Genomic DNA, 144179 nt, shown 5'->3' on the forward strand with positions numbered 1-144179 from the left:
TGTGCGGGAAAATATCGGTAATTGATTTTTGATTAGTGGTCAGAAGTGAATTCGATCTATTGTATTCATGTTGAAGAATTTTTTACTATTATCATATTTGTTTAAATGGTCATAGTTCCCAGTCCTAGACTTCTTATTTTCCTTATCCTATTCCCAAAGCTTATCGCCCTCAACCTAGTGAGAATGAGTCACTACACCATTTTAGGCCTATTGTCACACTAAATCTGAGTAACGCTTGAAAAGTGTTGCGTAAAAAATTTTTGGAGAGAAATTTTCTTGAAGGAGAGATCCCTCGAGAAATCGGTGATCTTCGTTACTTGACGATCCTAGACCTGCAAATTAATCAACTTAGTGGCTCTATACCACCATCTATTTTTAACATTACTACAATGTGATTGCTCTTACGGACAACAATCTTACTGGAAATCTTCCTATAACTATATGTGATCATCTTCCAGACTTGAAAGGACTTTACCTCCGTAAAAACTCCCTAGATGGAGTTATTCCACCAAACCTGGAGAAATGCAGAAAGCTTCAAAAATTGGAATTGGGTGACAATGAGTTTATTGGAACTTTACCAAGAGAGCTAGCTAACTTAACAGCTCTTACATATTTATATATTTCAGATCTGCATTTGAAAGGTAGTATGAAATTTTCTTCTTTTTCTCTTTTCCAACAAAACTTGGAACTCATGATATATTTCCTGAAAATTGACAGGTGAGATACCAATGGAGTTCGGTAATCTTCAGAAACTTCACGAGTTGGATTTAGCACAGAATGAGCTAACTGGCTCTGTTCCTCACAACATTTTCAACATGTCAGCACTGCAGAATATAGATTTTGGAGAAAATAAGCTTTCAGGTACTCTACCTTCAGATTTAGGTCGTGGTAGAACAAAATGTTTATATGGGAGTAGTGTTTTTGTTTATTTATTGTAGTCTATTTGAATATTTTTTTACTAAACCTGATTTTAGGAGCTTGTATGTTTTCTATATTAAGCAATTTTTTATCACGTAAAATGCCTATATATTTCTACTAGTTCTGGCATCATGTTGTTGCAGGATCAATTAAAGACAGAACATAAAGAATTAGAAGACTAGCTACTTGAACCAGCAGCTACAGTTCCTACTGCTCCAGTTTCCTGCAGGGAAGCAAGCTGCTTAGCCCACTCCTTATAAGTGTACCCTCTTAGCTAAACTTCGTTATCTAGATCACTTGAATTTATCTTAGCTGAAGAAGATGAACTTGCTGAATGAACTTGCTTTTTTGTATGCACTAGAGATGCAGTCTGATGAAATTGTATTTAGATTTGGATTGGTTGTCTTACAGTGAATTCTCTCTGATTATGCACTTCCACAATTAATTCACAAACTTATAATTTTATTTTAAATGTGCAGGAAAATGCAGGTAATTGAATTTGAATTTGGCCAGAAGTAAACTCGATCTATTGTGGCAAAAGATGAAGAAATTTTTGTATTGTTGTCATATATGTTTGAATGACACTTTCGGGTTTTTGGAACTTGTTGATATTAATTAGAGATCCTTACGCAATCACTTTCTAAGTTTTGATTGTACATGAAATATTTTTCGAAGTTTATTTGAAATATATAGCTTCAATTTAATGATTAATTAGTTCATTTTGTGTTTTAGGTCACTTGTATGTATGTAAATATATAATATATATTTGTGCTACATGTAGGCTTATAAACGTTGAAGTTACACTTTGTAAGTGTTGCTCTAGGTAAATAAAAAGTTACACCTTGAAAGTGTTGCAATAGATGAGATATAAAGTTACACTTTATAAATGTTGCAATAGATGACCAATAAAAGGCAACACTTTTTAAGTGTGACCAATAAATTTGAAAAGGCAACGCTTTTAAGTGTAGTCTAACAAAAAATAGGTGTTGCTAATGCACGTCTTCAAAGCGTGCCCTTATACCTATTTGGCTACGCTTTACAAGTGTAGCCAAAGATGGCAACATTTAAAAAGTGTTGCAATGTCAAAGGTTACGCTTCTTTTGGGCAGCCCCTAAAAAGTGTTGCTGAATGTCCAAAAGTGTAGCCTTTTATCAAAGGCCACACTTTTTGCTAGTTTAGGCTACACTTACGTGGTGTTGCTGTAGGCCGAAAATGGTGTAGTGATTGCTCCCCATAAAAGTTACAAGACAAGACCTATACACTTTTTCAACTATCACAGACTCACCCACCGGAGTACAAACACGAATAGGCATGTCAAGCAATTCACAATGTAAATTAAGACCATTAGCAAATGCGGAAGATACATATGAAAATGTAGAGCCAGGGTCAAATAATACAGAAGCCATACAATCACAAACCAAAAGATTACCTGTGATAACAACATCTGATGTCTCCGCTTCCGACCGCCCAGGGAAAGCGTAACAATGGGCCCTATCACCGGTCTGTCCGTTGCCTCTACCAGGTTGCGCTGCAGTAGTTCCCATTTGTCCGTCACCCCGGCCGTTTTGGTGACCACCATTACCTCGGCCACCATGCCCTCCAGAATGACGGCCTCTTCCATGACCACCTTTACCTCTGACTATTTGAAGTCTGTAACTCTGTTTTGGACAATAGCTCTTAATCTGTCCAGTCTCTCCACATCCATAACACTCTCTATATTCAAGCATAGGCCTCTGTGAGAATGACGAAGTCTGGGGATGACCTCCAAACTCAGAGAAGTGTTGACCGGTCTGCGGTGGACCCCCAACTACAGTCTGCAGTGAACACTGAATAGATCGGGCTGGATAACCTCCTGAACCCTGCCCTCTGGAGTAAGAACCATTAAACTCACCTCCCTTTCGAAACCTTTTTGATTTCGATGCCATGGTGAAGTCATCTGGCTTCACTCCTTCCACCTCTATCACGAAGTCTACCACTTCTTGAAAGGATTTTGCCGTAGCCGCTACCTGTAAGGCTGAAATTCGCAATTCTGACCTCAAACCCTTCACAAAACGGCGAATCCACTCTTGTGGACTGAAACAAAGTTGGGTGGCATACCTGGATAATGCACGAAACTTAGCCTCATATGCAGTAACCGACATCCTACCTTGCTCTAGGCTCAAGAACTTATCTCTTTTCCTATCCCTCAAAGTCCGGGGGATATACTTCTCCATAAACAAGCTAGAGAATGATGCCCAAGTCATAGGTGGTGCCTCTGTTGGTTGACACTCAACATGTGACCGCCACCACATTTTGGCGTTCCCTTGAAACTGATAAGTCACAAACTCAACACCAAACCGTTCTACTATACTCATCTTGTGTAGTAGCTCATGACAGTCAACCAGAAAATCATAGGCATCCTCAGATTCAGCACCCTTGAAGACTGGAGGTTTCAATTTCAAGAACTTACTGAAAAGTTCATGTTGATCATTTGTCATTATAGGCCCTGTAGTCAGACAAGGAAACGTGCCTATTTCCAATGAGGCATCCATGCGGGGAACCACAGTAGCTGCATGTTGTACCTTCGGAACCTGAGGTGCTGGTGCAGAAAACACTGGAGGTGTCTGGCCCTGATCAAATAACCCGCTAAGATAAGCAAGAACCTGATTGATCATCTCTGGGGTAGGTTGGGGTGGCAATCCCTCATTCTGTACTTGTTCATTCTCCCCTTCCTCACCTTCTCTTACTACGTCCTCAGTCGATAGAGGAGTCACCGCCCTAGTACTAGATGGGCCAGGTATTTGTCCTCTTCCTCTAGAGGATGTCCTCCTACGACCTCTACCACGGCCTCTTGCCACTGTTACTCTTCGAGCTACAGTCTTAGTGGTTGGCTCAGACGCCTCTTGTCTTGCCGGTGCTGGTGTTGGCGCGGTTGTTGCTCTAGTTCTAACCATCTGCGAAATAGAGTGAAGATGGTCAGATACCAATTTGTATCACCTAGATACCAATTGGATCCAAGTAATAGCACGAAAGAAAGAAAGAATGGAATTTTCCTAAAGTCTTATAGCCTCTCAAAGAAAAGTAAAGGCGTCCCCCTACCGTTCCTTAAGACTCCACTAGACTCGTTCTTGTGTGATGAGATCAACGAACCTAATGCTCTGATACCAAGTTTGTCACGACCCAAATCGGGTCGCGAGTGTCACCCACACTTATCCTACTATGTGAGCGAACCAACCAATCTAAACCCCGACATTTCAACCATAAATAACATAATATAATGCGGAAGACTTAAACTCATTAATGAAAATCGATTAAATAACTTCTTAAAAACTCAATACTTATTATTCCCAAAATCTGGAAGTCATCATCACAAGAACGTCTATCCTCTAATTACTAAAGCTAAAAGTATCTAGGAAGCTTAGAATAAATAAAAAGGTAGTCCATGCCGGAACTTCAAGGCATCAAGACATGAAGAAGAAGATCCAGTCCAAGCTAGAAGCGTTAGCTCACCCTGAAATCCGGTGTAATGAAGACTGGCTAGAGTTGCGGTTGAGTTGAAGACGACGGTACGTTTGCTGTACTCCACAAATAACAAAGAAAGAAACATACAAGTAGGGGTCAGTAGAAACACAAGTACTGAGTAGATATCATCGGCCAACTCAAAATAGAAAATAGTATATATCAAATAATATCATAAAATCAACTACAATACTCAACATGCGGCATTTACAATTACCATAACCCTTGGTCACAACACCAAGCACATCAATGAGGACTCACGCCTCCCCATCATACTCATTTGGGAATTAGGTTCATTAAATTGAGTATATTAACATATTTCAAGATTCATTCTCTTTACTAATCCTGGTGCCGAAACGTGACACCCGATCCATATTCTATCCTGGTGTCGGAACGTGACACTCTGATCCTCATATACTATCCTGGTACCGAAACGTGGCACCCGATCCATATACTATCCTGGTGTCGGAACGTGACACTCCGATCCTCATATACTATCCTGGTACCGGAACGTGGCACCCGATCCATATACTATCCTGGTGTCGGAACGTGACACTCCGATCCTCATATACTATCCTGGTACCGGAACGTGGCACCCGATCCCCTAATCTCACTACTTTCGTTCATCAAACCTTCTTTTATACCAAGGCATCATCATTAACAAAGTAGATTAGGGCTTTTCAAGATTTAGGATTCAATATCTTCATCATGCTTATTTTATCACAATTATATAATCACATTCATGCAAGCATACAATTAAGCATATAGAAGGGTTTACAACACTACCCAATACATATCATTCGCTATTAAGAGTTTACTATGAATAGCATAAAACCATAACCTACCTCCACCGAAGATTCGTGATCAAGCAAGCAATTTCCCAAAGCTTTGTTTCCTCTTCGTTTCCCTCTTCTCTCGATCGTTCTCTTTCGCTCTCCTTGTTCTTTCTATTTTTCTTATTCAAACCCTCTTTCTTTTACCCTAATTAACATATAATTAAGTATAAAAGATGACAAAACAACCCACTAATTAATTTAAGGTTATCTCCTTTAACCCTTAAGAAATTGGATTATTAATATTCAACCACTAACTTTATAATTATAAGCAGCAATAGTCCAAAACGCCCCTTAAAACATTTAAAGAAATCCGACTCAGCCTGGGATTACGCAGCCTGTGACGGCCCGTCGTGCCTGCGACGATCCGTCCTGCTGCTTCCGTCACAAAGTTCAGGGACTAAATTTCACTAGAGGACCTGTGACGGTCCGTCCTGCCATTCCGTCACAAAGTTCATAGAGTCGATTTCAATACCCAAATTTTAGAATTCTAAATGTTTTGGAACGAGACCCCCTCGACGGTCCGTCGTGCCCATGACGGTCCGTCGTCTCAGTCAGTTTTTCCAGAAATAAAATCTGTTGCTCAAAACGACTAAACTGGTCGTTACAACTAAATTTCAAGATAACTTTTGAGTGGTCTTTAATTTGTTTTTTGGTTGCAAAAGGTGAATAACTTATCCCAGGATCAAAAATTTGTCCTACGATAAGTTATTCCTCACTTGGGGTGGAATAGTAATTCCAAGATACTTATTCGGGGATAAAGTATGTAAAATAACAAAAATAACCCCCCTCTAAAACTCTTTTTTTATACACCATTTTTTTATTCATGTATATTAACAATATTTATAATAACATTCACAACCTTAATTATTTGTTATTATTATGATAATATATTTTTATATTAAAAAAATTACATTTTATAAATATGATTTTTATTTATGAATATATTACAAGTTGAGTTTATTTGTCTAATTCTTATGTTTATTTATATTTTGATTTCTCTAAAAATGTTCACTTCGCTACTAATTTATATGTTATTAATTAATAGTTTATCACTCACTTAAGAATTATATTTTATATATAAATTAATATGTTGATAACTTTAATACTAAATTTTTTCTTACTTTAACAAACTTAAAATGAAAGTTTTATTTTTAACCTAAATATGATGAAAGGTTTATTTTTAAAAATTAAATAAGATGAAACTCTTTTTTTTTTATCTAAATACGATGAAAATTTTATTTTTAATTTAAATAAGATGAAAATTTAACTTAAAAACACTCGGTACAATCATGGAAATGCACACAAAAAATATTTAAGCGAATTAAGGTGAAAGTTTTATTTTTAAGTTAAATAAGATGAAAAATTTTGTATTAAAAAGACACGGCACAATCATGAAAATGCGCACACAAAATCTTTAAGCTAATTAAGATGAAAATATCATTTTTCAGAATGAAATAACTAAAGTTTGCACAAAAAATATAAAAGAAAAACTAAATAATTAGGTGGACAAACAACTTATTCTTAAAAACTATCCAATGAATACAAGTTTGAATATGATAAACCAAACAAACAATAAAAATTAATTCAAGCATAAGTAATCTCATAATAACTTGTCTCAATATAACTTATCCCTACATAACTAATTTCAATATAACTTGTATACAAACAAATCGAACCTTAAGTGTGAAATTGTCCATTAATTTTGATAAAAGTGGAAAAAAGTTGTTGAATATGTCAAAATAGTGGACAACTATTATTAGACACAGGGAGTAATATATACTCACTCCGTCCAACAATATTTATTCACAATTAAGGGAACATGTCATACTTCCTTTTTGGCCTGAATTTTATTTTGTGGTCCACCAGTCAATTACTCTATCCATTTATTTGTTATTTGTTAATTTGATACATTTATTAATAAAATAATTATTGATGTAAATAATTTATCATACTATTCTTGTTAAATGATGTTTAGGATTTATCTTGAAAAATGATTTGGAGAATAAATATAATAAAAGGTAAAATATAAAAAAGAACGGAAAAGGGTTAAAATTATCCCTGAACTATACGAAATAGACCACTTACACCTCAATATATTTTGGAATCAAAAGTACCCCCGCCGTTATCCTAGGAGACCACAAATATCCTCAAGAGTTAACACCCCAATTTTTTTAGTGACATGGCATGCCACATTAGACTAATTCCTCCACCTAAGTGTTGTCAACTAAGATTTACTACAAAAGAACTTGACCTTTAGTGGCAACAAAGTCGCTTCAAAATCTCAAAATATTGCCACTAAAGGTTATGAGTGATTTCTAGTGATGACTAAGGCTCCAACAACCATTCGCTAGTAAAACCTATTTTTTCAACAAAAAATATGATAATTAAATTTTCGATTGCAACCTAATTTTCTAAAATAAATAACTTGCAATATCAATAGTAAAAATGTCCAATATTATTATGAAAAATCATGAAAATTACTTCTCGATTCACATCTCCTACTATGTAATGCATCATTGTACATTTTATACATTTACATATAACATAAAAATAAAATATACGGTGTCTTCAAATTCCTACTTAATCGATATCATTTTTGTTTTTTTTAAAACAATGAAAAATAAAACACAAAATTAGAATTTAATGTTAAAAACTTTTAGTGACGGACTTTTTGGACTTTTATGGTGACTACTGTCGCCGCTAAAGGTCTAGTTCTTCTCTAGTGAATCCTAGTTGGCAATGCTTAGGTGGAAGGATTAGTCTCATGTGGCATGTCAAGTCACTAATAGGGTGTTAACTCTTGAGGGTATTGTTGTCTCCTAGGATAACGACGAAAGTATTTTTTATCCTAAAATATAATAAAGGGTATAAGTGATTTATTTTACATAGTTTAGAAATAATTTTAATCTTTTTCGAAGAAAGAATAATTATCTTATTTTAATATATTAAAATAACAAATAAAATTAAAACTTTATTTAAAAATAAGTAACAAGTAAAATGAATGAAAACTATTTTTACATATCCCATTTTTATTTGAACCATATTTAATGAGATTCTAGGACCATTCGAAAATTCTTCCCCTTATTTAATGCTTTGAGAATTTGGTGCAACAATTGCTGAGATATTATTCCTCTTAGCCCGTGAATTGCCAAAATAAATAAATTTTTGAGAGTTTTAAGGAAATTGTTAAAGATTTTTTTTTTCGTATTCTTTTAAAATGAAAATTTTAATTTATTTTACTTTTTAAAAAAATAGTATAATAATAATTAAAAAGACTAGTAAAAATTGGTTTAAATTTCTATCCAAATATTATTCTTAAAAGATGTGTCATGCCTTAATTATTGACCAGAAAAATTATCTCAATATTTACTCAGCAAAAAATAATTTTCTTAAGAAGTCAATTCTTATTTGTTTATAACTAAAAACCATTCGACTAATATTTCACCTACAAAATTAACCAATTTAATTTATTAATTCTTTAACTAAATTTCCTAACATGAAATCTTATGTAAAGCCCATTTTTTTTTTTGAAATAATAAGATATTTCAGAACTCGGACAATCCACTGAAAGTATGGAAAAACTGTATTATTAGACATACATTCGGGTCATATAAATTAATTCTACTTATATTCTCAAATAATTACATGTTTTTATTACTTATAAGAATTTTTAAGTATATATTGAGAAAGATACACTTAGATACATGTCATGATCCAAATTGAGTCGTGAGTGACACCCTACTTAACTACCTAGGTGGGCGAACCAACAAGTTCAACCTTAAATTATATTATACAATAATAATGCGGAAGCTCAAAATCTAATTAATATCGTTTTTCAAAACCTAAAAGTCATTACAACAAGGACATCTAATCTCCAATTACTAAGTCTAAGAGTATCAAAGACACCAAAGTAAATGAATAAAATAGTTTATGTCCGAAAACTAAGGACATCATGCCATAACCAAGAGAATCAACAAGCTCTTGAATGAATATCTCACCCTACTGATATACCAGACTTGCTAGAGTTGAGGGAAATTTGAAGTCATTGGTACACTCGTTGCACTCCATAAAAGAAAAACAAAGAAAAATACAAGTAGAGCTCAGTACGGGGCAACATGTACTGAGTAGGTATCATCGGCCAACCCAAAATAGAAACTAATATACAATGAGTAATAGGATGAACTCAACTATAGAACTTAACACATGACAAACAACATAAACAAGTGTCAACAACACTAAAGTAAGTATATAACAAGTCAACAATATCAAGATCATCCATGAGGACTCATGCCTCCGACCAAACCATTTGGGGAATTGAGTTCTTTGAGATTGAGTGCATTCCGTTAATTCAATATGTTTTTCCTTTAATATTATCGTGTCGGAACGTGACACTCCGATCCAATTATACCGTGACGTGACACTCCGATCCAAGAATACCGTATCTGAAAGTGACACTCTGATCCAAAAATACCGTGACGGAACGTGACACTCCGATCCAAGAATACCATTTCGGAACGTGACATTCCGATCCAATTATACCGTGTCGAAACGTGATATTCTGATTCAATTATACTATTACTTTAGGAAAAATTGTATATAATAGAAAATTAATAACCTAAAATAAATGCAGTAACTAGGGTTTGATTTAATTGTGCTCCATAGCAAACGTTTGCAAAAAATTGTCAGGCTCCACTCCCCCAAATATCTCGCTCGCAGCTCTCCTCCAATCTCTCGCTCGCTTCCTCACTTTTTATACAAACACAAGTGTATAAAAATTGTTTCTAATTGTATAAAGCAGAGAAAATTGTATAAATACACATATTTTTGTTCCCCTATCTCCCCTTTTCCAGATCTCGCTCGCCACTCTCCCAAATCTCGCTTGCCACCCTCGCCTTTCTCACTTATACAAACAGAAGATAAATGTATAAATTGCGTTTCTGTTTGTATAAAGCGTGAGAAAATTATATATACACATGCAAGTAAATATATTTTCGTCCTATACACTTATAATTATACAATAAAAATACTCCCCTGCCCAGTTTCTTTTGTCTTTCTCTCTTTCTCGTTTTATACAATTTTCAAATTGTATCTAATTTCTCTCTTTCTCATTTTATAGAATTCGATTCAATTGTATATTCCTTGTCAAGTCTCTTTTGTCTTTCTCTCTTTCCCATTTTATACAAATTCAAATTGTATATACGTTCTATACACTTATAATAATATAATTCGTTTTTATACAGTTCTCTATCCAAATGTCTTTCTCTTTATTGTTTTATATACTTCGTTTTATACAATCTCTATCCAAATGTCTTTCTCTTTCTTGTTTTATACACTTCGTTTTATACAATTTGCTTCAACTGTATATGTATAGCGAATTATACAGTTTTTATGTTTGCTATGGAGCACAATTATGCAAACTTTGCTATAGCATACAAATATGAATTTTTTATTTGATACATGTGAAAGTTGCCCATTAATTTATCATTTATTATCTTCACTTTTTATTCATTGATAATATTTCATCAAGCCTTTTTTATTCAAGGCATCACTTTGATAAAGAGGGTTCAAGAATATAAATTCCGCGGTCTTAGGATCTCAGACCAATCTTAAAACACACAACCAAGCAACACAATCACAGAATCAAGTACATAGAAAACTTTACAACATCATTCAATGCATATCAATCACTATTAAGAGTTTACTATCAAATAGCATAAACCATAACCTACCTCCACCAAAGAACCGGAGTCACGTAAGCTACTTTTCCAATACTTTTCCTTTCCTCAATGTTTCTGAACCTTTCCAATCTATCAAATATATATGCATAATTTGTAAGCTAACGAGTCTACAGACATCATATTACTCTATGTCTAGCCTAGATCCGAAATTCACCTAACTTTATAATCAATTTCCTAATATTCAAACCTAAGAGTAAGTCTTAATTCCTCCACTTAGCACAATTTTAATAATAATCATATAGTATAATACACCAAATATTTAATTATCTATATCAATATATCAAACTTTGATTTCTTAAATCATAACAAAATTATAATATTAAAATTAGGCCACTGATTACGATACCAGTGGCAGGCTAGCAACATTATGAAGCCAATTTCATTTTAATGTGCATAATCAAATTGATTATGAATTGCAAACAGCACCCTAGTTGCTGGTTATTAACGATCGACTCAACTTTCCAAAATTTAAATTCTTCAACCAATCAACACCTTCCTACCCTTAACTCTAATCAATCATATACCAACTAAAAATTAGTCCAACAATCAATTCTCTCCTTAAATTTTGTCAATCCAAATAATATTATAATACTAATTTCTATATGCAACAATATTATAAATAGACACAAATTGAACTCACTCGAAAATCACAAAAATCATGATGCTTTCCTCTCTTTCGTCTAAATTCAATAATAATAATAATAATAAGACCCTTACCTTAATTCACCTTGGCATTTATCAATATTATATGCATATATTTGTTGACAAAAATTTCAACAGAAACCCAATAGAAATTTGATGCCACTCATATGGCCATGTACGACAAATATATATATGAAATCTATACACACTAAATACTATAATCAAACTTCCCTTCCATCACACAATTAATGTTTTCCATATGTATACCTTTTGTCTTAACAAATTGCATTCCGATGAACATTAAGAATTGAAGACTTAATTTTACCTTGATCAAGGCTTGCGGCTCCTCATGTCGTCTTCAGATAAGCCTTGTTCTCAATTTGATTTTAAAACCTAAGCATTACTGTCCTAATTGTTATATGTAACTTATTATAAAAGTTGATCACTATTAATTTTAGTTTTATCTTCTTTAATCATCAACTAAATAAGTAATTAAAATTACCTCATTAATTTCATAAATATAATTACAAACAGTCCAACATACTTATTTAGAATCTATCAAAAAGTATTTTATGAAATAAAATGCTCTAATACTCAAAATGAACAAATGAATCGTTACAATACACACATACACTTTTCTATTAGATACACTAAAACACGGAAAGATGCAAAAAAGTTGGGGAGGGAAACGAACGAAATAGTCATGTATATCAAATACATGTGAGTCATATTAATACACGGAACTGACGTAATTCACATGTATTTTGAGAATATCAAATATATAAGAGAATAATTAGCAAAATCGAAAAAAAGCGAACTAAATTTGTCTATATATCTTAAAAACATATGAATAATCTTGAATATTTATAAGGTATATAGAAGAGAATGTTCGTGGGCATTCGGCCATGAACTTTTTTTTCCTCAGAGTTGAATTCCAAAAAATCTGTGGGGCCATAAAATTTTGAAATTCAATTGAGTTTAAAATTTTCAAAAAAAAAAAAATCAAAAATAACACAAAAGATGTTTTGATTCTATTGATTCATTTTCAAAAACTGTAATTAATAGTGAAAGTCAAACTCAACTAAATTAATTTTTCAAATATCATTTTTCACGTTTGAAAAAAAAATTCTGAATATTTAGTTGGTGGAACATCATTGCTGCCATATCCATCATTGCATTTAAATGCAAGGCTCAGAAAATGCACAAAATGTTGAAAGGGAATTCAATTTTGATGTTTGGAGGATAGCTACTGCAGAATTATATTTTGAATTTTGGTGCTATAAAGATTCATAGAAATCTATATTCTCTATTTATGTGGACAATGTAAGAAGTAGGGGTTTCACAATCTTTCATCTATATTCTATATATATATATATATATATATATATATATATATATATATATATGATTAAAAGACGTACAAATATCTATTGTTAGTACCACAAGAAATAGAATTTATAAATTATCGAAATTAAAATTAAAATTAACTTAAAATCTAAAAAAAAAAAAAAAAAATGCAACTACTAAAAAAAATAGAAAAGAATGGTGTGTGGTGCTCTTTGGCTTGTAAGTGATTTTCTGTTTATAGCGATATTTAGATTGATTGAAAAAAAATGAAAAATGACCTAAAACATCTTTAAAGTATCAGAAAAGGTACAAAATTAACCACCATCCATCTATTGACTCCAAAATACCCTTCTGATCCACCTCTTGGCTCCAAAATACCGTTGTCATCCACCTTTGGATTCAAAATTAACCACTTATTTAACGATTTTAAATTTAAACTATTTCAATATCTTTATAAATGCACGGCGCTCAACTATTTCTTATAATTTAACTTATTAATATAATTTATAAACAAATCTACTATCCACCTGTTACTAATTAAACCACACACAATTAATAAACCCGCTCATTACTAATGCACAACAGAAAAACCACTACCAATGAGTGTTTCTAAAAATTTGAGGCAAAAATGTCTATAGAATTACATTATCATAAATTTTAGTCGTCTATCAAAACATATTATAATTCAAATGTCTAAATAAAACTTACAGATAAACTTAAAAGTCAGACTATGTTCATCTTAATTATTCATTCGCCTCAATTATGTGATGTTACTTAATCGATAACTTTTAAAAAAAAGAATACATTAAAGTTTTAATATTTAAAACAAATAATAAATATTTATAAAATTATATTTAAAAAGTGCATGAATTAATTCGAGAGGTACTATTGCTTTACCTTTAATCATACATTTCGAATTCAAGCTTGAAACAAAATCCTATTGAAGTGTCCTCCTAAATAAGCGGCTCAACCTAAATTTAATTTAGGCTTCAATACGGACTTAAATAATTTTGAATGTCATTATCAAGAATCGGTAATTTTGTCGTGCTTTAGTAGTGTTTAGGGCGACTTTGATATTAAAAATGGTTTATTAATTGGGTGGGGCTTAATTAGTAATGCGTGGGTAATGAGTTGGTTTATAAATGACATTGATAAATTAAATTATATTGAATAGATAAGCGCCAAGTATTTAAAAAAAATTAAATAATTTAAATTTAAAACCGTTAAATAAGTGGTTAATGTTGAACCAAAAGGTGGATGACAAGGGTATTTTGGAGCCAATAGGTGGGTGAAAAGGACATTTTTGGAGCCAATAGGTGGATGGAGGATAGTTTTGTACCATTTCCAATACCATTTTTAGGCCCTTTTCCAGAAAAAAATGGTGTTGACCCAGAGGTCATTTTTGGAAACTTTAAATATTCGTTTAACTTGAGTCAAATAATTGATGGATAATTGTAAATAAATGAACCGATAGTTAATGAGCTAAAGTGATAATTTATTTAAGACTCTATACCATTTAGCCTATATTCAATAAAAATAAGTAAGTTAAACTTATCACTTTTACTACATAATTAATTGAGAAAAAAAGTAAAAAGGGGAAAAAGGAGCGGACAAGGGTCTCGGCATCGCAAGTTGAGAACTACATCCAGGTGAGATTTCAAATTGAAACTTTTTAATTTCGTAATGAATTGTAATTCTTGAAGCAATTCATATGTTTTCTAAGGTGGGATAAAGAGTAACATATTAATTTTTGAAGTTATTGTTGTTACACGTGATTAATTGGAAGTTTGGGGACAAGTTTTCGTGGGTAATTATTTGGGGTAATTATTGAAATGGTTATAAGGTAGTCATAAGGTAATTGTGGGGTGTTTGGCTCACATTGAAAGCATTGCAATTTTTTTCTAAAAATTGAATGATGTTACTGCCTTTAATTGATATACATGTTAGTATGTAGATTGATTTTAGTGTTTCTCCAAATTCTTTATTATTATTGATAGTATTATTATATTATGTTGACAATTGAATTATAAAATAAACAAAACGTGAGGAAAAGAGAATTGAATTGATATGTGAAGTGGATTAGAGAAACAATCTGGAAAGTTGGAATTGTTTCAGAATAATAGTAAATGCTACTTTATATATATATATATATATATATATATATATATAAAGATGTTAGTGGAGAACCATGACATGTGATTGGCCATTATATATATATATATATATATATATATATATATATATATAAAGATGTTAGTGGAGAACCATGAAATGTGATTGGCCATTATATATATATATATATATATATATATATATATAAAAAAAGATGTTAGTGGAGAACCATGACATGTGATTGGCCATGGCCATCAATGGCTTATGATAGGGTAGTTTGGAGGGTTATGTCATAATAATGTACAAATTGTTTCGGTCATTATTTTAATTTGAATTTTATTTTTATTTTTTTTATCACATTATAATTCTAAATTTTGATATATTGATATAGGTAATGAAATATTAAATGAATTATATTATATAAAAGCAATTAAGGTTGTAATCTTAATCTTAGGCTTGAACTTGATAAATATGAGAATTGAAATATTAGTTGGCATCAAGACTTAGGGACTTTATTATAAACTCGGATAAAGTTTTGATCTAAGATAGACATATGATAATATAAGTGTTGTTAGTTCGAAAATCTTATTGTAATTACTTATTTGGATAGATTGCATTAATTTGGAAGCCCAACGAAAAGGAAAGGCTCAAGTTCCAGAGTGAATTGTTGATTAATTGAGGCAAGTGGATTTCTAAACCCTTGTAAAGCATATGAAATTCGTGTATTTTCTTGTGTGATATTTGAGAATGATTTGGAGATTTGTTACTTAATTGTTGGTGTTGTATTCCCTGTTATAAATTGCTCTTTGTTATCAAAATGGTTATCTCCTTATTTTTATTTGAGCATGTCATTTGTATTGCATCTGAAACATGGTTCTGATGAGATTTATGTGATAAGAAGTTGTACCATTTCGAGGGTCGTATCGTGTGTCGCGATGGATATTATATTTCGAGGGACGTATCGCACGCCGCGATGATTACTATTATCGAGTGTTGTGTCGTGTGCCACAACAGATGCATGGACAAATATGTCCTCCATGGATCTCAGACTGAAAAATAGCGGGTGTGTATTATTAGGGAAGGCATGCATCACTATATTTGACATTTCATCTCATGGCATTACATATTTCTATTATTGATGATCTTGAACACATGTTTTGCTGATCTTGTTAGTGTTTCTCTGTGAAACTTGTGATTGTTGAATATTGAGTTGTTACTGAGAATATGTAAACTGATAGAGTGTTGTTATTGGGTTGTGTGTTTGGTAAACTGTGAATTGTTAGGCTGTAGTGTGGAGGTTCAGATAGGGTGTAAGGAGTACCCGTATTTTGTTCATTTAACTTGTGTTTAGAGGTTTGTTTGTTGGGTACCGCGTGGTTTGGTACTCACTCATTACTTCTACAAAAAAATTTAGGTTACAAGTCCGGATCTTCGTGATACCTTCCATTCTCTTCGTTTTCTAGGCATCTTGTGGAGGATTGTGAGGTAGCTGCTTGTCATCTCAGTTGTCACGACCCAAAACGAGCCGCGAGTGGCACCCACACTTACCCTCCTATGTGAGCGAACCAACCAATCTAAACCCCAACATTTCAACCATAATAAACAGAATATAATGCGGAAGACTTAAAACTCATTAACGAAATCAATTAATAACTTCTAAAATTTATCAATTACTATCCCCAAAATCTGGAAGTCATCACCACAAGAACATTCTATCCTCAAATTTCTAAATCTAAGAGTGTCTAGGAAGCTAAAATAAGAAAACAGATGTTCCATGTCCGAACTTCAAGGACATCAAGACATGAATGAGAGAGAATCTAGTCCGAGCTAGGAATAATAGCTCACCCTGAAATCTGATTATGCTGAGGTCTGGCTAGAGTTGCGGTTGAGTTGAAGACGATGGCACGTTTGCTACACTCCACAAATAACGAAGAGAAAACATACAAGTAGGGGTTAGTACAAGGCACAAGTACTGAGTAGGTATTATCGGCCAACTCAAAATAGAAAGCAACATATATCAGATAATAACATAAAATCAGCCATAATACCTAACAGGTGACAACAACAAGTACAAGAATCATTGATAATAACGCCAAGTACACCCATGAGGACTCAAGCCTCCACAATACTCATTTGGGAAGTAGGTTCTTTGAATTTAATTACATTCACATAATTCCAGATTCAATCCCTTATCATCCTGGTGTCGGAGCGTGACACTCCGATCCCCTAAAGATTCATTCTCTTACTATCCTGGTGTCGGAACGTGACACTCCGATCCCCTACTACTACGTGTCGGTTCGTGACACCCGATCCACTAATTTCTGGTGTCGGTACGTGACACTCTGATCCCCTACTACTACGTGTCGGTTCGTGACACCCGATCCACTAATTCTACGTGTCGGTACGTGACACCCGATCCCCTAATTCTACGTGTCGGTTCGTGACACCCGATCCCTTAAACTCATTCCTTTAGTTCATCAAGCCTTCTTTTATACCAAGGCATCATCATTAACAAAGAGGATTTAAGGTTAAAGATTCACAGTCTCATCGTTCCAATCCATTACAATTACATAATCACATCATGCAAGCATACAATTAAGCATATAGAAGACTTTACAATACTACCCAATACATATCATTCGCTATTAAGAGTTTACTATGAAATAGCATAAACCATAACCTACCTCCACCGAAGAATCGCGATCAAGCAAGCTATCCCCCAAAACCTTTGCTTTCCTCTGCGTTCTTCTCTTTCTCCCGCTCGTTTCTCTCTTCTTCTCTCTGTTCTTTCTATTTTTCCTTATTCAACCTCTTTTTCTTTTACCCTAATTATCATATAATTAAGTATAAAAGATGGTAAAAGTAACCCACTATTTATTCCAAGGTTATCTCCTTTAACCCCCAAGTAATTGAATTATTAACATTAAACCACTAACTTTATAATCGTAAGCAGGAATACTCCAAAACACCCCTTAAAAACTTTTAACAGAAATCCGACCCAGTCAAGGTTACGCCGCCTGTGATGGTCCGTCATGACTGTGACGGTCCGTACTGCAGGTCCGTCACAAAGTTCAGAGAGTCGAATTCATTAAAGACTCTGTGACGGTCCGTTGTGCCTACGACGGTCCGTGCTGCTCTTCCGTCGTGAAGTTCAGAGAGTTGTTTCCCCGTACCCAATTTCAGAGTCTAAGTGTTTTGGAACGAGACCCCCTCGACGGTCCGTCGTGCCCATGATGGTCCGTCGTGGGATCCGTCGACCCAGACAGCTATTACCAGAAATAAACTCTACTGCTCAAAACGACTAAACAGGTTGTTACATCAGCGAACTTTCCTACTCCTGTTGATGACTTTGTTTTTACATGAAAGACAATTTCAGTTTAGACTCGTATTTTTACCTCAATTCTAGTATTTACATTAGAGGCTTGTACACATGACAACTAGGTTTTTTGGATTGAATTAAGTTGAATTATTTTTGTATTAGTAATTGTTATCAGACTTTGATTTTATTTCCGCATTTTATCAAAATTATTTTGTTAAGCTGACTTGTATTGGTGGGATAAGACGAGTGTCATTACACCGATTTTCGAATCGTGACAAAAATAGAAAAGAAAAAATAATTGAAAATACTAAAATATCTTTTTTTTACTAATATTTTAATTTTTACCTTATATAAAATTTAGATTTTAATAGTATTTAACTACATTATACACTTCTTTTATAGAAAAAAGCTCCTAAATTATAGGAACACATTAAAGAAATAACTGAATTATCTATCTCTATTCAAATTCAATTAAAGTTGCAATATCCTTTAATATAAAAAATAATAATTCGAGATTTTAATCAAACTAAGTCATTATATAAAGTCATTTACCAAAATAATATGTTTCTAAAATTTTACAAAACTAGTATAAACGTATTCCACGGTAATGTTTTATGATATATTTTATTTTTTAAAAGTTGATGGCGTCAGATTGATATATGTTACTCACAGTAACGTTTTACTCTTAAAATGTCACTCACAGTAACGTTTTAAGAGTAAAACGTTACTGAAAATAACGTTTTAAAAGTAAAACGTTACTTACAGTAACGTATATCAACCTAATGCTGTTAGTTTTTAAAAAATAAAATATACCCTAAAACGTTACCGTGAAATACGTTTATACTAGTTTTGTAAAATTTTAGAAAAATATATTACTTTGATAAATTATTTTATATAATGATTTAGTTTAGTTAAAACTTCTAATAATTCATTGTATTACTTAAGGAATATATTGATTTGAGTTTGAAATATATTTTCTTAATTAAAAAAAGAACTCTTTTTTGTTGTATAAAAATTTCCTCTTCAAAAGGAACATATTGATAATTTTCTAGTAACGTTTAGAAATAATTTTTAAAAACTATTTAGTTATATTAGTTATTGAACACTTTTTTTTGGTTGGAAGAAATTTTTCTAGAAATTAAAATTTGAATTAATACTTTATTGCTTTAAAGATGGTACCACTTTTCTATTTTAAGAATAGCTTTCTGATAATATATTATGTGATTTTTTAAACTTTTATTTATTTGATAAGATTGTATAAATAATTGAACAATTTTAATATTTTTATAATGTATAAATATATTTAAAAAAATATATATAATATAAAAATTTTAAATTGTATGTTTAAATAAAATTTTAACATCATCTCCTAATTTTATGATATAATTTCATATCTTAATTTTAAATCACATCGCCAAATAGATTAGTATCAAGAAGGATGTCAGTTTTTTGAGTAGTTGAACATGTTAATTTTGATATTTTGAATACTAGAATTATTATTGGATTAGAAGGAATAAGCCACCTTCACTTTGGAGTTGGATAGGTTGGAATGAACATCACCATTTATCCATGGGTGTTCAGTCCCAAATGAAGTTGCTCTTTCTTTAATAAGAAAAGTCGAATTTAAATTTTAAATTTAAATTATTTTTAATAGAAATCATTTCTGTCATTTAGGGCCGCATGTAATGTCAATTCGGATTGAACAATATAAATATTGAATAATATTTTAATATGGTTGTGGGTGGGGGGGGTGGGGGGGGTGAGCGACGATGAAAAATATGGACTCAACAATGCCACAATTGTTCATCGACTATGAATTCATCGATTCATTTTTAGTTGTTCATTTTAAAAAAAATTATTTCTTTTAAGAAATTTTATATATATATATATATATATATATTTATTTATTTATTACAGTATTTATATTAATTAATACTTTAAAGTCTTATGAAATATTTTAAAAAATAAGTAATTAATTTTAAGTATAAAAAATTGTTTTTAATATGTTATAAGTTGTAAATATTAGACAAATAAAAATAAATGAAAAAATATATATGACATTAAATACTTCTTTTATGTACTTTTTAAACCTAGTAGTTCATGGGTCAAAGAATTAAGACTTAAGTCATCTATGGTTACTTAAAGTTTTTAATATATTTCATTTTGACACTTTATCTTAGATTTATTTCCAATGAACTCCTTTTTTAGTTGAAAAAAAAATACTCATTGAACATATTTTGACAATCAACTAAAAGTAAAGATAGTGTGTCACACACTCACGGCTGACGTGACATAGTAGCTAATAAAAAAAGACATGTGGCATTAGACCCCATAAAAAAACAGTTAAAATAAATAAAAACTATGTTTTGGTAAAAAAAATTTAAAAAAAAAAACAATCTTCCCTTTTCTTTTTTTTTCTTCTTCCCAGAACCACCCCCAACCCAACCCCCCAACTAAGTTCCACATTTGTTTACCAGAAGATACAAAATGGAGTCACATTTCGAATAGTCATTTTCACTTCAACGTTTTTTTATTTTAATTTGAAATTATATGTATGTGTGTTTTCGATCAACCCACCTACCCCTCTCCTTGAATCTAATTCAATATTGGAAATAATATTTCATTTAATCACACTATTTTCTTAATCATTAATTAAGATTTGTTAGAATTGAAAAATAATAATAACAAACTTTTGCCCAAAAGAAATATATTCATATCTTTTTTCATAATAATTAATAGGACTTCGTCAAAGATATTTGAAACTTAAATTAACATAAGAAAGAAGGAGGAAAAGCAAAAGAAGAACGATAGAGGGTGAGGGAAAGAGAGAGGTGGAGGTAGTGGTGCGTAGTATAGTGTGCATATGTAAAAAAATTATAAAAAATGATGGAAGAATAGTTGCAGCAATATTGGGGAAGAAGATGGATGTTCCTTTCTTTTTGTTAATTTTTTTTCTTTTTGATTAAATTAAGTGTAAAAGTTAATTAAAAAATATATTATTTTTAATAACTTAACGAGCTCAAAGAAAGTGAGTCACACATTTTTTGTCATGTCAGCATTTTGTGTTTAATGAGGATGATTTTTGAACAAATAAGTTGTTCAATCGGCATACAGATAAGTTAAGATGTTTAAGTAAATTATGCGGACAACTTTGAATGGATGAATATGACTTAAGCCAAGAATTAATGACACCTAACCCCCTGATTGTGCCTCTCCTATCATTTAAAATATCGAATAGAAACGTTTAATAATTTTTTTATGGAAAAGAAATATTTAGCCAGAATTTGGTATGAATAATAGTAAAATAACATACTTCATACTGAGTTATTTTATTATTTTAATATTTTTACTTTTTTAACTTTAATACATTTTAATTAAAAAAAGAAAAAATTTGAATTTATTTTAAAATAAAAATAATATTATAGACTTTTTAAAATTCTGGCCAGTTTATTTTACGATTTAAACTCATAATTTTTAATATTTAATCTTAACAAACTAAAAAATGACAAAAAATTTTTTTTTACTTATTACATCCTCAATTAAATACATTGAAAAAGAAGAACTTCTTGAAAATCTTGATTTTTTCATTTCATCAACTTCATTACTAATAGAGGTAAATGATTAAATCTATCGTATTATTCATTATTTTCTTAAAAGATGTGTCAATTCATAAGTTGAAAAGTAATTAACAATAGGAGAGTACTACATAAGATAAAAACTTATAGGGTAATGTTAAATGGTCAGAAAATTTGGTTAGAAATTTAAAAGTCTATAATATCCTTACAGAAAATTACTCTTCATCCACCGATTGGCTCCAAAATGTCCTTCTCATTCACCTACTAGCTCCAAATTATTCGAGTCTAAATTGAAGTCCCAATTAAGTTTAGGTTGAGCCGGTTATTTAGCAAGACAATTTCAATATGATCCTCTTTCAAACTTGAATTCGAAATTTATATTAAAGGTAAAGAAGTAGTACATTCTGAATTTATTCATGCACTTTATTTAATATAATTTTGTAAATATTTATGATTTATTTTAAATATTAAAATTTTAATATATTATTTTTTAGAAACTTATCTATTAAGTAACATCACATGATTGAGACGAAGGAATAATAAAAATGAACATAGTCAGACTTTTAAGTTTATCCGTAATTTTTATTTAGACACTTGAATTATAATACGTTTTTATTGAGGACTTGAATGTATGATTATATATTTCAATAGACATTTTCACCTTAAAATTTTTTTAGAAACACTCATTGGCAATAACTTTTTTGTTGTTGGACTAGTAATAGGACGGATTTATTAATTGTATTGGGGTTAATTATTAATAAGTGAATAGTGAATTGATTTATAAATTATATTAATAAGTTAAATTATAACAAATAGTTGAGCATCACGTGTTTTACAAAATTAGAGTTTTCAGCTATAAATGTCATTGTTGCACACAATTTCTCCTTCACGTGGCTGGTTAAGAATCACCAATGATTATGTTTTTACTGGAATAAAAAATCAACTTGACAGAGAATCCTATAAATCTTATTACCACGAAACTATGATCAGGGTGAGATTTAGGGCCATGACTATATATATAGATTTACGTGAAGTCAATTTAAAAAAAAAAGTATTAAATGGTCAACAAAATGTGATCAGAATAGTAAAAAAGATTACTATAACTTTTCTTTCCAAAATAAAATTAATTTTTTATATTTTTAAATTAGTATGAGCATTTATTATTTTGATAAGATGAATTTTTCGATTCCATGCCTTATTCCTTCTTCAATTTTTTATTTTTATTTTTTGTCATTCCACTTCTCCTTCTTGACTTTTTTTTTTTTTGCTCTTCTTATAAAAAAGAAAATTAGAATATGGTGAAAATAGATAATTATATTTAAGCACTTAAATTGGTTATAGTTATCCTATGAATGAAACAATAAAAGTATTTACTTTATGTATCTATTGGAACTCCATCAATGTAAAATATTTTTTTAAGAGCACAAAAAAAATCATAATTGGCTGGAAAAAAATCGTAATTAATTTGCTTTAATGTCAAATTCTCTATGTATATATAATTAATACATTAATTATTTTTTTAATATGACTTAGTTTCAAATACACTCTATATATTTCAAATTTAAACATTTACACTCTATGTACTATAAGAAATATACACTTACACCTCCAACTAAGTTTATCTATAACTAATTATATTAAAATATAATATTTAATAACAAACTAAAAATATATTTAAAAAAATATTTATGTGATATTATTCTTACAAAATTAATTAGGGTCGATACTTATAAGTAATAAAAAATTTATGATGTCCGTAATGATTTGATGTTTATCATATATAGAGTGTTTTGAGTTTTTTCTGACTTTATTGAAATATTTTCAAAATTATACTTACAAAATTATATATGTATTTTAATTTTATTTGAACGCATTAGTTAGAACTCATATTAATAATAATAAACAAGTAGTAGTTCACACATTATCAAGTCAACATAATATAAGGGTGCAAAACTATCACATATGCGATATGATTGTTGTTAAATAGGATCAACACTGATGATATATATGATTTTTATAATATTGTTATATTTGTCATCTCTAAAGTGTTTCGAGTTTTGATTGTCATTATTAATAAAGTTTTAGATGTTATGTTAAAATATTCAAATAAATAGTCTAAATTATTTAAACATAATAATTTATAAATTTATATATTTAGACGTCATATTAATAACAAATATGAGTAATGATCTATAAGTTATCAAATTTGATGTAATATAGTGCGTGACTATAATTAACATTAACATGTTACTCTCAGGGGTTCTCAGCAATATGCAATATTAATAAAATAAATATGGATTCTGAAATTTACAATTGAATGACAATGATTAATATAATTTTTCACTAATTAATTAACTATTTAAATATCGTGTGTGTTTTTCTTTTAGAAAACTAATAATATAATTTTGGGACATAAATATTTTAAATAATTATTAATAATAATGCAATATCCGTGGTGGTGTCTTGAAAGTTATTTCTTATTATATAATTATCTTAATATCAAGATTGACTACTCTCTTTTTAATATAATACTAGCATTGATATATATAGAATAATCAAATAAGATATAAAATATTTTTTACATTTCTTTACTATACCATGTTGTTTGTTTGATGTTCATAATAATAATATTGTGTAGATAATGTTGGATTATTATTAGGAGAAAAAGATTTGATATACTCCTTAATTTTGTAATATAGAGATAATGTCTATTCCGTAAAGAAAATGTCACATATATATTTATCGTTACATGAGCAAATTAAATAACTCATATATCCTTTTTTGACTAACGAAAGTTAAATTTCAGATTTTAATTTATTTATTTTAGTTAGTTAACCAAACAATATTCACATAGAGGAAAATCAGATAGTTTTTTCACGTAATTTTATTTTTGAGTTTTTTTTATTCAACGGTTAATTTGGGTCTTAATTATCTCCCTTATGAATATATTTATTTATCATTATTTGGGTTTGTTGTTCATGTTTAATTTTTTTGCTTTCATTCTTTAGTGTAGAAAACATGAGAATTAAAAAGAAACAAAAAAAATAGTGAATGAAATAAAAATAACTTGTTTTAATAAAAAGCAAACTAAAATTAATAATTTTTTGCGGTTATATTGAATTTTATTTTGTAATTGTAAAAAAAGTTGATGCATCTATGATAGACTTTGTAAGAAGATAAGTGAAAAATTAAATTTGATCATCAATATAATATATCAAAATTAGTCATGAAATTAAAGAAGATTAAAAAAAAAAGATAAAAACTCATGTATGAAGAGGATCAAATATACCTCAAAGTATTTCAAGAAGGGTCAAATATACGTTTTATATTTTTATTTTGTTAAAAAAAATTTAATAAGTTTTTTATTTTTATCAGCGAAAAATGATCTTGGCTCTTCAAACATACCTCAAAATATTATGAGAAGGGTCAAACATGCCTTGTATAATTTTTATTTTATCAAAAAATAATTTTAAATTAATTTTTTGACTTCTTCAACTAAAAAAGATTTAGCTATATCAAAGTTATATATGTAACAATTGAAATAGATGTGAGCCACTTCTTTTAACAAAAAGTATATTATCTCTAAATCACAAAGTTGAGAAATATAATTTTTTAATTATTATTATTATTAGTAGTGGTAGTAGTATAATAATGTAAATGACCAATATATATGACACTTTTGATTAATAATTTTACTTGTTAAGTTATTTTATGAATTTTTAATTTGAATTGCGTGTGACATAAATTTATTTTAAATTTAATATTATTAGTGTTTATGTTGTTGTTAAAATTTTAAATTTTATTCTTAATTGTAAACTTCAAATTTGTGTTCTTTAAAATTTATATTGAAAAGTAAAGGGAAAAAAAGAAATTATTAAGGCCATCATTTTGTAGACTTTTTAAAAGAAATTGAAATTAACATGTAATTATGAGAATCTGGAACAAGTGTAATCCCATGCATTGGGAAACTTTTTATGTATTAAAAAATAATTAATAAATTAAGTTTAAATAAGGGTAAAACTGTCAAAAAGTAAACCTGTTTATAGTGTGAATGTCACGTTTTGGCCATTGTGGCGAAAAAAATCTGGCCAAAAGGAGTTTAACTAAAAAAAAAAAAAAAGAGAAAGAAAAGAGTGATGAGTAGGAGAGAGACGATAAAGAAGTAAAGAAGTAGACCCAGTATTCAATCAAGCAATGAAGGGTGACTCAACGTGATTGAGGCTCTAAAGTGAAATTTTAATTGGGGGCATATACATATTTATTCAAAAATTATATTTTTACGCTATTTAGATGAAATTATCAGTATTCTAATATTGTTTTTTCAGATATTAATTTTAGGTATGATTTTATCAACTCAACATTGAAAAATATACTAGGCAATTATTATATAAATTTTTAACATAATTATATAAGTAATAAGTTGACAAATATTAAATAAAGATAAAAGTAAGAACCATATAATTTAATGCAAGAAGTTGATGAAACCCCATTTTAATATAACTCATAGTAATGTTTAAAATTAAAATTTAAAAATAAAATAAAATTGTAATTTACTTTGTTTAAGAACTTTCACTATTCATTCTTATTTTTAACAAAGTACAAAAGATGTAAAAGTGAATAAAATAATTATATTTTTTTAGAAAAATTATACCTTTTATATAAATAAATAATTTTTCTATCAAAATTTTAACACATAATTTACTCTTGATAAAAATTTAAGGCCTAAAACAAAATTCTTATTTCCCAAAGCATAGAGTTAGCCCCGCATAACTGTTGTTGGTATGCCTCTACTGTTCATTTTTTTTCTATTATTCATTTTAAAGCCAACTAAAAAAAGAAAAATATCACACTAAGAAAGAAAATAGTACATACCATCAATAATGAAAACATAAAGTCAAGCTATAGGCCCCAATTATGGCCACTGATACTACCGTGGTGAATTAATTTTTCTATAGAAATTTTAACACATGATAAAAATTTAAGGCCAAAAACCAAATTCTTATTTCTCAAAGCATAGAGTTAACCCCTCATAACTGTTGTTGATTATGCCTCTATTAATTTATTTTTTTTTTCTGTACATTCCTTTCAAAGCCTTAGATGCCACTTCTATAACATCAATAGTGAAAACATAAAGTCAAGCTATAGCCCCCAATTATGGCCAATGATACTACTGTAGCGCCACTTCTAACATCAAGAGAGAACAATCACGAAAATGATGAGCTCCAAAGCCCAAAATTCAGACCATTTTCACATGGTTCGTCGTCTAATAATTCAGATGATATCAAAGAAATCGACGGAGTTAAAGACTTAGTTCGAGAATTTTCCGCAGAATCGAAGAAACTATGGAACCTTGCTGCTCCAGCCATTTTCACTTCCCTTTGCCAATACTCAATTGGTGCCATAACTCAAGTATTTGCTGGTCATGTTGGTACCATTCAACTAGCTGCTATCTCTATTGAAAACTCTGTTATCGCTGGTTTTTCTTTTGGCGTAATGGTACATTGATTTCTCAGACAAACACTCAATTAATAATTTATCATTTCGTTTTCTCTTTCTGATATAACAACTATTAATTTTGAATACCACACTTATTGTGATTTTAGTTGGGAATGGGAAGTGCACTGGAGACATTATGCGGACAAGCATATGGAGCAAAGCAATTAGAAATGCTAGGAACTTATATGCAACGATCTTGGATAATCCTCACCTCTACCGCTTTAATTCTACTGTTCCCTTATATTTTTGCCACGCAACTACTCAGATTCATCGGTCAGACTTCCAATATATCAAAGTGGGCAGGTATATATATAGAGGCGAATTTAAGATGGATTTTATTTATTTAATATAACTACATACTTTGTATTCTGAATTCGTCTCTACAGGTACATTTGCCATATGGATGATTCCACAATTATTTGCGTATGCACTAAACTTTCCGATTCAAAAATTCTTGCAAGCTCAGAGCAAGATTATGGTGACAGCTGTTATAGCGGGGTTTGCTCTTGCCGGACACACTTTGTTTAGTTGGCTTTTGATGCTCAAGTTAAGGTGGGTATTGGCGGAGGCCACCTTATAGATCGGGTTCATCTGAATCTTTTTTGGCAAAAAATTATATTATTTATATATAGTTAAAATAACTTTTTTAGATATATATAATAGATATCAAACCTCATTCGACTACTTCGTGTATCTATTTTTTCAGATTTTGAACCCTATTATTGAAATTTTGATTTCGTCACTGAAGGTGGGGACTTGTGGGTGCGGCGGTGGTGCTGAACAGTTCATGGTGGTTCTTAGTGGTGGCTAAGTTGGTGTATATATTTAATGGAGCTTGTGGAGAAGCTTGGTCTGGATTTTCTATGAAGGCTTTTCAAAATCTTTGGGAATTTGTTAAACTATCTTTTGCATCTGCTGTAATGCTCTGGTGAGTTTCTTGGTTTTTATGTTTATAGTGATTTTGAACCTACTTAGTGAAAATTTTGGGCTCTGCAAATATGAATTTCAATTATTTAAGCTCAAACGAATATAAACAAAATAGATAAAATAAGTTTTTACATATCAAACAAGGTTTTAATACTTTTCAGTTAGAGTTTTGGATCAAGTTCACTCTCTTTGCTTCTTCTTCCTTAAAACACTAAAAACCCATGAAGACACAAACAACTTTCAAATTTTTTAACATTTTTAATTCTTCACGAAATCATCTCAAATTTCCAATTTTAATTATTTTTGAAATTTGCTCTAATTAAAATGTGAATGAGAGGGTCTATATATCACAAGATGTGCTAAAATTATGATAGCTAATTAGTATTAAAGACAGTATTTATTATTTATTGCAGCTTAGAGATATGGTACTTCATGGCATTAATTCTTTTTGCTGGATACCTCAAGAATGCTGAAGTGGCCGTCGATGCAATTTCTATTTGGTGAGTTTATATTAATATCTTTGTACTTTTTTTATTAAAAAAATTGTCTAAAATATTTTTAATCTGTTCAAAAAATAATGTCCTTTTTTTAATTATAAATTTTGATTTTTTAACTTATCATGTATAAGACTATAAATTAAACGAAAAAGGGTTAAAATTGTTCCTAAATTATGCAAAATAAATCACTTATACCCTCCATTATACTTTGGAATAAAAATAACACCGCCGTTATTCTAGAAGACCACAAATACCCTCAAGAGTTAACATCCCAACTTTTTAGTGACACAGCTGTGGAGTCCATCCCATATTTTTAGTCAATTTTTACTATTCAATTGTTATAAGTAATTGTTAAAAGGAATAGTAATTGGAGTTGTAAATAAAAGATTAGGTGATTGACAAATTGGTAAAATTTTCAATCATTTTTGACTTTGTTATATTTACCTATGTCAATCTTCTCTTTCTATAAATAGTTATTGCTCATCTATAGAACACATCAAGTTAGAGAGAAAAACCATTTTGAGAGCAAAGTGAGGTATTCCATAGAGTGTACAAGAAAAATAGTCTATGAAGAAAATAGAGTGTGAGTGATATTTTAGTAAGGTGGAAACCAAAAGAGTGTTGTTCCTTTTTAGTGTGTAGTAGCCAGTTTGAGTATTGAATTGTGACAACACAGTGTAAAATTTCTTACTATAGTGACATCAGTTGCTCCTCTTGGCCCGTGGTTTTTTCCCTTATTTAGAATGATTTTCACGTAAAATTCTTGGTGTCATTATTTTTCCATTTTATTTCTTTTACTTTTACCATATATATTTTTATATTTATATACTTTTTCCCAACAGTGACATGCCACATTGGACTAATCTCTCCACCTAAGCATTGTCAACTAGGATTCACTACAAAAAAAAATTAGACCTTTAGCGACGACAATAGTCGCCACAAAAGCCCGAAAAATCGTTACTAAAAAATTTTAACATTAAATTCTAATTTTGTGTTTTTATCTTCATTGTTTTTAAAAAAATTAAAAATGATATCGATTAAGTAGGATTTGAAGACATTGTATGTTTTATTTTTATGTTATATATAAAAGTATAAAATGTACAAAGATGAATTATATAGTAGGAGACGTGAATCGAGAAGTAATTTCCATGATTTTTTGTAATAATATTGAGTGTTTTTAATATTGATATTGCAAGTTATTTATTTTAGAAAATTAGTTTACAATCAAAAATTAATTGTCATGTTTTTTTTGTTGAAAAAATAGGTTTTATTAGCGAATTGTTGTTGGAGCCTTAGTCGTTACTAAAAGTCACTTCTAACCTTTAATGGCAATATTTTGGGATTTTGTGGCAACTTTGTCGCCACTATAAGTCAAGTTCTTTTGTAGTGAATCTTAGTTGGCAACGCTTACGTGGAGGGATTAGTCCCATGTGGCATGTCACGTCACTAAAAAATTGAGGTGTTAACTTTTGAGGGTATTTGTGGTCTCCTAGGATAACAGTGGAATACTTTTGATCCCAAAAAGTAATGGAGGATATAAGTGGTCTCTTTCGCATAGTTAAGTACAATTTTGACATTTTTCTGTAAATTAAATAATAGTTTGATAAATTTTTTTTACATATTTTAAGTTTAAGATCAAAAATTCAAAAAAAAATATTTTTAAAATTTTGTTTTAAATCAAAATTAGAAGATATTAGCATGATTTCACTAATTTGGAATGAATCCAAGTACTCTAATCGTTTTAACATGACAATTGTAGACATATATTGCTTGAACTTTTCGAAAATATTGATATAAGTGTAATAAATATTTAAAAAGTAATATATTTTTAAAAGATCCAACATAAATGTGGCTGTATATTTGGGGAGTTTTCTGAGCAATATTGTTGTGCACCGAAAGGTGATAAGATTCTTTTTTTATCTATGCAATAATTATGCCATAGGGAGCAAAGTCGTCACGAACTTAGAGTATTTGATAAGATTCCGTGTGGCCCTCGATGAATTACTCACTAATCTTTCAAGATCTTGTAAGTTCAAAGAAGCCTTCAAGACTTGGAATGCTAAGAGAATGCTTGAAAAAGAACTTAGAAAGAACAAAAGAGAACTTTGGAAGAAGGTTTTGTATTATTCTTGGAGAATGCTTACAACTTGCTTGATTGATTTACAAATGAGAGTCCTTCTATTTATACTACTTCTTAGGGGTCTAAAGTGTAAATATAAATTACTGACAAATCCCTAAGTCATTACACTTCAGTCCCTATTCTAGAAAAGTCTACACTTTCTAGGATCTTCCAAAGAATTTCTTGAAATGTCTAAGTTATTAGAATCCTCTAGCCTTTTTTATTAGTCTAGAAGGTTCTAGAGTTCTCCGCAAACCTCTCCACAACTCTAGACCCTTACGCCTCCATCCAGACGCAAAATTTATTTATGATGTGGCGGGACGTGACACTCTGCCCCACCTATTGATGCGACGAACGCGTCGCATCGTCACTTCATCGGCTACTGAGTCTTGTCTTCTCGTACGCGTGACCAATAGTCCATTGACTCGATCAATGCCCTCGAGTAACTCATTCAATTGCTTCTTCTCCTCTATCTCGTCCTCGCGATCTACCTCCTTCCTAGGAGACAAGCGTCTCGACGGCTTCCTTGGCATCACAGTATTATCCTTCCTCGTGCGTGGTGGCGAGGCCCCTTTGGCAACATTGTCTTCTTCCAAACTTGCAATGGTGGTTGTGAATGTCGTCCTCTTTTTCTTATTGCTTTTCTCAAGCTGCATGGCCATTAGTCGCACTTGTCCTTCCGTCTTTGGTGCCTTACCCTAGGAGAACCATGGATGTTCCTCCTTGCTCCATGACCAGAATTTGTTGGAGGTAAGAAGCGATCACTGCGTGGCACTGCTAGAAGAACTCTTGCCCAAGAATTACATCAAAGAGATCCAGAGCAGCGACAGTGAAGTTGTTCTTACCTTGCCACGCCCCTAGTGTGATACTTACTCCATGCGCGACTCCACTCACGGGAGTCGGTGGTACATTGACCGTCCTGAGTTGGGCGTTACTTGGACTGTAACGCAGCCCTAACCTTGTCGCTGCCGTCTTGGTCAAGATATTGACCTCTGCACCTGTGTTGACCATAGCACGAGCGGGTCTTCCATTGATCGTGATGTTGACATACTGCACGCTCCATATTCTCGACTTCTTTGGTTGCTTGGTGATAGCTCCGCATAGTCCTATCAAGCCCAACTGCATCTTCTCCGCGTCTTGTTCTTGCTCATGTGCTTCCTTCTCTTTCCACTCTCGTAGAATAGTACCAAGGCTGTTCAGCTCAGGTCACCTCGCATAGCCATGCGACCATACTACATATGTAACAACCACTTTTTTGGCAACCTCTGTCGTTCTCTGCGTGTTTCTTGACATCAAGCATCATGTTTCTTAGGATGTGGGTGTTGCTCCTCGCCTTTGCCACGATCTCCCCCACAATTGTCATGACTACCTCTCATCTCATTTCCTATGGCTATGTCGAGTTTCTCGTGCCTGAAGTCTGTCAAAGCTTCGACATGCGTGATGGCTTCATCAGTAGTCCTGATTTGTCGTCGTTCCAACTCCGTCCTGGCCCAATTTTGCAGCCCATCCATGAAGTGGAACAACATATCTTCATCCGTGAGGTTGGGAATCTGAAGCGTGAGGGTGGTGAACTCCTGCACATATGCGCGTATGTTGTTCGTATGCTTCAGTTCCCTAAACTTGCGCTTTGCCTCATAGATAATGTTGTTGGGGAAGAGGTTTTCTTGAACTCCTCGCATAATTGCTCCCAAGTGTTGATGGTGCAACGCCCGTTCCCTATTTTCGACTCTTTACGCCTCCACCATAGCATGGCCATATCTGAAAGGTACAACACAGCTGTGTTGATCTTATTTTCGTCGTTATTCACTCGATTATACTTGAAGTAATTCTCCAAGTTCCACAAGAAATTATCCACCTCTTGCGCGTCACGGACGCCTTTGAACATAAGTGGCTTGGGAGCCTCGACCTTGGCCTCCCTATCTCGGTCGAACGACGATGATCCTCCAACTTTTGCGCCTTCCTTGAGTGTTTTTAACTCGGCCTTCACGGTCTCAATCGTGCTCAACGCCTCCATGAGTCGATACTCCATGAAAGTGATAACCTCCTTCATCTCAAACTCGACCCGCTGGTGACCCTCCAACTCCTTACGGATGCTCTCGATCTCCTCAAGGGTGAAGTCCTCAAGGGTCTTGTACTTGCCGTCGGCCACGTTCATGCGCCGACCTAATATCTCCACAACCTGCCTTGCCACTTCCACCCTTGCGACCCATTCTTCTCCAGCGGTGACGTCTATGGCGTCTTCGCCCATTTCGTCGTCACTTGTTTCGGTAGTCGATAGTGGATGAGATGTTAGTGCCTCGCTAGGTGTGGGATCGGGCAGCACCTCATCATTACCCTTTTGATGTTTCTTCCCCTTTCGGTTCTTCATTCCGCCATCCATACGGATGTTGGTGGTACTAGTTCAATCTACGTCTCCTTCGGTAGCCATTCCCTTAGTATCAAACATCACTCTGATACCACGATATCACGGACTTGAGTATTTGCTAAGACTCTGTGCGGTCCTCGACAACTTACTCACTAATCTTTCAAGATCTTGTAAGTTCAAGGAAGCCTTTAAGACTTGGAACGCTAAGAGAATGCTTGAAAAAGAACTTAAAAAGAACAAAAGAGAACTTTGGTAGAAGGCTTTGCATTATGCTTGGAGAATGCTTACAACTTGCTTAATTGATTTACAAATGAGAGCTCTTCTATTTATACTACTTCCTAGGGGGCTAAAGTGTAAATAAAAATTACTTACAAGTCCCTAAGTTATTTACATTTTAGTCCCTATTATAGAAAAGTCTACACTTTCTAGGATCTTTCAAAGACTTTCTTGAAATGTCTAAGTTATTCTAGAGGAATTCTCTAGCCTTCTTGATTAACCTAGAAGGTTTTAGAGTTCTCCGCAAACCTCTTCACAACTCTAGACCCTTCTGCCTCTATCCGGACGCAAAATTTAACTATGATGTGGCGGGACGTGACAAAAGGCCTATCCAGGATTCTAAAAGAATTAGTGCACTATCACAAAAAGATACATCTAAGATATTAATTTGATCACTTTGATATTTAGATTTTTAATTAACACTGGATCGTTAAATTTTAAAAAATTATAGGTCCAAGATATATAATACTACAAATTTAAAATTTTAACATATCCATTTAATTTAACTATATATATATAATTTATAGTGCTATTTTTTTAGGATTTTTAAATGTAACACACTTGAAAATTTTGAAAGATTAAAGAAAAACATAAGAAAATTAATTGAAACACCAAAAGTGTTACGATAACCACTTGGAGAAGTGTTACTAAAAAAAATAGATATTAGATTTAAATTTCTATTATTATTTAAAGAGGTGCACCCAATCATCATTGTATTATTTGATACTTTGAACCAGGGGCATAGCTACACTCATGTCAGGGACACCCTTTGTTGAGAAATTATATAGTATATACAAGTAAAATGATAAACAAAGTGATTAATTAAATAACATATTTTGAATACCCTTGACACGACATTATGATGTAACCCAGTATTTTAGGCGCCTTGAAAGAGCAAAGACATGCAAAACTTAAAGTGCTTGAGTGTTTGAATCTCACTAGTAGTAGGGTTCACATCATGAACGTCGAACCCCCCTTGGACACTCCCCTTATCCTTAATGTGGAATTTTACGATGTAAATCTAAATTTAGTCAGACTTCAATCTGGTACTAAACAATGGGAAAAAAAATAGTTAGTAAATTGTTGACTGGAAGCAATTGTTATTCGTTTATATTTATTTTTGACGATTTTATGTACTATTTGATTGCAGCATGAATATCCAAGGGTGGACAGTTATGGTAGCCATTGGATTCAATGCCGCAATAAGGTAATGTAAATTCTAAACGTTGCTATTATAGCAAAGGGCATAACAATGTTAACTGTTAAAATGTTAACATACAGCGTAAGGGTGTCAAATGAACTCGGTGCAGGGCATCCAAGAAGCGCAAAATTCTCAGTAATGGTAGCTTCCATCACATCTTTATTATCCGGCATCTTTCTCTCGACGATTCTACTTGTTTGTCGGAGTTGGTATCCTCCATTCTTTTCAAACAATGAACAAGTACAACAACTTGTCTATCACCTCACTCCTATCTTAGCAACCACCATTGTTATTGGATGTCTTCAACCTACTCTTTCTGGTACTTATTTACTACCTTCTACTCTTTAATTTCGATGTTTTTGTACAAATCGATGAAATGGAAAGAATATTAAAGATTTGGAAAGTATAGTCACGTCAACAACTCAGCTTAGATGATATATCTAGTGTCTCTCATGTAAATATGGCACATCGTAGGTCTTTTTGCTTTGGATGTTTGAAAATGAGTTAATTGATAAAATGGAAAGAATATAGAAGATTTGGAAAGTATAGTCACGTTAACAACTCAGCTTAGATGATATATCTAGTGTCTCTCATGTAAATGTGGCACATCATGGGTCTTTTTGTATAAGCTGATATATCTAGTGTCTCTCATGTAAATGTGGCACATCATGGGTCTTTTTGTTTTGGTTGTTTGAAAATGAGTTAAATTCATATTAAGTAGTGTTAATGTCGATAATACGTAAGATGAGTTGTTGATTGGGACACTTTTTTGTAATAAATCAAAAGTTTTATGTATTAATCGACTCCAACTAGTTTAGAATTAAGACGTGGTTGATGGTCTAAAATAATAAAAAGGTTTTGTCATTTAATTGTAGATTTGTTGCAATTGTAGGGGTGGCCATTGGAGCAGGGTGGCAAGCTTATGTTGCATATGTGAACATAATTTGTTACTATTTGTTTGGTATTCCAATAGGTCTCATACTTGGCTTCTTCTTTGACATTGGCGTTATGGTACAATTTTAATTTTTGTTTTGTCTTCACTTAATTATTTTTTTTTAAAAAAAATATCCTTAGACATTATATTATTTAATTAATTAATACATGTTTGTTCATGAAACTTTGTAGGGTATTTGGTTTGGGATGCTTGCAGGTACAACTGTTCAAACTGGTGTGTTAATCATATTGATCCTTCGAACTAATTGGAACAAGGAGGTAAGGCATACATCAAGAATAAATTGTATAGATTATTCGAACGTAATGATTCTAATTATCTTATAAGTGATCTGATTGTAAAACTTTTCTTTTTGGGGTCATATCCAATACAGGCTTCCCTTGTTGGACATAGGATAAAACAATGGGGAGGAGATTCAAGGGCCAAAGAAATTGATGAACGATAGAAGAATAATGTTTTGTTCGTTTCAGTCATGACTACTTCGTTTACTAAAAAGAAACTAAGAATAAGCTTTTCATCATGAAAATTAAATCAAGCCAAGGAACCACAAGGTTTCTTATGACATTTTATGTGTATAAGTTGGAATTATATTGGAAGCAAAATCTGTAGTTGCAACAACTAAACTTCCAATCCAACTTGATTTGTTAGGATGCCTAATTTGGAGATCTTTTTATGTTTTAATTTCTTTTTATCATGCATTCTAATTAGGAAAAATTTAGACTTAAATATTGTCTTTATAATTGATTTTTACGTGTTTATTATTTTAAAATTAGATATTTATTTTTACTTATCACTTTTAACATATAAAAAGAGATAAATTAATTTTTTCATGCTGGGATGTAAACAGAGCGTGACAGGTAGACCTATTAAGGTATCACCCCATCTCAGTCCGCCCCTTTTAGCATTATTAAGAGTCTTGTCTTGTAATGACCCGGAAGATCATTTTAAAATTTTTTAAAAAATTATCATTTTATCCATTTCGAAAGTTGTCTCGGGTCAATTTTTTAATCAATTTCTGAAGTTGATTTTGAATGTTGATCGCAAGGTTGTGATTTTTGAAAGTCTTGAGTTCTGAAAAACTTAAATTAATCAAAAATAGTTTTCGATAACAATCGGAGTTTCGAATCTTGAAATGGAATTCTATCAGCTCCAATATGTGAAAATGATTTAGGAGTGTTGTTATTTCTGATCGGAGATGTTTCTTTGTAATAATTAATAATTTAAAATATTTTTAAAAATATATATTTTGAAGAACTAGTTAAATTTTGAAATTTTATTTGTACAACAAAAATTGTGACGAGGTAACATATATTATTTAAAAATTACTTAAAAATTTTCATAATAATTTACAATTTATAATATTTTAAAAATTATATAACAAACCATGCTCTTTGTATCACATAAAATTATGAGAAACAAAGTACTCCCTCCGTCCACAATTGTTTGACAAGTATACTAAAAATAGATATCCAAGATTAATTGTCAATTTAAACAATCAAGAAATAATTAGTCATTTTTTTCCAATCTTGCCCTTAATAATTACTCCATTTTGTTCATTTGAAAAGTTACATAAACTTTTGTTATTTTTGATATAGTAAAGTTATACTAGATAAATTATACCTTGTATTAATTTTTCCTTGAAAGGAGTGCATAATCTTACCTGACAAAAATCGTAATCGGAGAAAGTAAGAAATAACACTTGTTATTAAATTTACCGTCTACTATATGTGTAGTGGTTGGGGAAAAGAGAATTCTTTAAGACTTGTTAACTTCGTGCTTTTGTGGGCCACGTAGGGCGTACACTTTCTTAGGAAAATTATGCTAAACGACAAGGGAAAATTTCATATATGGCAAATGGATTTTATGAAATTATATTCCATGGGTATAGTTTACATAATTACATTCTATGGGTATAGTTTAGTTTGTTAGGTGACTTTAAATTTGTATAAAACATTTTTTTAATTAAATTTATACAAAAAAAATTATTTTTTCACTAAATGCTAACAGCAACACAAAAGATGGTAACAATAAATTCACATAATCCATGATTTAAGCAAAACATTCAAAATCAAATATTTTCCTAATTTTTTTAGATAAATTTATGAAACACTCGGACGTATATATATATGTATATGTATATATATATATATGTATATATATATATGTGTATATGTATATATATATATATACATATATGTATATGTATATATATGTATATATATATACATATACACATATATACATATATATACATATACATGTATATATATATACATATATACATATATATACATATACATATATATATATGTATATATATATATATATACATATATATATATGTATATATATATATATGTGTATGTATATATGTATATATATATATATATATATATATGTATACAACTCTTTTGATCATTTCTTCGCATGTACCTGCAGTAGCATTCAAGTAATGCCCTTTGATTTCACCTGTTTCAGCCTGTGCTTTAAAAAGTGCTTGGGCACAGAATAAGAAACGATCTCTCCAACGCATAAATGGTTGTGAGTTCACGTTCTCATCATCTTTGGTAAAATCAAGTCCACCGCGAAGAATATATATATATATATATATATATATATATATATATTTGAAAAATTGTATATAATTTTTATACAATATTTGTGTGTAATTGATTTTGTGTTTTAAATTGTATATGACCATCATAATATTTATTCTTTTAATTATTTTTTTTTGTAATCTGTTTGTATACAATATTTTATTATGTTCCTATTTTTTCTTTTGTATATATCTAGGAATTTGTATAATGTACAATAATTTTGGTATATATATTATAGATATATATATATGTGCATCTGTGATTTCATGTTTTTTTTAAAAAAAAATATTAGTGATTAAACTGATTGTATATAATATTCATTTGTTAATTGTATATATAGTAAGCTTGAAATATGTTTCTATATTTGAGTGTGCAACGGTTATATATACAATATTTTATTATATTCATAATTTTTGGTATATATCGACGAATTTGTATAGTGTATTATAATTTTGTATATGTATTATAGAGTGATTTCAACAAATTTCTTTATACAAAATTAAATAATTGTATACAAATAGCTATTGCCTCATAAGACTTTGTATATGTTACCTTAATATACAACCCACTATATACCTAACTTTAGTAATTGGTATACAACTAATAGAATATACAATTAAGAACTGTTTCATAATACTTTGTATATATTAACTTAATATACAAACCAATATATACATAACTTTGTAATTATATAAATTACACTACCTGATGTTCCCGATATTCTTCAGATTTGTCCAGTTCTGATGAGGCAGATTCAATCTCTTCTGAATCAATGTTTATGGCTTTTCTCTTACTTCCACCTTCAACAATCTTAATGCCACTGGATTTCGCGTTGTTGATGACTTTATGAATTGCCATTGAGTCATTTTTTTTTTCATGGATCTCAATTCTTCAATAGATTGTTCAACTTAAACTTGTTTATGTTTTGCCATAGACCCTACATTGACCCAGAATCCTAAGTTAACCCAATTGTAACGAAGGTGGATTATCAACAACATTGACATGCAATGACATACCTCTCGTAATCCTCATAGATGGAGAGAAATCATCTATTCTGATTTTGAAAGACTTGTAATTTGATAAGTAATAAAGTTTTTTTAAAAAAAAAATATGAAAAAGCTAACAATCATACTACATATACAATTGTTGTAGAAGGAATCAAGAAAAAAAATATTGAGAGCCATGAATTTGGCAGTTACCTGCGAAAAGTGAAAGAACATCGGAGGGAGAAGGTCAAAATCTTCCCAATGGAAATTCAAATTAGAAGGGAAGAGTAATTTTAGGAATAGATATCAAATGAGAATAGGAGAGATAAATTTGATTTTGAATAAAATTATATAAAAATCTTAAAAATGACTATGTTTATTCTGTATACAAATAGATAGTAGGTCCCATTAGTTATGCCAAAAAAAATGAAACTGTATTTATTGACCGTAAATAAATTAAACTATACCCTTATTAACTAATTACATAGGATGTTTGTCATCCCATGTAATTTTCCCAAACGAGAAACATCTAAACTATATATCATACAATATAGGTATAGTTTTGATTAATTTTTATTTGTAGATATAGTTCTGTCAAATTTTACTATTTGGTTTTTAATTATATATATTTAAAATTTGTATAATTTGATTCTTGATTGTATGTAACGACTCGCTAGGTCGTTTTGAAAACTAGAATTATTCCAACTCTTTTCAAAAAATTTAAAGGAGTATTTTAATCTAATTCAGTAATTACGAGTACATAATTAATGAAATTTTATTAAATAATTAAAAATAGTTAAAAGTTAGTGGGTCAGTCCATAATTCATGTAGAACCTATTTATACTTGACCCATGTATGGAATAAACTAAGTAAAGTGGGGCTAATAATTTATTCGTCAGAACTCAAAATATTAACATAGGGCAGGAGAAAGCAGTTAACTACAGGGTTATTCCAATTCCCAGGTAATGCGCTTTAGATTTTCTCAATCCTTGTATATGTAGTTGTGTGATACATAGTGATATAATAGTATTTTTTTTTCAAGAATAGGAAGAAATCAGGTCATTATGTTGGTATTGTTTGAAAGGAATCAATCAAAGTGGAAGAAAATTAAATAGTTTTAAGTAATGATGCCACGTGATTGACAAGAATTTGTATGATTCTTAATGGACGGCATTCATAATGTGATGATTTCCTTTGATATGCAATGAGTGGTTGGTATTATTTTTTATGGATTTCTTTTTTAATTGAAAGGCATGGAAAGTGGGTTACATTAAGTAATGAGGTTGTTGGATTAGAGTAGAGGAAATTGTTTATATTAATTATCAAGGTTAAGTATTGAATAATGTTTAGGTATAATCATTGGGGGAAAAAATGGAAAATCATTGGCAAACAAACGTGTTTGCATATCTAAGAAATTTCATGGCCATTATTTTACTTAATTTTTCATAGATTAAGTTATAGCTAATTAATTATTGGCCTTAAATTTTTTATTTAATTATTTATTTATATAATTGTCATAGAGTAATACTTCTCGAAGTTTATGGGTATAGCTAATCAATTTTTGAAGGTATCGTGTTATATGAGTATCATTAGATTCATAATATTTAGAGGAGTTGAGGCTTAACACTAGGTTTAAAATTTAGCAAATAGGATCTTTGACATATAAATTGTATCGAGAGTAGGAGCTTGATTGGAGATATGAGTGAGTTTTGGAGTTTAGGTTAGACATATAATAAATTGAGTACCTATGAACTCGCTTACTTATGAATATTGCACAATTGGTAGATTTGGAATGTTCCGAAGCACTACGAAAAGGAAAGAAAAATCTTGAAGATTCATTACACGAGTTTGGCATTTAAGGTATGTTAAGACTTTCAGACTTTTTGAAGGACATTTTCCTAATTAAAGATTAAAATGGAATAGACAATGGGTAAGGGTGAAAGTCCCGTACCAATGGTGTGACGGGCATTGGTACGAGTACCGGTGTTATAAAGAAAAAGTTATTGCTATAGAATGTGGATTGTAATTTGTGAATGTCAAACCATATGGGCATTACCTGATATATTATTGATTTGAATTCCTTGTGTGCTTGTGTATTCTTTATTACACCTATATAGTTGTGATAATTAGGTGGTTATGTATTATATTGATATTGACTTATTGAGATGCATCATCATCCCCTTATTTGAAATAATTTTGTGCACATACATTGACATGAGATTGAGTATAAGTTGGGGACGTGGAGATCGTTCGTGTTGGGACTAATGAGATACTAAGATTATAATTTGGGCACGTGAAGACCGTCCGTGCGAAAATTATTTGACTTTCTGGTAGTGCATTGAGATCATCCACACAGACATATGGAGATCGTCTATGTCGGTATATGGACATCAAGTCCCCCATGGGTCATGAACTCTCGATGTATTTTCGAGGAGTATCATGTAGATTCGATTGAGAGAGTATTGGGTATTCTGAGGCATATCATTTCATGGTGTCATATTGATTGCATCTCATGACATCCTTTATTCTTGATGATTATGTGTTTTCATTGGTGGTTGGAAAGTACTTAATGTTTGCTTACCTCTATTTGATGAAACTTGACTGGCAAATATATTGTAGACTTATATAAGTAAAGAATTGATTTTTCTTGTATAAAACTTCCGTCACTACTTCTTCGTCGTCGGTCAATGAGATATATTGGGTATACGTGGTTTCGTACTCATACTACACTTGTTGCACTCTTTGTGGTGCAAATTCGATTTCGAGTAAGAGTCTCGTGGAGCCATTTGAGTCCGAGCTTGGAGTGTTTTGGAGTTGTGGTGAGCTTGTTTGACTGTTCCGTGACCCACACCTCCCTCTATTTTTTACTTAATGTGTTATTTAGTATTCAGACAGGATATCATTTATGTTGGATTTGTCATTTTAGTTTCAGACTTGAATCGTCTTTTAGAAGCTCTTATACTTATGACACCAATTCTTGGGTGGTACTTTTAGCTTTCTGCAATTCGTATTTATAAAGAGCTTTATGTTGAAAATTTTCACTTAGTATTTACCTTTTTCTCATTATTTAGTTAAAATTGGTAAAATATGTTGGGTTGACTTACCTATTGGTTGGGAACATAGGTGTCATCATGACTTGTGAATTTGGATCGTGACGTTGTATAAGTTTAAAAATTCAATTTTTGATTGTATAAATTAAGAAATTTTATATGCTTATCCTAGTTATTTGATACAATTTATGAAAATTCACAAAAAATTATTTTGTTTATATATTGACAAGCGAAATATATAAAGAGAGTTTTGAAAAATTTCTAAATGTAAAAACACAAAATTTATACATACTTACTTGTATATTCACAAACTAAATATACAATTCGCAACATTTATAGCAGACAAAACTAGCTATGATGCACAAATATCAAAACTATAACTATAAAATATTATTATATCTATTATCTTTGTTATTTTCTAAATTTTTTCTATTTTTTTCCCACAAACCCATATCACCTACTCTGCCCTATTTAAATTTTACCCCGCCACACCTCATCCTCTAAACTTCCCATGTTCTGCTCCATTAACACCTTGTCCAGTACTGCCCTGCCTAAATCATTTTCAAAGTTAAATACTCCCTCCGTTTAAAAAAATAATAATTTAATTTAATTTGATACAGAGTTTTAAAAAAAAATTAAAAAAATTATATGGTTTAAATTAAAGTTATGTCAAATATATCAAAATATCTTATAATCTTGTGATCTTAAATATATCAAGTAAAAAGTCGAAGTTAAAATGAGACAAGGTTATTTTTTTTAGAATAAATGAGTACTAAACATCTAGTATCTAGTAATATGAATAAGTTACAAAATAATCAAATCAATTACTATTATTTTAACCAGTGCATCCCTTCTAAATGCGACAAATAAAAATAAATTGATAGAATATTAGTTAAAAAGGAGAAAAGACTCAAATATACCATTGAACTTTCAGAAAAGACTCATTTATGTCATCAGCTAAAAATTTGGCTCATTGCCATTACCGTTAAAGAAAAGGTTCATTCATGCCATTATTTTTAACGGTGATTTTGCAAAATCATTTTTGACAAGTGACCAATTATAATTTAGCCACGAATTGATGACGTGGTCAATTATAATTTGATCACATCATCAATATATTTAATTAAAAAAATCAAAAAAAAATAATTCATTTTTTTTTCAGAATTATGATTTTTTTAATTAAAAAAATTGATGACGTAGCCAAATTATAATTGATCATGTGTCAAAAATGATTTTGTAAAATCATTGTTAGAAAATAATTGTCACGACCCAAAAAAATGGGTGTGATGGCACTCGTCTAATCCCATCAAGACAAGTCAGCCTAAAGCCCAATATCTAACAAAATGCAGAAGTAAATGACAATCCAACTACAATTCCTATTATGAAACCAAGTCATATTAATTCAATCCCCAAAATCTGGTTGTCACGTGCACAAGCCTCTAATGTAAATATTAGAATTGAAATAAAATAGAAGTCTAACATGAAGTTGTCTTTCAAGTAAAAACAATGTCATAAACTGGAGTAGGAAAGTTCGCTGATATGACAAGCAGCTACCTCACAATCCTCCACAAGATGCCTCGGAAACGAAAAGAATGACAGGTATCACGAAGATCCAGGCTCGTATCCTACAAAAATTTGTAGAAGCAAGGGGTGAGTACCAAACCACGCGGTACCCAACAAGCAAACCTCTAAACACAAGTTAAGTGAACAAAATACGGACACTTCTTACACCATATCTAAACCTCCACGCTACAGTCTAATAGTTTACAGTTTACCAAACACACAACTCAATAACCACACTCTATCAGTTTACACATTCTCAATAACAACTCAATATTCAACAGTCAAAGGCTTCACAGAGAAACACTCACAAGATCAACAAAACACGTGTTCAAGTTCATCAATAATAAAATGTGTAATGCCATGAGATGCAATGTCAAGTATAGTGATGCATGTCTTCCCTAACGATACACACCCGCTGTCTCTCAGTCCGGGACCCATGGGGGACATATCTGTCCATGCATCTGTCGCGGCGCACGACACGACCCTCGATAAATAGTAACCTTCGCGGCGCGCGATACGTCCCTCGAAATATAATATCCATCGCGGCGCGCGATACGACCCTCAAAAATAGTACATCATCCTCTTACCACAACCATGTCTCAGATACAATGCAAATGACATGCTCAAATGAAAAGGAGGAGATAACCATTTGATAACAAGGCACAATTTACAACAAGAAATACAACACCAACAAATAAACATCAAGTCTCCAAATCATTCTCAACATCACACAAGGAAATACACGAATTTCGTACGCTTAACAAGAGTTTAGAAATCCACTTGCCTTAGCCAATTGAATAATTACTCTTGGACTTGAGCCTTCCCTTTCCGTTGAGCTTCCGAACCAATGGAATCTATTCAACCATATATGCGTAATAAGGTTTCAGAACTAACAACACCCACATTATTATATTTTTAACTTTGACCTTTAAATTCAATCAATTTTATGACCAAGTTCATAATTCTTAATGCCAACTCACATTTCAACTATCATATTTTTCAATTAATACAACCTTAATAGTTTTCATATAATATAATATACCAATATTTAATTTTCTTGACTCATTACATAAAAAAAATAAAGCTACACTACATGTAGCTCTCACGCTAAAACGGAAAAATTATGGACACACTGCTTCAGCCATGCATTGTATCCTTATGCATATATTTACTAATATAGTACTTCTTAATGCTTCTCAATATTATCCTCGTAATCGTGTCATCATTGGCTATCCATTATTTGACCAACTATCATTCCAAATCCCTACTTAAAATTGATCCAAAAGAGGCAGATTATGCTAATCAAATCTGGGGAAAAAAATAAATAAATCTAATATACCATTCATTCATTCAAAACTCAAATATTTCAACCTTTTTCAAATCCACATTATAATACTAATATAATTTCTATCATCACTTTATGAAAAGAATAAAATATAATTTTCCTTAATTCAACCAAATCCACACTAATATGCCAACTTTGAAAATTCATTCAACCCTATTTAATACAAATCAGTAACATTGCATATATACGATAATAAGATAAAGCAGGCACAAATTGAAAAGATTCGCTTACCTTTCGGTCGAATCTCCGTTGCCGAGGTTGCACGAATGTTATTCTAGGGTAGTTTTCTTTTCCTCTTATTTCTTTAAATAATAATTATAGTAAAAGTACTAAATTTCACCAATTTATATTTTCATATATGAGGGACAACTAGTATAGGATTTTAAATAAATTATCACTTTAACCCACTAACTATCTATTAATTCAAGTTAAGTAAATATTCAAAATTTCCAAAAATGACCTTCTGGGTTATTACATTATCCACCACTAAAAATCATGTTCTTCCTCGAACATAAAGTAAAATAAAGTACCTGATGCTTCAAAAAGTTGAGGATATCTGGCATGCATGTCAGACTCTGTCTCCCAAGTTGCCTCTCCCACTGATCGGTGCTTCCATTGCACCTTCACTGAAGCAATCTCCTTGGTCCTAAGCTTTCGAATCTGCCTATTCAAAATAGCTATAGGCTCCTCCTAAAATGTCAAGTCTGGACCCAACTCCACAAAATCAAGTGAAAGCACATGAGATTCATCCGGAATATACTTTCGAAGCATAGAGACATGAAAAACAGGATGAACTGCTGACAAACTAGGTGGCAACGCCAACTTATAAGCCACTTCTCCCACTCTGCTCAAAATCTCAAAAGGTCCAATGAACCTAGGGCTAAGCTTTCCCTTCTTTCCAAACCCCATCACACCCTTCACGGGTGATACTCGGAGCCAAACATGATCACCCTCCATAAACACCAAAGCTCTAACTCTCCGGTCTGCATAACTCTTCTGTCGACTCTGAGCTGTCAATAATCTATACTGAATCATACGGACTTGCTCCATAGCATCTCTAAGCAAGTCTGTATCCAAAGAGTCCATCTCAGCCGAATCAAACCACCCAATCGGAGACCTACACCGTCTTCCATACAACGCCTCAAATGGAGCCATCTGGATACTAGAGTGATAACTGTTATTATAGGCAAACTCCGCTAATGGTAAATGTTGATCCCATCTAGCACCAAAATCGATCACACACGCTCGAAGCATATCTTCCAATACCTGAATGGTCCGCTCAGATTGACCATCTGTCTGAGGGTGAAATGCCGTACTCATATCTAAATGTGTACCCAGACCATGTTGTAATGCCTTCCAGAAATGAGAAGTAAATAGTGAACCTCGATCTGATATGATAGAAATAGGAACTCCATGTAGTCGAACAATGTGACTGATATATAGCTCAGCTAACTTTTCTGCCGTATACTTCACCCTAACCGGAATGAAGTGAGCAGACTTGGTCAGCCTATCAACAATAACCCAAATGGAGTCATAACCACTCGTTGTGGTAGGCAAACCCACAACAAAGTCCATAGTAATCCGCTCCCACTTCCAAGTAGGAATAGGCATCCTCTGAGATACACCCCCGGGCCGCTGGTGCTCACACTTGACCTGCTGGCAAGTCAAACACCTAGAAACAAAGTCTGAAATATCTCTCTTCATCCCACACCACCAGTAATGCTGACTCAGATCATGATACATCTTCGCCGCTCCCGGATGGATGGAATACCGAGTACAATGGGCCTCCTCAAGAATCAATCTAATCAAATCGCCTGTCTTGGGCACACAAATTCCGCCTCCGATCCGCAAGACACCATCAGAATCAAGGACAGCCTCCTTAGTTTCCCCTCTCAATACTTTGTCTCGAATGAGACATAATTTTTCATCATCAAACTGGTGTGCACGAATTTGCTCGACTAAAGAAGACCGAGCCTTAATAAAAGCAATCATCCCATCACTCTCTTCTGAAATCTGCAAGCGGACAAGACTGTTAGCTAATATCTGCACATCTCTAGCCAATGGTCTCTCCTCAATACTAAGCGCTGCAAGACTCCCCATGCTAGGAGTCTTCCTACTCAGAGCATCGGCCACAACATTGGCCTTTCCTGGATGATACAGAATGGTCACATCATAGTCCTTTAGCAACTCAAGCCATCTCCGTTGCCTCAAGTTCAAATCCCTCTGGCTAAAGATATACTGAAGACTCCGACGATCAGTGAAGATCTCACAATGCACTCCATGCAAATAATGATGCCATAACTTAAGTACAAATACCACAGCCGCCAACTCTAGATCATGAGTAGGGTAGTTCTTCTCATGGGACTTCAATTGCCTAGAAGCATAAGCAATCACTTTCCCCTTCTGCATCAACACACCACCCAATCCAACTCCTGAAGCATCACAATACACTGTAAAGTCTACACCCTCCTCAGGTAGAGTCAACACATGAGCTGAAGTCAATAAAGTCTTGAGTTTTTGAAAGCTCTGCTCACACTCGTCAGACCACTGAAAACGCACATCCTGTCGAGTCAATCTAGTTAATGGAGCTGCAATAGTAGAGAAACTCTGAACAAATCGTCGATAATAGCCTGCCAATCCCACAAAACTCCTAATCTCAGTAGGTGAAGTAGGTCGCGTCCAGCCTCTAACTGCCTCAATCTTGGCCGGATCTACTCTAATACCCTCCTTGGACACCACGTGTCCCAAGAATGTCACAGAAGTAAGCCAGAACTCACACTTTGAGAACTTGGCATACAACTTCTCTTCTCTCAACCTATGAAGTACAATCCTCAGGTGTTGGACATGGTCCTCCTCAGTCTTAGAGTAAACCAAGATGTCATCGATGAAAACAATCACAAAAGAATCAAGGTATGGTCGAAACACCCCATTCATCAACTCCATGAATGCTGCAGGGGCATTAGTCAATCCGAAGGACATCACTAGAAACTCATAATGCCCATACCGGGTCCGAAAAGCTGTCTTAGGGATATCTGATGCCCTAATCTTCAACTGATGATACCCAGACCTCAAATCAATCTTAGAGAACAATGATGCTCCCTGTAACTGATCAAATAAGTCATCAATACGTGAAAGAGGATACTTATTCTTAACTGTTACCTTGTTCAACTGTCTGTAATCAATACACATTCTCATAGTCCCATCTTTCTTCTTCACAAACAATACAAGGGCACCCCAAGGTGATACACTAGGGCGAATAAAACCCTTACTCAATAAATCTTGCAACTGATCCTTCAATTCTTTCAACTCTGCTGGGGTCATACGATATGGAGGTATAGAAATAGGCTTAGTGCCCGGCTCCAAATCAATAGCAAAATCGATATCCCTATCGGGAGGAACACCTGGAAGATCAGAAGGAAATACATCGAGAAACTCCTGAACCACAGGAACAGAGTCCATGGAAGGTGGTTCAACACTAGTATCCCGAATAAAAGCTAAGTAAGACAAACACCCCCTCTCCACCAATCTCTGAGCACGGATAAAAGAGATGACCTTTCTAGGATAAGAACCACTAACACTCTTCCACTCAACCCTCGGAACAACAGGCATTGCTAAAGTCACAGTCTTAGTATTACAATCAAGGACAACATGATAACGATAAAGCCAATCCATACCCAAGATAATATCAAAGTCCACCATCCCCAGAATGATTAAATCTACCCAAGTGTCATACCCAGCCAAAGAAACAAGACAGGATCGATACGCTCGATCCACTACTAAGGGCTTACCCACGGGTGTAGAAACACGAATAGGTACAGTCATGCTATCACATATCATATCAAATTTAGCAGCAAAATACGTAGACACATAAGAGAATGTAGAACCTGGATCAAACAACACAGACGCAGGTCGATGGCATACTGGGATGATACCTGTAATAACAACATCAGAGGTCTCTGCCTCAGGTCTCCCGGGGAAAGCATAGCAGTGGCCTCCTCGTCCACCTCCATCCTGGGTGGTACCTCTACCCCCACTCTGTTGAGCTGCAACACCACTACTAGAAACTCTATCACCTCTACCTGACTGAACTCTGCCACGACCTCTACCCTGTGGTGCTGGTGGTCTAGTCTGGAATGAAGAATTAGGTCGAGGCCCACCACGACCCCTTTGTGAAGTACACTGCCGCATTAGATGATCGGGATCTCCACAAGTAAAACAAAATCTCTGACCTGGGAACTGTTGTGTGGACCCTGAAAACCCACTATAATTTCCTCGCCCTGTAGGTCGTTGTTGTGAACCGTACGAGCTCTGACTCGAGCTATAAGAACCCCTAGATGTCTGTCCACCCTCAAATGTCGGCATAGATGCATGAATAGGTCCCCGCTGCTGAAAAGAACCACTCACTCTCTGTGATCCCCTACCTCCAGATGAGGCACCATGAAACTGTCCTGATATACGGGCCCTTTTAGGGTCCCCAAACTCCTCTCTCTCCATTAATTCTGCCTCTTTGGCGGCGCTCACAATGGACTGAAAAGAAGTCCCCTCCCTAGATGTCTGAAACACAGCTGACCTGATAGAGAAAGTCAATCCCCTCACAAATTTGCGGATCCTCTCTGTCTCATTTGGAATAATGGCCAACGCATGCCTAGACAACTGGCAAAAACGCGCCTCATACTCTGTAACCGATAAACCATCCTGTCTCAGACTCTCAAACCTCAAGCGACTCTCCTCTCTCACGCTCCATGGGATAAAACGATCTTGGAATGCACTAGCAAACTGCTCCCAAGTCACTGGAGGAGATCCAACTGGCAAAACCCCCAAATAAGTCCTCCACCAGTCTCTCACCGATCCACGAAGCTGGAGTGTAGCATATCTAACCCCATGTGACTCAGCTAATCCAACCACCTCTAGTAACTCTCGGCAGGTAGTTAGAAACTCATGAGCGTCCTCGCTCTTCCCACCCTGAAACTGAGGTGTGTCCATCTTTTGAAATCTCTCATACCTACGCTGCTCATCCTCTGTCAGAACAGCCATCGATGCAACTTGACCCCCAACTTCTGGTGCAATATCATTATGAACCGCGGGATCTACTGGTAGTTGCCCCACCGCATCCTGAGCAACCGGAGCTTGTTGCTGCTCTTGGGTCTGAGCCCCCTCTCTAGTACGAGAGTCATGTGGTGTGGTAGTTGCACCACCACCCTGAGAAAAGCCCTCTAGCACACTTAACACCCTCAATAGCGTATCCTGAAGCAAAGGTGTGACTACGGGATCTGGAGGAACCTGGTCCTCTCTGTCATCAATATGAGGTTCGGTAGAGACCTCTCTAGCACTACCTCTCAATGGTGCTGCTCCACGTCCATGACCTCTGGCTACTGTCGTACTACTAGCACGACCTCTAGCTCGAGATCTACCCCTACCCCTAGCTGGGGCCTCAACAACTGCCTCGGGAAGTGTCTCCCCTCTACCACCAGTAACATTAGTTCTAGTCCTCGTCATCTGTCAAAAGAGTATACAACAACTCAGTACTAAAGAAGGTGACTACGCACGATGAGAAAGAATGAACAAAAAGAAGTTTCCTAGTAATCCTCGTAGCCTCTCAGAGATAAGTACAGACGTCTCCGTACTGATCCTTGAGACTCTGCGTAGACTCGGCTTGTATACACATGAGACCTATGAACCTGGGGCTCTGATACCATTTTGTCACGACCTAAAAAAATGGGTGTGATGGCACTCGTCTAATCCCATCAAGACAAGTCAGCCTAAAGCCCAATATCTAACAAAATGCAGAAGTAAATGACAATCCAACTACAATTCCTATTATGAAACCAAGTCATATTAATTCAATCCCCAAAATCTGGTTGTCACGTGCACAAGCCTCTAATGTAAATATTAGAATTGAAATAAAATAGAAGTCTAACATGAAGTTGTCTTTCAAGTAAAAACAAAGTCATAAACTGGAGTAGGAAAGTTCGCTGATATGACAAGCAGCTACCTCACAATCCTCCACAAGATGCCTCGGAAACGAAAAGAATGACAGGTATCACGAAGATCCAGGCTCGTATCCTACAAAAATTTGTAGAAGCAAGGGGTGAGTACCAAACCACGCGGTACCCAACAAGCAAACCTCTAAACACAAGTTAAGTGAACAAAATACGGACACTTCTTACACCATATCTAAACCTCCACGCTACAGTCTAATAGTTTACAGTTTACCAAACACACAACTCAATAACCATACTCTATCAGTTTACATATTCTCAATAACAACTCAATATTCAACAGTCACAAGCTTCACAGAGAAACACTCACAAGATCAACAAAACACGTGTTCAAGTTCATCAATAATAAAATGTGTAATGCCATGAGATGCAATGTCAAGTATAGTGATGCATGTCTTCCCTAACGATACACACCCGCTGTCTCTCAGTCCGGGACCCATGGGGGACATATCTGTCCATGCATCTGTCGCGGTGCACGACACGACCCTCGATAAATAGTAACCTTCGCGGCGCGCGATACGTCCCTCGAAATATAATATCCATCGCGGCGCGCGATACGACCCTCGAAAATAGTACATCATCCTCTTACCACAACCATGTCTCAGATACAATGCAAATGACATGCTCAAATGAAAAGGAGGAGATAACCATTTGATAACAAGGCACAATTTACAACAAGAAATACAACACCAACAAATAAACATCAAGTCTCCAAATCATTCTCAACATCACACAAGGAAATACACGAATTTCGTACGCTTAACAAGAGTTTAGAAATCCACTTGCCTTAGCCAATTGAATAATTACTCTTGGACTTGAGCCTTCCCTTTCCGTTGAGCTTCCGAACCAATGGAATCTATTCAACCATATATGCGTAATAAGGTTTCAGAACTAACAACACCCACATTATTATATTTTTAACTTTGACCTTTAAATTCAATCAATTTTATGACCAAGTTCATAATTCTTAATGCCAACTCACATTTCAACTATCATATTTTTCAATTAATACAACCTTAATAGTTTTCATATAATATAATATACCAATATTTAATTTTCTTGACTCATTACATAAAAAAAATAAAGCTACACTACATGTAGCTCTCACGCTAAAACGGAAAAATTATGGACACACTGCTTCAGTCATGCATTGTATCCTTATGCATATATTTACTAATATAGTACTTCTTAATGCTTCTCAATTATATCCTCATAATCATGTCATCATTGGCTATCCATTATTTGGCCAACTATCATGCCAAATCCCTACTTAAAATTGATCCAAAAGAGGCAGATTATGCTAATCAAATCTGGGGGGAAAAATAAATAAATCTAATATACCATTCATTCATTCAAAACTCAAATATTTCAACCTTTTTCAAATCCACATTGTAATACTAATATAATTTCTATCATCACTTTATGAAAAGAATAAAATATAATTTTCCTTAATTCAATCAAATCCACACTAATATGCCAACTTTGAAAATTCATTCAATCCTATTTAATACAAATCAGTAACATTGCATATATACGATAATAAGATAAAGCAGGCACAAATTGAAAAGATTCGCTTACCTTTCGGTCGAATCTCCGTTGCCGAGGTTGCACGAATGTTATTCTAGGGTAGTTTTCTTTTCCTCTTATTTCTTTAAATAATAATTATAGTAAAAGTACTAAATTTCACCAATTTATATTTTCATATATGAGGGACAACTAGTATAGGATTTTAAATAAATTATCACTTTAACTCACTAACTATCTGTTAATTCAAGTTAAGTGAATATTCAAAATTTCCAAAAATGACCTTCTGGGTTATTACAATAATGGCATGAATGAGTTTTTTCTTTAACGGTAATGGCATAAATGAGCCAAACTTTTAACTGATGACATAAACGAGCCTTTTCTGAAAGTTCGATGACATATTTAAGCTTTTTCCCTTTAAAAAATGACGTTATTATGGGACCCATGAATCAACTTATCAAAAATATTGGCCATGTGACTCATATAGTAATAAAAACTTTCTTGAGTAACCCCTACCTTCTCATTTATTAATATATGGCAACAATTGCCATTTCTAAATTCTAACACCTAGAGTGAACACACAAATAATAATATAGCAACGATGGAAAATGATAGTATAGTACCACTTCTAACATCAAAAGTGAACAATCACTCCAATGGTTCTTCATTCAAACCAGATTCATATGATATCGAAGTAATCAATGGAGTTAAAGATTTAATTCGACAATTTTCAGCAGAATCGAAAAAACTATGGTACCTTGCTGCTCCAGCCATTTTCACTTCCATTTGCCAATACTCCATTGGTGCCATAACTCAAATATTTGCTGGTCATGTTGGTACCATTCAACTTGCTGCTGTCTCCATTGAAAACTCTGTTATCGCTGGCTTTGCTTTTGGCGTTATGGTACGTTTTATTTATGACATCTTTCTGATGTAATAACTATTAGTTCTGAACGCCACACTTATTGTGATTTTAGTTGGGAATGGGAAGTGCGTTGGAGACACTATGTGGACAAGCGTTTGGAGCAAAACAATTAGACATGTTAGGAACTTACATGCAACGATCTTGGATAATCCTCATCGCAACGTCACTAATCCTAATGTTGCCTTATATTTTTGCCACGTCACTTCTTAGACTCATCGGTCAAACTTCAGATATATCGAAATGGGCAGGTATAAGGCTGATATTGTAAGATAGAATTTTATTATGTGTGAATACTATACTGAATTCTTCTGTAAAATAGGTACATTTGCTGTGTGGATGATTCCACAATTATTCGCGTATGCACTAAACTTTCCAATACAAATATTCTTGCAAGCACAGAGCAAGATCATGGTGATGGCTGTCATAGCGGCGGTTGGACTTATTGGACACACATTGTTTAGTTGGCTATTTATGCTCAAGTTAGGGTGGGGACTGGTGGGAGCCGCGGTGGTGCTGAACGGTTCGTGGTGGTTCGTAGTGGTGGCTAAGTTGTTGTACATATTTAGTGGGGCTTGTGGAGAAGCTTGGTCTGGATTTTCTATAAAGGCTTTTCAAAATCTTTGGGAATTTGTTAAATTATCCTTTGCATCTGCTGTAATGCTCTGGTGAGTTTCTTTGGTTTGAATTAATTATTATTTGCATTTTATTTCATTGTCTCATTATGAATAATGAAACGTAACACAAACTTTCATGTAGATATTATATCATATAGTATGCTATCAATAATGCATCTTCAGTTATTATTGTTTCACTAGACTCAAAACATTAATTCGTTAATTATTAATGTGAGAGTGAACATTGGGTGATGTGAAGAAAGATGAAACAATTTAATAAGTTGGAAATAATTTATATATGCACATGTTCTGTAATAATGTACACTAGATCCATAGTTTTCATTTAATATTTCTATTCAATGGCCAAATAAATGAGGTTGCTGCACTGAGAGAAAAAAAAAAAAGTTGATCGTAATAAAACATTTAGTATTTTATTAAAAACACTTATAAACTCAGCATGTATTATTATTTTTATTTTCAAATTATTGGTATTCTTTAAAATACTCATTTATTTGATTAATTGAATTTAAAGATATTTCGATCTCGCAATATGAGTGAAATATATTTATTTTTCGTCAAGTTTAGGGGTGTTTTGAACACTCCTTTTTGCTTTTGTTAAGAGCCCCATGCTTCTGCAAGAGTTTGAAGACCACTTGTTATGTCATGTGGCAGATCGAAGGTGTATTTAAGTTTAGTTAATCAAATAGATGAATGTTTTTAAGGCTATCAATTATTAGAGAACATAATAATAATTTACGTCAAGATCGCAAATATTTTCTATCCTTTCTTTTTTATTTTATTTTATATACGTGTCTAAACTGTTACTTCATTTATATCAAAAACATATCTCACTGTTGATTTAGCTTTACACTTGTGTTTTAATCAAGAAAAAATATTTTAAACCAACTCAGAGGTAAGATGTGTATTAATATAATAAGGAGAGTACTAGTTTAGGTCGATAGACATAACAATATCTAGTAGTTAAAATAAGCACCATTTGTGCAGAGTGTTGTGCATCTCAAAACCTATTTAGGGTTTCGAAATCTTGTGCAGATATATTACTAATTTTATTTTGTCAACGAAGATTCTAGATAAAAATGTGGTTTACTAAAAGATACTTCTATTTTCCGCAAAACTAGGTATATATAGTATTGTCTCTTTCATATTCACCAATTTGCTATAGGTCACAGAGGCGGAGTTAGGTGGGGGATCGTGGATTTGAACAAATCCAATAGCTTTTTCATAGATTTTGTATTTATATTTTATTTTAAAATAATATATATATATATATTAACTTATGAATCTCTTAATAATTAATTATAAACTCAATGATAATGAAATAAAAATCTCTTTCGAACCCAATATCAGCCTTCTATAGATCATCTTACGTTTAAATCTCAAAAATAAAATCGCTTTCGATAGAATGTGCCTTACCTGGCAACTTGTATGATAAAGTAATTAATGAAGATATAAATGTGATGATTTAATATTGCAGCTTAGAGATATGGTACTTTATGGCACTAATTCTAGTGGCTGGATATCTCAAAAATGCTGAAGTGGCCGTCGATGCAATTTCTATTTGGTCAGTTCACTAATTTTTTTAATGTGATACTGACATTATTTTATTTAATTTAGTACGAATCTTTAGGCTTCTGATAACATCTTTTTCTATTCAATTTTAATATTTGATTGACTATAGTAATAAGTAGGATACCCTAACTGGATCGTATATATATATTTATAATGAAAAGTACAACTGTTAATTTTATATATTGTTTATATGTGTTGTGTGCAACTCCGTCCTTTCATAATTGTTTAGCAGGTATACTAAAATTAGATGTTTAAAATTAATTAATAATTTAAATAATTAAAAAATAATTAATTATTATTTTTCAATTCTGCTCTTAATAATTACTTTATTTTGTTCAATTAAAAAATTATATAGACTTTTGATATTCTAGCTATAATAGGGTTATATTAGTTAAATTACACCTTGTATTAAATTTTCTTTAAGGAAAGTGCATGTCCTTACTCTGACAAACAATTGTGAACGGAGGGAGTATTTTCAAGTAGCAATAAGGATTGTGATATAGCGTAAGTAATTTTTTCTCTCAACAATTTTAGTTCTATTAGATTTAAACAGTCACTCTTGTTAGGAACGTTTTTTCTTTCAAATTAACATAATGAGATTTTCGATGTGAATCCGGATAGTGATGGCCCTAATATGGATTTTGACATCGGGTGAAAAACTAAAAAGAAAATACATTTTTGGAAAAAAAAAAACTTTTAACTGAGCATTACAAGATTTATAAAGATATTTTTATCTGCTACACCACTTGCCCCCTTATAATTAAAAAAAATGAACCCATATTTTCATAAATTATCTTTTTTTTTAGTCCGTTTTGTATATGTTTTGAAATATTTAGGAAAAAGGCAATAAATTCTTATTTTGTGATTATGATTTCCATTTTTAAAAAAATTACAAACTGATTGAGGGTGATTCGTGATGTTTATCATCACAAATTCAAATTTTAATGGGTGAATTAAAGTGAAAAACTAAAAGCTTGGGTTATAAAAGCTTAAAAACTCACAAATATATTTTAATTTATTGAAATTTTTGATAAATTAACTATTGAGGTTCGTTATAGATGTCATTTGAAGTTGTGTTTTAAAAGTTAAAGTTATTTAGTAATTTTCGTGGGTTGAAGTTTGTAAGAGATGGAATTCATTTTATTTTTTTTTGGTTATAATTTCATATAATAGAATAGAAGTATGCACAATACACCTCTTATATACAATTAATTTATACATCGTATACAATTAATCCGTAAAGTATTAAAATATACTATCATATAATCTTATATACCGAATATACAAACATTGTTGAAAAAATCATTATATGAGTGTGAACTAAATTTATGAGTAAGTGCAATTTATCACGTTAGGCTATATAGTATTGAAAGAAACCTCATCTATAGTTATTTTTAGGTTATTTTATACATACATGTTATCTATCAGTGTATAAAAGTTAAAAGTATTATCTTTCATTTTTTAAGAATAATATCATCATTTAATTGTAGTATGAATATCCAAGGCTGGACATTCATGGTTGCACTTGGATTTAATGCTGCAATAAGGTAATCTTATTACTAAATTATAAGAGTTAAGTAAATCGTCAATCTTTGAACCATGTGATATGGTAGAGTTTTCTAATCTACACAACCTTATGTGATTATGTTAAATCGTACAGCGTAAGGGTGTCAAATGAACTAGGAGCAGGACATCCAAGAAGCGCGAAATTCTCAGTAATAGTAGCCTCCATCACTTCTCTTTTATTCGGAATGTTCCTGGCAATGGTGCTTCTTGTTTGTCGGAGTTGGTATCCTCTATTGTTTTCAAACAATGAACGAGTACAACATGTTGTGTATGAGCTCTCACCTATCTTAGCTGCCACCATTGTTGTTAGCAGTCTTCAACCTACTCTTTCAGGGGTGGCTATTGGTGCTGGATGGCAAGCTTATGTTGCATATGTAAACATAGTTTGTTACTATTTGTTTGGTATTCCAATAGGTCTCATACTTGGCTTCATCCTTGACACTGGTGTTAAGGTACTCAATTTTGTTTGTCTTCACTTGATTATTTTGCAAGACATTATATTATTATATTTATACATGAAATTTTGTAGGGAATTTGGTATGGGATGCTTGCAGGTACAACTGTTCAAACTGGTGTGTTGATCATGATGATTCTTCGAACTAATTGGAACAAGGAGGTAAGGCTTACATCAAGAATCAAATGTTCAGAATTGTGGTAATTATCTTACAAATAACTTGTTTGTGATGCAGGCTTCCCTTGCTGGAGACAGGATAAAACTATGGGGAGGAGACTCTAAGGTCAAAGAAAATGGTGAAAACCTTATTAACTGACTGCAGACGAGATCGATATCAATACTCTTTGTTTAGTTTGTATGCCACAAAAGCTGTGTGTGTTAGAGAGAGAGCAATTATATATACGTAGCGTATTCTAGTCTCTAAGGCTTGAAAAAGATGAGAAGATTACCTGGGGCATGTGTTGGTTGAGACATGAATAAGATGAGTAAATTCCTCTCTTCAACGCTGTCTGCACAAGGATGACATAAACAAATCGAGAATGTTCTCTACATATTTACAGTAACTCTGCCAAAAAGAATCAACTGGTTTCACAATGGATACTTACTTGTACTCTCAGACGTTGTCCAAGAAATGACTGTAAACAAATGCAAAATGCAGAGAATAGCAGAATTGATATTTGCTAATTATATTAAACAAAGGGTAGAAATATACAACAGGAATTTATAATGGTAATACACACTGAGCCTATACATATACTTAGCAATAAAGAATAGAAAGCTAAACAACAAACATCTTTACAAGTATATATATGCGCTTCATTTTGGCAAAAAGAGTGCAGCTCCAACCAAGGCTATCCATATTGTTAAAATTGCCCAGAATGATTGGCTTTTCTCCAGACCAACTGGGGGCTTCCAGACCAGAAAGTCGCCCACCCAGTCCCTGCTTGATGGAAGCTGATTTGTTGTAGACCGACTTTGTCTTTCATCTTGGTCCTTCTTTTTGTCGGTCCATGATCCAGCATAACTAGACAAAAAAAGGAAGGGAAATTAGTGCTGATCTTCACGATGCTTGAAATCACTCAACCACAGGAAGCATGAGTACCTTAAAAGAATTACTTCGTAAAAATGTTATCGTGAATAAGGAGTAGTCCCTTAAGTTGTGAAAAGAAGCAAACACCTAATATTAAGTAAAGAAGAAGAAAATAATGTCACCCATATTTTATACATTTTATATGTTAAGTCGATATGCTGAAAACTCCACACTGATGTGTTGGAACCGCTGAAGAATATTACACCATACTGTGACATCATGTACTATACACATGTCATTCAATTATCATTAATCTTCTCACATGGTTAAATGAGTCTAAATGAGCTTCATTCAATCAATTTCCAACTTCAGAAGGTCTGTCTCTAATACAACTAACTAGATTACCCAAGAAGTAACAAGTTCAGTCCCTTAGAAAGGTCTTTCTATCTCATACCCCTTAAAGTTAGGACATTACAAGTTGAGAATCGAGTTCACATTAGAAGGTACCGTCAACCATGAAACCAAATACTTCAAATTGACAAAAGAAAAAGTAAAGAAGGGATGGGGGTGGGACGGGGGGACAAAGAGAAATTGAGCCCAATAATTTATTCATAGAGAGCCTCATCACAAGAAAAGTTCTCACGTGATCTTTTAATCATCTGAAGTCACATTCCTAATCAGTAGACCTCTGCAATCCACTTCCATAGAGAAATTTGCATTTGTTAATAAAACAGGGAAGAGAGGGAGCATACTGTAATAGTATGTTAAAAAAAGCTAAAAACCTGTTCAAAATGCAAACGTTTTCTATCAGAAAGATCTATGTGAAGCTGAGAGGCAAGTTTGTGAAGATGACAGGGAATCAGGAAGAAGACTTGTCAGTCTAACCCAAGGAACCCCAAAATGGATCTTAATGCTCAGGCTGGCTGCTCATCGAAGTCTCTACCACTAGAGACAGACTAGCTCACTGGAGTGTTGTTGATAACCTGTATTGTCCCTTGTGTAGCTGCAAATGGAAGTATCTCTCACCTTTTCCTTGAATGCGAGTATATCTGCTAATATATGGAGTAATATTCTTCAATAGCAGGGGATACAGAGGCAAATGCTGCTTTGGCAGGAAGAGTTGCAGTGTGCAGCAGTAAATTGCAAGGGAGAGAGTTCAGCTGCTGAAGTGTATAGAATGGCAACGGCTTGTTCATTATAGTATGTTTGGCAGAGAGGAATATGAGAATCTTCCAGGGAAAGCAGAGGACTGTGGCGCAATAGTCAGGATGATTATCCAAGAAGTTATCTTTAGGGGAACCTTGAAGGCTAAACTAGCTAAGAAGATCAAAAGCTTGAACTTCTATCCTAGCAGAATCTACTATATGGACGATACGATAGTTTAGCAGTATTCTCGTAGTTTCTTTTCCTCCGATTTCTGGTTCTACCTATTGTTTTTGTGTTATCACAATACTTTTCTGTTGTTAAATGCAACATAAGGCTTTCCCTATTATTTGCTATGCCTTCTTTACATTTGGAAGGGAAAAAAATCAAACTACTTTGACATGCATTGCTTGAGTCGAGGGTCTTTCCGGTACGGTCTCTCTACCTCCACAAGGTAGGGAAAAGGCATGTACACTCTACCCACCTGTCGGATTTTATCAGGTATGCTGTTGTTGAACTATATTGCTCAAACTCTTCAAAACTTTTTAGAGGTACAAGTCAGATCCTCCAAAACTAGTGCATTTTTGGAGGATCCGACATGGGGGCGGCAATATTTTTGAAGAGTCTGAGCAACATAGGTTGTTGATGTACTATAGATAGAGGAGCGCATGGACCATTGGAAGAGTAGCTTACAACTGATGTTGGAGCCATTTTGCTCAGCTTCAATTAGTTTGAAGTGCTTTTTGACTCTGTGTTGTAATATTCCAATTGGTAAATATAATTTATTTTACTTACCCAAAAGCAAAAGATAATTTCAATTATTCAACTTTCCTGCTACATCTATGCTATAACCAATAGATATCATGGCGGCATATACTACAAATTTTCCAATAATCCATGGATGCTAAAAGTAGCACACAAATAACAGTGGTGTAGTAGTCAATTTGCTTGACTATTTCACCACATACCTGTACTACCTCCAACCATTACATACAAGTATAAGGTAACTTCGCCCAATGCTTATCAAGGCTTCAGCAGATCAGACGAAATTACCTAGATTTTTTCGTCTCTGCTGGAAGTTGAACCATGGTTTTTAAAGTTCACACCCACTTCATTTACCACTTAAGTACACTCTTGGGTAAAGAACTTTAATTAGATTACTGTTACAATTATATTGATGCCAGCTAGTAACTTTATGCTCAAGTCATTATCGTATTAAAACGACGAATCACAAACGTAACATATTGATTGCCCCAGGTACTTGCATGTCATGCCCACTGCATAGAAGCAAGTAATTGGTACTGTTTTATTTAGCTAACATACACAATATAATATTAGATGAATGGGACTTACCTATCATAGCTAGAACCAATAAGCGGTATAGTAACCATTTCTTCTTGAGATATCTTCAACTTAGGTGCTTGCAATATATAACGAAGCTCTGCAGCTTGACGTCGAATGCTGATGCTGGGATGTTTCCTTTCTAGTTGCTTATACAAATCAATGCAGTCTGAATGGCGGTTATTAGCTTCATAAGCCATAGCAAGCCATATTTGTATCTGAAAGTTCAATTTGCAAATGCTAATAGTCTTAAAAAAAAAATTAGCACATTTTGTGTGTGGTTACTCAGGACATAGCTTGCCACTAACCTCTCCACCAAACAAGGTTGGTCTCGGAATGATAGTAAGAGCACCTTCAAGGAACTCTATTGCACGTCCATACATGCCCTTCCCATAAGCCTTCTGGCCCAAATCGAACATTAATTGAGCAGTTTTTCTGCGTTCCGATTGTTCCTGTGCCACCTAAATTTCAAACTAGAGTTAAAACGATGATTTTGAGACTAAAGGATCTGAAATTTTTCATCAGACCAATTTTTAGCCAAGTAATTTGGAAAACATTTTCACCCTTACTAACTCATCACAATAAAGCTTCATCACATAAAGCAAGTTGTTTGGTAAAGCGTATTAGCAAAAATAATGCATGCATTAAGTCTGTGTATTAGTGATACCTTGTTTGTTACATTTTTTCATGTTATGTATAACTAATGCTTGCATTAGTTTTCCACTCTATTGTGTACAAAGGTGTATATTACTAATACCATGAATTTCTAGGTATTTGCAATGTAGGGTTTTTAGTGCATGCACTAGCATGGTTAAAGACCTTATTTTGCCCATTAAAATCTTTTTTACATCTTAATCTTTTCAACCATAATTGTGAAGGGTATCTTTGTAGTAAATATTTTATACAATGTATGCTATTAATAATTCACCAAACCACCAACATGGGTTGTGGTGCATTGGTGGAGTGTTTCATCCTTAATCAGAGGTCCCTCGATATGGAGAAAACCTTTTGGGAGTGTCACCCCCGAATGTACCCCTGCAGAGCGCGATTCGGATTTAGACGGAGCTCCAACATGGGCTCCAGACACAGGGTGGGAAACTAAAAAAAATATAAAATACACCAAACCAAACAATGCATAAGAAATCATCTATGTTTAATTAATGCAAACATTACTAATACATTCTATTTACAGTTTTACACTCTACCAAACCACCTATGTAGGCATGCAAAAGAAATAAATGCAATAACAGTTTTAAGGATATTTTGCAGCATATTTCTACCATCACTACAGCTGTTCGAGAGTGTCTTGCTTGCAAATACTCATATTATTCAAATAAGAAAACCATTTCCAACTAGTGGAAAATAGGAAATTACCCACGATAGTTTCCTTTCATTTGCTCACCAACTAGTGGCTACCACGATTCAAACTGAAATTACTACTCCATCCATCCTAGAATAAGCGTCACTTTAGCACAAACATTTTTCAATACATCTCACCTTAGGAATTCAACATAAAAAATAGTATGTTTTTCCAACTATACCCTTGTAGTAAAGAACTACTCACTAATAGTCCTCAATTATCAAGAAATATCTAATAAATTGGGTTAACTTAGTAAACTATACCTTCTGTTTATTATATTATATTTCTTAATGGACATGAAATGAGCTAAAGTAACACTAATTTTGGAACAAAAGGAGTACTTAACAGTCACCAAATCCAAAATTTGAACCCGAGTACAGTTTCGAAAGTGATGCTATAACAGCAGTTAGTTAAACATAGATGAAAGTGTACACCGGAAAAGGCCATGTTCAGAGCTAGGTGCATCAGCTTTTTATCTCCAAGAGCTAATACGTAAAACAAGTAATTATACTGCGAAGATGTAAAGCATAGTATGGTGCAACTTTCAAGTTCCTTTGGTTCATCTTCTCGTCTAGATGGGCGAGAAGTAGGAGATACGAAACCTATGATTGGTGGTGTGCACAAACTAGCCCAAACACTATCATTACAAATAAATAAGGCATGGATTGTTATAACATCAATAATAATACAGGCAACGATAAAGGCATCACCTTTTCGAGCTCCCTTCGAACTCTTTCACGTTTCTCCTCCTCAGTTTCTTCACTGATTTCATCTTCTTCACCATACTCCTCATCAACACGATTCTGCAATTCCTCAGCTTTTTTCTCCAATTCCTTCATTTCCTCTAGCTCCTTAACTCTCCTCTTCATTTCTTTCTCCCAATCGAACTCTTCTCCTCCTCCTTCTCCACCTTCTCCTTCATCTTCAACACCATTTCCATTCTCATCATCACTTGAATTCTCATAATCAACCGCACCCACTTTCGAATTCGCTTTACCCCGAAAACCCACTTTCGGATTAACTCTTTCTCTTTCATTTTCAAACCCACTAGAAATATACATGCTCTGATTCTGACATGGGTCTTTCTTCACAAAAAAATTCAACAGAACATCCCTCGTTTTCCGATCTGGTAACACTACAGCACGTGGAGTAGTCACGTGAGTTCCGTCAAGCAATAGTGCTATGTTTCCGACTACTACCGCCATCTCCGATTACTATTCAAATGAGTGAAGGAGGAAAACAGAGTTGGAATTTCAAATTGAGAAGAGTAGATATTTAGCATATCAGTGATGAAATGACGAAAAAGACCATCTTTTTGTGGTTTTGTGATGCTAAGTTAGCTGTAAATAGTGAGAAATTGTGTGGGTATTAATGGGTGCAAGAAAAATGGAGACGTGGCCCATCATTTATAACCAGAGCCGTGTGGCAGTGAGTGCAAATCTTTTGTCACGGCGTGAGATTTTCCGTTCTCCACCGTCGATGTGGCGGAGGAAAACACCATCGACGGCAGAGAATGAAACACGATGAACCATCAAACACTAATCCAAAATTTTTGTTTTTATTACTTAAAATTAAAAGCCTGACTTAATTATATTGTCAAAATGAATTAAAAAAATAACTTAAATTTAATCAAACTTCTTAATATCTTTTATTCTCTCTTTGTCTACGCACCCAATACACTCTCTTTACGTTGGTGTTTGGCCACGTGATACTATGGTATCATGTGATTAAATCGGCGTTTGACTATATAATTTTACGTTGATTTTATATCATGAGATATAATATTATATTCTTCAAAAATCATGATATGAAATCATATGAAAATATCATATCATGATTTGAGTTATTTTAATATAAAAATTGATCCAAGAGTTTATATTTTGTTAAAACAATCTCACATTTATATCTACTAAACACTCACATGTAAATAAATTTTATAATTATATCATTGCCTTTTAAAATATATTATTTCACCGACATAAAATTTATTATTCTCACCAACGTATAGTCACTTTAACTCACACTTCACGATTGTTGAGTAACAAAATCTTGAAGAGTCCGTGAAAGGTGTTCCATTGTTACTCAAACATATTGATGAAACAATTACTTAAGTGGAGAACAAATAATTTTGCAATAATTTATTATACGATTTTATGATTTTTTATTTATTTGATAATATTGAATAAACAATTCGGACTATTTTGATAGTTTTAAAACTTATGAAATTTTAATATTTATAAAAAAATATACAACACCAAAATTTCATATCTCATGTCCAGTCAAAACTTTAATTTCATCTCTTGTTACTCTTTACTTTCTATTAGTATAAAAAAAAAGAATTTTATTATTATGCTTTTATGTCTATATTACCTTGACTTTAAATATTTTTAATATTTAATATATTTTTCGAAGCATTATATTTAATATATTTAAAAAGTAATATAATTATAATTATCTTTATTATTTATTATTTTTTAAAATATAATACATATCAAGTAAATAATGAATAATTATTATTTATTGGACAAACAATAATACCTCGTTAACATTAACAAAATATTAATAAAGTGCAATTTAGTACTAACTAGAAAACGGAAAAATTCAAAAATACACACTGATCTTACCTCTAAATTTTAAGGGAAAATTGTGGAAAATGGCAAACTAAGAAAGGTAATTAAATCAAATAAACCCCCTTTTCGGTTATTTTCTTTAAATGACAAACTCTCTGTAAGTTCGCTATACCAGGTCCCACCATTTTGTATAGAAAAATTTCCCCAAAACAAAATCCTCTTTTCCCCTCTTTCTGCTCTTTTTATACAATTCTTTTTCTTCCTTCAATTTTCTCCATAATTGTAATTTCAAACTATCGGCTTCTTCTATCACACACGTCATTGTGTTTTTTCAAACTTTTTCAAAAATTTCAAGGTACTACCTAAAACTCATCTCACATTATCAATTTTTGTTCATTTTTTTGAATTTCTTAAAACTATCTTTTCACTTCACTTGTTAATTCCTTCATAATTTTGGTTCAATCAATGGATGCCAATCTCCATCGAAAAGATTCACAAGAGGTATACCATTGCATGTTGAAATTGATGTTGAACACCCATCATTTTCATTGGGTCTAACTCGGGAATTTGGGGAGATTTCAGGTTCATAGTCTAAAATCTACTACCATTCAAGAGATTAGATCCAAATTCAATAATGACCCAAGTATATTTGTTGATGGAGGTGTGAAGAATCATGTCGATGTTGTTACTGGGTCAAGTAAGAAAAGGAAACATAAAGCTGATGTTTATAGCGTTCATAATGATAAAAATGAAGTTGTTGGTTCTGGGTCAATCGATCATCATAAGGTATCTATATAATCACTGTTCATCTATATGTTTAGATTTTATATTATATATTTTGTTTTTGTGTTGAATCATGTCTTATACAATTGTAATTGTATAAATGTATAATCTATATTAGTATATGTTTTTGTGTTTCTGTTGATTCATGCCTTATATAATATTGTTTGTATAAAATGTATAATAAATTCTTGTATCTATTTATGTGCTTATACAATTGTAGTTGTATAAATTTATAATTTATATTAGTATATGTTATTGTGTTTCGTTGATTCATGCCTTATACAATACTATTTGTATAAATGTATAATAAATTCTTGTATCTATTTATGTGCTTATACAATTGTTCTTGTATAAATGTATAATATCTTAATATCTGCTTTATATTCATATCTTATACTGCCTCATTATACAATTGTGTGTTTAAGTGTATAATTTATCTACTTCAATAGCTTGATCAATTTTTTGAATTGTCTATAATGAAGCTATTACGAGTGAAGGAGAAAAAGAGAGAATGACACTAAATTGAGTTCACGTGAATTATGGGATCTTTTCCTTATTTATCTGCCGTCTATTTTTATTTTTTTTTTATAAATTGAATTGTATAAAAGGAAGATATTTGTTAATTGTTATACACAAAAAGTCACCCGTAGCAAACTTTTAATTTGCTATGGAACGCAATTTTGAATAGTTTGCTATAGCCTACAATTATCAATTTTTTCTTTGTATATATAAAATTTGCCCAAATTTTAATCCAAAGCCCCCAAAATCATCCAAGGCTAAATAACTTTTTTTTTTTAAAATATCTTATATCCTTTTTTCACTTATACTTATACTTAATAAAATTACTAATCACTAACCTTCATGGTTTTTATCCTGGAAAACATTTTGAATTGTTATTTCAAATATTCATAAAATTTATTAATCATCCAAACATTTTGGAATTATTTTAAAATTATCCTAACTTAAAATCACCTAAAATATATCACTATAATAAGACCCATAATTTTTTATCTATTTTTTGTTTCACATTCGATGTCCGATATTTATTGGGTTTGAAAGTGATTGAGGCGTTTATGCGGAAGCTTACAATTGCAAATCAAGACGTTGATAAATTAGATGATAAAAACTTAAACTAAAAATCAAAATAATATTACGAAATTTAGCTAACTGGCTTACATATCAAAAACTAATTAAAAAATAATTAAAATTGTGAAGAGAAAATCTCCCCATAAATAAAAACTCCTAAACGTCTACATTGTAGATACTACTGTGTTATGCTATGAGAATATGACTCTTCAATTTATAGATCTCCAAACTTTTTTCTAAGGAAAGAATAAACTAAATATGGAAGAAAAATATATTTTCTTTTCATGAAAAGTAAAAATATCTATGGTAATGTTTTATCTTTTATTTTAAGAAAAAATGAAGGAAAAAGGGACATTTATATCCCCAAACTATCGTAAATGGTATGCAGATACCATTCGTCATACTTAAGGGACATTGGTGCCCCTGCCGTCAAAAAACTAGAGTGTATATGCCCTTCACTCTAAAGGAAGATTAAACAAGAACACGTGGCACAATCTTATCCATCGATCCGATGTCGGGTCGATGGATAAGATTATGACACGTGTATGTCCATTAGTGTAATGGGCATATTTGTTCTAGTTTTTGGATGGTAGGGGCACCAATGTCCCTAAAGTATGACGAAGGGTATTTGCATACCATTTACGATAGTTCGGGGATATATTTGTCCTTTTCCCAAAAATAAATTTAAAATAAGGTAAGAAAATCAAGGTAAATCCCTCACAAATATCTCATTTTGTTTGGATTCTCTTTCTTCATACAATCTTCATATATCACTGTTGTTTACCTTGATTTGAAAATTGATATGAGTTAAAATTTAGAGTCTTGTGTTAAAAGTTATGAGCAGGTTTGAAAGTAGACCTCATGCGTTAAAAGTAATATGCATGAATTGAAAGTGGAACTCATGCTTTAAAAATAGGATGTGCAAGTTAAAAGTGGGGGACTCATGCGTTAAAAGTAAAATGCATGCGTTAAAAGTGGAGCCCTAACAAAAGTTTGTATGGGTTAAAACTTGAAGCACTAGAGGTGGGCATTCGGTATTTCGGTTCGATTTCGAGTTTTTTTCCGATTTTTTTGATTTTCGATTCTTGTAAAATGTGTACCGAATACCAAATCGAAATATTTCAGTTCGATTCGATTTTTATTATTTTGGTTCGATTTTTATTAATTCGGTTCGGTTTTTTTATTTCGATTTTTTAATGGGCCTGCTTAGTGGGCTTTTTAAAATTTTAAACTTCATAATTTTTTTGTTTGATTTTTTAACTTAATGGGTTAAAAAGTAAAAATAGACAATACATCAAAAATAGACATCTGGCGACTGCTGCTGCTGGCGCCTGGCGGGCGGCTGCTGCTGCTGCCGCCTGAAAGAGGAAGAAGACTAGAATAGGAAGAGGTGTTGCCTCCGAGAGGAAGAGAAATAGGGACATTACATAGGGTTTCACATACTTTTTTCTTTTTTTAAAAGATTATTTAACATTAATAATTATTAATTAATATAATATAAATTATAGTATAATATTTCGGTTTGAACCGAAATACTGAATACCAAAATATTACGTATCAAAAACCGAATCGAAATACCAAAAATATAAAAAAGTAAATCGAATACCGAACGAAAAATCGAAATACCGAAACCAAAATTTTGAAAAAAATCAATTCGATTTGGTGTTCAGTTTTTTGGTGTTTATGCCCACCCTTATGAAGCACATACTTTAAAGCAAGCATGAGTTGAAAATTGATTTTGTTTTAAAGGATAGAGCAGTAGGATATGTTGAAAAACATATTTGAAATTTTTCTCCACATGTAGTGACACAAAAATCTTCACAATCATCACGTTGATTGCAAATTGATTTGAAACACCTTGAGCATGTCTTTAATCTTGTTTTGGATCATTAGACCATGTTCTTTGCTACCATTTGTTAAATTCGAAATTGGTTGAGGAGTTCATGCGCAAACTTGCAATTGCAAATGAAGACATTGAATAATTAGACGACAAAAACTTATACTAAAAATCAGAATACTATTATAAGAAATTTGGTCAGTTGGCTTACATATCAAAAAATTAATAAAGAAATCATTAAAATTGTAGAGCGAAAATCTCCCCATATATAAAGCTCTTAAATGCTTACATTGTGGATACTACTTTTTTATGTTATGAGAATAGCGATCTTCAATTTATAGGTTTCCAAACTTTTCCTCAACGGAAATAATCAACTAAAGATGGAAGAAAAAATATTTTATTTTCATGAATAGTAAAAACATTTATGATAATATTTTTGTAACGATTTAAAAAAAAGGGAAAAATAAATCGAATAAATAGGTATTTAAGGTGATTTAATTATTAATTAAAAATCTGAAATTTTAAGGGCATAATGGTTCTTTCGCGTATTAATTAAAATAAATGAGATTTGTATTAACTTAATTTAAATTCTATTTGACTAAGTCTTGAATTTAGTCTCCTAATCCTAATAGCTCTCTCTCTCTCACACGCTTCTTAACTCTCTCTCACGTTCTCCATCTCTCTCACATTGTTCTGCCAAGCACAACAAAAACCAGAGAATACATCAAGAGTTCTTCACACTTGAAGAACTCACATGAAATTTTAAGAAAAACAAAGCAACCAAAAATATTTAGGCGAAGAGAAGTTGTTCGTTGAGGTAACTTGGACTGATTTTTTGAGAGAGTTTTGGGCAACAAATTCTTCGTTTGAACATCAATAAAGGTATGGGTTTCTCTTATGGAATTCTTTCTCCAAGAGTACTTTCTTTCGAACGTTTCTTACACTCTTAAAACTAAGGTTGTTCCCCTTCGTATGTCCTTATCCTTAGCTCCCTAACGAATTTGTAGGATGGGTATGTTGTGCTGCTAGATTTTTGCATGAATGATGTGTTTAAATTAAATACGAATGTGTTTATGTGCGAAAAATCACGATAATGATCATCAAAATATGACCGGAAAAGTTGATGTATAGGCATGTATAGGGCAGTATTTTAGTCACTATTTTGGGGTGTATAAGTTGTGTATTTTATGTATGTAATGGGTGTACAATGTGATGTTCATTATGATGAAGTATAATGAATTGAATAACCATCTTATAACTATTTAAACTTATGAAAAAATGCACCTAAAAATGGTTGGAGAAGGTTAAAAATTTCTAGATTTTTGTACCCTTCAAAAGTGTCAAATTCTGAGTTTTTAAAATAAAATAAATTAAGTGAGGTCAATGGGAATCGAACCCAAGAACTCACCTGTGAAAGAAACTGAAAAAAATTAAACCAAAAACGTAAGGGGCTAAGGGGAATTGAACCTCTTAGCTGCTGTTGTAGCGAGACACAGAAATAAGAAAAAAAAAAGGGGGGGCTGGGCTGGGGGATCGAAATTGCGACCAGCCCCTGATTTCGCAAGGAAAGAAGAGAAAAATAAATGGGGGTTGGGGGTTCGAACTCGCGACCAACTCTTGCCCTCGCCAAAAGAAAAGAAAAATTAAAGGGGAGGTCGTGGGTTGAGGCGTGCGATTTGAACCCACGACCTCCCAGTACGCGCGAAGGAAAGGGTTTTAAAAAAAATAATGATAATAATAGAGGGGCTGTGGGGGTTCGAACCCACCACCTCACATCCCCCTCAGCGAAATTGAAACAAAAATAAGGAGGTTGTGGGAGTTCGAACCCACAACCTCCACATTGTAGTGAATTTAATTAAATTAAAAAGTTGAGAGGCTGTGAAGGCTCGAACCCCAACCCTTCGGTTAATTAATAGTAAAATTAAAATAGAAAATGTATCCCTTCATGTAAATATTGAGATTTAAATTAGAATTCTAATTAAAATAGAAAATCAACTCTTTCATGTAAATATGGAGATTTAATTTAGAATTCTAATTAAAATAGAAAATTAATTATTTCATGTAAATATTGAGATTTAATTTAGAATTCTAATTAAAAATAGAAATTAATTACTTCATGTAAATGTTTAGATTTAATTTAGAATTCTAATGTTATGAATATTAGAAATAAAATCAATGAAAAATATAAATGATATCCAAGTAATTGAAGATTTAGGTTCCGTGCCCAAACCTCCATATTGATACATAAGTCATACGTGTGTAAAATATTCAAGAATAATGCCATCTACTTAGATCAAAAATCAAGATCTTGGCATATATACAAGATACATAAGTCTTGTAATGCATAATCTTAGGAAAATAAGAATCACTCAGCGAACTATAAATGAAGCCCCATGACTTGTATGTATAGACACATAAGTCTAACATACGTTCAAAAATAAGTGAACCTAAGATATACGTAATGAAATGAAGAAATGAACATTCACGTAATAAGAGGTAAATAACTATGAAAAATAAAGGTGTTAATAATGAAGAATGTGGTGACAATCATGATATGAGGCTAATGTATATGATGAGAGCAATCTCAAATGAGACTAAGTAAATGTTACCGATACGTACTCACCAATGAGAGTGTAAGATAATGAAGAGACCAGTCGCTATGAACACTCAATGAAAAAATTGAGTTTAAAACACTTTATACTAATGATGAGATGAGAAATCATTTATTGAGCTATGATGTCCTCGTACTAGAAGCCAACTTCTATGATGTATGAGTTGAATGTAATGAAACTTTATATCGAGCACCGATAGGCTAGCTATGAGCGGTGATACCTTCTTTCGGAAAGAGCGAAGGTTCACGTAACTCTCATGAGATGAGACTGTCCGGCTTGCCGGGTATGGGTCTCTATACATCTCCTAGTCTTTGAACCTATACTGCCAATATAGGAATCTGGCGGGGTTTAATTCCCATATAACGCTAGCATGTTATTGAGTTACTTTGGTCGGTGATTCCACCTCTTCTCGGTGTGGAGGAGACACTGAATTTCATGATGCTCACATGATCTATGTCGGTTAAAGTTAAAGTTCCCAATTAATGAATGAGGCTAGCCTCAAACGAATCATATAAAGAGATAAATGATATCGAAGATGTTAGGATAGGATAATCAAGAGGTGAGCTAGATTCAGGTAATGACATTATGTTATTCCTGATCATTGCACAGCAAACTCGATGAACGTCTTAAACTACATCCTAGGTATAGTTAGTGTTCACACTACTTATGAATGAACTGGAATGAAACACGTATGAATGAATGAAACAGACTTTGTGTTTACTAAAGAAGGCTCCCTAGTTGAGGTCCCATATGTTGAGCCCTCATTTTGGAAAGTCTTAAGGTCAAGTCCATGATAACAAGGTCTCATGGCTTACGAATGAACAATATGAAAGAAGCTATGTGTTATATGTTATGTGTTATATGCAGATGTTAGGTGTTGTGTGCAATTTGATAATTATAATGATGCATGTCACTCTTATGGCATAACTTTCCCAATCTCAATTCGGCAAGTCCACTGACTTGACTTTCAAAAATCATGTTTTTAGGAAAGAGCTATTCTTTCTCATGTATGTCCCTGGTGTGTGCTTGCATATACCTATACTTAGTACAAGTGTGTACTAATCTCATACAAACATCTACTTTTAGGTGCAGACATAGGTGGACGGTAGAGCTACAGGTTCGTTGTTGTAGCTATCCTAACGTCAGCATTCATCCGGAGTTGTAGGTCCTCATGCTTTCGAGGATGCTATTGTTTTACATTCTAGCGTAGTTTTAGAGTTGAGCTAGTGGAGCATGCTCCACTAGCGTTTCTTTCCTGTTTTAGTTTAGACTTTGAATTGGTGTTGTTTTGGCCGTTATACAAATAATACTTAATGAATTATTTCTTTCAATTACTTATCACTTAAATGTTAGATGGTTGATGATGAACGATTATGAAATATTAAGAATATTTAGCAAGTATGTTTAAAGAATCAAATTTTATTTTTTTTCAAATTTTTCGCTAAAATTAACCTATGTAAAGTAAGAATGACGTGAGTAGGCTTGTTTGCGATCCCTGAAAGGTCAACGACGCCGGTCTCGTCTGGGGCCTAGATTCCGGTCGTGACAGTTTTGTCTTTTCTTTTAGAAAAAAATAAACTTCAAATAAGATAAGAAACCAGAGTAAAACCTTAACAGTACCACATTGAACCCTAATTAAATCCGAATGAAAAGTTCCAGATTGAGTTCGATTTTTCATTCGGTGCATGATATACATATTGAAGTCTGACTAAATTCGAATTTATCCCAAATTGGAGATAAAACGCTTAAGCACTCTCTAACAAATGCATTCTGTACCGAACACAATTCGAACTCAGAATTTCTGTTCTAGGATGAATGACTACTTAGCACTCCACGACAATCCGACTCGTAATCTAATGACATAATATATTCATTTAATTTGACCTAATTTCACATTTATGTCCTCCAATCATGAGTGTGCACAAATACATACTTAAACTTGCATAAAATTGAACAAGCAGATGCATGAGTCTTTTATATGTTGCGTAATATATGCAGGGTACCACGTATGACTCATATTGCCATGTAGGATGCGTGTGTCTATTTGTTCAACTCTATAGAAATTTAAGTGTCTACTTGTGCACACCAAAAATTGGAGGACAACAATATGAGCTCAAACCAAGTTAGATGACATATTTATGCATTACGCTTAATACAACATTTTTTTAAACTTAGCCTTATCTTACGCCTATGCCTTCCAATTTAAAATGCACACAAATAATTACTTAAATCGTATAAAATTGATTAAATCGACTCATGAATCATTCTTGACTTGATATTTTATATGACGTTCACATATACGCAACATCTTATTTAACATTCTACATATATTATGTCACATAAAACGTCGCTCTAAAATAGAAAGAACCAATATTGCAAGAGAAATAGAGTGCAGTCTCTGGTCTCCCTCTGTAGGCTTGCATAACAGTTTGCCACCCCCACCTTATTCTTCAACCTAAAACCACCATTTCTGCTTCTCCCCTCTCCACCAAGTACTTCTGTTTTCTCTTTATCCACCGCCGTTAACTTCCTCGGCCGGCCACCTGAACAACAATCGGCGTCTTAAACCCTCAACCCAACTGTCAAAACCCTAAAAAGGTATGGACTTCCAACATCAGCATCCGTACAATCGACCACCACCACCACCACCACCGTTACCACCACCGTCCATGGCGGATCCTCACTATCAGCTCCCGCATTCTCAACGACCACCGGTTCCGGCACCGGGTTCATGGTACTCGAACCAATTCCAATACCACCCAACCCCTCAGCAATCTCCCCCTCCTCCTCCTCCTCCTCCTCCTCAGCTGCAACAGTGGGGTCCTCCCCCTCCCCCTCCTCCTCCGTTTCCTGGACCTCCTCAGGGAGCTTATCCACACCATCATTTACAACAACAGGCCCAGTATCCACCTCCTCTTCCCCCGCGGCCTCATATTCCCCAATCTTCTCCTCATGGAAATCAGGTGATATACTGTGTTTCATTTTAATCCCCTTTTTCTTAAAAGAATTTGCACCTTTTTATTTTGCTTACCCTGCTTCCTAAAGGTCCCTTTGTGTATGACTTCAAGTTGGGATTGTGTAAGCATTTACTGTCAGGGCATAAAATTTGAAATATCATTGTTGTAATAGGTGGAATGGTGCATTTTGAAAATGGTTATATGATATGAAAACTAAATGAGGCATAATTTAATTGTTTATGCAGTTATTGGAGCTAGATTAGTAAAGTATTCATTACAGTTTACAACCAACCTTAATTATTGTTCTAGTATTTTATTTATCTAGTAGTCTAGAAAGAGTTATGTATGAGATAATACAAACTCATGCAAAAAACATTTGCTTTACTTAATCCTTCAACTATCTGTCCTTTTATTTTGGTTTGTGGATTTATGTATTAGCTTTGACTAATGATTCCAGTTGCTACGACTATTGTCTAGAAACCAGTGTGCTAGTGCTGATAGTTTGGAAAACTAGTGAAAAGTTGAATATTTTTGGGTTACTAGTATGAGAGAGAGGAGAAAAACGACCAGTAACGTTATACGGGGGTAAGTGTAGCGGCACGGTTTCCATCTAAAATGGCTGATTCAATGGACAAGTGTATTAAGAATTGAGTTCATAGAAGACTAGACGAATGCCCTATTCCTCTCCACTCTATCATTTGGTGCATAAACTCTAGTTAAATGCTAGTAATTGACTTTTTCTAATGAATGGATGTGTCAAAACTTTTAAATCAAAATACTTAATATTTAGCTCTAATTAATTCTTATTTAATTTAATATGAAGTGAATGGATGAAACAAAAAAACGGAAGGTGTGAAAGAGAGGAGAGTTTAGCCTAAAAAGAAACCACATTTAGACTTTAACCTTTCATCGGTCTCTGCCGACGATAACGATAACAAGGAGACACATAAAACAAGTTTTTAAAAAATAGTTCCTTGTGGAGCATTTCGCTTTCGATTTTGACTAAATTGAAGTTTTTTTTTAAAAAGTTTTATTTAAAAACCTTAATGTTAAGTAAAAGAAAGTCAAAGACTCATCAGGTGGGAATTCAATTGACTATTGATACTTTTGTTCTTTTTAGAGAAAGTTTTATGAGAAAATCAATCTCTTGGCCACTTACTAAGGAATTAAAGAAATTGACCTTTTAAGATCTCTTACGTGTAAACATGAAGATCTTTTATGAAAAGGTTATAAATCAAAAATTAAGGATTATTTAATAATAACAATTCAAATATAATAGATTAATTACCCTTCGGGTTGGCTTGAAGAACTATTGAATGTACTTACAATATTGGGGAGCTTGCAGAATAAGTGATGATGCAGTTGAGAACATGAAGTGGGGTTACACAAAGGAGGGTTTATACAGTGTGAAAGCAGGTTACTTCCATATGCTGTCAAAATGAATTATAGAAAGCAGGCTTTGGAAACTAATCTGGAAAACTAAGTTATGTACAAAGGTTATTTCCTTTAGCTGGAGAGCTTTATAGGACTATTGTAAATAGATGTTTCATGCGTCTCCAGCATTCAGAAACCAACAAATGCCTCTTCTCCGCTGTCCAATTGCTGTAGATATTTGGAATATGTTTCTTTACATTTCCAGACTCAGGTGGGTCAATAGTTGGCATCAAGAATGCCTATGAATGCCGAAGTTTGTGGAAAGTTGATAAAGCTATGTTAGTATCTAGAAGATGATACCATCATGATTTTTTGGTGTGTTTGGACAAAAAGGAACCACACGTATCTTGGTAGGATATCATTTATTAACCAATCTCTCAAGGCTAGATTCTCCTATCGTTATATGGTTGGCACAACTTAGCTCCTGTAAATTCCCCTATTAAATTTTCGACTTTGTCAGCTTCCTAGCTTTCTCAGTAATGGAAATGACTCTATTATACTGTTTATCTTTTGTACTGTCTGCACCTTCTTGATTCCATTAATGAAATCTGCTCATAATTATTGTAATGAATCTTCCTATTTTGTTTGGAGAGTTCTGCATAATAAAAAACAGGGACAGTCTCTGTTAGACATATTAGAATGAGTCCAATATTGTGCTAAATGGATATTGAGGATTGATATATAGCCTAGAAGAAAATTTGGGATTGATTTGTAGTAGCAGTTGTTATTGCTGTGTTATACTGCTTCCTATTCTGCTGATAGATTTGTTCTAACATATATGGTTAATGAATGTAAGACTCATGTGCTTGCAGGACTGGGGCAGTATGAACTGGGGTCAACAGCAAAATTGGGGAAACTCAGGTTTGGAAATATAGTATTGATTGGAGTCTATGCTTGTTTAGCAATTCAATATGCTGGGATGCATCTGCAAGTTTCCTGAAACCCATTTATGGTTGAAAATTGTTTTGAAGCTGATGCAAGCTGTGTCTTCTATTTTACTTGTACTATTTCTCAAGAGTCGAGGCCAGTTCCTAAAATTTGTTGATGTTTAACTTTTCTTTACTGCTTCGTGTTCTTTTTGTGGCAAGTCAGACATGCTTAAATGTTACCAGAAAATAATTGGACTTGTGTTGTTTGTTAGAATTCTGGATTATTTAGGAGTGTCATCATTTTACATACTCCAAGTTTTATTTAGCTCTGCAATGGTCTCCACAAGTGTCTGTGGAACTGAACAATGCTGCTTTTCTTGAGTCAAAAAGATAAAAATCCTAGCTGTTGATTGGAGGAGGTTTGCTAAAGAAGGTATTAATCACTTAACAAGGTCAAATTCTTATTTAAAAAATCACATTAGGTTTTAGAAGCTCAAATATGAAACCTATTTAATTGTTTAAGAGAAGAGGTCTATAACTCTAGTAGAATTTAAGGGGCGGCCTTTCAAATTAGAACTCCGGTATTACATCCCTCTATCAGATCCTTCCTGTACTTCTTTTTTGGGCTTTTATTTCTCTTTAGCCCTGGCTAAATTTCAGACTCTGTAGAAGCAGTATGTAGTTTCTATGTGATATACACTTGCATATTATATAACCTTCTAGTTTTTCCATCATGGAGGACTCCTCCTGCCGTTGGTTATTAATATACAGATCGTATGCTCTTTGCATCCCCCCCCCCCCCCCCCCCCCCCACTTCTGTTACCTAAAGGTTAAATCTACTATTAACTAGTAGCACCTAGCAATGAAGATTGGGCTGCAAAGGCCCGAGCATGGGCTGCTGACAAGGCTGCTAATGACCATCAGCACCAGAACTCGCAATTTACGCATGATAGCAGGCCAGAACAACAGAGTCATTACTATGAACAATATACTCAATCTGCTGATCAACATCTCCAAGACATGCAACAACCACCAGTTCTGCCGTCAAGTAATCATCACTCCATAACTCCTGTGGCACCTCCTCAGAAGCCATCGTTTGGCCATTCGCAGGAACCCTCATTCTTCAGCCCTGGGCAATCTCCTTATGTCCTACCTTATACTGCAAGAGATGGAAATTTCACCGGAGATTCAGTTGCTTCATTCCCTCAGCAAGGAAACTCATCCATAAGTCCATTAGTCCATCAGCAGGAGGTACCTTCTAGTTATTCTTCTATTGCAGGTAAAAAATTTAATTAATATATCAATTATTGCATCTGAAGTTACCACGTCTATATAATTTTGTCCTGCTTGTGGTTTCTAGTTACTTGTTTTGGCAAGCTGTGTTTACTGAAGCCCCTTGAGACCTAAGTAGAATTTCATCCTTGTTGGATCCTTTTCCTTTTTAAAGCCTCTGTATGACGGAATTCACTTCAGATAATTTGATGCTACTGTATTTTGATTTCATGGAATATTGGTTCCATCGTGCTGACATGTTCTTTCCGCTGTCCATCCTGCCAACTTTGTGTTCTGTTTTTCAGGAATACTTTTGTTTATGGTAACTTTTTCCCAAGGATTACAAAAAAGAGGAACAGTTGAAAATTAGATACTGTTTTGAAGTCCACTTGGATTGATGTTAATCAAGCTATTGGATAAACTTATAGGCAATGACCTTATCAAAAATGAAAAAGAGAAACTTTTACGCAATCTGCTTTATTCTATTCAGCCTAGAGTAGGCAAAATGGAATTCAGTGATCTGCTTGTTCTTGTCAATTAATCCTGATTGATTGCACATTCCTTGAATGTGTGTCTGTTCAGTTTTCTGCCCTTCTGGCTAATCGTGAAACAACAGATTTGATTACTGACATGGCAGAAACTTCGTCTCCTTTTGTCCAATAATTTTTTCCTCTTCCATGTCTTCTCTATTGAGATTAAATTGGCGGAGGGGAGGATGATTTGGCCGCAAAGCTTTTTGGTCTAGTGAGTGGAATGAGTGATATGTGGGTTAGGCTAGCACCTCATGGTGCCACATATAAGCATGATATTAAGTGACGAAGGGGCGGACCCATTATCCGCCTAGTTTTGAACCTTGCACCAGGGGTCCTTGTATTTTTCAGTTATCAAATTAAAATTTGGTGGAGAGGATTTAATTTATTTGAAGATTTGGTTCTTATTTATTGCATTAAGTGTTTTCTCAGTAGCTTGACAATTATCTGAGTGATTAAGCAGAGATTACTGTCACAGCCTAAAAGTAGGTGAAAATTGTAGGAAGCATTTCACTTATGAAGGAGTACAAATATTATGGACACACGAAAACTGAAAATTAGAATGACAAAGTGTAATTCTGCTTGCAAAAACAAAACCCAGCACAGAGCACTTGAAGACACAATTGCTTAGAGGGTTTTACGTATTCAAAGTTTTTGTTATCCATTTGCACTGTGTCTTTGATATTGGTTAGCACCAGTGTTATGGGGGCTTTAAGCGCAAAGCTCTAAGGTCCATGGGGCTTTGATCGCAAAGCGCAAATAAAGCGTGGAATTTAATGAAAAAAGGCGCAAAGGGAGAAAAGAATATAAATATATATGTTTAGTCCAAGACTAATAATTATAAACATGAATGGCAAATATGTGACCAAAGAAATTGAAATTTTTTTACGATAAAGTGAAATATCAATTATTTAGTTTCACTTCTTCATAAGAGGCTCATTGGCAAGGAAAAGTTTGCCTTAGAGCCTTGATGACGACACTGAAGCGCACATAAAGCGAGACGAAGCGTTCAACACGTTTTGAGCCTCACTTCAGGGCTTAAGCGTGCCTTTGGTAACACTGGTTAGCACTGTGTTGCTTATCTACCTATACAGCTATACCAATATAAGTGTTTTTTATAGACTAATATATCAAATATTGTAATTGAAAATTATTCATTTATTCTTCTTTTCCTCAAATTATTTGTTTTGTTCTGCCTTCATGACATGGAAGGCTCTGTAAAAGATGCCAGTTTTATATCTATGAAGTTATTGAAGAAGCAACAACAACATACCCAGTGTAATCCCATAGGTGGGGTCTGGGGAGGGTAGAGTGTACGTAGGCCTAACCCCTACCCTGTGAGGTACATAGGTTGTTTCCCAAAGACCCTCGACTCTGGTAATGCATATTAAAGCAGTTTTGAAAAGGAAAATTACATAAGTAAAGAGGAAAGGTTATTGAACAAGCAAAGACCAAAAATTGAGAACCGCAGTGTGAAGCAGTAAAAGTTAGATGCTGCTGACAGAGAGGCTCTTTTTGAAGTGTTCTTCTCTCATATAAGATTGTTTTACCTTCAACAAATTGTTGGCTTTTGTGGCTTAAGATTGTAGACTGATGAGCTATGCAAGGGAAATAATAAGCTTAAAATAATAGTTAGTCGAAAGATTGAGGTTCCTTTGAAAAAATACATGATTGTTTAGTTATATTGTACAGTTTATGCACAAGATATAAAAACTTAGCTCACAGCGAGACTTCTTTTTTATTGTCTCAAAGCTGTTTGACATCTCTTGCTTGATGGAACTACCTTTTTCATAGGAATCAGTAGGTTGGTTCTTCTAGCATTTTTCTTTGAGAAAGTTATCTTGTATTATGAACAAAGGAATACTCCAGAAGTATTCCAGCAATACTTACAGCCAAAATACAGGGAAGAGAAAACTACTGCTACATCACAACTCACAAGTAATCTAGAATACTAGGAACATCCCCTCTTCTTCTTGAGGATATTCATATTTACACCAAAAAAGGAAAGGACCAGACAAATCTTCAGTTTCTGCAGTGAGCAGCTCTTATTCTCAAAGCATCTCTTGTTCCTTTCCATCCATATAGTCCACCAAATGCATGTTGGGACAATCTTCCATCTCTCCCTGTGTCTGTACTGATTTTCTTCTCTATTCCAACAAGCTAAAATTTCTTTGATGCTCCTTCGCGTAGTCCACCTAATGCCCCTCAAGTTAAAGAAAATCTGCCACAACTTCACAGTCTCTATACAATGTAGAAAGAGATGGTTTATTGTCTCAATCTCACATTCACAAAAAGAGCACCTAGAACAAATTTAAAAGCTTCTTTTCATTAGATTGTCGTGGGTGAGTGTAACCTGTTTGGCTAGAAGCCAAGTGAAACATGCTACCGTGAAAGGTATCCTGATTTCCCAGACCATCTTCCAGGGCATACTACCACTACATGAGTTTGATCTTTTCTAACCTTTGGTAAAGTTGAACCCATCGTAAATCTTCCTTTCTTGTCAGCCTTTCAATATAAATTGTCCTCCTTGGAATTTAGTTCTTTGTATTTTCCCAGAATATTGAATAGCTCAGCCACTCTGTTGATTTCCCATTTATTCAGATGTCTTCTAAACCTTAGGTCCCACCCTTGGCTGTCTCTCATTTCTCTGATTGTGGATAACTTTTGAAGACTTAAAATCTAAGCTGCATGGACTCTCCATAAACGTTGCCGCACCCGTGTCGGATCCTTCAAAAAATACACTATTTTTGGAGGATCCGACATGCACCCGTCGACATTTTTGATGAGTCCGAGCAACATAGCTTAAAATGAACAAATTAGGGAACTTGTTCTTCAGAATTTCCTGTCCCACCCACACATCTTCCCAAATCAGCGTCTTTCCCCCTTATTTATCATGTTTCTGAACATATTACAGAGTTGAGAGTCAATCTTACGTCAGGAAATGTTTTTGTTGCCAAAGTCTTGTGGTTGCAAATCCAGTTGTAGATGTTACAGAGAATAGTTTCCTTTGATTTGCATGTATGTACTTTTCTGAATGCCCATTCTATTCTCAGGTAAAGAAGAGGCTGGGAATCGACATGAGGCGTTCTATGGTTCTTCACCTTTGCCTGCCAACTCTTCACATCATCATCATGCCCAACTAATGCCAGCACCCAATAAAGCTGCAGTGATGGAAGAGCGTCATTACGTGATGGGTCCTGATCTTAGTGATCAGCCTTTGGATTTTGCACCTCGTTTTAGTCATGAGCATGACCGGCATTCCCAACCCTATTATGTTCGTGCTGATTCAGGAGGTTCTGTGGGGGGTGCTGATCCTGTTTCAACAATGCCTTCCAATTATGTGTGGCCTTCTTCTGCTGCTCCTGGTTCTGCATATCCTCCTCTTCCTCCAATGCCTCCAGTTGGGTCTCAGGTTTTAGTTTTAACTTCAAAGTTAACTTAAACCCAATGATGCTGTGATTGAGCTTTCCTGTTATCACTTACATACCGCAGGTTGATCCTTCTGTTGTTGGAGCTTCTCCAGCCCCTGAACATACTGCATCACTCTTTGGAAGGGCACAGAGTTCAAGCTTCCATCCCACTGTCCCGTCAGTTGGTGCACATTTTGGTGTTGGTGCGGGGGCCGCTCTGCATCCTGCAGCAGCTTTCCCTGCTGATGCATATGGGATTTCTGATCGCCCTAAGAAGGTTTGTACATTGTTCTATGGGCTTTCAGTTTGTAAACCCTTAACCCTAAACTATAGAGTAATGATTCATCTGTATTATTTGTCTGGTTTTTCCTAGGCTGCTGTTCCAAACTGGCTTAGAGAGGAAATAATAAAGAAGAAAGCTGTCATTACAACTTCAACTGCAGAGCTTCCAAAGGAGGATTCTCAATCTATTGAAGATGAAGGTGTCAATAAATCTTATCGGAAAGGTGACCAGGCTGATAGCAAAAGCATTGATTCTTCAAGGTCAACCGAGGATGATGATGATGATGAGGTCGTTTACTTTCCTTGATTACTCATTTGACAGAAGATGCTGCTTTTTTGTTGAATTTGTTTCGTCTAAGAAGTCTGTTTACTTGGTTTAATACCCTTTGTCGAACTATACTGTTCCAATGTATTTATAGGGTTGGAGCTTCCCCCTTTCCAATTCTTCTTGAGTTATTCGTATTTCCTTTTGGGTAGTCTTTAATTATTATCTTATTCACACCATACTAAGTGTAGGCTTACCTGAATTTTTATTGGTCCATGCAGGTTGAGGTGGAAGCAGCACGAACTGCAGCAATGAATCAAGAAATAAAGCGTGTCCTAACTGAAGTTCTTTTAAAGGTTATTGATGATAAATATGTGATCGATTTCTTTACATGGTTTTTGCAGATGTATTGACTGGATGCTGTTTTTACAGGTTACTGATGAGCTATTTAGTGAGATTGCGACAAGGGTTCTTAGCGAAGAGGATCTCTCTGTTGATGGTTGGTGTCTCCTATTTCAATTCCTTTCCTCTTTAAATTTCTTCCTTCTCCTTACCTTTGCACTCAGGTCGTTTATATTTGAGACTTAGTTGTTCTTCTTCCTCCCTTAAGTTGAGCAAAAAACGGGTGCTTCAAGTCAGAAGGTGTTAACATCTGTTCAAGCTGTTACAACTCCCAAGGCCTCTGCCAAGGTTCTGATACCACTCAAACCTAAAGATACTCATTCTGTTAATGCCAGTGAAAAGTCTACTTCCACTTCTCCTGTGGATCTATTAGGTTTGGCTAACTATGCGTCAGATGATGAGGATGACAATGAAATCCAGAGTTCTGATAAACAAAAGACCAAAGAGCATGGAAATGGAAAATCACGTGAAGAATCCGAGGATCATGATAGATCTCCTGCCAACCTGGAGAAAAATCCTCAAAAAATGAGTCCCAATGTCGGCACTGATGACAGGTCAACTAGATATTCTGCACATGAAGATGCTGGGGGCTCCTTTAAGACTGAATCTAGAGTTCCAGAGGATAAGATGCCAGGTGGGAAGGATGCTGTGAAAACTGAAAAGACATCCCAGACTCCTGACTGCAAAAAGACTAAGATAGATCATTCCAGAAGCGAAGACAAAAGAGATAAGCCAGATAAGAGCGGTAAACGTGAAGTTAGAAAAGGTTCTGGCACAAATGATAATGGTATGCTTACAAGCTCAAAGGACAGAAAAACTGAGATAGATGAAGGAAACCATGGGAATCATGAGGAAAGACTAGCTAGAAAGGAAAAAGTGGGTGATCTAGATGGTTCAAAAGATATTGTGAAGGAGAAAAGCCGTAAGTCCGGGGAAAAAGCCAAGGAATCTGACTCAAGGAAAAGGCCTTCGCCTTCTAATGTCAAGGAAGAAAGGAAGGAAAAAGGAAGGGACAGCAGAGTTGGTGTTGCCATAGATAATGGTAGAAAAAGAGAGAGAACGAAGGATGAAAAGAGAGAAAAATCTAGACGTAAAGATGAAAGGGGCTCCAGCAGACGTAAAAGGCATCGTTCATCTTCTAATGATAGCAGGGGTAGAGAGAGCAAGGACAAGTCAACCCGTGCCAATGATCCCAGTGATGAATCTTCAGATGATTCTAGAAGGTTCATTTTTATTTTCTTCTATTTGTGATGCAATAATTTGACCCTCATGTAATAGCTCATCTTTTTCTTGTGGAGTGCAGGAAGGCGCAACCAAATAGACACAGATCTCCATCACCACTAAGGTCAAGGAAAAGGTATCTTTTGAAGGGCCTGGATGCTATAAAGTCCAATTGTTTCCATTAACTCAAAAAGCTCAAGATCATATGTTTTATTTCACTAATTATTTGACTATTTGTTGGTCATGATCTTCCGCCTCCCTAGGTATTGACATCTTTTTTTCTTATTTTTTAATTTGAAACTGGTAACTTTAGTCTTATTTATCCACAGGTATACTACAACAAAAGATGTAGCTCCCCTTCAAAAGTGCTACAACTTATAGAGAAGACGGCCTTAATCTCCATTAGTACCTGTAAACAATCTAGCACATCAAAGATGTTTTCTGTCCTAGTTAATATATCTTATTAATATCAAAAATAAAAAAGTGCTAAGCAATTCATTTTGATCTTCTGTAAGCTGTTCTGCACATTCTCAGAACTCCTGTTGTTTCTGTCTTTCCAAAGTGTCCACTGAATGCATGGTGGGACAAGTTTCCATCTCTTCTCTTTATCTGAAGATTTCCCATCTCTATCCCAGCTGCTTAGAACTCCTTTAGTGCTCCATGGTTTCACCCATCTTATCCCCTGTAGTCTGATGAACATTCTCCATATCTGGTCTGTCCGTGTACAATGCAGAAAAAGTTGGTTAATTGTCTCTGCATGCTCTCCACATAAAGTACATCTAGGGGCCAACTGATAGCCTCTTTTGTTTAAACTTTCATGAGTCAAAACTGCTTCTTTTGTCAACAACCACACGAAACTGTTTACTTTATAGGGTGCTTTTGGTTTCCAGCTCATCTTCAATGGCCAATCTGTATTGACCTTCGGTGTCATTCTTCCAAATCGGCAAGTCCTTTTCAATGAGGTTGCTGGATGAGCCTACTGAATCTTGAAAATCTGTCACTTTGTCTATCTCCCTGTCATGAAGGTTCCCTCTTAGGAACAAATTCCATCCTTGTCCTGTTCACGTTGTAGCCACAGAGTCCTGCTAAGTTGTTCGGACTCTTCAAAATTGCTACTGCACCCGTGTCAGATCCTCCAAAAATGCACTACTTTTGGAGGATCCCACACGCTCCCGTCGACGTTTTTGAAGAGTCCGAGCAACATAGATGGCGTGTTGATGTTGGCATAAAATAAACAAATAGGAACTTCCCCATTCCATTTGTCCTCTTAGAAGGATGTCTTAAAACCACTCCCACTTGTACCCTAGTTCTATAATATAGCACTGGCCATAAATTTCTGATTTCCCTCCAAACAGTGCATTTGTACGGAGTACGTACCATTTTAGTCATCCACGTATCTTCTATACCATATTTTGCTGTGATGACCTCTTTCCAGAGCATGTGTTCTTCATTAAGTAACTTCCGCAACCACTTCATCATTAGGCTGTGATTTTGGTTCCTCTGGTTTTTTATGCCTAGACCTCCTGTATTCTTACTCACTATCAGTTCCTCCCATTTAACTAGATGGAACTTCTTCTTATCTTCACTGCCTTGCTATAGGAAATTTCTTTAAAGGGCATCAATGCTCTTAGATACATTGGCAAGCATAGAAAAGATATACATCAAATAAGAGGGTAATGCATTAATCACACTGTTGATTAAAGTCAATCTTCCTCCCCAGGACAAGTACTGGCACTTCCAGTTAGTAAGTCTCTTTCCACATTTCTCCAGGACCCCATTCCATATGCCTTTGGATGTGCTTTTAGCTCCCAAAGGCATGCCTAGGTAAGTCATTGGGAGCTGCCCAACCTTGCCTCCTAGGTTACTGGGCAAAATATCTGTAGTAAGCACACTGTTGAATAGGATAGATGAAGCTCTTCCCCCAGTTTATGTGGAGACGAGAAATGGCTTCAAAAATGACAAAAATAACCCTCAATATCTGAATTAACTGTTCACTACTTAATTGGGTATTTGGGTTAGTAATGTGAGGGGGGGGGGTTGTCTGATAGTCCCGAACCTAAATAATGAACAGAAAGACACTTGACCACAATAAAATGTCAGAATGAAATTTACATCTTTTACATATAGTGCACTAATGTAGTGTGCTATATGAGACTTGGATAAGGGACTTCTTAAAAATACGTTCCACGTATTTTGCATTGTATCCCTAGCACTCTAATACTATTTAGGTTCCACACTCTAGTACTGTTTTCCTTTTTCTTTTTGCGTTGTTTTTCTTTGATCTTTAACTCCATTGTTTACTATTTCTACTGTATGCAAACATTTCTGATTTCCTGTATATCTTCCACTCAACAAGGTATGCGAGTCTTAGAGATATTGTGGGAGCAAACTAACATCAGGCAATGATCTAGCAGACAACTTTCTGCTGAATGAAATAAAAGACTTTGGCACATACTAAAAGTTTCTGCGGATCTTGTGGAACATGCTAAAGTTAGACTTCCATATATAGGAAAGTGTGACTCTTTTCAGAAAAGAATCCAGACTTTAAAGGAGCGTCCTAAAAAATGAAATGAAGCATTTGTGTTCTTTTTATTCAGAGGAGAACTTCAACTGAAGCTAGTAAAGACCTTACTTTAAAGTTTATAGTAAATATATAACTAGTGTGATGAATTATTTCATGAAGAACATCCATGGAGGTGTGGACTAATGAAAACAACACATTCCCATGGAAAAGACTGCACGGTTGAGTCACTACTAATTAAATGTGCTTAGGAGGCTGCACAACAAAAGGCATGATGAGGGTTTACTCGTTACATCCTGGTACTTGTAGGTCAAAACAGCTAAGCACACAACAGAGTAATCCTACTTCCCCTTGTGAGTGAATTAAAATAGCTGATAGTTTGGACTTGCAATAAGAGCTAAGATGGATTTCTGTTAGTTTCATCATGGTGTTATTACCTGGTTTAATAGTTTGTTACAATCAATTCAGCATCACTAATTTGTAGTGCGTCTCGACATATCTTTTGCAAGTGTTGTACATGTCATCTATCTGATTTAACATCTAAACATTTTGTAGAGTTAGAAACTCGATGGGTTATTCACCCACTTAATGATGCATTGCCCTTTTTGGACGAGTACTCCCTTGGTTGTTTATCATTTAACATATTAACAGTACTAATGCCATTTAGCTTATAAATAAAATACTAATACCATGTATTCTAGTAATCAATACATTGATTACTCAAATTGTGTACTCTGTTGTCACCTGCTTTTTGCTAGAGTTATAAGTCATTGCTTATGCCATAGTGAGTGGTCCCTGTGGACATGATTATTAGTCTTATATTTTAGATGCCTATGCCATTAAAAAAAAACTAAAATATGCCTATGCCATTAAAAAAAAATTAAAATGCTTGATAGAGAACTATTTATGTTACTTGCGTAAAAGATTCATAATTAGGGTATTTGCTTGTGATCCCAAATTGCTATGCTCATGTCTTGTGAATTCCTTTAAGGTGGTTTTTGAGGGGTGATGTGTTATGTCAAAAGATAATTTATAGGAGTTGGACCAATTTCTTTGTTGAATATCCTTCATGCTGATTTTAGCCCTATGAATGAATTACCCAAATCTTTTAGAAGGGATGACTTCCAGTTGAATTTTGTGAGGTTTACTTTTCACATGGAATATTTAGGTAAGCTTTAAAGTTTCCATGATGTGTTTCATCAGTAGTGTCTCCTTAGATAGTTTGATTCATTTTCAAATGATTAGAAGGATTATGCAATTTTATTTTCAAGCTATAATTTTGCAGTAAATTAGTAGGACTCAGCTGTTGGAAATTATTTAAAAAGGGTTACAAATTCCGCAATTAAAGTTGTTTTAGAATTGTTTACCAAACGGGTAGAGTCGTTCACTTCATCAAGTTGAAGTTGACGTAAGTGTAAATGAAATTCCCATCACAGGGTTTCCCCAACATCAATAATTTCCTTTTGATGGCCGTGGTGTCCGGGCCAACTTTCGTGCACCTCGACTAATTCTACAGGATACCTTACCACCTCCCACCAGCAAAAGGTACCGGTAACTCTGTACACCAATGCTAGGACAGATGCGAGCATTCATTTTTATATAAAATTAGGCAAACACTATGGGGGTGGTTATAGTGGGTGGGAGGGAAGGAGGGAGTGGGGGTAGGGTTGAAACTGTCAGTTTGGGAGTTGGTGAATGTTTCCCCTCTTGGTAGAGAAGGCATCATTCTGAAATTGTTGAAAAATGAGTTTATGAGGAAAACATTTTTCCAAACATATAAACCACCCAATCATGGAAAAATTGGAAACATGTTTCCTCCATACCAAACACACCCTCAGCACCATTAATTATAAAGGAATTGGTAAAGAGGCTTAGCTATCAATTAGATGACTTGTGATTCAAAATTATAATGATAATGAAATGACTGCTTTATTGTTTTGATAAACTCTTCGTAAGCAGATACTATTACAGGATTTTGGGCCAGGAATTAATACTCTCATCAAGAAGAAAAGACTATGAACTGCCACCACTGTTTTGAATGTGAAATTTCATAGTCTAAGTCCTTTTCAAGATTGAGGCAATTTCACCTCAAAATCCTTTGATAATGATCATTAGCTGTCTATAACTTATTAAAAAAGGTTGCAACCATACGGAGTTCAAATTCTTCTAGAGCCTGAGTATATATAGTAGGTTGAGAATTTGTATCCAAAATATTGTATCTTTTTGTCACGACTTACTTGTTTAGCATGTAATCTTTTTATTTTTAGACACGTTTCGCGGTCTCCTCATAGCAAGCACACTCAGCGCAGGCGTTCTCCTTACCCTGCTAGTGAAAGCATCAGGTATCTTGTTGGGTGTTCTTATATTTCTCTTGATATTTTTCAACTTAGTCATCCATCAGCATAGCTAAGAACATACTGATACAGGTGAACTAATCTAATAGATGCACTTCAGAAATTCATCTTGTTTATAAATTGGTCCGTGTAATTGCAGGGGAAGGAGGTCAAGGTCGAGATCAAGATCAAGGTCTCCTAATCGTAGGAGAAGATGAGCAAACAAATACCTGGAGTCAAGATAGAGTACTTAAGACTAATGCCCTTGCATATTCTTATTGGCTACCGCTTTTGGCTGTTAAGTAGATAATGGATGCATCAGTTGACCTGTTCGAAATCCTCTGTACTGCCTTTGGCTGTTAAGTATGACAATAGATATGCAAGTTGACCTATTAAAATCTCGGTTTCAGATTGTGGCTCACAGGAGTAAAGCTGCGATACTCTCGTGCAGAGGACTAATGATATGAAAGATTTATGGTGCCTGTATCTGTTATCAGCTTGTCTGTTGTTGACATTTGCGACAGTATTAGTTATGATTTTGAGGTTGATAAATTTTGTTAGCTGTACATTGTATTTTGGAGGTTGAGGTGTGTCTAAAGGAGAGGTGAACGAACACTTGAACATCCATGACCTTTTTACATTTGGTACTAGTAATCTTGGAAGTTGGGGAGTCCCAGATCCTCATTGTTATGCAATCTTATATAATTCTACATAGTTTCCTTGTGAGAAAAAAAACATAATATTGATGAAGAAGAGCATTGTGTTTCCGGAGAAGTGTATTTATGCTAATTCCTGGACATGCTTATATTGAAAAAATGTCAGCTATTCAGTTGTGATTGCTCCCCAGGGGTTGCCATTTTATGATAGGGATGGCTGATAAATGTTCCATGTAAAGTATAAATGCCTGTCAAAAAAGGAAAAGAAAAACTTGGTGGAGTATGGATCAACTTAGAAACTGTAATAATTTTTAGAATGTGTATTTCATTTTTGTTTATCTCAAAGCAAAGGGACTGGGAAAAACTTAGAATTGTTAATATGTTTTTGTGTTCTTGTATCAAACCATACATTATTATTAGCATGTTTTTCAATTTAAAAGCAAATTAGATCTACAAATGTTTTAAAATTTGCTTTAAATTATAAATTATTTACTTGTATTAGGATGTAATGAGGTTTAATATATTTGGATTAATCAAGTTGTATGTCAATTGAGGAAATCCTCTCATTTGATGTTTGTGTCTGCATTAAGTTGAATCTTTATTTCTATTTTTTAGATCTTCAATTTTCGAAAAATTCACCATGGTTGATACCAATTACTGACCATCAACCCACAGTTCTCAGTTTTACTCTGATCTGTGTATATTGAGGTATGCTTAAGTTAAGATCGTCACATTACCTCGAACTCATAATGAGGCAAGTGTAATGGAGAAAGGAAGAAAATATAATACTTAGAACTTGTTTGGCTCAGCTTAAAAGCTGGTCAAACTGACTTAAAAACTGTTTTTTGATTTATTTAACTGTTTGGCAATACTAAAAAAAAACTTATTTTAAGCCAAAAGTTAAAAGCTGGGGTAGGGGTGTTTTTTTTTTTTTAGCTTATAAGCTGTTTTAAGTTGACCACATTTTTATGTTTTTTCCCTTAATATTTTTATACAATCTTCAAATTACCCATATAACCCTAACATCTCTTTGTTCTATTTTTCCCTTTTCACGTTTGGCATAACAACTTCAGCACTTTTATCCAAACGCATAACTGTTTATTTTAAAAATAAGTTTCAACACTTTCAAAAGTACTTTTTAAAGCTGCTTTTATTAAGCCAATCCAAACGGGCCTTACTCCGTCTAGTCCACTATTCTAAAAATAGATTTTTCACTTTTGACATATCATTTTCTATTTCCATAATGAAGGATTGTAAGTTGAAGTTCCACTTCCAATTTGATAGTTGCATCTGCACTCATTCACTCACCATTAAAATAATAACTACTTAGTGAAGAAACGTTGACCCTTAAAACCTACGGCTGCCTAACGCATAATGCCTCACATGCTTTTAACTTCCCCTTCTCCATTTCCATGCTTTTCCCACGGCGTTGCTGCTGCTGCTGCTATTGTCAACTTTTTCACTTATTATCGACTTTTATTCCCTTAAAGCTCCACAAATCATGAACCCCTTACTTTCACAAACAACAATGAACTCCTTTCAATCTATTCTCTTCCATTATCTCCACAACAAGAAGGTACATTTTCAACAAAGCTTACATCTTTATGCATTTACTACAATCAAGATTCATTTCTTTCTCAATTTTATGCTTTTACTATGCTTATTGCCACTCAACTTCAACAAAGTTTTCAACTTTAATATGCTATTGTGTTCTTTATCCCCTTTCTGTATTTACTATGCTATTATGTTCAACAAAGCTTTTAACTTTATGTATTTACTATGATCTTGTATTCTTTATTCTCAAATAAATGTTGATTTTTCTTTGTCTTCTCTCTTTTGGTGGATTTAACAGGCAAAGCTTCTTGGGTTGTGGTTGATTTGGGTATGGGGTTTTATCTTGATTGGCGTCTCCTTTTATGCTACTCAATTTATGCCATTGCCATCTTATTTTAAAGGTCAGATAAAGAAGACCATGCTTTTCAATGGTGAATTGGTGGATGGTCCTAGTATTACCATATTTACAGCGCCAAGGCCTTTTGTGGGTACTGTTGGGGAAAGACAGGCTCTTGCTATTCGATCTTGGCTTGGCTTGTCACCAGATATTAGTGTTGTTCTTTTCAGCCAAGACTCTTCTGTTTTCTCCTTTGCTGAATTATTCAGTCACAGGGTATCAGTTGAGCCTAACATCGATTTCACGTATGATTGTACTTTGTTTTCTTAGTTAGTCTCTTTTATGCAAGTACTTTTTGTGTTTTCTCTGGGAAATAAAGTTACAAACTATATTAACCATAATAGTCAAATCACCTTGATGGATATGTTTGTTGTTATAGTGGGACGTTTTGGGACTTGACTGTTATTATGGATAAAGTCGAGTTACTTTAATAGGACTATAGGAGAAATGTTCGTTTTCTTTCCCATTATTGTCCGTAAAGTTAAGTTCTTACTTAAACGAGACAAAAGTAGTTTTGTAATTTTACGATTAACATGGATAAAGTTAAGCTCAGTAATCATACCTGAAATTTAATTGTTTTCTTGTTAGTTAGCGATTTTGACACAGTCAATCTGCATAAAAAGGGACTTATCCTGTGCACAAAGTGCTTTTGGTTAGTAAGAGGAGAGTGGGTATATACTGTTTGCAGTATTCCCTTTGCATTTCTGCAAAGAGGCTGGATATAATCTCTGGCACTATGCTGATACTGGAATTTTTTAATGCCAAAAAGTAGGACTTCTAAATTAAGTTTGGTTTTGAACTTGTAATTATATCTCCAATGGTCGTACATGTTTATAAATAACACAAACATTGAGCATACACAGAGAAATAGGATATAGTCACAGTTGTTGGTTAAGTTACTTTATGACAAATGGTCCAAGTTGGTATTTCACCCCTTAGTATCAGGATTAAGCTTACACATTGTATGTAGATTGACAAATGTATTTTGCATCAAACAATAACTTTAGAGCTTAGTAGCTGAATGAAAGAGTTTGAGAAGAGGATCAATTTGGTGATCACTTTGCTAAGAACCAGATTTATTGGGTTGTATGTAAACTTACATTATTTTTGTCAGTTTTAGGTTTTAGTTTTATCTGGAAATTTTGAGCTGTTACTATAATTTTTATTTTAGGTTCCTAGGCACACCATTTTTTCATTCCATGGTTGCAAGGTCAAAAGCATCTTCTTCAGATGTTTCTGTTGTGATTGATCCAAACACTGTACTCTTGTCAGACTTCATTAAAACTATCAGACATGCTCATAGACTTGATCATGATTGGCTCCTTTTTTCTTCATCAAAAAGTGTGCCCCACTTCCCATTTCACTTGGATGCAGATGGAAAACATTGGATCCGAGATGATGGAAGCCGAGTGAAGACCCAAAAGGTATGGTTAAAAAGGGACCATACAATTGATTTGGACAGGATCAGTCTTGACTCTTGAGGAAACTTCTTAATTTGAGTATGCTGTTCCTGTAGTTGCAGGATTTCCTTTCACAAGAATGGGAATGGAACCTTTGTGAGGAAAAAATGCTAATAGCATGGAACAGTGGAGATCTTCCCTTGCATAAAGGAGTCCTTCCCCCTTTTCTATATGGGAAGGGGCTTCATAATCGCTGGCTTATAAATGAAGCCCTGCTATCTGATTTCAGATTTGTTTTTGATGCTAGTTGGGCCATTTCCAATCTGTACCTTAATGACCTTGGCCAGGATTTCGATCGCACCAGTGGCAATTTTCTTGGCCTGGCTACTGGAAAAAGGTTTTGGGAAGTCGCTGGCAATTCCAATTTGGCAATGCTTTATGGATCATTATATTTCCATGAACAGAACTTCTCTAACATATTTAGACTTTTTCAGTGTGGAGGATACTATCTCTTCATAAACTCCGCACAAATGGTTGTTTACCCTTTGAGTTATAAAGGATCATCGAGTTTAGGAAAAGAAGTTATGTTCAAGTCAACAATAGAGAAGAATACTTTAGAGTGCATTGATACTATCAGATCAACTGAGGGAGCTAAGGACTGCTCTGTGAAGAACTACTTGAATGTGTCGATGCCAATTTCACTTTCCTTGTCTTTAGAAATATTACTCTCACTTCGTGCAGACAAAAATAAGACAGTTGTGCTAGCAGTTGTTGGGTATAGTTACAAGGACATGCTAATGAGTTGGGTCTGCAGGCTAAACCATCTCCAGATCTCTAACTTTTTGGTCTGTGCTCTTGACGATGATATATATGAGTTCTGTGTCATGCAGGTAAACTATTTTGTTTGTTAACTAATATTCTCCACGCTAAATGTGATTGACAGGTTAAACCATTGCTGCATCTTAGTAATAGCTCACAAACTTATCTTCCCGCCTAATATGCCTGCCATTTATTATGACTACCTCAATTTCTTGGGAACACTATATGTCTGACCCCATATACAGAATGTTAAGATGTCATCCCCCTCCCTTCTGTTTTACCAGTTACTAAAATACTAAGATGAACTTGTGTTTCTAGGGTCTACCCGTCTTCAAGTATGCCAATCTTGAGACGAAGATCAGCTTTGACAACTGTCATTTTGGCACTGAGTGCTTTCAGAAAGTAACCAAAGTCAAGTCCAGAATGGTTCTGGAGATACTGAAGCTTGGTTACAATGTATTAATGAGTGATGTTGATATTTATTGGTTCAAGAATCCACTCCCCTTGCTTAGCTCGTTTGGCCCTGCAGTTCTTGTGGCACAATCAGATGAATACAAGTTGACAGGTATTTATGTATTTCCCTTTGAAGGACACTATCTTTTTTTTGTTGAATCCTGTGATTTGGAGTACTAAAAAAGTACTCCGTTCTTTTCAATTTGTTTGTCTGGTATTGACTTTTGAAAGTAAAGAAACTTTTGAATCTTGTCCTCTTAATTAAAGATATGTAAATGTACCAAAATGCCCTTTACTCTTGTGGTCTTAGACATGCCATGCAGAAAGTTGAAATAAAATAGTTGCCAAAAAGGAAGGAGACATTCTTTTTAAAACGGACTAAAAGGAAAGTAAGACATTTCAGGGAGTAGTTAATTAGTGGGATTAATTTTCAAGAGGAAGATATCTACTTATAGCATGCTTGTGTGTTGGAAGATAAACTGTTACCTGCCACTTGATTTAAGCTAAATGTCTCTTTATTTGCACATATGTATGGCTCAACTACAGGACCTATAAACTTACCTCGACGTCTGAATTCTGGGTTCTATTATGCTCATTCGGATGCTATGACTATTGCTGCACTTGAGAAGGTCGTGGAGCATGCAGCAAACTCAAATCTCTCTGAGCAACCAAGCTTCTATGATATGTTGTGCGGGGAAGGTGGATATAATCGCATAGATGACAGCAGATGCTTAGAACCTCACACAAACCTGACCGTTCAATTCCTGGACAGAGACCTCTTTCCAAATGGTGCATATAAAGATCTTTGGCAAGAAAGAAATGTGAAGGAAGCCTGCTTGATGAAAGGTTGTTTTATCATTCATAACAACTGGATTAGTGGGAGAAGGAAAAAGCTAGAACGTCAAGTGCCATCAGGGCTCTGGGAGTACGATATGAGCACAAGGATGTGTTTGCAGACCTGGCACAAAACAAAATTTGTATATTTTTGAAACAGAATATACTTGGATACTTAATCATGGAAGACTTTGGTTTTTGCCGGTTGAGGAGAATACAAAGAGATTTTATTGTTGGGGGATATAATTTTCTATTTGGCCTTTGGAGTTATCACTTATCATTTGAGATAATGTTAAAACTCATAATGGCTGGCCTAGAGAAACAAAATATGTTATTATGCTGGAGACTTGTTTATATAGAGATATCTGACAGCAACTACACTCCTAGTTTTCTGTTTCTGATCCAAGATGCTGGTAACTGTTGTAGGGGCCTTCTAATTGCTGGAAATGCTGAAGCTTTGTGGTAACAAGTCAGGAAGAGGCCAGAATACTGACAGAGAATCTGAAAAAAAGAAAAAGTTGAAGGAAACTGATTCTTTTAGCCTGAGTTTGCAACTTAAGGATATCACAGTGCGGATAGTTCATCCTGGTGGGAAGGTAGATATGTACGACTGTGCCATTTCTGCAGCTCAGTTATTAAAGAACTATCCAGGAAGGCATGTAGCTCTGCCAGACTTCTTCAATCGTCCCCATGAATCTCTTCTCACTGCAGATGATATTCTATTGCCTGGGCAAAAATACTTAGTAATCCCGTCTAGTAGTGTAGAGAAACTGAAGCAAAGACACACTCATAAAGCAAAATATCCCACTGAAATCGAGGAGCCTAAGTATGATCGGGAAGTAGTTGTGAATGTAAACGGAGATTGTTCAGAGGACTCTATCACTTTCGCAAAGCACTTCTATGCCTCCAAAGAGAAATGGTCTGGTTGGTTATGGAAGAAAATGCAGCAGGAGAAGAAGCCATTTGTACCTCCTATCCCGACTCTGAAATCATGGAAGGATTCGAGATGGGAACCTAATCTAGAGTCAATAGAGGAGATTTCTCCATAAGTATCCCTTTCACCTGGTTCTCAACCCGTTTAACTAGAACCAAAAACATCTGGTATGTCAATTCTCTTATGCTGTTTTAACTGCAATGGTCTATCTTTTGCTAGGAGAGTTCATGGTCTTCTTGTATCAGTTTTGCAAGATTTGTGTTCTTTTTTCGTTCTTATTTCTTAATTCTTATGAGTCATTACTTTTATTGGTTACAAATGTTACCTGCTGGAAAACAGCTGGACAGACAAGGAAGGAGAAACCTTTGTACTATGTAATATACCACATAAACATTCACAGCTCTGAATATCCAAGAAATAAAAGTATCTTCATTTTTTATAATTATCACAATATTTCCTGTTTAAATTATGCATGCACAGTGTGATCAAATTGGACAACATTAGATTTTAATCATTTTGTCGAAGTTAGACTGATCTCTTTACTTGTATAAAGAACACAGACCCACTATCAGACATTAGTGTGCCTCCTCATTTTCTCGTGTTCCCTGTACTGCCTTCCTTTATTCCACAGACCCACCTCAGACCGTATTTTTCGTTACTCATATGAAATGGCCCTACTACCTGTGCTTTCAGTCTACAACATCTTAATTTTTAGTCTCTTGTTAATTGGTAACTGGAGTGCTAACCTACTGGTCCCAAGTATGTGAACAATGGTTTCAAACTTTAATGTCGAAGATCAGCTACCTGACATGGAAGTAAAATTAGTGGTGAATCTAATATATAAATTTTACGGGTTCAACATCTAAGGTTGTTAGTGTTGAACCCATTATATGTTTAAAGTTATGAGTTCATATCTACTATTTGTTGCTATTTTTGTGAATGTTTACATATATATTTATGCTCTGGTTTTGAAAGTACTAGGTTCAGATGAATCCGGTATCGGTATAAGCTACATTCACTTTTGAGTAAAATACAAAGAAAAAATCACATTTGCTCAAGTCCAACAGAAAATTTAGAAGCTCATGTAGGATCTTTTGGTTCCTGAACCACCTGTTTGTATTACAGTCACCATAGATGTACTTGGGATGCTGTCAATATTATCCTTGGTTTAGTACTCAGGCGTTAGTAAGTGAATTCATGCGCTTTAACTTCTTTATATTCATTAGCTGTAGAGAAAATATCTTTTGAGGCTTAAATATTTTAGAGAAACTTTATATTTGGTGCTACGTCCATTGGCAAATTTTAATGGTTGCTGATATAGCTTGATCGAAACATTTAGTGTGGTCTCGAGAATTTTTGGAAGTTGTTCTATGTTGTAGAATACAGCTTGAGCTAAGACCAACTGAAGCAATAGTTTAAGTAGCAAAATTCATAGGAAAGCAAATTGCTAACAGACAACAAAACAGATTCCTTGTTCTTCGTCCAAACGAATGGACTATCACTCTCTGCTCATAGATCAATGAGGTTAAAAAATTGCAGTTCTCAAATCACGACAGGAAGTCCATCTTTGTGTTTCCTAATTAATCACATACACCGAGAAGTTTGTGCTGCATTGTCTGTTAATTTACACTCAGAGCAAGTATGACAAGAGCTTAGTGAATATCCATGTGTAAATAACAGCAAAGGTAGCACCAGCTGGAATTGTCACTGCCCAGGAAGTTGCAATCTCTCTCACTGTCTCTGCTCTTACACTGTTAAATCCTCGAGCAAAACCAACACCCATGACTGCTCCCACCAAGGTATGTGTGCCTGAGATTGGTAAGCCCAGCTTGGACGCGCACAAAACCACAGATGCGGCTGCAAACTCAGCTGCAAATCCCCTGGTGGGTGTTAATTCTGTTATCTTCTTTCCAATAGTTGCAATCACTCTGTATCCCCACATTGTTAGTCCTGCCACAATTCCAAAGCCTCCCCATGCTAGAACATCATTTGGAATAACAATATCAGCTGCACTGAGCCCACCTTGAAGAATGGATAATGCTGCAGCCAATGGCCCTATTGCATTGGAGACATCATTTCCACCATGAGCAAATGACATGAAGCAGGCTGATAAGACTTGCATATAGCCAAAAACGCCATAAACTATTTTCAGTTGTGTTCCTTTAGGACCTGCAATGTCTGAAAGAAATCCAATGTTTTTAGTGTCAGTAGTTTCTGGTTCTTCTGGTTCTTTTGAACTGGCCTTGGCCAGGAGGTGGCCAAGTTGGCCCCGGATGATCCTGTCAACTGCAAATGCACTAATGGCGCCACAAGTTATAGCCTGGCCAAGAGCTAGATTCAAAGTCTTGCTCAAAGGGAGAGCTACGAAAGAGATTCCAGTGACACCAAGAAAGACAGAAATTGGTGCAGCTGTTGCAGCCGCTTTTCCTGGGTTCCGAGCACTGTACACAAACTATAAAAAGTAAAAGAAACACCAGGATTAGGAATTGCAAGTTGGATTAAGAAAGTCTTGTGACTAGAGCCTGATACAGAGTATGCACATCAGAAGAACATACCCTCCGTATGCATTTGTACACGAGAAAGGACACCACTGCTCCCAGTAAAGGTGAGATAACCCATGAGGAAATTACCCTTGCCAGTGAACTCCAAAAGACTGCACCAGTTCCCCCATAAACAAGACCAAAACCAACCATGGATCCTACAATACAATGTGTTGTGGATACTGGCAAACCATAATATGATGCAACCTGAGCAAGAAAACAAGGAGCTAACCAGAAACTTCATACGAGAGTACTTGGCGAATTGCTAAATGGACAACAGTGTTTCATCTGTGAAATGCATGATCAGATAGATGCAGAGTGATATAATGGAGATTCATCTGAATGAAACATGAAGGGAAGGCAGAGGTTCTAGTTAATACTTATTAGCCATTTTTTGGCAATTATAGTCTAAAAAGTTATTCCGTCGGGCAATTTGTAGTCTCTGTTTCCCATGCAATTTGAACTGAAGTTACATTTGTGTCATGTGAAAACAACCAAGAAGTTACATGTGAAATGTTGATGTTTACTATTTGTCAGCTCGGGCTTATGATCAACATTGATAGTCAAAACACAAGTATTTGTTAATTAATTACTTATGCCATTCCCATAAGAACATAAAATAAAGTTATGTCAAGCACATCTATTAAGTCTATCCATAGTTGATTTGGATAATCTATGCATCATCAGTACAAGGGAGCAATTTGCCTAAGTTGTTCTTAGTTTTATCTAGTGACAAGAAACTCAAGACGACTTAGGGGTTGTTTGAACGAGGGATAATAATCCCGTCATAAAATGCTGGACTATTTTATGGGATAGTCACCAATGTAATCATTCAGCCATCTGGTTTACCAAAAATGGCCGAAGTAGACACTACATAATTTTCTGTTATATTATCCGATATATATGGTGGGATAACTAATTCCACGGATATCCCAATCCATGTGATAACTTAGTCTACCCCAATGCCCATACCAAACAACCCCTTAAAGGTCAGGCATTTCAGTGGGTTTCCCATTCATGTCACTGATTCATTTTTTAGTTTTTATTTACAGTAGTGTTCAGTTGCCTCCCGTAGCGGCTAGAACAGGTTTCCGGTAAGTTCGCTCATCAAAACTTAGGCAAATAGAACAAGAAATCATCTACTGGTTGATCTTCAGGAACTTTTCTGACTTCATTAACCCCTAAGCCACACTTGTGTTAATTAGTACTTGTTTAAGTTCTATATACTTGTGGTATATGTGAAATATACACAATTATGTTACTTGTAAAAGGTACTTGCTACTAACTCTATTTAAAAGCATATTCATCAGTAGTCTATACTAAAGGGAATGCACCTGCAACCATGTCCCTGCAGCAGCCAAGGAAGAAAGCAGACCAGCAAATAGTAAAGTATCTTTTCCTTGGAAAACATTAGCCACAAGAATACCCTTCTGCATTGTATTAGTAACATGTGTTCCCATTAACAGTGCCCCTGAAAATTCAAGAACACCAGCCATGACAACGGCTTGTCGGAGACTCAACGCCCCTGAACCAACAGAAGTTCCCATGGCATTTGCCACATCATTAGCTCCAATATTCCAAGCCATGTAAAAACCAAACAAGATTGTTACATATGACAAAATTTTGTACTTGAATCCCAATCCTTGACCCAATGACTTCATGAAAAATGGCAAAATCAGTGCAGCTAATGCAATGCATATTGATATAGCAGAAGCTGTTCTTGAAGATATATGAAAAGCTTGTGCCATTCCAGGTAACTCATCTTCATCCTCAGAGGAAATAGTATTTTCTTGGTGGGATTTGATTTCAAAGTTCTCACCTTTTTCATCATCTGATTCAGCAAAAGATGATAAAGCAGCAAAAGGGTGTTTAAAGCTGGATTTTTTCAGTCTCAAAAATGAAAAACAACATGTTTGTGGCTTGAGTACAAGAAAATCTTTCTTGGGAAACTGAGTTTCATTGGTAAACACACAAAGCCTCTGTCTTGGAAAGAAAAGATTAGAATTATTAGCTACAAATTTAGTAGAGTTTCTAATAGAACATAAAGAGTAGGAAGAAGTCATGACTTTTCAATTTTTTTTGTTTGTTGATAAAATAGTAAAGTAGAGTAAAAAAGAGTGTTATTGAGGCAGATTCTTGGCCATGGGAGTAATATGAAGATGAAGAATTTTGTGACAGAACAATTTGCATAGTGTGTTTTTGTTCCCAAATGGAACAAAAGCTAAGGGTGAGAATGGATTGGGATGCTAGTTGGTTCTATTTGTAACGAGTGGTGGTCATAGCTTCTCTAAATTGGAATTTCATCAACATGACCACTAGTTTTTCAACTCTAAATGTGACACATTTTTATTTGGAATCTTGTTTTATTACTGATGGTAGGCTATAAATACTAGTTTTTACCTTTTTTCTGAAAATATTATTTACTATTTTTTAATTAAATTTGAAGTAATATATGATGAATTTATATTCATTTATGCATATTTTATTGTGTCATTGTGTAACATGTGTTTTTAAGATAACGGACGAGTTTGAAATTAAAACAAATGTAGAAAGTTTAAACAAGAAAAACTGTCTTTATTATTGGTCGAGAGAGACGTAAATAAAAGAAATTGTTATGATCTTCGAGATGATTGAAGAAAGTTGTACTAATTAAATCATATAGAAATAATCAAATAATGAAATGCTCCAAATAGTAAAATATGTGCTATACAGTAAGAAATTCAAAATTTTCATTAAGAATGTCCGGAAATTAAAAAACATAAATGTAGCCTCGTGAAAGGCGCGTGAACACATTCGTAATGAGTATGGGTTTAGTAGGTGTACTAGTAAGGAAGCGAGGTACTGAGTTTAGCGTCGACAAGGCAAGTAGTGGATCTTTATTATCGAATGATATGGGAGACAGTCAAAGCATCAGTCTCACCATCAACAGAAGAAAAGGACTGATCGACCGTCGTTCAAGATGTCTATTGTTTTTTCAAATTACTGGTACTGGCTTAGAGTGAGAACTCAGTCCATAGCTTTACTTACCAGTTAAAGGGTAAATTAGCTTGCAAATTGAGATAACATTCACAACCCAAGTTGCACAACTCAGTCAGAACCTAATTAGTATATACAAAATTAGTGAAAAACTACATAATTATGCTCACTAATTTAGCAGATTAAGCTTTTATTATAATAAAATAACTTATTTTCTTACACCTTAAACATGTCTTTATTTTGAATCCCATATTTATTTCTGAGGAACACTTTATTAAACATATAAAAGGATATTTTCTTTTTTATTTTTTCACAATCATTGTCTTGACTACAAGAAGATTTTCTCCTTGTTCTTTCATCACATATACAAATTTCGATAATTTGATGGTGAACCTAAAAACAAAATAAATGTTAAGATTAATAATTCAGGTAAATACATTTACCATACATAGAAATTAAATGTTAGAATGATCTTCAAGCTACTAATATTATGTTTATGAAAAAATTCTATCAATCTTTTGATCTAAATCGAGCTTGTAAATTTCAAATAAATAGCAAATAAAGGATTGTACATTCCCTCTATTCCATTTTGTACGTCATACCTCAGCTCAATATGAAATTTTAAAAGTTATAATGATACTTTTTAATTTGATGATTTGAAATATATCATAAAATTTGTGTGATTATATCAATTTTGACTTTGAAATTAAAAGATCCAAATTAACCCTAAACTATGAAATTAGTTGTATGTATCCTCTATAATATTGTGATACATGCCCTAGAGAAATTAAATAGAATTAAATATACACATAAATGACTAATAATTTTAAGAATTACTATAATTAATAATTGTTTACCCAACATAAAATGGGAATAATTAGTTTTTCCAACATATCATCTATTAGTAGGTGGAAAAAACTGATGTCATGTGTGATAAGTAGATGCTAGGATCATTGCATCTGATTATTATGATGACACTGGTCATAAATATGTATTATACTTGAATGTTATATATAATGTAACATAAATAAAATTCTCCTTTCAGTAATTTTCTTGACGAATTTAATTATTAGAAGGAAACTTTTACATATAGCCACTTAAAAGTAATTAATTATCCTACATAGCTATAGTTTGATAATTACAATTTATAGCTACGTGTTATATGGAGGAGAGAGGCGCGCGAGACTGGAAGAGAGAGAGGAGAGAGGCGAGAGAGAGGGGGAAAAGAAAGAAAGGTGAATTGTATATGTATATTAGATAATTGTATATTATACATATGTATTTGTATATATGGCAAGAGAGATTGGGAGAGGGAGGAGAGAGGCGAGCGAGACAAGGAGAGGGAGGAGATAGGCGAGCGAGATCGAGAAGGGTGGAGAGAGGTGATCGAGATAGTGGGAGAGAGGTGAATTGTATATGCATATAATTGTATATATACAATACATTTGTATATAGGGCAAGCAAGATTGGGAGAGGAAGGAGAGAGGCGAGCGAGATTGGGAGACGGAGGATAGATGCGAGCAAGAGAGGGCAGAGAGTGGGAGAGAGGTGAATTGTATATGTATATAGGTTAAATAATTATGTATTATACATATGTATTTGTATATTCTGGCAAATTATACATATACAAACATGACTAATTATACAAATTCGAAGTCAATCCACGTAATTAATGTATTGTTGACACCCAATTTTTGACCCACGTTGGTATAAATTAATTATCGAGCTTCATGAGTGTTTCAAATTATTTAAGTTAATTAGTTTTATAAATCTTGCGAAAATTAAAATATATATATATATATATACATATATAGGTATATGTATATGTATATATGTATATCTTAAGTTTAGAAAGTATTCTATTAAACTAGTTTACTTTAAATCACGACTATATTTTGAATCATTATTTTATAATTTAAATAAATTATGTTACTAAATGAATGAACTCGTTAATGAATTTACGCCAAATCCGTTTTTATCTTAAATCAATTGACCATTTATCACCATCAGCCCACACCTCCCCTCTCTTAATCCGACCCAAATTCCCTTCAACCCCAACACTTCTAGGCCCAAACGATCCAGGCCCAAATTCCTTTCTCAGCCCACAACCCATTCTATGATCCTAACCCAATTCCCTCTAATTGTAAAAACTCGACCCAGCCCATACCTGCCCCGAACCAGTACCCCTTTCCTTCTTCCCCTCACCCACGCCATTTCCCAAAACGGAACAATTCCCAGAACCCAGAAGAACGCAGAAAAAAAACGCAGAAAAACAGTACTCCAAAAACGGAAAATCACCCCTTCACGCCCCGCGTCTCCCTCACGCTCTCTCACTTCCTCTCTTCCTCACCTCGTGTCTCTCCCACGCGAGCTCCCCCTCTCGACAGCGCTACCCAGTACAGAACACCCACGCCATCTCCAGAAAAATGCAGAAGCTGCGTACGAAAAGCAGCCCAAGCCGCGTTTTTCGACTCCCCACGCGACTTCTCTCTTCACCAACGTCTCCTTCTTCACCCAGCGTACCGTGTGCAGTACTTTCGGCGGATGGCAGGCCTGCGTTCGCGGCTATGGCAGACGCGCTAGCCATCCCTTCCCCTTTTTCCGTTTCCGCAAAGGACGAATTCTTCAGGAAAAGCTGTGGCACCATTAATGGAAGAGATTCAAATTTTGAATTGAAATGGGCCTAGTCACGTTCCCGCCCTCCCTCTTCCGAAACCCTTTTTCCCCTTCTATTTAGACCCCTCTTCTCCTTTAGAAAAGGGGTTGGAATTTCGGAGTTGAAAATCGTTATAGTTTTGAGTACTGGAGAGATTTTAAGGGTTGAAAAGTTTTCTGGTTCTTTAATATATAAGAATAATCGAGCACTGTTTTGAAAAGTTGAGAAGTTGTTTCGTTTCGCTGTCGTTTTCGTAAGAGCAACAAAGAGAGAGTGAGTTAGGCGACTAAGGAAACTGAAATCACGATTCCGTCTCCTTCGCTTGTTGGTTCGTCTTCGAAACGGTTCGGAGCTCATTCCGGTGTTGCAATCGCCCCTTTGCTCGTCTTTCCCCGTTCGCTGCGTACAAGGAGGTAAACTTCTTTCCGACTTCAATCTTTCTGATGGATGTTTCATTTTTTTTGGGGTTTGAAGTGGTATATTAGTCCGCTGGCTGAGTGCTGTTTGTATTCTCGTTTATTTTTGTGGTTCTCATCTGTTCGTTGCTTGTATGAGGCGAGTGATTGAGTATGAGACGATACTATAGTCGTTTCCATGTGTTAGGTATGTCGTTCACCTGAAGTTTCTGTCAATGTATGTCCAATGTCGATGTTTCTGTTCACTCGAAACTGATTTGAGGATTAGGTGTCGGGTCCTTCCTCCCCTGTTTTGTGTTTACTTGAATTTTAAAAGCTTGGCTCTTGGTTTAGTTCTAACTCATCTACGTAGGTTTTGAAAGCATGTGAAAATATTTGATTAACGGTTGCCACGGCACAGCAGAATGTTTTTTTTTTTACTTTTTTTTTCGTCAGCTTGCTATGACTCAAGTCTTCGCTCCGTTCTTTGGTGTTTCACGACTGTTGTTCTTATGTGTTTTCATCGCTATGCTTAGTCATAAAATGATCGTCTCAGCTTATTTATTCCCCATTATTTGGCCAGGATAATAGTTTTATTTATATTGTCCTTGAAGTTCTTAATGTGTATTACTTTACCTTAATCTACCTTTTAAAAGAAAGACAATGAGAGTCTAAGTTGCTTTGGTTTTTTTTATGAGAATAATTCTCCTGTGCTGGCTTTTAGTTCCTTTGTCTTGCTGGAATTTATTCACTGTTTCCTTAGAATTTGTCCCCCCTATAGTAATCACCCATGTCTTATGTTAAATCATGTTTATTACATTATTCAATATGCTAACTCGTTTCTACTTTATTGCATATAAAAACTCCTCTTGAGTCCCTTTGGGACTTCATTCTTTGCCTCGCCTTTCGGAAGAGCCATGAAGGCTCGAAAAATTCCCATTGAGTCAATCCGTCAAGATAGGCATATGAAGTCAAATTGCTTGAAGATTGGAGAAACTTGAAGAATAGACTAGAAGATGTCTTTGGCTTCTTTTATATATTTAGCATTTTATTTATTTTGTAATGGGCATAAACCTTCGCCGTTTCCATTTCTTTATATTTTCTTTTGTATGTTTAGACTAGGACAGGTGGAAGATGGGTTAAAAAAAAAAACCCAAAAACAGGTGGGTTCGAGTTTCGGTCAAGGCGAACAGAACCCGAAAACTTGGACCCAAATCCCTCTCTTCTCTATCTCTCTTTGCTACTTGTTTACGTTTTAATGTCGTTAGCTTAGGATCAGAAAACTTCAAACCCCCTTCGAAGCGCCTTCTATTTTATCAAATCTTAAAACTAAAATGGAATCTCAAAACAATAAATATTTCAACTCGTAAGTTTGTTTAAAACTCTAATATGTTCAAAATTCAAATTCTAAGTTCGTTTGAATTTAAAGAGCTTCAAAATCTGAAAATTCGCCTAAGTAAATTTCTCATAAGTTTAAAAATTACAAAGCTAAAATAAAAATAGTCAAATAAGTTAATCACCGGAAAACCGTATTAACGGAGTGTTTTAGGTGCCTAACACCTTTCAAAACAATTCTTCTGTTTAAGTTGTTTAGAAACGAAGTTTTCTTGATTTTTCTTAAAATTTAAGTGGCGACTCCTAATAGTCGAAAATAAAACAAACTCTTTTCGAAACAATCATTTTTCGATAAAACAGAAATGGCGACTCCGCTGGGGAGTTTGGAGGATTCTAACCTTAAGGTTAACATGTTTGATTATTTGTCATTAATTGTTTAAGTGTTTAAATTCTTTAGTTTTTTTTAAACTGTTGCATGCATAACATACATACTTCCGTCAAACGACACTTATTACATTTTCACTAAAGGACGATTATGCGGGTTCGCAGTCGTTCGTTAACCAAAAATCTTCTCGGGGCACCCTGACGAGTGTAGTTGACTACTTGATAGTCAACGATCGTTAATTGTCCCAGCCCAAGTAGTCCGCTTGGGTTACCCAATCCACTCTAAATACAACCCACTCTTAGTCAAACTAGGATAGAGCGAAACCAAATCCCGAAAAATAGCGCATTAGCCTAAGATGACCCGACACCCAAGGAGTGTTGGGCCCATTAAAAAAGTCCACCTTGAGTCCTAAGAGCCTACGGCTCGATAGGACGTTCATGTTTGTTGTTTAAATTTGAAGGATGTATTGTGTGTTTAACTAGTTGTTGTATTGGGGGGATTGAAAATTAACTAGTTGTATGTTTTTGTAGATGTCAAATCAATTCCTTCACTTCAAAATGGTCACCCAGGCGCCCGACATTCTTCGAGTATGGTGGGGCAACCTTAAGGAGTGTCAGAAGAGAGAAATCTCGATTTACTTGGGTCACCTACCTTCGATAATGGACTTCAAGGTATGGCCCACGTTTATCGAGGTCATCACCCGATTTTGGGACGATGATAAAATGGTCTTTCGATTTGGAGATGTCGAAATAACGCCCACACTAGAAGAGATCAAAGATTGCCTTGACTCGATTGGGACGTGTGGCAAAAGGAAAAAGCGTCCCGATCATCACATTCTCTTACCAGATAGGCCAACCAAGAACGAATTGAGAGACATGTTATTCCTAGTGAATGCAGATTGGTTAGAGACCAACGACATTCCACTAATGAGGTTTTTCGAGAGGTGGGGGCACGACAATTATTTTAGACTGTTCCCGAACGAATTTCATGATCACAGTACTTGGACGCAAACTCAAGCTATCGCTTTCTCCGCATGCCTCTTGGGAACCATGGTGTTCCCTAAAGACGAAGGTAAAGAGATCGACACCCGGGTAATAATGGTAGTGAATGCCATGTTCAGAGGAGTCGGTAGAAAATCTGAAGAAAAGAAATATTGCTGTTTGGCCCCAGTCATCTTGTCCGACATTTACCGATCTTTGAGCCTGTGCAAGAATGGTTTCCCGTTTTTCCAAGGTTGCAACATCTTACTTCAATGGTGGTTGACGGAACATCTATGCAAAAGAGACAACCCCCAGCTACAGGGTTTGGCCGAACCAAGTCAAACAAGTCCTCTCGATAATTACGAGTTCTACTTGAGTATCTGTAAATTTTCAATTCACACCACCAGGGATGCGTGGGCAAAGGTGTTTTACAATTTGAAAGAAGGAGACATACAATGGGTATTACCATGCTTTAGGTCTCAGATGATAGCAGCCCAAGGGGCCAAATTGCCATTTTTAGTCCTTCCCGGCGTCAGAGGATTGCGTCCTTACAACCCGACGCGAGTAATGCGGCAATTTGGGAAAGCCCAAATCATACCCGCCCAAGGAGATGCCAGCTCTTTCATTGTTGATTACAACGAGAAGGACAAAATACCTTTCGCTAAAATTATCCTCCAGGAATGGGCCGGACGTGTCAACATGAAGTGGGAGGTCACCGAAGACAGGTATGGAGCTGGGTATGTCGACGAATACAAGACATGGTTGCACAATGATTTGCGTGGTGTAGTGGATCCAACACCACGCACGAGTCAGAAAATCGAAGACGTGGAGACAAGGCTTCAGATTCACGCGTACTATTTTCAGCAAGAGTGGGACCGAAGGGAGCAGGAATTCCATAAGAAAGAACAGGAATTTCAACAAAAGGAGCAAGCATACCAACTCCGGGAATTAGAAAATCAGAAAGTTTTGGCCGTAATGTCACAAGAATTAGCTGACACAAGGACTTGTCTAATGCGTTTGGACACTATTTTGGACGAGCAGATGAACACCTTACGAGCCGTACCAACATCTTCCAAAGCTGCGTTCGCTGAGCCATACATGTTCACCAGCAAGTGCATTATCCGAGAAGAAGTGGAGAAGGCCAGAGGAGGAGCTGGATCATCAACCCTTTAACTCCCCTGCGTGGGATTGATTTTATATATGTATTTGCATTGCATCCCATTCCCAAGATATATCCCGTTTGATTTTGATTGTGTAATGAACGCTATGACATCTAGTGAAATTTGTTTCGGGGGTACAACTACTTATTTAAATGGCGCAATACATCCTTCAGATCGCTAGGCCTACCCTTGGCACAAAAGGGTCACATGCATGTTTAGGACACGATATATTTGTTTGAATGTTTATGTGTTATGTCGCTATGATTGAGGATATCGTAAACCCACTCCTAGCCAAAATCCTAAAGAGTATACAGAAGCCAACATTACAAATGTCCGACCAAAATTCCCGAGTCTCAAGTTTCTCACACAAAATCCATACCATAAATCCTAAATACCGCTCTATCATCTCAGGAAAGTTGAATCACCGCTATGAACAAAGGCAAGAACGTCCAGACGGAGCTCACTGAAGAGGAATTGCGAAGAAAGATCGAGCGAGTCACTCGAGAGATTCAGAAGGTTAAGGAGGAAGGACTCAAAGTAGACGTGACCACGGCGATCTACAAAGCTGCGGTCACAACCTTGGATGAAGATCTGGCGTCACAGATAAAGAGAAAGAAGGAGGTTGAGATGGAAACCGAAAGCCTAAGGAAAAGGTTGAACTTGCTTCGTTTGGAGATACACGAAGGAAAGGCGAGAGAGGCGAAGATAGATATCGAGACTGCTGTGTTGTTGGACAGAAGCGCGGCGCTCGACGAGGAATTGACGACCCATAGCAACCTAAAGGGCGGAAAATACCTCGCCCGTGATCAGGAAGCAGATAACAGTGGCCCCGGCCGTGAAGTGATTGAGGAGGATGATGAAGAAGAAATCGTCTACAAGCCTCCATTTCCGACTGTCTGAAAGGAAAGGAATGACGCAGCCACAAGACAAGAAATCTCCAAATGTTGTCTTCTAGAAATTTCAATGTTTTTTTTCAATTCCCTTGTAATCACAACGAAAGAATGAATGGAAAATTTTCATCCTAAAATCCGAACTACGTTGGGCCTGAATTCTCCTCGTGAGATACGTAGGCAGCCTTTCCCGGCCCAACCCCTATTACCAAAAATTTTCATTCTACTCCGTGTTTCGGAGATACAAAGATAAGATCAACGGACGTCGAAAAGCAGCTTCAAGAAGACCATAGCTCAACGTGATTCATCTTTCCCGAGATGACGTCAAAACAAACAAATTCCTGTTTGTTCAGAATATATTTCCGTCCTCATTCGTGGGTTAAGATATCCTCAAACAAAGCAACCTGTGTGTTTATCTGTTTTATGTGCGATATTATGCATTTTGTACTCCGGATATGCACTGACAAATTTGCCTTTGAGTTGTTTTTACCTCTCAGGTACCTCTTACTGATCTGTGTCGATAAAGCTGGCAGATCACCACTACTTCACCAGATCAAAAGGTCGCGCAGATTCCTTTCCCGGATCAAACGCAAATACAGACATGGGTGACAACAATGAACAAATCAGCCTCACAGATGTCGTGGTGGCTCAGCCAACTGTGGCAGAGCAGAATGAGCTTATTGCGCAGTTGATGCAGCAAATAGCTGACATGAGGGTAGAGATACAACGGAGGCAAGACACTTCTCCGCCCGGGTTTGGCCCCAACTTTCTCGACGCGAGACCTCCTACATACTTCCCCTCGTCCAACTCGGATCCTACTCAGCACCGTCCATCGACACCCGTGCATAACCCCTCCAGAATAGATGTAACCACCCAAAACCCCCAATACGCGTCAGTCTCCTATCAGACTCCCTCACCACTCCCAGACAATCCTCCACAAATATCACCACACCCCCAAAGCATTCCAATAGCCCCATTACCCCAGAATCAAACCCAAAATCCCGCCGCCTTCAATTCCCAAACACCGCATCCCCCTTTAACCAAAATACCAATCCCCAAAATTTTCCGCAAAATTATCAAACCGCACAGAACGTTCCAAGCCCTTCCATAGCTCCACCCCTCCCCAAAAGAACCACTTTTCAAGTCCCAATCCCAGTCAGGCATGAGGTGCACGGCTCCGAGTTGGACCACTATGAGGAGCAAGAAAGAGAGTGGAGGTCGAGGGAAGAAGCAAAGGTAGACATAAAGGAGGAGATCCGGAGGGCAATGAGGGAATTGCAATGTACTCCAGACGTCGCCGGGTTAAGCTACGCAGAGCTATGCATCCACCCAGACTTGAACCTACCTGAAGGGTTCAAGATCCCGAAGTTTGATACCTTCGGTGGGGTGGGCAACCCCATGGCACACCTCAGAGCGTACTGTGACCAACTCGTGGGAGTTGGCAAAGATGAAGCCTTGCTGATGAGGTTATTCAGCCGGAGCCTATGCGGTGAAGCCCTAGAGTGGTTCACGTCACATGAGACTCGACAGTGGCCCAGTTGGAGCGCACTGGCTAAGGATTTCATCGACAGATTTGCATACAACGTCGAGATAGTCCCTGATCGGTACTCCTTGGAGAAGATGAAGCAGAAGCCCACAGAAAGCTATCGAGAGTTGGCGTACAGGTGGAGGAAAGAGGCAGCGAGGGTGAGGCCTCCGATGACAGAGAAAGATATTGTAGAGGTGTTCGTGCGGGTGCAGGAGCCTGAGTATTATGACAGAGTCATCTTATTAATCGGCGCCAAGTTCGCCGAGATAGTCAAAGTGGGTGAGACTATTGAAGATGGCTGAAGTCGGGGAAGATAGCTCGAGTGTCTGCATCACCTGGGTCTTCCGGACTGGTAAGGAAGAAAAGAGAGGAGGTTAACGCTATCTCACACGGGGGAAGAAAGGCCCCCAGAAACTTACCACGTCCCCAAGGCCGCTCTTACCCTCCATCAAAGCCTCATCAAGCCTACCGTCCAAACTCAAATCATTCCAGCCACTACAATGCCGGCCCCACTTATCCAGAAGCCCATATTGTGTCGTATCAGAATCCACCCCCAATTCCCCAAAATTTTCCAAACTACCCCCAAGCCTATCAAGTCCCTCCCCACTACCAGAATGTCGCTCCCAACTGCGCTAATGTACAGCCAAGCTATTAAGCGCCATTCCCCGCATATCAAATACAAACCCCAACATATCAAAACCCCCATCCAAATTACCAAGCCCCAATGCCAAACTACCAAATAAATCCCCATCCCAGAGCCCAAGCTCCACGACCAAATGCCCGCAATTACCAACAAGTCCCTCCCCCTCAGCAAAGTGGTTATGATCCTCCCCGGCCGAGATTTGAAAAAAGGCCTTCAAGGAAATTTACCACACTTGCTGAAAGCCGGACCAAACTATTTGAGAGGCTAGTCGCAGATGGATACACCCATCCTGTGGGGCCTAAACCCGTGGATGTCAACTCAAAGTTCTACAGGCCGGATCAAAGGTGTGCGTATCATTCCAACAGTGTCGGACATGACACGGAAGATTGCATCAACCTTAAGCACAAAATCCAAGACCTGATCGATCAGGAGGTAGTTTCTCTTCAACCGGCGGCGCCAAACGTCAACACGAATCCGTTGCCAAATCATGGGGGTGGAAACGCCAACATGATAGAAACTGACGAAGATGAGCGTGAAGCCAAGAGAATTACTCCTGTTGTTCAGGAAGACTTGGAGAGGGCTGTCGCTTCTTTAAGCGTCAAGGAAAGGAGGGAGTTTGTTATTCTGACACCTGCAAAAGTTGTTGCCTTGGTGCCCTCAAAGACTCTCCCCAAACCCAAGTTTGTGATAGAAACGGCCGTGGCTCAAGGCATGACTAGGTCCGGAAGGTGCTACACTCCTGATGAGCTTGCTCTTGGAGGACAGAAGAAGGACCATGCTAAGAGGCCGATAAGCGAGGGGAAAGCAGAAGAGTTCTGGAGAAGGATGCAGCCGAAGGACTATTCCATCGTCAAACATTTAGAGAAGATTCCGGCTCAGATATCTGTGTGGGCCCTGTTGATGAGCTCTCAGTCCCACAGGCAGGCCTTAATGAAAGCTCTTGATGATACATACGTGCCCTCAGGCACAAGCAGCGACAATGTAGCTGCTATGATTCACCGAGTCATTCAAGGACACCGCATCAGCTTCTGCGATGATGAGTTGCCGTCCAAAGGGAGAGCCCACAACAAAGCTCTACACATCACCGTGGTCTGCCGCGGAAAGATCGTCAACCGTGTTTTGGTAGACGACGGATCTGGCCTAAACATATGCCCCTTGTCCACGCTGAAGCAGCTGAGGTTTGACCTCGGAAAGTTGGAGAAAAACCAGGTCAATGTGAGAGCATTTGATGGTGTGCAGAGAGAGACGTTAGGGGCGGTGAACTTGATCATCCAAATGGGCCCCGCGGAGTTCGAGGCAAAATTCCAGGTGTTGGATATCGACACCAGCTATAACCTCCTTTTGGGAAGGCCATTCATTCATATGGCTGGAGCCATCCCCTCCACCCTTCACCAAGTGATGAAACTAGTATGGAGAAATGAAGAACTAGTTATTCACGGGGAGAGGAGCCATTCAGGTAAGCAGGTGCCGATCTTGGACGAGACGCCGCAAACTTCGGATTTCTACACAGTGGAGTTGGTAAATGCCACCGATGAGGGCTTGACGCCACAGACTCCCATGCCGGCCGTGTACAGAATGATTGCCACGGTAATGCTGCAGAGCGGATTCGAACCAGGTTCCGGACTAGGAAGGAATGCCCAAGGGATCATCAAACCAGTTCCCGCCCTTGCTCAGGGATCAAAGTATGGTCTGGGGTACATCCCCACAGATGATGATATGAAGATGAAAAGGAGAGGGAATCAGGAGTTGACTAAGCCGATCCCGCATCTCTATCACTCCTTTCCAGTCCGGGAGCATGCCGAGCTTGAAGACGACGGGAAAGGAATCTGTGACCTGTTCAAGGAGATCAACGCCGTCATCGAGGACGAGGCTGAGCCAGCAGGCATTCGTGATGCTGAACCAGGGGAGATGCTGCGAAATTGGACGTCCACGCCGATCTTGATGCCCCGAACTCTGTGGTAGAATGGAGTTAATTTGTGCATGCCAAAATCGGTGGTCGATCGGAAGAGGCCCAAGACCCACCATTTCTGCATTTTCTTGATTTTGAATTTTGTTATGATTGTTTAAAGGGCGACACAGACTTGTGCCATGACCCAAATTTGCATTTTTGATTCAATTTAAATGAAAGCCTCCTTATTATGACTTTGTTTATTCGATTGCTTGTTATATTTTGCTTTTCTAATTTTGTCTGTTTATGATTTCAGTAACGTAAGTTACAAACCTGCCAATGTCATGTCATGTCATGAGCTAAACGAGCAAAATGAGGCAAATGACGACGAGGCTGACAACTACGACGAAGAAAGTGGGGAACCAGACTATGTGGTAGAAGAATTTTGGCAGTTCGAGAATCAACATAAACCGAATCTGGAGGAAACAGAGACGGTGAATTTGGGAGATTCAGAATGTGTCAAAGAGGTTAAGATCAGCACTCACCTGAATGAAACTCATAAGGAGAGCCTGGTGCATTTGCTTGCCGAATACAGCGATGTGTTTGTTTGGGAGGTCAGTGACATGCAGGGGCTGAGTACCGATGTCGTATCTCATAAGCTGCCTATCAACCCAGGGTTCGAGCCGGTGAAGCAAAAGACTCGGAAATTCAAGCTTGAATTGAGTTTGAAGATTAAGGAGGAAATCACCAAGCAGATAGAGTCTCGGTTGGTAGAAGTAACGCAATATCCCACCTGGTTGGCGAATGTCGTTCTGGTCGCCAAAAAAGATGGAAAAATCAGGATTTGTGTTGATTACAGAGATCTCAACAAGGCTAGTCCAAAGGATAATTTCCCGTTGCCAAATATCCATATTCTGATTGACAACTGTGCCAAACATGAGATGCAGTCATTTGTGGATTGTTACGCGGGTTATCACCAGATTCTGGTGGATGAAGAAGACGCGGAGAAAACGGCCTTCATCACACCTTGGGGGGTATATCACTACAGGGTGATGCCGTTTGGGCTCAAAAACGCCGGTGCCACTTACATGAGAGCCATGACGACTATCTTCCACGACATGATTCACAAGGAAATTGAAGTGTACGTGGACGACGTCATAATTAAATCCCGCGATAGTTCGGATCATTTGACACACCTGCGAAAATTCTTCGAACGTTTGCGTAGGTACAACTTGAAGCTAAATCCCGCCAAGTGTGCTTTTGGAGTCCCAGCTGGGAAGTTGTTGGAATTTATAGTCAGCAGAAGAGGTATTGAGCTCGACCCTTCCAAGATCAAAGCGATTCAAGAGTTACCTCCGCCGAAAACGAGAAGAGAGGTGATGAGTTTCCTAGGGAGGTTGAACTATATCAGCCGGTTTATAGCACAATCGACGGTGGTATGTGAGCCTATCTTCAAGTTGCTGAAGAAAGATGCCCCAACTGAGTGGACTGAGGAGTGCCAGACCGCTTTCGACGCTATCAAGAGCTACTTGTCTAATCCACCAGTATTGGTTCCTCCACGAGAAGGGAGTCCTTTGTTGCTGTATTTGTCTGTTTCAGATAACGCCTTTGGATGTGTACTTGGTCAACACGACGATACAGGGAAGAAGGAAAAGGCTATCTACTACATCAGCAAGAAATTTACTCCGTACGAGTCTCGCTACACTTTGCTGGAGAGAACATGCTGTGCTCTGACGTGGCTTGCCCAGAAGCTGAGACACTATTTGTCGTCGTATACTACATATCTTATCTCTAGGATGGATCCATTGAAGTATATTTTCCAGAAAGCGATGCCGATCGGGAAGTTAGCTAAATGGCAAATGCTGTTGAGTGAGTTTGACATCGTGTACGTGACTCAGAAGGCAATAAAGGCACAAGCTTTGGCTGATCATCTTGTGGAAAATCCCGTTGACGAAGAGTATGAACCTCTCAAGACGTATTTTCACGATGAAGAAGTGTCATTTGTGAGTGAAGATATCTCTGAAGCTTATCCAGGTTGGAGATTATTCTTCGATGGAGCGGTGAATCACCAGGGTAAAGGTGTTGGAGCAGTCCTGGTATCAGAATCTGGTCAGCACTATCCTATGGCGGCTAAACTACGATTCAACTGCACAAACAACATGGCTGAGTATGAAGCTTGCATTCTCGGTTTGAAAATGGCCGTTGACATGAATGTTTACGAGTTACTGGTTATTGGAGATTCAGACCTCTTGATTCATCAGGTTCAAGGAGAATGGGCTGTGAAGAACCCGAAGATTGTACCTTACGTACAATATGTGCAAAATCTGTGTAAAAGGTTTCGCAAGATCGAGTTCAGACATACTCCCAGAATACAGAATGAATTAGCTGATGCTCTTGCCACCATCACTTCAATGATCAAACATCCAGATACTGATTACATCGACCCGTTGGATATAGACTTGAAGGAACATCCAATCCATTGTTCACATGTTGAATCAGAACCAGATGGTTTGCCTTGGTATTTCGACATAAAGAGGTACTTGGAGTCTGGGACATATCCAGAAGACGCCACATCTAATCAAAAGAAGTCGATACGTCGTATGGCTCTCAATTTCTTTTTGAATGGAGAAGTCCTTTACAGGAGGACTCCAGATTTGGGTCTTTTGAGATGCGTGGATGCTGCTGAAGCCGTGAGGCTTATTGAACAGATACATGCTGGAGTCTGTGGCACACATATGAACGGGCTTACCCTGGCAAGAAAAGTCCTTCGAGCCGGTTATTTCTGGATGACTATGGAGCATAACTGTTGCAAATTCGTGCAAAAATGCCACAAATGTCAAGTGCACGGTGATCTGATAAGGGTGCCACCTCATGAACTCAATGCTATGAGTTCACCTTGGCCATTTGTAGCTTGGGGAATGGATGTCATCGGTCCTATAGAGCCAGCCGCTTCAAATGGGCACAGATTCATTTTGGTTGCCATCGATTATTTCACCAAGTGGGTGGAAGCAGCCTCTTACAAATCGGTAACCAAGAAAGTGGTGGCCGACTTTGTCCGCAACAATCTGATCTGCCGATTTGGAGTTCCAGAATCCATCATCACTGATAACGGTGCAAATCTCAACAGTCATCTGATGAAAGAGATATGTGAACAATTTAAGATTATTCACCGAAGGTCAACTGCTTATCGCCCTCAAATGAACGGAGCTGTAGAGGCCGCCAACAAGAACATCAAGAAGATTCTGAGAAAAATGATTGACAAGCAGCGGGGTTGGCATGAAATGTTGCCATATGCTCTACTGAGTTATCGAACGACGGTCAGAACATCAACTGGGGCTACTCCATACTTGCTAGTATATGGAACAGAAGCAGTCGTACCTGTTGAAGTCGAGATACCGTCACTGAGGATCATCCAAGAAGCTGAGCTAAGTAATGCTGAGTGGCTTAGCAAACGGATTGATCAGCTAACTTTGATTGATGAGAAGAGGATGGTCGCTGTTTGCCATGGCCAATTGTATAGACAGAGAATGACTCGTGCTTTTCACAAAAGAGTAAGAGCCAGAAATTTTGAAGTTGGCCAGTTGGTTCTTAAGCGTATTTTTCCTCATCAAGACGAATACAAAGGAAAGTTCGCACCAAACTGGCAAGGTCCTTACATGGTTCGCAAAGTACTATCTGGAGGTGCTTTAGTCTTGTCAGAGATGGATGGCGCTGTATGGCCCAAGCCTATCAACTCAGATGTTGTCAAGAGATATTACGCGTGAAGTTCGTTTTGCATTTTCCATCATTTACTTGTAATCTTCTGTTTACTTGTATTTGTTCGAATTTGAACTCTTATCCCTCTTGGAACGAACTACGTCTGACCTGAATTCTTGAGAACGAGATACGTAGGCGGCCTATGTCGGCTTCGGTCACCCCATTTACCCCCCTTTATTATTTCTTTGGATTTGAACTACGTTCGACCTGAATTCTCAAGAATGAGATACGTAGGCGGCCTTTGTCGGCCTCGGTCGGTTTCTTTGTAAATTTTATTCTTGTTAACCTTTAAGGGAAACTACGTTTGACCTGATTCCTGCCGCAACGGGATACGTAGGCGCCACAAGGGCTCGGTCATATATCTCGTAAATTCTATTCCCCCCCCCCCCTTCTACAATAGAAACTGGGACAGAATTTTAGAGAGGGACTCAAAAATTCTCCAGAAGGAACCTTCTCTTCAGCGGATCAAACTAAAGACATTTCGAATTTGCGACTGGGACAGAATTTTTGAGAAGATCTCAAAAATTCCGAGATCTGTTCGGTTACAATGGAAAGATGAGCAAGATACTAAACTGGGACAGAAATTTTGAGGATGGCCTCAAAATTTCGTCATGGGACTGCCCTACAAGTTCGGAATGCCTCTGAAATTCATTCAACAAGCGTCGGACTCAAAGAAGCTCGTTAAGCCTGACATGACATGACTTGGCAGTGACTTTTTCGAGATACTATTTCTTAAAAATTTCTTGTTTCTCTTAAAAAATTTCCTTTTATATTTCATCTATTTTGGCATAAGATATTTTCTTATCTATCAAGAGTTGGGAAATCGGGAAATCAACCGGAGACATCAAGACAAGGAGCAAATAACCGAAGGGATCGACACAGATCAGTATGTTTAAAACTGACAATTTTTCTGTGGATGCAGGTCTATAGCTTCGCTTCAAAATCGGCCGAATTCTTCCGACTGATGAATACGAAGAAGGAGAAAACTATCTCCAAAACCAGTGATTTTATTGAAAGCAGGAATATCGTTTGCGTCAGGATGCTTATGAATGTGTTTGTTTATTTCAAACCATTCTCAACTATGGGAAATTTACAAAATATCCAGTCAGATTCAAAGGCGAATCAAATGGGAATCTCAGCGAAGATTTCGCGATTTCTATAGATAGCGCTATTTGCATTGCGTTATCAAAGCAAGATGATTATTGTCGATCAAGACCATGCATTACCTCAGAAGAGACGGTTACGCAATTATTATTTTATCATTATCGATCAAGTCGATGTATTATTTGGAGATCGTCTTACCGCTACTATTCACGGGGGCGATATAAATATTCATGCATCGTGGAATCATGCATCGCGGAAATCATGCATCGCGAGTCAATAATCATGCATGACGAGAAGATTTCATGCCTCGTCAAAATTTATACATCGCGAGAAGAATTTATGCCTCGATGGAATTCATGCATCGCGGAATCATGCATCGCGGAAATCATGCATCGCGAGTCAATAATTATGCATGACGAGAAGATTTCATGCCTCGTCAAAATTTATACATCGCGAGAAGAACTTATGCCTCGCTGGAATTCACGCATCGCGGAATCATGCATCGCGGAAATCATGCATCGCGAGTCAATAATCATGCATGACGAGAAGATTTCATGCCTCGTCAAAATTTATACATCGCGAGAAGAACTTATGCCTCGGTGGAATTTATGCATCGCGGAATCATGCATCGCGGAAATCATGCATCGCGAGTCAATAATTATGCATGACGAGAAGATTTCATGCCTCGTCAAAATTTATACATCGCGAGAAGAACTTACGCCTCGCTGGAATTCATGCATCGCGGAATCATGCATCGCGGAAATCATGCATCGCGAGTCAATAATCATGCATGACGAGAAGATTTCATGCCTCGTCAAAATTTATACATCGCGAGAAGAATTTATGCCTCGCTGGAATTCATGCATCGCGGAATCATGCATAGCGGAAATCATGCATCGCGAGTCAATAATCATGCATGACGAGAAGATTTCATGCCTCGTCAAAATTTATACATCGCGAGAAGAATTTATGTCTCACTGGAATTCGTGCATCGCGGAATCATGCATCGCGGAAATCATGCATCGCGAGTCAATAATTATGCATGACGAGAAGATTTCATGCCTCGTCAAAATTTGCACATCGCAAGAAGATTTTATTCTTCGCTGAAAGTTATGCATCGCGAGAAGATTCATATCTCGCGGGAATTTACGTATCGCGGGAAGATATTCATGCCCCGCAAGAGGATGTACTTGGATAAAGAAAGAGTAATGCTTATCCATTGGCCTCGACTGCATTCTGTTATTTCTCATAAAAGTAAACATCAAGAAGATCATCGAAGATAGCGACAAAAGAGACATCAATATCGCATCAACATTCATTTATTTATTTTAGCATCAAATGAAGATGTACATTGAAGATTTTATTGCAAAGCACAAGGCATAAGCTTTATTTGCTGGACGTCAGACTGATCGAGTCGACGTCAAATATGGAGGAGAACAATGAAGTGTCAACACGGTAAAAGACACTGTCTCCCATCCTAATTGCATTTTTAAGCTGACGAGTTTTATCTCACTCTTTGTCGAGAGCATCCGAAAAGGATGAATTCTCCAAAAAAAAAAAACCACAGGTGCGGACGACATCAAAAAGGATGCAGCACAACGTGGAACTTTTTCTTAGCAGCGAACTGGGACATAGTCCGAAGAGGAATGTCAAACTCTTAGGACGCGAGCAGAGGAGCGACTTCCACCACAATCGAACCACCCTCTCAAGGCGTGTCGGTCTTTCTTTAGATCTGTCAGTTTCAGTCTAGCATCCGGAAGTTCCGACTTATCGGAAGCAAGTTCCCAATCTGAGTGACAACTCGCCAAGAGCTTTGGAAATTATGTCCGTGTAAGTTCTTACCTATGGATGTGGAGAGCGCCACATTCATAGCTAAGAGGTTACAAGCCTCCTTTTCATACTCGTTAATGAGTCACTTGTCCAAAACCGAAGGTTATCTAGCGTAATAGATTTCTTTTTCCACCGATCGAGTCGAACTACACACAGCCTGATTCCGACGGTTTACGGATATGTAGGCGGAGTCAATGTTGAAAACTCGGTTGTATTCCAACATTCTCTCTCGAATTCCACTCTCGAGCATTTCGATACCTTCATAATTCGGTGTCGAGGTGGCTCTTGATTCCTTCGAATCGTGCGGCAAGTCAAGCTTATCGAACTACAAGTGGCCTGAATTCTCATATAGCCTGAGATATGTAGGAGACCCATTTTCAAGGGTTCGGCCATAATTCCTAAACTCTTTATCAAATTCTTCCTTTAGCAATTGAACGAGGTTGGTCAAAATTGGTTTGGTCAATTTCATTTTCCTCGAATTGCTTGCATCAGTCCGAGTAAAATGAGGGACAGTTGTTGACACCCAATTTTTGACCCACGTTGGTATAAATTAATTATCGAGCTTCATGAGTGTTTCAAATTATTTAAGTTAATTAGTTTTATAAATCTTGCGAAAATTAAAATATATATATATATATACATATATATGTATATGTATATATGTATATCTTAAGTTTAGAAAGTATTCTATTAAACTAGTTTACTTTAAATCACGACTATATTTTGAATCATTATTTTATAATTTAAATAAATTATGTTACTAAATGAATGAACTCGTTAATGAATTTACGCCAAATCCGTTTTTATCTTAAATCAATTGACCATTTATCACCATCAGCCCACACCTCCCCTCTCTTAATCCGACCCAAATTCCCTTCAACCCCAACACTTCTAGGCCCAAACGATCCAGGCCCAAATTCCTTTCTCAGCCCACAACCCATTCTATGATCCTAACCCAATTCCCTCTAATTGTAAAAACCTGACCCAGCCCATACCTGCCCCGACCCAGTACCCCTTTCCTTCTTCCCCTCACCCACGCCATTTCCCAAAACGGAACAATTCCCAGAACCCAGAAGAACGCAGAAAAAAAAACGCAGAAAAACAGTACTCCAAAAACGGAAAATCACCCCTTCACGCCCCGCGTCTCCCTCACGCTCTCTCACTTCCTCTCTTCCTCACCTCGCGTCTCTCCCACGCGAGCTCCCCCTCTCGACAGCGCTACCCAATACAGAACACCCACTCCATCTCCAGAAAAATGCAAAAGCTGCGTACGAAAAGCAGCCCAAGCCGCGTTTTTCGACTCCCCACGCGACTTCTCTCTTCACCAACGTCTCCTTCTTCACCCAGCGTACCGTGTGCATTACTTTCGGCGGATGGCAGGCCTGCGTTCGCGGCTATGGCAGACGCGCTAGCCATCCCTTCCCCTTTTTCCGTTTCCGCAAAGGACGAATTCTTCAGGAAAAGCTGTGGCACCATTAATGGAAGAGATTCAAATTTTGAATTGAAATGGGCCTAGTCACGTTCCCTCCCTCCCTCTTCCGAAACCCTTTTTCCCCTTCTATTTAGACCCCTCTTCTCCTTCAGAAAAGGGGTTGGAATTTCGGAGTTGAAAATCGTTATAGTTTTGAGTACTGGAGAGATTTTAAGGGTTGAAAAGTTTTCTGGTTCTTTAATATATAAGAATAATCGAGCACTGTTTTGAAAAGTTGAGAATTTGTTTCGTTTCGCTGTCGTTTTCGTAAGAGCAACATTGAGAGAGTGAGTTAGGCGACTAAGGAAACTGAAATCACGATTCCGTCTCCTTCGCTTGTTGGTTCGTCTTCGAAACGGTTCGGAGCTCATTCCGGTGTTGCAATCGCCCCTTTGCTCGTCTTTCCCCGTTCGCTGCGTACAAGGAGGTAAACTTCTTTCCGACTTCAATCTTTCTGATGGATGTTTCGTTTTTTTTGGGGTTTGAAGTGGTATATTAGTCCGCTGGCTGAGTGCTGTTTGTATTCTCGTTTATTTTTGTGGTTCTCATCTGTTCGTTGCTTGTATGAGGCGAGTGATTGAGTATGAGACGATACTGTAGTCGTTTCCATGTGTTAGGTATGTCGTTCACCTGAAGTTTCTGTCAATGTATGTCCAATGTCGATGTTTCTGTTCACTCGAAACTGATTTGAGGATTAGGTGTTGGGTCCTTCCTCCCGTGTTTTGTGTTTACTTGAATTTTAAAAGCTTGGCTCTTGGTTTAGTTCTAACTCATCTACGTAGGTTTTGAAAGCATGTGAAAATATTTGATTAACGGTTGCCACGACACAGCAGAATGTTTTTTTTTTACTTTTTTTTTTTCGTCAGCTTGCTATGACTCAAGTCTTCGCTCCCTTCTTTGGTGTTTCACGACTGTTGTTCTTATGTGTTTTCATCGTTATGCTTAGTCATAAAATGATCGTCTGAGCTTAGTTATTCCCCATTATTTGGCCAGGATAATAGTTTTATTTATATTGTCCTTGAAGTTCTTTATGTGTATTACTTTACCTTAATCTACCTTTTAAAAGAAAGACAATGAGAGTCTAAGTTGCTTTGGTTTTTTTTTATGAGAATAATTCTCCTGTGCTGGCTTTTAGTTCCTTTGTCTTGCTGGAATTTATTCACTGTTTCCTTAGAATTTGTCCCCCCTATAGTAATCACCCATGTCTTATGTTAAATCATGTTTATTACATTATTCAATATGCTAACTCGTTTCTACTTTATTGCATATAAAAACTCCTCTCGAGTCCCTTTGGGACTTCATTCTTTGTCTCGCCTTTCGGAAGAGCCATGAAGGCTCGAAAAATTCCCATTGAGTCAATCCGTCAAGATAGGCATATGAGTCAAATTCCTTGAAGATTGGAGAAACTTGAAGAATGGACTAGAAGATGTCTTTGGCTTCTTTTATATATTTAGCATTTTATTTATTTTGTAATGGGCATAAGCCTTCGCCGTTTCCATTTCTTTATATTTTCTTTTGTATGTTTAGACTAGGACAGGTGGAAGATGGGTTAAAAAAAACCCAAAAACAGGTGGGTTCGAGTTTCGGTCAAGGCGAACAGAACCCGAAAACTTGGACCCAAATCCCTCTCTCTCTATCTCTCTTTGCTACTTGTTTACGTTTTAATGTCGTTAGCTTAGGATCAGAAAACTTCAAACCCCCTTCGAAGCGCCTTCTATTTTATCAAATCTTAAAACTAAAATGGAATCTCAAAACAATAAATATTTCAACTCGTAAGTTTGTTTAAAACTCTAATATGTTCAAAATTCAAATTCTAAGTTCGTTTGAATTTAAAGAGCTTTAAAATCTGAAAATTCGCCTAAGTAAATTTCTCATAAGTTTAAAAATTACAAAGCTAAAATAAAAATAGTCAAATAAGTTAATCACCGGAAAACCGTATTAACGGAGTGTTTTAGGTGCCTAACACCTTCCTAAGATACTAATAGGAATCCCGAACCCTTAAAATGTTTCAAAACAATTTTTCTGTTTAAGTTGTTTAGAGACGAAGTTTTCTTGATTTTTCTTAAAAATTAAGTGGCGACTCCTAATAGTCGAAAATAAAACAAACTCTTTTCGAAACAATCATTTTTCGATAAAACATGTATAATGTTAGTCGCGAGTGATAATTATAACAAATTATAGCTATGATGAGTAATTAAATAGTATAGGTTTGTTTTGTTGCGTAATTTTTCCTAATTTGAAATGAGACATACGAGAATATCTTGTATATGAAATATTCTAATATTACAATTTTACTTAAAAAAGATTCGAACTACTCAAAATATATAATGTTACTTTAGATATTCTATTTGTAATAATAATTTGAAATTAGTAGGAAACGAGAATACTACGTTAACTTTGATTATTATTAAAAGGGAAATTTTTCAAAATGTCAATATTTTATCATTTAAGAGGACTCATTAGCAACAATTTCAATATTTAGTAAAAATGTCATTTTAGTTTGTTATGTATCTTATTTATGTTTTTATTATTTATTTTTATTTAAAAAATATAATTATTTAATAACAAAAAGAAGAAAATTAAGGGGGGAATATTTCAAAAAAAAGGCAAGCATCCTTAATTTTCTCATCAGTTACATTTTCAAATAAAATTTAAATTTTGTTTTTTTTTCTCCAGAATTTTTACCTTTTTAAAATTATATTCATTCCACAATATATTCTATTTATATTTATTATAGTTTTTTATTAGTTTGTATTCATTCCAATAGGTATGCCGAATTTATCTATATAGTCATTTAAGAAATATATTTTTATTTTAAATATTTTTTCCCTATATAGTTATTTTTTTCTTCAAAAATCCTGTATGTATTCATTTCAATATGTATTTTATTTGTATTTCTATTTATTCTAGTTTTTATTTAGAATTTTGTATAATAATATATAAAATACAAAAAATTAGTATGATGAAAAAGTGAATGAAATATAAAATTGAAAAGAAATAATTGAATATTTGGTATACTAATTCTTAAATAAAATACATAACTAGTTGACATACCTTTAGAATAAATACAAATTAGAAAAAAATGTCAAATTCAGTTGACATACCTTTATTAGTTTGTATTCATTCCAATATGTATGTCAAATAAAATGTAGCTATTTAAGAAATACATTTGTATTCGTATATATTTTTCACCGTGTATTTATTTTTCTTTTCAAAATCTTGTTTCCTTTTCTAAGTCGTATTCATTCCAATATGTCTATTATTTGTATTTGTATTCGAATACAAATAAACTAATAGAAAGTTGTTCTTCTTATAAATAAAATACATAACTAGTTGACATACATTTGGATGAATACAAATTAGGGACAAATACAAGATTCATAAACCATGCAACATGAAATTTTTAATAAATACAAGTATTGATAGTATACATAGTGATTTGAATACAAATTAAGAAAGCATACCAAATTCTAAAAAAGAACTATAAATACAAAACAAACTAATAGAAAATTGTTCGACAACTATCTGATCTTCGTCGTCTTTTTCAAGATCATCACGAGTAGACAAAGATTCTACATTTGCGTTCTGAATTTGAGGAAGGTTTTGCACACCAATGAGTCTTGTAAATGTTCTTGTCCTCTTTCTTCCCTCATTTTAGCAGCGAATCATACATTATACACTATTTGTTAAGTAATAAATAAATTAAAGTATGAAAAATCACCAGAAATTGATTGATTAAGATGAATACCTCTAGTAAGCCCCTTGGATTCAGCCATTGGAGAGTAAATCATAACGGAAATTGAAAAATACAAACAACATTTTTTTAAGATTTAAACAAAAATAAAATTAGAAAAGAAATATGAAAATAGGATAAAGATTAGAGATACCTTAATCAAAGGGATTCTTGTTGATTCAATTTTGGATTAAAAAAACAACCAAAATATATGGCAAAAAAATATTTGCAACTTCAATGTTGGAGGAAAATCAGAAAAGATAACCATGAGAGAGAAAAAAAATTAAATGAGAGAGAGAATTAACAATTTGAAAAGATAAATATGAGAGAGAATAATTTTTTTTTTAAAAAAAAGATATATAGAATTAATTGAAAAAGAGAGATAAAATTGGAAGAAAATTGGGACACATAAATTTTTTAAAATAATGACATTTTTGACATTATTGCTAATATTTATAAAGTATAGATATGTTTACTAAATATGTTATTTATTTTGACTAATTTACTAATTTTTCCTTATTAAAATATTGCATAAGTTCTTGCGAAGAATAGATGTGAGTGAAAAATGGCTCTAATAATCACCATTGTCGACAAAGTAATATAAAAACAATTATGAATTTTATGTATAAATTCAAATATTTTGATTTAAGTCACTAATTTTATCAAAGTCGTAATAAAGGTTAAAATATAAATTACATCATCAGAATATTTTGAAATAAAAATCATTAAAGTTAGGATAAGTAATTAACTTTATTTTAAATTATGTAAAATAATTTAAATTTGCATAACTTTAGAGTTAAACGTAAATTTAAACATCGTTATTATAAAAGTGACACATATCCTTATTTCTTCTGATATAAAATTCCAACCTTTAATTCAGCTTACCAAGAAACTTACTCATCTAAAATCTTTAATTCTTGCATTAACATGAAAATCTAATTTAAAAGAACTTGTATAGTCATATTTATATCTATTTATTTTGCAAGCATAGATAATATCCAAGTCTGTTTTAAAAAACGTTCAATAATACTTTTATAGATATATCCAAAAAATTTCTCCACTTTTTGATGCATCAAATAGATATTATATTTCAAATTTGTTCGAGAAATTAATAAATGATAAAACAAAATGAAAATTCAAATAATTTTTCAGCACATTTACAAATGATTAATTAAAGTTTGCAAAGCATGCTCAGTAAGAGCCTGTTTGGCTTAGCTTAAAGGCTGGTTAAACTGACTTAAAAGCTGGTTATTGACTTATTTAGCTATTTGACAATACTCAAAATAAATTATTTTAACTTAAAAAAAACTTATTTTAAGCTAAAAGTTAAAAGCTGGGGTAGGGGTATTTTTTTTTAGCTTATAAGTTGTTTTAAGTTGACCACATTTTTACCTTTTTGCCCTTAATATTTTTATACAATCTCCAAATTACCCACATAACCCTAACATCTTTTTCTTCTATTTTTCCCTTTTCACGTGTGGATGATAGACAATTACTATTACTAATGAATGAAAATAAAATAAATCTTAAGTCTTTCAAGTGATATATTCAAATTATATATTATTAAAATGTAAAATAAGATGCACATATGACTTAAATAAAAATTTATATTCCTCTTATAAATAATTTGTGATAATAAAGAAATATGTGAATGATAGACAATTATTATTACCTATGGATGAAACTAAAATAAAATCTTAAATCGTTCTTTGATCTATTCAAATTATATATCTTTAAAATTTATAATAAGTTTATATTCCTCTTATAAATAATTTGTGATGAGAAAGAAATATGTGAATGATAGCAAAATATAATTATTTATGACTGTAAAATATAAAATAATTAACTTTTATTATGTTAACAGCTTTTAAGGGTATTTTAGACATTTTGATTTAAAAAGTTATTTATCAGCACTTATTTGCCAAACACATCAACAATTTTTTTTTAACTTCAACACTTTTATCCAAACGCATAACTGCTTATTTTAAAAATAAGTTTCAGCACTTTCAAAAGTACTTTTTTAAAGCTACTTTTATTAAGCCCATCCAAACGGACCCTAAATATATTATAAGTATTGAGTTCATCATTATTAAAACTATGATACTTGTAATTCAAATCACGCTACAAGGCACAATAAATCCAAATAATAATTTATTATATAATTGCTTTGAAAATAATAACTGAATTAAAAAAATTCAATCCTCATATTACTCATCGTTCTAACATTCATATTTTTTATATGCATTTATTTCGAAATAACAAAGAAGTTCACAAAGTTCAATGTCTCCCCCAATAAATCAAATATTTGGAATGGAAATTTCTTATATTTGAGATTTAAAAAATATATTTAACAATAACAAAATAAACTAGAAGATGTTATGGTCATTTTCAAACAGAGGCCACTAAAGGGAATAAATATGCCTTTAGTGACATTTTTTGGAATAAAAACTTTTTTTTTTTTTACTTGAAGGCATCCAAAGATCCCCTTCCTATCCATATACTCTTACTCAAAATTTCAACAATTACTTTAAGATAGGAGAGGATTATTGAAAAAATTAGATCTAGGATCAATTGCCTTAATGATATTTATGCTAATACTAAATCATTTTTGTTATCGATAAAAAGAGAAAATAAATTTTCTTATTTCACTGCGAAATAAGATAGAACTAAGAAATTGTATTTTCCTAGGTATCAAAAATATAGTAAATAAAAGAAGGAGAATGCTCAGGTCCGTCTACGTGTGATTCCTTGGTTCCTAAAACGTGAGGTGAGCTGCTGATTCTACTCTTGGAGTGACTCAACATAATGCTCCCAGAGATCTAGGATCAATTTCCTTAATGATATTTATGCTAATACTAAATCATTTTTGTTATCGATAAAAAGAGAAAATAAATTTTCTTACTTCAAGAATGACTATATCATGACTGTTTCGTGAGTGACATTTACCCTAAATAAGCTGACAAGAGAACCATCTAATTCCAACCACTCCAATACCTAGGGGTGTCAAAAGTGAACCCAAACATAGGTAACCCTTTCAACTCGCCCAGAATTTTAAGGGTTGGGGCTTAAGATAATTTGAATTGGGTTCATTTTCAACCCATTCAAGCTTAATCCATTTGAAGAGAATTCCACCTAATATATATATATATATATATATATATATATATATATATATATATATATATATATATATATATATATATATATATATATATATTTTAATTTTGATTAGTTCCACCTAATATTATACTTGATATATAATTATTAAGAGCTAAGCGTAATCATTATTTATTTACTTTTATATGATAAATACATATAAAAATAACTCATACAGAAATGAAGAAATAATAAAAATGAGGTAATACTACTAATAATAACTAAAGATGTTTCTAGAACTATTTAAGTTTCTTGTTATCAGTCTTGGTAGATTTTTGATTGCATGAAGTTACATTTTTACCTTTGATCATAATTCACTTCATATATAGAAAGATGTTTCTAGAATTATTTATTTTTGATAGATTTTTGTTAGAATAAAACTACATTTTTGTTCTTGTTCATCTTTAATACAAATTATCATCCTCTTCATTTTTATTTGTAAAGTTACTTTTGACATCTTTTTCTTTAATTTCAATATATATTATTAATTTATCACACTAATTTATTTTCAAGTATATTGATTATAGCCAAAAAAAAGATTGAAATAATTAATTCATCATATTTTTATATAAAAAGTAGGATTTTTTATAAGCATAATGAATAGAAAAAATATTAATAATTAAATTAAAGTAATAGTAAAATAGAGTAATAATAAAATGGATATCACAATAATTCACAAAAGAAAATAAAAAGAAAGTGAAGTAATGATAAAATAACTTAATGGTAATAGCAATAACTTAAGATATTTCTAAAACTATTAATTTTTTTGTTATCATTCTTGGTAGATTTATGTTAGCGTGAAATTACATTTTTGCCCTTGATCATTATTCACTTCATATATGAAAAGATAATTCTAGAATTATTTATTATCTTTCTTCATAGATTTTGTTAGCATGAAATTATATTTTTGCTCTTAGTCGTCCTCCCACTTCACTCTTCTATATAATAGACTAGATATGAAAGGGCCCGTTAACGGGCCCAATATTTCAATCTTAAATTTATCATTTCATGATTAAATATTAAATGCATATCTACGTCGCGGACTTACTCCCATACAATGTTTTCTTGACCGTTCATCACGATTAACTATCTAAAATCATTTAATCATAATGATATCTTTCCTATCACAAATAATAACCTTGAATTCATAATTCAAATTCAAGGTAGAGCTAAGAGTTAAGTCTTGAGATTTCTTTCGAATCTTTTTTAGAAAGTCTCTTTGAGTCTTTTGAGGAGTCTTCTTCAATTTCTAATAACTTGTTTCAAGACTCGATAAGTGAGTATGAGAATGATAAAAATGTATTCATGAGTCTACATTATCATCGAGATCCTTTATATCATAAATCATAACTCTTTAATTCATAATTCAAATTCAAGAAAGAACTAAGAGGAGAGTTCAAGCAAGTCTTTAAGTTCAGTTGTGAATCCTTTGAGATCAACTATTGATTAGGGCTAAGTTTTGATGAAGTATGAAAATGAGAAAAATCATATACATGAATTCCATATTGTTATTTAGATCCTCAAGTCGAGTCGTTCATGCCCATGAATTCGACATGAACTTCATAAGTTGAGTATCTTTGAGAACAGTAGTATCTTCAAGGTCTAAGTCTTGAGTATTGAGTTCCTAATCATTTAGAGATTATATTCCTAATTATGGGGCTACTACATGTTACCCACGGAGGTCCTTGAATTGAGAAATTCATGCCTATACATTACAACAAATTCGATTATCAGGAACAAATAATTTCGTCATTTATAAATCATAATTCGTCACTAAAAGTATACAAAGACGATTTAGTTTTTCGTTGCTGAAAATATTATATAAACTACAAAAAAAAAAAGATCATCCCCAAATCATTAAACAGCTGTGACAAATTTATTTGTCGTAAAAAGTACGTATACTTTTTTTAGTTAATAGTATATTTTATCACTAAAAAGGTTATACTACCGATAAAATTATATTGCCCCTAGTTATTTTACTTCAACCAGTGATAAAATCAATTGTCTCTATAGTTAAATGTATTTCGTAGTTGAATAAAATCTAATTTCACCACTAATGATTATATTTTATACACAAAAAGTTATTTTGTTGTTTTAATGTATTAGGGATAAATTTATCATTTCAAAAAAGTTTATTTTCCTATGATATATATATATATATATATATATATATATATATATATATATATATATATATATATATATATATATATATATATATATATATATATATATATATATATATATATATATATATATAACCATCAAAGAATATAGTGCATCACCATTAAGTGATATTGCTTCTCTCTTTCAAATATCTTGATTTTGAGTTTTGGATATTAAAAAAAATTTTAATAGGGAACGCTATATCCGAATAGTAACGCAAAGTATAATTAATCGAATTTTCATATGAATATTGCATAATTATTATAATTACTACTAGGAATTTGCTATTTTTGTCATGTCTTTCTAAATAGTAACCAACTTAAATTTATTTACTTCTCTGACCAATATATTTGAAACTCTAACCAAAGAACTATTATTATAAATTCAGATAATGCACAAGTACCCCCTCAACCTATGCCCCAAATCACAGAGACACACTTATACTATACTAAAGTCCTATTACCCCCCCCCCCCCCCCCCCGAACTTATTTTATAAGTAATTTTCTATCCCTTTTTAGCCTACGTGGCACTAGTTTGAAAAAAAGTCAACCATCGTTGGGCCCACAAGATAGTGTCATGTAGGTCGAAAAGGGGTAAAATATTATTAATAAAATAAGTTCAGGAGGGTAATAGGACCTTAGTATAGTATAAGTGTGTCTCTGAGATTTCAGGCATAGATTGAGGGGGTGCTTGGGCATTATCTCTTATAAATTTGGTAAGACTCTTAGTTTACTTTGATTTCATTTAGTTTATCTATCTATCAATTTTATTTATCATTTTTTATTGTAATGCTCCCTAATTAAAATATTTTTATCATTATTTGATACATTTTAAATCATATTTATTTTAGTGCAAAAAGAAAATGTGTTAATGAAACATAATAATCTAATAAGTACTCTTCTAAAAAAAATGGGTCCCACAATTTTAGATAGACACATGATCATTATAATCACAATTTTATATTACCTTCAAAAATAAGATTATTTACAACTTTGTCATTGATCGTCCCTCACTTCACTCTTCTATATAGTATATATAAATATAAATATAAATATAAAAAAAATATAATAAGGGAAATAGTTAGACATAAAAGAGTTGAGTTGTGTAACATTCTGCAACTTCAAGACAAAGATTCGTACCGTCCTCAGTATGTGTATAGGTTAAATCAGATGATTTCTAAGTTGTACACATATGTTAAGGTCCTTTACTGAGTAAATTAAGTGTATAAGATGTGTTTTAGAATCATAAGGTACCTCAAACACTAAGTTAAGTTCAAAGCATTCCTATCGACTAAGTTTTCACATGAACTTATATTAAGGTTAACTTAAAAGAATCATATCTATCAAAATATAATTAATTAGAAGTCTCATGACGATCAAATTGAAGGTCTTTGAGTCTTCTTTCCAACACCTTCAAGTATACCCCATTTCAAGTTCGGAATAAATAGTTATGACTATTTTATCATAGACTGAACCAAAACAGTATTTTCAAAATCAGTGCCTACGAACCTCATCTACGGGTCATAGACTGAAGTACAATCCATACTGTTTACTCGAAATCAAATGTCTCTCAACTGAGGTCTCCGTCCATATGGAGCTATATAAGGTAAGGTGATGGGAATTTGGGTTTCAGGCCCATTTAAGTTGAAGTTGAACTTCTCTTCTGCTTTGTTGAACTTTAGGCCTTTAGCCCAAATATTAGGTTCCATTTGATGAGGCTGACTCGAAAATGATTATATGTCTGGACTTTTAAACTCAATACAAGATGGACAACAGAAGAAGAGAATCCATTGGACTCGTGCCAGCAGTTTCAAAAGGCGGAGGCGCGAAACTTACTCTACGGTGCGAGGCGTAAGATTCGAGATACGAGGCATAAGTTCCATGAATCTATACTCTACAATACGGTGCGAGGCATAAGATTCGAGATACGAGGCATAAGTTCCATGAATCTATCGGGTAATATCATGTATAGTCAGTTTTATAGTTTTATTATTAATAAAATAAGCAAAAATAAATCTTTCAATTATTTTACAAATAATTTTTTTATAAATAAACTGTAATATACATATAAATATATTTATTTTAGATCAGTATTAATAATTAATAATGAAGAAAAAAAGTATTATAATTATTATTTGACAGATATCATTACACCAATTTATATTTCTACGTCCAGGACTTACGTTTTTATGCTTAAGGCTTACGGCTCAAATTTTAGAGCTTACGTCTTATGGATCTATGTTTTAAAGTTACGTCACATAGCGTTTTTGGTACGCCTCGCCTTGAAACTTGCCCTGGACCTCACCTTAAAAACGTTTTTGAAAACACTGCGGTGCCAGGTTTCATATGAAAAAAATATATAGAAAAATTTTCGTACAAAAAGTTATTTATGTTCTATAACTATAATTTGCATATTCATAGATTATAATTATTATTTAAATTGTCTCATTTGTATAATTTATGAATTGAAAATTATGTGACTAGCAGAATCTGGAAGTGTTTTAGTTCTGTAACAGGTATTCATAGGATTGAAAATTGTGGGATCTTGATCCTACCAATTCTACGTGGGACTACGAGAATTTCAGCTCTTCTTGGTCGTCAAAATTGGGTCAGGTTTTGGTTAATTACGAATGACATAAATTTTAGGTTTAACGAGTATAAAAATAATATTAGCGTTTTATAATATAAGCTTGTGTTTCATAGAAAATTATGGGGCATCAGATTTGTATAAAAATCGTAGGTAATTTTGATTTCTATAAAAGTGTAAGCATCTTATTCACATAAATCACAACGATTTGTATAATCAGGCATTTGTGTCTATGAAAATTGTATTTGTATATGTATATGTTCTTTGTGTTTGTATATCTCCATAAAATTTGAATCCATATACAACTGAATCGAGTTAAAACAGTTATATTTGTATATCAAATCTCTCTCTCGTTTTATACAAACACAAAATATACATTGTATTTTGTATTATTTGTGTTTGTATAAACGAGAAAGAGAGAAAGACAAATGAGAAAACTGGACAGGAAAAGATTTGTATTTATAATTATAAGTGTATATGACGAAGAGATATGTATTTTTATATACAGTTTTCTCTCGCTTTTTGTACAAACGCAAATACAATTTATACATTTGTTTGTATAAAGTGAGAGAGACGAGGAGAGTGGTGACCGAGATTTATGGGAAGAGAGGCGAATGACTGAGTGTTTGTTACGGAATAGAATTAAATGAAATTGTGGTTATAACATTTAATTTAAACTAATAATTTGCTATTTTACTGTACAATTTTCCGAATTAAATACCTAATAAAACATTCTCAATTTTAACAAAGTAAATAATTATATAAAATTAAATTAATTGATTTAAAGAAAATAAATCACACTTTACATTGGACACTTTTTTTTATGAAATGATTTCTTGAACCAAATGTTAAAAATTATGCAAAAAAAAAATAAAAAAAAATAAAATATATACAAACCTTTTATCCAAAAAAATAAAAATAATGAAATTCTCTTCACTGTATCAAAATACTTTAATTTTTAGTATTTTTATGATAAACAGTTTCTTTAATTTTTAATATTTTTATGATTTAACAAGATCTCAAGCACTTGCTAAGATTTTTGAATAACTTTGATCCATCGAAGCAATTACAATTACTTTCCGTTGAAGCTGCGATTTTTTTAATCCACTTGTATTTTTATTGGGTATTTACACCAAACTAATACAATTATTATTATTAAGTAATTTAATAAAGTAAAATAGATATTAATTAATTAAGATTAAATAAAATAAATTGTAAATTTAATACATGACGTGCATATAATGAACTGGTATAAACACCCGATGCTAATAAGTTTTACCCCTTCCACCCCGACATATAACAAAATCTTTGTTTGTACATTTTTTCGACAATATATCTCATAATTCTGAAAACTGATATGACTTATTTTTGTTTACCAAAATTTTGATATATTTACTTTAAAGTTAGGGACATGATCATGTTTTATGTTTTTAGACATTGATGTCTCATATGAATACTTTTTTATTTTATTTTTTATTTTTTATTTTTTATGCTGTATGAGAAATGACCAAGTTATGTTATGTGAGTGGATTTTTGGTTGCCATCGATTCTATATTAGTCAATGTTTGCTTAAAAACAATACATATGCATGTGCTTAATTAGGTATTGTTCATGTTTTGATTTTTTTTTTTTTTTGCAAGCTAAGTTTATCGTGTTCACATGTTAGTAAGGTATGATACATGTTGAGAAAGAAAACAAATTGAGAATTCGTGAACTGCTAAAACTGTTCATGTTTAGACGTATTCTAAATTTATCAAATATATCTACATATATTGGTGTAAAAACACCAATGAACGTAATATTTATTTTTATCTTGAATAAACAAAAAATAATATACCGCTTTATATGAAAATTTCATGCATATTTTATTCGATTTCTATACAACCAAAATAAATAACGGATTACAAAAATATAGAATATATTTTCTATATGAAAACAAGTATTTTTTTTATAAAAAAAATTGAAAAAATAATTGACTAGTATTTTAATAGCTAGTTCATACGTTTTTCTAAAAAAAGGTTTGACACCATTTTGCAAGCTAAGTTAGCTTGTCCACATATTTTTTAGAAAATATTAACTTTTTTGTATTTCTTTGGTTTCCAATGAATTAGAGAAAATTTGTGGAAACGAATAAACATGGCATGTTAAGTCAAAAAATATTGATGATAATATTTTATATTTGAGGTTACATTGCTGATGAGACATATAAACTAGTGGATACGTTTTGAAAATACTTGGTGATCATTCAAATGGTTATAAAAAATCACTTGTAGCTTGAAATATTTAAACAAATTAAATAGAAAGGTTAAAATGATTTAGCAACTCTCATTTGAATTCACCTATGTTTTAAAAGAATTCGATGAAATTAAATAACTTAAATTTAATTTTGTATTTGTGTTAAACATTTATAAATATCAATAAAATTAAGATTTGTTTCTATCTGAATATAGATTTTAAACTTAAAACTTAAAATTTTGAGTGTTTTTTGAGTGGATGTCTCAAAACTGGTATAGGCCATTTTTTATAAATTGTTTAATTTAAATTTATAATAAACAAATATTTAAAGATAAATTTTTAAAAAAACGTTAGGTAGAGTAATACAATGCAAGAAAGGATATTTTATTTTGTATATATATAAATGATGAGAAAACCATTGTCCTCAAGTTTTAATTGGGAATATGCACATGTCCCTCCCCCCATTTCGTTTGACACTTGCAATTCCACATCATACACACGTCGAGTTTGCATTGTGCAATAGAAAGATTAAAAGGCTAGCAACATTTTACGCCCCACAATCACTTGTCAACATTGAGTAACGCAGAAGCGGAGCTAGGTTGTGTTATGGATTCAGACGAACTCACTAAATAATTTATATTTTATATTTATATTAAAAAACTAAAAAAATTATATATATTAACTTGTAAATTTTGAAACAAATTAGTTTGAAATCCTCAAAAAATTTTAATTTTAACTCTGTCTCTAAAGTATCAGGACACTTGTGGCCTCGTAGACTTTTGCACTATTCCCACAATATTGGTAAAGATTAATATTGGTTGCACTATTTATTTCTTGTCAATTGTCTTTTTGAGATATATATACTTGTAGAAATATGATAGGCTATTAACTGTTTGTGATTGAGTTTACGATAAATATCATGAGACGATCTAGTTAGAACGATCGCTATTAAAAGCAATAAAAACATAAGCCAAAGGGCAAGGCCGCAAGGGTATATATAGTAGTTGGCCAGTGCATCGACTACTTGGTTTTTTATGTTTGATTGATCAAACTTTTAGAAAATATTTTTGATGTCGGAGGTTATATATAGTAGGCGTCTGGTCATTCGATATCATATTACGATATAATATCGTGGGATGGAATCAGCGTTTGAACATGCGATTTTACGTCGATTTCATCTCGTGATTTCATATCATGAGATGTGATTTCATATTCTCCAAAAACCATGATATGGAATTATCATATCATGATTTGGGATATTAATACAAAAATTAATCCACAAGTTTATACTTTATTAAAACGACCCCACATTTATATCTACTAACAATTTATTTCACATGTAAATATAATTTATAATCACATCATTACTTTTATAAAATTTATTATTCTCACCGACATAAAATTTATTATTCTCACAAACATATAGTCACTTTAACTCACACTTTACAATTGTTGTGTTTCATTTTTACTCAAATATATTGATTAGAAGTGAAAGTTAGATTGTAACAATTACTTAAGTGGAGAACAAATATCTTTGTAATAATTTATTATGCGATTTTATAATTTTTTGTTTATTTGATAAGATTGAATAAATAATTGGGGCTATTTTAATAGTTTTAGAACTTATGAGATTTATATGTTTATGACAAAATATACAAGACCAAAATTTCATATCGTAATGAGAAAAAAGATAAGAAGATAAAAATGTGGATATATATATTCCAACTTTCAATCTTTTTTTTTCTTCAAAATATTAAGTAACTTAAGTTTGAATTTATTATGATAAAGAAAAGTTGGTGCAATGATATTTCACTCTCACTCTTTGAAATAATATTGAGTAGAAAAAGGAAATATGAAAGGGAAATAAAGTAGGAAAACCAAGGAACAAGAGTGGAAGGCATTGGAATTTAATTTGGATATGCAAAATTTTGGCCCCAAAAAGGTGGGAGCCACAGAGGCATATGTTCAAAGTTCAAGTGGCAGCCCAATGAAAGATGCCATTTTTAATTGATAATTCATGAAAGAGACTCCAATCAATTTTGTACGAGTGATTGGTCGTTAGAGTTATGCATATATTATATAAAAAAAGTTACGTTAATTTTAGGAGAAATAACGTGTGAATAAGTATATGCATATTGGTTAATTAGTTAATATAATTTGAATATTTTACAATTCGCTACTAACATTTAATGCTAATTATGTAGATTTTAATTTGAATTTGTATAAGTGTCACATTTATGTAATTCATCATTTATAAAACAAATTTGATTTGTATTTGTATATGATGCCACGACAGACAAATTATAGAAATACACATTTTTTGTTTCATTTATTTCCATTATCCTCTATTACTTTTAAAAATCTCCAAAATTTCTTATTTCTTTAATGTATCCAATCTAATTTTTAATGAATTTGAGATAATATTTAATGTATCTGAACTACATATTTTAATGTATCTGAACTTCAATTATTATATCCAATTTTTTAAACTTTTAAGGGTTTAATATAACTAAAAATTTATTAGGAATATATTATAATTTCATATTAAAACTATGAAATTTAAATAGTTTATCCTTTAACCTTTTGATTTCAAGTTAAGATATTCAAAATAATCCTTCGATTAGTTGCGGTCCCAAAGCCATCTTTCAACTTTTCATTACTTTACTGAATTATTATTATTATTATTATTATTATTATTATTATTATTATTATTATTATTCAAAATATCATTGTTATTATTATAGGGCTAAAATAGTCACGGGACATGATATATATAAGCTTTGATTAAGTCTTTACCAACCCCATTTCCCTGCCCTCCACACAAGCCATTATATTCCTTTCCAAGCTTATGGGATAGGACATTATTGGCAGTGGCTTAAAGGGACCACATTCACATTGGTCACACCCAATTGTAGATATTGGACTAACATTGTGGTATGGGATCTCAATTTCTACATTTGATTAATACCTCATTCTGGCTTAATCGTGTTTGTGCGGATATAATTTCGTTGATTCATTGATTTTTTTCTTTTAAGGTGATTTTGTAAGATTAAATACTTTAATACATAATATTCGGATCTTAAATACGATAATTATACATAGCGATTGTTAAGGCAAATATCTGATGTAAACAACATCATCATAGAAATAAGAACAGAAGTGTTAGTTGTTAAACAATTTTCAGCGATGGAAATATTGTAGAGAATATGTGGTAACCCTAATGGGTGGAAGGAGGATTAATTTATATAAAAGTTATGACTTAATCAGGTACATTCATCAAGTAATCAATGTACGGATGACGAGATCTATTCATCTTATATATTATTTATGGTATTACTTGAATCACAAGTAAACTTGGGTCATAATTAAGAAAGAATTAATAATAATTCTTATATATTTGCATTGATCTCCGAGAAAAGATTTGTGGATCTACTTGAAATATTTAATTGTCAAAAAGAATCTGATATATTTTGATACTCATATTCGAAATTTCTTTGAAAAAAACAATATTTGATGAATAATCAAGAGTTTATGAGATATTTGAGATATCTCGAAGGAAATATAATTATACCTCTAAGATAAAATTTGGAATGGAATTTCCTACAATAATCCTAGTTGAAATTGAATTGTCTTAATAAGAATTAAAATTACATCTCCTAATTAAATATACAAGGATAGAGAAGACATTGACATAGTAAAAGACAAGAACTAGGATACTTTACCATCCACCAAAGAAATAAAAAAATATAGAAAATGTATTTTTCTTAAATAATGTGAAATATTTATAGTTTCTTAAATACTCTCCATATGCTGCCAGATTCGGCCAGCCAATCATATTTCAAAAACTGTCAGCCCTGCAATTTCAATCTCTTATTGCAAAGAAAATAGATGACAAAAAAAATGTCGTATTCTTTGTGTATATAGTCAAAATTTGAAAAATATTATAAAAGCCTAAGTCTTAGTCATACAGAAATTTACAATTTGACCAGCAAATATATATTTACTTCTAGTAATTAATGTTCTCTCTTACTCATAATATGGTGTATAATTAAGATTAAATAAATAAATAAAAAATTAGACATCAACTTGTATTATGTTATATGTTAAGCTTTAACTTTATTTGATTATAAGTTACAAATACAACTCTAATATTATTATGTTGTTTGTGTGTATATAATTTCTACTTGATCCTTGTATCTTTAAAGAGAATATTCTATTATATATCATATGATAATTTAGCTTCTATAAGATATATATATATATAGTAATATAAGAATTACAATACGCAACGTCATTGACAAAAGGAATCGTCCAAAATCCATCACAGTAATTAAGGAATCTCTGTTCAAATTTGTAATGATCATGAATCCAACATAGCCAGGGCATGGAGCTATTCGTTTTCACCTACCCACATTCCTAGGTGAACAAGTATAATAAAATACTGTTAATTATTATAAGGGACGGGCTAGCCTTTGAGATATGAGTTCACTCGAAGTCAATAACTTTAAGCTTCGAGACCTGGCTTCGCCTTTGCGGCTACCATAATGAAATCAATTCCTGGCCCAACCCAATGACATATTCATAGAATATACTTTGTTTAGATAATTAGAGTGGTAGCTTTCTGTTTGATAAAATTGTAATCCTATCCTTACATAATGGTTAAGGTGCAGGATGCTAAATCCATTCCTCTTCCACTTTCTACAGTATATACTGTTAATGGAATATTGCTATTGTATGTAAATGCCTATCACCAAAATTTCTTGTGATCGAATGTATAAAATTTCTTTCGATTTCAAGCATTTAAAAGTTTCTCTAGTTAAATGGACTAGATGTAACTCCATAATGAATTAATCAAATCAATATATATCTGATCACCATCAAATAATTAAAGAAGAAGATGTAAATCTCGATATAATTCTAATCCAATGACCTAAGAAATTTAGTAATATGATGTTATATCAGCCATATGATAGTAAAGTTTACTTTGAAATACAAATTCGTAATCTAGTAACCAAAATGCTATTAATTGTGATGACAATTCAACCATTTTGGACACCACTTGTTTGAACTTTGAAAGACAAAAAAAGAAAAAAGAAATCTTAATTAAATTAACAAGAGCCCCAACCAATATTGGAATCTTAGGTGCGTGGGTCTCTTTCTGGGTTTTTCTAACCCGACCCGACCCGACCCGGTCTTATTTTCCTCTTATCTTCTCCCATTCCCAAAAACAAAAAAAAAACTCTATAAATAAGTGGTAAAGGTAACCTTACTTAGGCTTGAACAACCAACTAAGGCCTCTTCAAAACCCCTTAAATTATAACTTATAATATCTCCAATACTTGCAAAATACAAAGGAAAAAAAAATGGTTAGTCCATCCATTAATTCCCATAATTTTCCTCTAAAATTCCTTTGTAGCTATGGTGGCAAGATTATCCCCCGTCAAACCGATGGAAAACTCCGGTATTATGGTGGCGAAACTCGTGTCCTCTCCGTTGATCGTTCCATTTCATTCACAGGTTGTTATTTATTTCATTCCTATGATTCATAATTTATGCTCCATTGATTTAATTCTATATATGTATGTTACATTTTTTATTAATTTAGATATACCAATTTTTTTTTTCAGAACTATTAGTGAAGCTAGGGGAGATGTGTGGATCGTCAGTGAGTTTAAGATGTCAGTTACCAAACGAAGATCTAGATGCTCTTGTATCGATAACATCTGACGAAGATTTAGCCAATTTAATCGAAGAATATGATCGTGTTTCAAAAATATCATCGTTTCTCAAGATGAGGGCTTTTTTATATCCACCAAAATCCACAAAAAAAGTTGTATCTCCTACACCTTCTATTGCTTCTACCTCATCTACCAATAGTACCACTATCAGCAACCCTGATGTCACGTCATCACCAAGTTCATTTTGTTCAACCGTTACTAGCCCTCCTACATCAACGAGGCATCATGATTGTCCAAGACCATATAAGAAAATGGCACGAAATTCTTTAGATGAAACAATTAGCGGACGCATACGTCATATTAGAACAAGATCGTCACCGGTGATGTTTCCTATTTGTCATGAGAAAGTCACGGCCAAGATTCCTCAATATGCTTATCATCATAGTCATGGGAATAATAGTAGACATATTTATTTGATTCACCACGGCAACCAATATTGGCAATAACATTTGATATTTTCAATGGACAAGGGCAATATTGGAACATATATATACTTTTTATATAGAGAAAAAAAAGAAAACCCCATCAAGAAAAAAAAAAAAGAGGATGATATATATATATATTCTTATGTAAGAAGAGAGTGTATATGTCAATAACAAATTGGTAGTTTTTGTGTCATATATATTGAGGGTCCAATTTTGTTTTTTAATAATTTGTCATTGATCTATAGTACCATGGATGGATATTCACCACGTTCAATATCTTTTTATTAAAAAAAATATTTTTTTATAGTTTTAATCTTGTTAATTAGCAATTTCCAATCGCTAAAAATGAGTCCTATATCATATTTGCTTCCCCCTCTAAATCTTTTTTCTGTATTTGTCTATCATACTCGTTGATACTATTTATTTTTCATGTTCATAATTTTATCCTTTCATTTTTTGGTGTTAGTATATTGTATCATGATGTGCAATTATGTCACGTCTCTTTTTTTGGTGCTAAGTTTTAATTGTGTACTGCAGGTATATGATGATGAAATCAAGTGAAACTCTCTTTCATTTAGACGCAAAATTTTACTAACCTCAAGATGGGAATTCAGTGGTCAGAGTCATTTGGTCCGAATCCTATACCTAGGTAATTATTATATGTCTTCGTGTTTATTTTTTAAATCAAAGTCGATATAAATATTGAAAACTTCTACTCATAATTAAAGTGTTCTTTATCAAAGACGAGTTCATTCCTAAGCCTTGAAATTGATAACTCTAATTAAAAATGAAAAAATACTTATTCACTGAATCACTAAATTTTTGTTCGAGTATATGCAAAATAACTACTATAAATGCTCCATTGAACACACTTTCTCCGTCCGCTATTGTTTGTCATGGTTTCTATTTTAATGTCAAACTATAAAAACTTTGACTAACATTTTAAGATGTATTTTTTCATCATATTAATACGTAAAATTGTAATTTAGAGTACTTTCCATATAGTTTTAGACTGTTTAATTTTTTTTTTTAAATATCGAATTAATATGATCTAATTTAATTTTAAAAATTAATCAAATTGACTTTCGAATAGCGTAACATAATAAATATTGTCGGACGGATGGAGTAAAAGGCAGTAAAGAGTTTTTAACTTCTATGAATTGATCATTTTAAAGAAGTTCATCTTTTTAAAAAATTTTAAACTATATGGCTCGTACAATTATTGCCACAAAAGTGCATACTTGTGATAATTAAATCGATAACGACGTACATACAAGTTTAATACAATATTTGCCTATAATACGAAAATTACATTTAGGATACTCATATCAAAGTATTGATTTTCTAAAGTCCTTGTATATATTATTATCTCTAATCTCTATCACCTTTTCACACACGATACAACTTGTGCTTCATTTGATGTGACTTTTCTAGAGCTTATATTAAGAGTAATTTTTCTTAATTAGTAATGCATATTTAATTTAGTTATTACTCCCAAAAACCTTTTTTTTTTCTAATTAGAAGAAGCTTCGAAAGAATCATGATATTTAGCCTCCTATTTTGTCTTACTTAAATTTATAATATAGGTTGATATATCTTTGCTTACTTGCTAGTGATTATAGCTATTCATGAACAATTGTTCCAATTGTTGGTTTTCCTTTATTAGCATATTATAAAGGGGAGAAAAAAGATCTTTTAGTGACAAAAAATTAAATGAACTAAATTGGATATCGCAGTTGGAGGAAAATTAAGTTTTGTTCTTCTATAAAAGGTATGATACAAAAACGTTTTCTTTAATTTGACTTCGATAGGATTTTAGGTCTTTACATTTTGAAATTGAATAAGTAGAAATACATATTTGTATAAAATTAAACAAGTACATATATGTATTCTACGTGTCAATCACTTGATACGTGATGTAAGACACATTTATTTATTAGTTCGATTTTATATGCTCATCAACACTTAATATTGAAGAATATGAATATGAGTTGAATCTAAATTAAAAGGTACATTTATATGTTATGTATTTATAAAAACTTTGAGAACTTTATTGAAGTGAAGAAGATATAGTTCCATCACCATGGGTCCATGACAACCTGTAAATGAAAAGAGCCATTCTATGTAAAGAGATTAAAAAGTCCAATTATCATTATTATTATAATGAAAATAAAGGATAATTAAAAAAAAAGTGAAGAAAAGGACTTTTTTTTTCTTTTTGACGTTGGAGATGTGGAGGAATAATATCACCATAAATTGTGGAGTTA

At 34.2% G+C, this 144179-nt stretch overlaps 10 protein-coding genes across 29 annotated transcripts; 7 read left to right on the forward strand and 3 right to left on the reverse strand.

The window, feature by feature from the left end:
• The first annotated feature begins 26917 nt into the window (after positions 1-26917).
• Positions 26918-36587, forward strand: LOC101266722 (protein DETOXIFICATION 29-like). Its single transcript, XM_004239078.5, has 10 exons — positions 26918-27481; positions 27589-27784; positions 27868-28033; positions 28230-28409; positions 28822-28908; positions 34816-34872; positions 34947-35185; positions 35759-35877; positions 35992-36078; positions 36192-36587. The coding sequence occupies exons 1-10, from the start codon at positions 27140-27142 to the stop codon at positions 36261-36263; spliced, it is 1545 nt and encodes a 514-aa protein (XP_004239126.1). The 5' UTR covers positions 26918-27139; the 3' UTR covers positions 36264-36587.
• Positions 36588-49177: 12590 nt separating this feature from the next.
• LOC138348472 (uncharacterized) lies at positions 49178-51433 on the reverse strand. The gene is made up of 4 exons (XM_069297671.1): positions 51352-51433; positions 50137-50855; positions 49589-49929; positions 49178-49182 (listed from the first exon to the last, which is right to left on the reverse strand). Exons 2-4 carry the CDS (start codon positions 50853-50855, stop codon positions 49178-49180), a joined length of 1065 nt encoding a protein of 354 aa, XP_069153772.1. The 5' UTR covers positions 51352-51433.
• Positions 51434-53434: 2001 nt separating this feature from the next.
• Positions 53435-58534, forward strand: LOC101245058 (protein DETOXIFICATION 29-like). Its single transcript, XM_010322631.4, has 8 exons — positions 53435-53786; positions 53860-54055; positions 54127-54472; positions 55917-56003; positions 57502-57558; positions 57672-58029; positions 58107-58193; positions 58267-58534. The coding sequence occupies exons 1-8, from the start codon at positions 53484-53486 to the stop codon at positions 58345-58347; spliced, it is 1515 nt and encodes a 504-aa protein (XP_010320933.1). The 5' UTR covers positions 53435-53483; the 3' UTR covers positions 58348-58534.
• A 159-nt stretch (positions 58535-58693) lies between these two features.
• Positions 58694-64526, reverse strand: LOC101267023 (uncharacterized). 2 transcript variants are annotated; one of them, XM_004239079.5, is made up of 4 exons: positions 63616-64526; positions 61854-62006; positions 61558-61763; positions 58694-59055 (listed from the first exon to the last, which is right to left on the reverse strand). In XM_004239079.5, exons 1-4 carry the CDS (start codon positions 64108-64110, stop codon positions 58848-58850), a joined length of 1062 nt encoding a protein of 353 aa, XP_004239127.1. In that variant the 5' UTR covers positions 64111-64526; the 3' UTR covers positions 58694-58847. The 2 variants fall into 2 exon arrangements, with proteins under 2 accessions (XP_004239127.1, XP_069153978.1); XM_069297877.1 differs by having other exon boundaries at positions 59017-59208.
• A 9609-nt stretch (positions 64527-74135) lies between these two features.
• On the forward strand, positions 74136-90003 carry LOC101245650 (uncharacterized). 14 transcript variants are annotated; one of them, XM_069297882.1, is made up of 12 exons: positions 74136-74756; positions 76997-77045; positions 77907-78332; positions 81909-82255; positions 82348-82542; positions 82639-82836; positions 83094-83168; positions 83245-83311; positions 83423-84437; positions 84518-84571; positions 89224-89298; positions 89450-90003. In XM_069297882.1, the coding sequence occupies exons 1-12, from the start codon at positions 74394-74396 to the stop codon at positions 89505-89507; spliced, it is 2922 nt and encodes a 973-aa protein (XP_069153983.1). In that variant the 5' UTR covers positions 74136-74393; the 3' UTR covers positions 89508-90003. The 14 variants fall into 14 exon arrangements, with proteins under 14 accessions (XP_069153983.1, XP_019069595.2, XP_069153982.1 ...); XM_019214050.3 differs by having other exon boundaries at positions 74138-74756; positions 77904-78332; positions 81909-82267; XM_019214052.3 differs by having other exon boundaries at positions 74155-74756; positions 77904-78332.
• Positions 90004-91213: 1210 nt separating this feature from the next.
• LOC109120362 (beta-arabinofuranosyltransferase RAY1) lies at positions 91214-96781 on the forward strand. Of its 5 annotated transcripts, none has more exons than XM_026031098.2 (6): positions 91214-91521; positions 91798-92141; positions 93068-93320; positions 93413-94186; positions 94434-94680; positions 95115-96781. In XM_026031098.2, exons 1-6 carry the CDS (start codon positions 91447-91449, stop codon positions 95555-95557), a joined length of 2136 nt encoding a protein of 711 aa, XP_025886883.2. In that variant the 5' UTR covers positions 91214-91446; the 3' UTR covers positions 95558-96781. The 5 variants fall into 5 exon arrangements, with proteins under 5 accessions (XP_025886883.2, XP_069153989.1, XP_025886880.1 ...); XM_069297888.1 differs by having other exon boundaries at positions 91299-91521; positions 93419-94186; XM_026031095.2 differs by having other exon boundaries at positions 91369-91521; positions 93169-93320.
• A 948-nt stretch (positions 96782-97729) lies between these two features.
• Positions 97730-101235, reverse strand: LOC101267311 (inorganic phosphate transporter 2-1, chloroplastic). The gene is made up of 3 exons (XM_004239080.5): positions 100211-101235; positions 98892-99083; positions 97730-98788 (listed from the first exon to the last, which is right to left on the reverse strand). Exons 1-3 carry the CDS (start codon positions 100937-100939, stop codon positions 97967-97969), a joined length of 1743 nt encoding a protein of 580 aa, XP_004239128.2. The 5' UTR covers positions 100940-101235; the 3' UTR covers positions 97730-97966.
• Positions 101236-109192: 7957 nt separating this feature from the next.
• On the forward strand, positions 109193-109663 carry LOC138348473 (uncharacterized). The gene has a single exon (XM_069297672.1). The coding sequence runs from the start codon at positions 109193-109195 to the stop codon at positions 109661-109663; it is 471 nt and encodes a 156-aa protein (XP_069153773.1).
• Positions 109664-111905: 2242 nt separating this feature from the next.
• On the forward strand, positions 111906-118630 carry LOC138348474 (uncharacterized). The gene is made up of 4 exons (XM_069297673.1): positions 111906-113782; positions 114029-116248; positions 116354-116738; positions 118391-118630. Exons 1-4 carry the CDS (start codon positions 111906-111908, stop codon positions 118628-118630), a joined length of 4722 nt encoding a protein of 1573 aa, XP_069153774.1.
• Positions 118631-140997: 22367 nt separating this feature from the next.
• Positions 140998-142654, forward strand: LOC101267605 (RAF-like serine/threonine-protein kinase PRAF). 2 transcript variants are annotated; one of them, XM_004239082.5, is made up of 3 exons: positions 140998-141266; positions 141377-141807; positions 142450-142654. In XM_004239082.5, exons 1-3 carry the CDS (start codon positions 141113-141115, stop codon positions 142471-142473), a joined length of 609 nt encoding a protein of 202 aa, XP_004239130.1. In that variant the 5' UTR covers positions 140998-141112; the 3' UTR covers positions 142474-142654. The 2 variants fall into 2 exon arrangements, with proteins under 2 accessions (XP_004239130.1, XP_010320935.1); XM_010322633.4 differs by lacking the exon at positions 142450-142654 and having other exon boundaries at positions 141005-141266; positions 141377-142107.
• Positions 142655-144179: the final 1525 nt, after the last annotated feature.

The sequence above is a fragment of the Solanum lycopersicum genome, chromosome 5 (genome assembly GCF_036512215.1).
Source record: "Solanum lycopersicum chromosome 5, SLM_r2.1".
In the NCBI taxonomy this organism is placed as follows: domain Eukaryota; kingdom Viridiplantae; phylum Streptophyta; class Magnoliopsida; order Solanales; family Solanaceae; genus Solanum; species Solanum lycopersicum.

What these genes read in the sequence shown, in the direction of transcription:
- LOC101266722 (XM_004239078.5), top strand. Translation starts at nt 27,140, where the DNA reads ATGGCCAATGATACTACTGTAGCGCCACTTCTAACATCAAGAGAGAAC. An exon ending in TCTTCAACCTACTCTTTCTG is followed by an intron (nt 35,186 to 35,758) that starts GTACTTATTTAC and finishes TTGCAATTGTAG; the next exon opens with GGGTGGCCATTGGAGCAGGG. An exon ending in TCTTTGACATTGGCGTTATG is followed by an intron (nt 35,878 to 35,991) that starts GTACAATTTTAA and finishes GAAACTTTGTAG; the next exon opens with GGTATTTGGTTTGGGATGCT.
- LOC138348472 (XM_069297671.1), bottom strand. Translation starts at nt 50,855, where the DNA reads ATGACGAGGACTAGAACTAATGTTACTGGTGGTAGAGGGGAGACACTT. An exon ending in CCTCCAGTGACTTGGGAGCA is followed by an intron (nt 49,930 to 50,136) that starts GTTTGCTAGTGC and finishes TTTCTCTATCAG; the next exon opens with GTCAGCTGTGTTTCAGACAT.
- LOC101245058 (XM_010322631.4), top strand. Translation starts at nt 53,484, where the DNA reads ATGGAAAATGATAGTATAGTACCACTTCTAACATCAAAAGTGAACAAT. An exon ending in GCTTTGCTTTTGGCGTTATG is followed by an intron (nt 53,787 to 53,859) that starts GTACGTTTTATT and finishes TTGTGATTTTAG; the next exon opens with TTGGGAATGGGAAGTGCGTT. An exon ending in GAACTAATTGGAACAAGGAG is followed by an intron (nt 58,194 to 58,266) that starts GTAAGGCTTACA and finishes TTTGTGATGCAG; the next exon opens with GCTTCCCTTGCTGGAGACAG.
- LOC101267023 (XM_004239079.5), bottom strand. Translation starts at nt 64,110, where the DNA reads ATGGCGGTAGTAGTCGGAAACATAGCACTATTGCTTGACGGAACTCAC. An exon ending in CAACCTTGTTTGGTGGAGAG is followed by an intron (nt 61,764 to 61,853) that starts GTTAGTGGCAAG and finishes TTGAACTTTCAG; the next exon opens with ATACAAATATGGCTTGCTAT. An exon ending in ATTGGTTCTAGCTATGATAG is followed by an intron (nt 59,056 to 61,557) that starts GTAAGTCCCATT and finishes TTTTTTGTCTAG; the next exon opens with TTATGCTGGATCATGGACCG.
- LOC101245650 (XM_069297878.1), top strand. Translation starts at nt 74,394, where the DNA reads ATGGACTTCCAACATCAGCATCCGTACAATCGACCACCACCACCACCA. An exon ending in GCAAAATTGGGGAAACTCAG is followed by an intron (nt 77,046 to 77,903) that starts GTTTGGAAATAT and finishes ACTATTAACTAG; the next exon opens with TAGCACCTAGCAATGAAGAT. An exon ending in AGGATGATGATGATGATGAG is followed by an intron (nt 82,837 to 83,093) that starts GTCGTTTACTTT and finishes TGGTCCATGCAG; the next exon opens with GTTGAGGTGGAAGCAGCACG.
- LOC109120362 (XM_026031098.2), top strand. Translation starts at nt 91,447, where the DNA reads ATGAACCCCTTACTTTCACAAACAACAATGAACTCCTTTCAATCTATT. An exon ending in ATTATCTCCACAACAAGAAG is followed by an intron (nt 91,522 to 91,797) that starts GTACATTTTCAA and finishes TGGATTTAACAG; the next exon opens with GCAAAGCTTCTTGGGTTGTG. An exon ending in ATGAGTTCTGTGTCATGCAG is followed by an intron (nt 94,187 to 94,433) that starts GTAAACTATTTT and finishes TTGTGTTTCTAG; the next exon opens with GGTCTACCCGTCTTCAAGTA.
- LOC101267311 (XM_004239080.5), bottom strand. Translation starts at nt 100,939, where the DNA reads ATGACTTCTTCCTACTCTTTATGTTCTATTAGAAACTCTACTAAATTT. An exon ending in CTGCAGGGACATGGTTGCAG is followed by an intron (nt 99,084 to 100,210) that starts GTGCATTCCCTT and finishes TTTCTTGCTCAG; the next exon opens with GTTGCATCATATTATGGTTT. An exon ending in TGTACAAATGCATACGGAGG is followed by an intron (nt 98,789 to 98,891) that starts GTATGTTCTTCT and finishes TACTTTTTATAG; the next exon opens with TTTGTGTACAGTGCTCGGAA.
- LOC138348473 (XM_069297672.1), top strand. Translation starts at nt 109,193, where the DNA reads ATGAACAAAGGCAAGAACGTCCAGACGGAGCTCACTGAAGAGGAATTG.
- LOC138348474 (XM_069297673.1), top strand. Translation starts at nt 111,906, where the DNA reads ATGCCAAACTACCAAATAAATCCCCATCCCAGAGCCCAAGCTCCACGA. An exon ending in TTGATGCCCCGAACTCTGTG is followed by an intron (nt 113,783 to 114,028) that starts GTAGAATGGAGT and finishes TTATGATTTCAG; the next exon opens with TAACGTAAGTTACAAACCTG. An exon ending in AAGCAGCCTCTTACAAATCG is followed by an intron (nt 116,739 to 118,390) that starts GTAACCAAGAAA and finishes CTGTGGATGCAG; the next exon opens with GTCTATAGCTTCGCTTCAAA.
- LOC101267605 (XM_010322633.4), top strand. Translation starts at nt 141,113, where the DNA reads ATGGTTAGTCCATCCATTAATTCCCATAATTTTCCTCTAAAATTCCTT. An exon ending in TCGTTCCATTTCATTCACAG is followed by an intron (nt 141,267 to 141,376) that starts GTTGTTATTTAT and finishes TTTTTTTTTCAG; the next exon opens with AACTATTAGTGAAGCTAGGG.